Source organism: Mustela putorius, unplaced genomic scaffold, assembly GCF_011764305.1.
Source record: "Mustela putorius furo isolate JIRA1106 unplaced genomic scaffold, ASM1176430v1.1 tig00000174_pilon_pilon_pilon, whole genome shotgun sequence".
In the NCBI taxonomy this organism is placed as follows: Eukaryota; Metazoa; Chordata; class Mammalia; order Carnivora; family Mustelidae; genus Mustela; species Mustela putorius.
The window spans coordinates 17,241,038-17,374,124 of record NW_025421304.1 but is presented as its reverse complement, the minus strand read 5'-3'; the positions used below and the strand labels follow the sequence as shown (position 1 = coordinate 17,374,124).

Genomic DNA, 133,087 nt, shown 5'->3' with positions numbered 1-133,087 from the left:
ACTTTGAGGGGACTACCTGTTTACCTGTTTCATATCGTGGGTATTCTTGGAGAAAAATAACCTACCAGGAAGGATTGTTCTAAGGCTTAGTTAATACATGTTAAAGGCTTAGAGCAGAGCCTTGCCCATAGTAGGTGCTCCGTAAGCGTTAACTATTCTTATTTCTGGTGAGGCCCATTGCCACGATACGCTAGAATGGAGCAGAGGCTTCCCTGATGCACCAGGACACAACGCTGTATACCTAGCTTCGTGGAGGGCATACACCAGGACATGGCAATTGTCTCAAACTTTGCCCAGCTTTGAAGCCCTGTGGGGCAATGGCAGGACACTGGGAGCTCTGTGTCCACCAGGGTGCTTTTGGTGAATAAGGATCATTGAGAAGGATCCCACATTGACTTCCTGCGAGAAGACTCTCAAAATGAAGGTTCCAGCCGCACCCGCCCCCAAATTATCAACTACGCTTGAAGGCAGAACCTGAATCTCTCAAACAGAATTGGCACCCCCAGCATCTGACCCCGATGGGGGCTGACAGTGGCGTGGGTGGCATAGTATGGTGGGGCCAGCCCCTGTACATGGTCTTGGTGATCAACCACTTCAGTGGTGCTGTAACATTCTTGGAAGGAAACATTTCCTGAAACTGTGGTGTGGCCAAACCTTGTCTTGTCCTGAGAGATATGACTGCTAAATGCTGGCCACCCAGCAGAGCTCAGACTTCAGTGAACCAATGCCAGAGCTCACCTCTGTGAAAACCATGGCGTCCATACCCAGCCGGCTGTAGCCCCTGGCCAATGGCTACCTTAGATGTCTCATTTTAGAGTAGAAGATTAAAAATCATCCCTAAAAAAGTCAAGAAAGAGGGAACCCAGGTGAAAACGAAGCTTTATTTATCCACTGACTAATAATTTTTTAAAAGATTTTATTTATTCGATAGAGAGAGGTCACAAGTAGGCAGAGAGGCAGAGAGAGAGAGGAGGAAGCAGGCTCCCCACCAAGGAGAGAGCCCGATGCGGGGCTCGATCCCAGGACCCTGGGATCATGACCTGAGCCGAAGGCAGAGGCTTTAACCCTCTGAGCCACCCAGGCATCCCTAATTTTTTTTTTTTTACTGGAAAAAAACATTTGCTTTTTTGGGTCATAAGCATCTTCACAGAACAAATGCATCACAAATGATGCATTTGATTTTGTATTAGGAGAAATCTGACCTTTTTTAAAAGATTTTATCTATTTATTTGACAGAGAGAGATCACAAGAAGATGGAGAGGCAGGCAGAGAGAGAGAGAGGAAAGCAGGCTCCCTGCTGAGCAGAAAGCCTGATAACGGGACTCGATCCCAGGACCCTGAGATCATGACCTGAGCCAAAGGCAGCGGCTTAACCCACTGAGTCACCCAGGCACCCCAGAAATCTGATCTTTAGTTTCAGTCTAGTTAAACTGGAAGATCTGAAAGGGAGACTTGTTATCCAATATGGTCCAGATTTTTATTTTTAGTTGTTTTTCTAAAGATTTTAATTATTTATTTTAGAGATAGGGAGCAGGAGCAGGGGGAGGAGCAGAGGGAAAGGGAGAGAGAATCTCAGGCAGACTCCTAACTGAGTGTGGAGCCCGGCAGGGGGCTTGATCCCATGATCCTGAGATCACGACCTGAGCTGAAATCAAGAGTCAGACGCTTAACCAATTGAGCCACCCAAGTGCCTCTAGTCCAGAATTTTAAAAATTGTCGATTTCTTTGGTGTTTTTGTAAAATCTATCCTGGCAAGAAGCAACTTTTCTGGTTTTTTTTCCCCCCCTGAAATGTATTACTGCAAAGAAAATAAAAATATGTTCATTTCAATGCCAGGCCTTATGCAGAATGAGCACTTAATAAATGTGTCAAATGAATGAAAGAAAGAAAAGAACCTGAGAACAGGAATAACTGCTGTGTTGTGAGTGTGAATGGGCTTGACTCAGCCCATTGGTGCATTTCACCAGCTGCCAACATTTACGGAGGATCTATCGCCATTTATTTTGGCAAAGAGGGCTCTTTGCTCCCTGCCTTCCACTCAGCAAGCGGGAGCATGGCTGTTTGAGCAACCGGAGCTGCTCCTTCCTGGATTGCTGGATCGGGGCTGCTTTATCTCTAGCTAGCGAATAATCTTAGCACCATACTTTACACCCAGAAGGGTGCATAATTAGAATATATTGAATTAACAGTTTCTCACTTCTCAGGGACAAGGAACACTAGAGAACCCTATTATAATAAAGGGAAAGTTAAGGGAAAGGAACTCCATATGCCAAAAACTTTATTTATGCTGTTTAATTTAATCCTGCCAAGAACCCTTTCAAAGCATCCCATGTTTCAGAGGAGGAAAGGAGGCTGACAGGAAGAAGTTGCCCGAGGTCACATAGCTAAGGAACAAAAAAAGGATTGGAACCCAGGTTGGTCTAAGGCTGCAGCCCTGGGTCTTGCCACGATACCGTTTTCTTTTCAGAACTGATTTTGGGGAATGAGGCTCTGATTTTGGGGAATGAGGCTGTTTAGAGAGGAGTCGAGCAACACCCCAGAGCAGGGTCTTAGACGAGGATAGAGGGCCGATGGGGGGGGGGGAGGTCATGCCAACTTGGGGACAGCATCTAACAGCAGGCATGTTGTCTCTCCCCAGTCCTGGCCCTGGCACACCCCTCTGTGAATGGGGGAGCAGGATTTCACCTTTACCCCCTGAGGTACTTCATTTCCAGGCCTTATTGTACCATTGTGGTTCCCAGGTATTCCCAGGATGCCCTGAGGAAAAGGTCAGGGGACCTGAATTCTACCTGTGGCCTGTTTGGGGCAGGGGGCAAGATGTTTTGCCTTCTGAATCTCAGCCCCCGTCATGTCTCAGGGGGAGTCAGTAATGCTTATGCAGGTCCAACCCACCTAGCAGGGTGCACTGAGACCATAAGAGGAAACATGTGAAGGTTGTAGAAATGCTACAGAGAAATTGCTTGGTGTCTTTTTTTTTTTTTTTTGTCATGTCCATTAACCAAAGAATGAAAAGTTGACCTTCCCCCTTCCCCAACCAGGAAAACAGGCAAGTGTTAGTATTGATTCAACTGCATAAAACAAACAAAAAATAATAATGATAACAACACCAGCACCTATTGGCTTGAGCAAGATAATACATCATTTCTCTTTCACATTAAGAGAAGTCTGAAGAGCGGCCATGCAGATGAGATGGTAGCTCTTGAGTCATCGAGCACCCAGGGTCCTTCTACATTCTTTCTCTAGCAACCTTAGCATCCTGCCTCACTGCCCAAAATGGTTGCTTAAGCTCCAGCTCTTATGCCCAGGTTCCAGCCAGCAAGAAGGAGGACAGAAACCTGAAGGAGCACTTCATCCTCTTGAAGAATATATTTCTAAGGTTTTGTTTTTTTTTAAGGCTTATTTATTTATTTTAGGTAGGGGAAGGAGTGACAGAGGGAGAGAGAGAGAATTATCCAGCAGACTCCCCACTGAGCAAGGAAACAATGTGGGGTTTAATCCCATGACCCTGAGATCATGACCTGAAATCAAGAGTTGGACACTTAACCAGCTGTGCCACCCAAGTGCCCCTCTGAAGTTTTAGATCCACTTCCATTTACTAGTCATTGGACAAAACTTACTTACATTGGTTACCTCTGGTTGCAAGACAGGCTTGGAAATTTCTTAACTGGAGGCACATGTCCCAGATAATTGAATCTTTATTACTAAAAAGAAGGGGGCATGGATATTGGGGGAAAACCCATTGCCTCTGACCCATCATATCATAGATACTTAAGTTCTGAGTTCCTTGTGCCATGTGGCAGGAGTGTGTGCGTGTGTGCGTGTGTGTGTGTGTGTGTGTGTGCGCGTGCGCGCATTAGGAGGAATGATGCCTGTGATGAAAAATACCCAACAATGCACCATGATCTGGTAAAAATATGGTCAAGAAGCAATGATTCTTAGAAAACAGGCCCTAATCAAAAGGAACGAGAGAACCCATTGGTTTTCATCAACCACTAAGATTCTGATGATCCAAAGATACCATTAAGAAAATGAAAAGGCTGGAGGACCTGGGGGGCTCAGTGGGTTAAGCCTCTGCCTTTGGCTCAGGTCATGATCTCAGGGTCCTGGGATCAAGCCCCACATCGGGCTCTCTGCTCAGCAGGGAGCCTGCTTCTCCCTCTCTGTCTGCCTCTCTGCCTACTTCTGATTTCTCTGTCAAATAAATAAAATAAAATCTTAAAAAAAAAGAAAATGAAAAGGCAAGCCCCAGACTTAAGGACATTTTTCCAATACAGTTATACAGCAGAGGACACATATCTAGAATACATAAAGAACTTCTGCAAGCTAACAATAAAAAAAAAATAGCCTTGTTTTTACAAATGGTCAAAAGACTTACATGGGCACTTTATGACATACCAATAAAAAAAAAAGACAATCTCCTTAGTCATCAGAGACATCTAAATTAAAAACCACAATGAGATACTACTTCACACCCACCAGAATGGCTACAATTTCAAAGCCTGACAACACCAGTGCTGGCAAGAATAGGAAGCAACCGGAATGCTCACATTTGGCTAGTGAGAGTACAGAATGCTACAACCGCTTTGGAAAACAGTTTGGCAGAGTCGATTAAAGGCCCAGCAATCCCACTGCTAGGTTTCTACCCAGGAGAGATGCAAGCGTATGTCCACAGGACGCCTTGTACAAGAATGCTCATAGCAGCTTTCTCCGTAACAGCCCCGAACTGGAAACTTCGATCAAGAAACAGACAAGGAAATGGTGGTGCGTGCACACAGTTGAATGGCGCTCAGAGAGAAAAAGGAACCAACCAGGGAAACATGCAACAATATAGATGAATTTCAAACACTGGGCTGAGAAAAGAAGCCAGAAGCAGCACATAGCATACGATGCCATCAACTTGAAGCTCATAAGCAGACAAAACCAATATGGAATAGAAATTGGAACAGTGGGGGCACCTGGGTGGCTCAGTGGGTTAAGCCTCTGCCTTAGGCTCAGGTCATGGTCTCAGGATCTTGGGATGGAGCCCTGCACCAGGCTTTCTGCTCAGCGGGAAGCCTGCTTCCCCACCTCTCTCTGCCTGCCTCTCTGCCTACTTGTGATCTCCCTCTCTGTCAAATAAAAAAAAACAAAAAAAACAAAAAAAACAAAGGGAAATCAGAACAGTGGGTGGGAAAGGGTAGTGCATGTCTTACAAGGGGGAAGACGGGAACCGCTGGGGGATGGCTATATTCCGTCTTTCTTGACTGAGGAATGGGATACATGGGGGTGTCCATCTTGCCAAACCTAGGTGGCACAGATTTGTGCCTTTTACTGAATGTGAATGTAATTTTATCTCAAAAACTGTGCATGTGTGCGTGTGTGTGTGAATCCCTATCCCTGACCTCAGAGATTCTGATTCCTGGGACTCAGGGAATTGACATTTCCTGGCCTAGGAAGTGGCCCTGGTTTCATCTCCCCACCTGAGGGTATCCTAGTGCAGGTAGACAGGACAGATGGGATTGCTGGAACTGGGGAGGGATGTGTGGCTCTGAAGGGAGTAGCTTCCTGAGATCCAAAGGACAACAGGGTGGCAGCAGGTCACACTGGGGAAGGGGCCTGGGTCCACTGCACTCAGTGCCTTGGAAGGGGTCCCTCCCGGGGAGGTGGCACAAGTGTGTTTGGGACTCTAGTACCTCCTGGTGGGGCTTTGGGGGAGCAGACAGGGCCCCATCATGGCAGCCCATGCTGAGCATGGCTGGAAGAGCAGCATCTTTGTGGCCCAGAGCAGCTGTAACAGATGGCTAGTGGGAGCACGACCCTGTGAGTGGCCTTGAGTAGCTGGCGGCATGGTGACATCAGTGTCCCGGGCTAGCAATCACAGTATTACCTAACACTTATTGAGCACTTTATCACTACTAGGAGCTTTATATGCATTTATTAATTTCATTATTTCCATTTTATAGATAAGAAAACTGAGACCCCAGAGTGGAAGAAGGAGTCTTAGCAACTTTCCAACTTTCCAAGCTTGCGCAGTATCTGAACCCAGATGGTCTGGTTCCAGGGCTCATATCTTTACCCTCTTGTGCTGGTCTTATTCCTGAGTGCCTCCACCCATCCCTGGTTTCCCAGACATCGCACAAACTGCCATAGCCAGAGGTAGGGAATGGAGCCTCAAAAAGACGACCGAGAAGAAAAGAAGAAGATGATTTGAGGTGAGACTTCTCAAAGCCATCATGAGTGGGAAGTCCCGACCCCTGCAGGGCTGCCCACATCTTGTTAATGAGTGAAGCAGGCGGGTGTGAGGCACTAGGGAGTAGTGGGGACTATGGCAAACACACTTTAAAGGGGGCAGCCATGACCGAGATAATCGCAGGGAAGCCATGCAGGAACACTGGTCCTACGCTCCCAGAGATTTTTAAGGACTTTTAAAGATTTTAATTCGTCCAGTCCACTTCTCAATCAAATGAAACAAATGAGTAAGATGCAACTCAGGGGTACAGGTCGCAATGTCTGCTGCCCTGTCCATCCTGGCTCCCTTGCAGCAGGATGGACAGCAGCCCAGTGTCCTTCAGAAGGTCAGGCCTCAGCCTTCTAAGGATGAAGATATTTAATCCCTTAAGAGCAGACCCTAACCTGCATATCGAACCTGAACTTGGTGAGGCAGCCAGGAGAGTCCCATGCTACCCTCCTGTGTGTACCTATCTTCCTGACAAATAGCAGCTTCATCCCAGAACCTCACCATCCATCCCTCTCAGAGGCTCCTTTGCCCCCTGCAGCCTTTTCCAAAGGCCCATAAATCTGCCAAAGCTTAGGATAATCTTCCCTCTGCCTCCTCCTTGGTCCCCCATCCCCCACAGCCTCCTGCAGCTCTTTGACTGATTTTTTGGTTTATGTCTTAAATTCCATTTGAGCCATCATGTGGCCCAATCTTTCATCTTGTTCCATATCTAGCTGCAGCCCGAGCTTGGGCGTTTGTGGGTTTTGCAGCCAGAAATGAAAAGACGAGAGATTCATTTCCTGCCTCCCGCCTCTCCAACCCCAAATCTTCCAGTTTAATCCAAGAGCTCTGAAGATTTGCTTTAACCTCACAGATGCTTCTTATGAAACCTCACTCATCAAAAGGTGTCAGCAAGGGTCTTGGGAGGCAGGCGGTGGGTGTTAGGGCGTTCCACACCCCCTCGTAGGCTGTCACCTTCCCCTGCCTGACCCTGTGACCTCTGCCTCCCCCTAAGATGCCTGGCAGGTTGCATCCCACTCCCTGGGCAGCCAGGGTCTGACGGATGTGGGGGAACAAAAGCTAACCTCCCTGCCCACAGCAGGACAAATCAGTGGTACCCGAGTTTTACTCCAGAGTGGGTGAGAAAGGTCAGGCTATGCTCGAGGGTCCCTGACTCACAGACTTGCTTAGCCCTTTCCTTCCCTGTTCTGCTTCCTTCTGTCCTTCAAGAAGTCATGTGCACAGAATCCTTGCCTCTAGCTCTGCCTCTGAGAAACCTGTGGGCAGAAGAAGATTAGTGCTAGGCTAAGCAGGGAGAGGAGCAATACCCAAAAACAGAATGGTAAAACATTCTGGTATTCTATACCTAAATGTGAGACTTAAATTAAAAAAAAAAAAGATTTTATTTATTTATTTGTTGGAGAGAGACAGCACAAGCAGGGGGTAGGGACAGAGGGAGAGGGAGAAGCAGGTTCCCCACTGAGCAAGGAGCCTGATATGGGGCTCGACCCCAGCACCCCAGGATTATGACTTAATCCCAAGTCAGACACTTAACCGACAGAGCCACCCAGGTGCCCCTAAATGTGAGACATTTAAATTTTATTATCATGGTGGAAAAATAAAGTCTTAATTTTCCAACAATAAGGAAAGCTTTAATAAATGACAGCACATGCTTACAATGCATATTAAACCATTATTAACAGTTCTGTGCAGAGTATGGCAAAATGTTGACATTTATTGAAGCTGGGGTTAGGGGGTGGGTACTTGGAGGTTAATTTTACCATTCTCTCTACTTTTGTATATGTTTGCAATTTTCCATAATGGCTATAAAAAGACAGATGAAGAAAGTGCTTCAAATATTAATGATATTTGGAAATTATTCACACTATATAGTTAAGTGAAACATTTTAAATATGGGCATTTAAAATTTTTCTTCAATTAAGAAATTGAAATGCACATACCCAATGACCCAGCAAGTCTTCTTCTTCTTCTTCTTCTTCTTCTTCTTTTTTTTTAAGATTTTACTTATTTATTTGACAGAGACAGAGAAAACACAAGCAGGAGGAGTTGCAGGGAAAAGCAGGCTCCCCACTGAGCAAGGATCCCAGAGCAGGATTCCATCCCAGGATCCTGGGATCATGACCTCAGTTGATGACAGAGGCTTAAACAACTGAGCCACCCAAGCATCCTTACAGCAATTCCTCTTCTGGGCAGAAAAACACGCTTGAGAAAGGACATGGGTAAATGGCCTAAGTGTCCACGAATAGAAAAACCGCTTTTTAAACTACTATCATAATTATTTGAAATATTAAGTAGCAGAAAAAAGAAACTTACTAGCTGACACATAAAGGCATGTACCCTAAATACTTAGGCACACTGATCTCACTCTGTAATGTTCGGACTATAACTAAGCCACTTTATAGATGAAGAATTTAAAAATTAAGAAACTCACCCAGGGGCACCTGGGTGGCTCAGTGGGTTAAGCCACTGCCTTCGGCTCAGGTCCTGATCTCGGGGTCCTGGGATCGAGCCCCGTGTCCTGCTTCCTCCTCTCTCTCTGCCTGCCTCTATGCCTACTTGTGATCTCTCTCTGTCAAATAAATAAAATCTTTAAAAAAAGAAAAAAGAAAAAAAAAAGAAACTCACCCAAAGTTTATTGGCCCAGGGTTGGTCCTGGGGTTTGAGCCCAGGTGGCAATCGACCTAACTTCAGAGCCCATGCTCTTGGCCACTATGCTTATTTTACCACTGAAGAATGAGATGGTCCCAGGGGTGCCTGGGTGGGTCAGTCGATATGCATCTGCTTTTGGCTCAGGTCATGATCCCAAGGGTCCTGGGATTGAGCCCCGTATCAGGCTCCCTGCTCAGCAGGAAGCCTGCTTCTCCCTTTCCCACTTCCACTGCTTGGGTTCCCTCTCTTGCTGTGTGTCTCTCTGTCAAATCAATAAATAAAATCTTAAAAAAATATATGAGATGGTCCCAGAGGTATTAACAAATTTATCAGCTCTAACATTTATTTGTAGCATCCCACATGGCAGGGACTGTTTTTAATAGTTGATATCATCTCATTCACCCTCAAAACAACTCTTTGAGGAAGCAAGATACAAGCTACTAAAAGCTTTCTTCCACAGAGGAGGCAGGTGAAGCACAGAGAGGTTAAGGAGCCCACCCAAGCTCACACAGCTAATAAGTGGTAGAAACAGGATTCAAATGTCTATAATCAACTTCCAGAGCCTCCCCTCTCAACCCTTTGCCCTAAATCATTAAATCATTAAAGCTGCACATTGGTATGAGTGATTCAGTTCAAACAAGTTTGAGAACCTACAAAATATATTCTCTTTAAGGACATATAGAATTATACAGAAAAAGTACACACATATGAAGTAAAAAAAAAAAATGCAGCCACAAAGCTAAATTCGCTATATAAAATATATTTCCACCTAAAAATAGGTCTCTCCATCTCCACGCACATAGAGATCAGTCTGGAATGACATTTATTACCCTGATGGAGTGGTCATCTGAGAACAGGAGCTGGAGGGAAGGGACCAGGAGTGGGGCTGGCTGTCTAAGGGGACCCGAGGCCTATCTGTAAAATGCCTTAATTTTGTACAAGAAGAATGTATCTGTGTATTATGCATAATCAAAAATTAATATTGTCAGAAATAGACTACATGGATAGACACTAAAATGTTCGCAAGGATCATCTCTGGGTGTGAAATTTCCTTAGTTCTTTTCTATAATTTACAAATTTTCTACCACTCCGAAATACACGACGTCAGCGATCAAGGTGAGGGGAGGGAAAAGCGGAGGAAAAAGAAATTAAAACATCATTCTCACCCATGATAGCTCCCCTCACCCAGGCCTCTCCTCTTGGGTGCCTCCAGTTCATTCTCTCAGGCCCCATCAGGACTTGCTGGTTTCCAGCCTCTCTTTCCCATGAACATGTTCATGTTCATCGTTCCCGCCTCACCTGGGACTCCCCGTGAGCCCCCAGGGTCTTCTGACTACCCTCTCACACCCCAGTGCCTCCAAGAATGCATCGCCAGCCCTGGCTTCCTTCTCACTGAGCACATACTATGTGCTGGGCACTGTTCCAGGCACTGGTTGGCTCACAGTGACATGCCTAGGAGTGACAGACAGCTTGACAGCAGGACTTCAGAGATGCAGCCAACACACTGACTCTAGAATCTCAGGCCCTAGAAGCATCCAGGATTAAACTCCTTTTAGTTAGAATGAGCCCAGCAGTCGCAGTTCATTTCTTGGCACCTGTTTTCCAATGTGGGTGATCTCAAGTCCAGGGCAACTACGCCCCAACTCCCCTGCACTGTCCCCATTCCTTCCTGGGTGGAATAAACCCTCAAGGTACCAAGCAGGGGAAGTATAGGTCAAATCTCACCTAAGCCTATGAAACCAAGATGTGAGATGATCATATCACTTCATGGACTATGTAAAAAAGATTGAACTTGTTACCATCATTATAAGACATCTTTTACAATAACTATATAATGGCTTATAAATGGTGTCCTTCAAATAATGACCCTATTAAAGAGAGAGATCGTTCATTGGCAAGTCTGCCTTGTCTGCCTGATTGCTGCAGCACACACCCTGTCAATAATGATCTGTGGTCGGCAAGACTTCTTCCATTAAAAGAAGTCCCTGCCCTCTGTTAAGGGGAGATAGACATAGTGTCAAAAAAATATGGGAGATGAGACTACAGGTGCTCGATCATAAAGCTGGGCCAGGGGATGGAGTGGGTTTTTGAGGAGGAGGCGCTGAGAGAAGACTTAAAGAAGATGGTGTGGGGAGCCAGTCTGACAGAGCATTCCAGACACAGGGGGGACAGGAGGTGCAAAGGCCCTGAGACAGAATATTCATGATGCACACGAAGAACAGGTCTAGGTGAACGGAGCTGGTGGGCTGATGGGAGAGAGTTTCCTAAAGCCCTGTGGGCCCATGTGAGGACATTGACTTTTACTCTAAGAGAAATGCCAGGTCATTATGGGGTTTGGCACAGGGCAGTGAGGCGTCGTACCGGATTGAGTCTGGCTGCTGTGTCAAAAACAGACCAAAGTCTCACTCGCTTGAATTCCCTTAGTCTCTTGAAACTTTGCTCTCATTTCTGTTAAATATCATCCATAGTAACTGGTGAGGCTTGGCTTTTCCCCAAGCCCAAGTCCTGAATAACCATTTTATCTAGGCCCAGATGGACACCAGGCAGCACAGACCTGAAGACTGAGTCTCAGGGATACTCCCCATCCTCGAGGTCAGACAGCAGGGTGAATCACCAGAGAGATAGCTCTGGCGCCATGACGCTGAGGCTTCCAGACCTCCTTGCTGCTAACGGTCACTGGAGGGCCCTAGCTGAGACCTACTTAGTTTCTAATTCCAGAGGAATTTGGAAAACACCGCTTTAATACAAGACACCCCCCTTTTACGATATCTTCAAAACATCTAATTATCTCCAAGTGTACTATAAAATTCCCAAAAAGGTCTTCACAAAATGAATTCAAATGCACGTGATCATAAATTATAAATACATTCCAAACAGGGCCTTCAGAAGTAGGAAAAGCAGGGGGCAAATTCTGCATACTGCAAGTTCAAACCGAGGCCCTAGAAAATTGGCAGGTCGCTGCTTATACCATCTCCTGATAACTCCAGACTCCTTTCCCAAGGGCCCGTCTGAGCTCCGAACTTAGAACTGCTTTCTAGCATCCGAGAAAAGCGTGTCAAATTGTCTTAATCTTTGGATGTGCTGGTGTGTGACTAGAGAAACTGGACGAGCACTCCCTCCAAGCATGCAACGAACAAACTTACCACCAGGTGGCAGCAAACACCCAGTAAGCGCCCCTTTTCAACTATAGGGCGCTAGGACTTGCAGATTTGAGCAGAACAGCTGGGATCTATGACACTGGGAGGAAGAGCACTTAGAATTCTGGGTAACCGTAGCTACATTATGTTGTTTTTTTTTGTTTTTTTTTTTTTTAATGTATCCAGCTTTCAACCTGCCTGTGATCCAGATCTTCATTCGAAGAAAGTGCTTCCTAGGTAAATGAATCAATGAATGAAACCGTTCTCAGCTGGGGGGTTATTTTGGCCTCCAGGGAATGTTTGGAAATCTCTGGAAATATTCTGGGTTGTCACAACTACTACTGTGTCTTGTAGGTCAAGGCCACGGATGCCGCTAAACACCCTCCAATACCCAGGACAGCCCCCCACCTCGAGAGTCAAAATGTCAGTGGAGCCCAGGATGACATGCCCCAGATTAAACCCCAAACAACAGAATTCTGCCCCTAAGGAGGTGAGACTGGGGCTCCTAGGTCTCTCCTCTCTGTAGCCAGGCCCCTAAGTCTGGCAGGGAGCAGGCACTCCATAATTCTACAGCACTGAATTGTGCGAAAACTCGGGAAAACAGATCTTATTATGATCCTCAAGGAACTGACAGTTATGGATGGTGACATTTCAGATGCCTATATGGCCAGAGCGGTAATAAAAGGGGACCAGAAGACAAGAAAATGGGTGTAGGGGCTGTGGTGGCTTGGGAATGTGTCTCTCAAGGGGCTCGCCGCGGGCATGCAGCAGAGCAGCCTCAATGTATCCGGACCTTCCGCCTCGGGGAATGGAAAGGGGTGACATTTGGGCCAGTCCTTGAAGGATGAGCAGAACTGAGGTAGGTGAAAGGGGATTCCAAATAGGGATACACCAACCAGGAGTTGCAAATTGGCTACATCTGGTCCTCTGACTTCTGTTTGGTCCACACTACTTTTCTCCTCTCTCTCTTTTTTTCCTTAAAGATTAAATTAATTGATTAATTTTTATTTAATTTTTTAAAAGATTTTATTTATTTATTTGACAGAGATCACAAGTAGGCAGAGAGGCAGGCAGAGAGAGAGGAAGGGAAGCAGGCTCCCTGCTGAGCAGAGAGTGCGATGCAGGGCTTGATCCCAGGGACCTGGGATCATGACCTGAGCAGAAGGCAGAGGCTTTAAACCACTGAGCCACCCAGGCACCCCTCCTCTCTCTTTTATCCCAATTTGTCTTTACTGTAGGAAAATATACATGATATAGAATTAACCATTTTAAAAAAGATTTTATTTATTTATTTGAGAGAGAGAGCATGCACAAATTGGGGGAGGGGGAGAGAGGGAGGAGACTCCCCGCTGAGCAGGGAACCTGACATGGAGCTCTATCCTAGGACCCTGGGGATTTGGGGCTGTATCCCAGGATCCTGGGATCAAGACCTGAGCCTAAGGCTGATGCTTAACTGACTTTGCCACCTAGGCGCCCCCATTTTAGCCATTTTTAAATGTGCAATGCAGTGGCATCGAGAATATTCACAATGCTGGGCATCCATCTTCTCAAACAGAAATGTGTTTCCCACCAAACAATAACTGCCCATGCCCCTCTTCCTCTAACCACCCTCTATTCTGTTTTATGTCTCTATGAGGTTGCCTATTCAAGGTATTTCATGTAAGCAGAATCCTATAATATTAGTCTATTTGTGTCTGGCTATTTTAGTTAGCATAATGTTCTTGAGTTTCCATACAATTTTTTAAAAACCTGGATATTTTACACAAAAAGCTCAATTTCCAATTTGTCTGGAAAATTTGCAAGGTCTGACCACACTGAACCCACATTCCACCAGACAAGCGTCTGGAGCCAAGCCGTGACTGCCCTTTAGAGAGATGCTCTGAAGACAGCACCAGGCTGAGTTGGGAGCCTCTTGAGTTTTTATCCACCTTGTGACCTCGTGTATGCCTCAGTTTTATTTCACAAATAATCATTTTTAACTGCAAAAGAAATGCATAAACTCATGAGCTTCTCAAAAAAAAAAAAAAAAAAACAGAACCCTGGAGGTACATCTAAAGGCTCTTTGGTCTTTCAAAGCAGCGGGCGAGCATTCTCATTTGCTATTGTCAAACTTTAAAACCCATGCTAATCTGGTGGAAAGCCACACATCTGTAGCATTATACTATCTGCCACTTAGTGATCAGCTCCTACATGCTGAGCATCGTTATTTATCCTTCAAAGTCCCATTTGTTGGGTGAATAAGCTGAGGCTCGGAGAAACTAAATATCTTGTCAAATATCACCTAGACGGTAAGTGGCATAAACCAGAATAAAATTCAGGGTTGACTTAGTCCATGCCCTGTAGCCTTCCCACGTCATCGGTGAGTGGTCACAGCAAAACCAGGACGTTGTGGGAGAGTAAGCATCTGCTGATGTGAGCCATCGGGGGATGACTTATTCTGCGATCAGCCAGAGGGAGCTATCTCTGTCGAATGCAGATGCCCTGGCAGAAGGAAAACCACTGTGAACTGCTGCTGCCCCTCGGAACAATTTGCTACTTAAACTGTAACCCCTGGAGGATTTTACTAGTTGCCAAGCACACTTAGATACGGCCTTAAGAAATACATAGACTGACAACAGGTCTTTGGGGAGAAGGACAATGTACGACCGTGAAGCTGGGCAGCTGGGGATGCCCGGCTCGCTCAGGACAGAATGCCGCCTGCTTCAGGGAAGCCGAGCACCCGGGAATGCCCGGTCAGCTCAGGGTGGAACGAAAACCGCCTGCTTCCCTTTTTCGTTGTCGCTCCTTTTTCTTCCCAGAAGCACCCTTTGTTAGTTAGAGGAGTCCTTTGAATGTGCTTGTTTAACTATAAACTTGCTTGTCTGTAAGACGGGATTAACGTTTGACCTTCATCAATCCTTCTATTGGCTATTGCTTTCTATCCAATAAAAGTGAGATTGTGGAGTTGCTTGTGGCTGCAGTCCTTTTTGACTCTTGTACCCTGCTCCCAATCTCTTGCAGCTGACTTGTTTGTGCCTAATTCTTCTCTCGTCGACGACTGGAAGCGGCAGTGAACACTTTGGCCAGGAAGTTTCCATTTAACTCTGTCTCTGCACACCTTTGAGAACAGATACCAGGTGGGGAAGCAGAGGTCCCAAGAGCGGAGCCTAGTGACTTGAAGTCAGGCCCTTGAAAGGGGGTCAATCCAAAATAGGACACTGATCCCCCGAAGCCTGGTCCCTTGTGCATCCCTCTTGGTCTAGCTCACCTGCACCTTCCAGACTGGAACGGCGGCTCAGAGTCTGGAATGGCCCATTCAAAGACTCCGTGACTAGCATCAAAGAGCCCAGCTCAGACTGGCTTCAGCGAGAGCACAAGCATGTATTGGCTCACCAAACAGCAAAGACATCAGGACTCCCTCCAGGTCTTGGCCCTGCCCTTCTCTGTCCGCTTCATACTCAGATAGCTTTTCTTCCTGCGGTGGACCCTGCAGCTTAGCAACCCCAGCAGAAACAGCATCGTTGGCCCGAGTTGGAGCAAATGTATCAGAATCCACTCTGATTGAGCTGAATTGGGTCACGTGACCATCCCCGGACTCATAACTCTGATTGGCCAGGAGCGTGTCATGTGCCCATCCCTGATGCCAGGCAAGGCCACTGTGCACTGGGAAATGAGGGTCCCAGTATCAGAAGGTGCATGTTGCAACTTTCTTTGTTCATTAAAATGACACGAGTGATTTCTTTGGTGAAGATTCTTTTCCCTCAATTCTTTATACTCCTCATAATGGAATGCTTATGCATTTTAGGTTTGATCTGCATTGTCAACATTAACTGTATCACTTTTTAATCTATACAATCGACAATCAATCAAGCCTTGGTTTTCCATGTTTGCTAATTTAGGTGCTATGAACACTACCCAAATTTCTAGCCACCCAATGAGGTCACTGAACCCAGAGTTGGGAAGAGAGGCACAGTAATATACCATTGCATAGTGTTTTCACCAATCGGATACAACAGACATAAATGATTCCAATACTATAGACCAAGGATCAGTCAGTTATGGCCAGTGAGTCAAATTGAGCCAAAGTTTGTCTTTCAGTGGCCTGAAATGATTCTGCATTTATTTTATTTTATTTATTTATTTGACAGAGATCACAACTAGACAAGAGTCAGGCAGAGAGAGAGGGAAGCAGGCTTCCTGCCGAGCAGAGAGCCCAACTCGGGGCTCTATCCCAGGACCCCGAGATCATGACCTGAGCCCAAGGCAGAGGTTCAACCCACTGAGCCACCCAGGCGCCCCTGATTATGTTTTTAAAGGTTGGTTTTAAAAAAGAACAGGGGCGCCTGGTGGCTCAGTGGGTTAAAGCCTCTGCCTTCGGCTCAGGTCATGATCCCAGGGTGCTGAGATCGAGCCCCAAATCAGGCTCCCTGCTGAGCAGAGAAAAAAAGAGTACACAAGAGAAATAATGCTTGGCTTTTATTTTATTCATTAATGAAAACAAAACAAAACAATGAGCCTGCCTTCATATTGGACCTATATTCACTCATCAATTGCAAACCATCCTACAACAGCAGATACAAGTATTCAGCAAAAATCAGTGACAAAGTGTTCTGCAAAAATCAACAGACTATATGGACAATACGGAGTATGATAAAGAGTATTGCATATTTTGTTATTTTTTCTAAATTGTGTGCTACATAATCTTTATATCATTGCAATTTATAATAAATGTATGTATTCATGTGTACGAATGCAAACCAGCCCCCCCCACCCCTGGCTGGAGAACTGAAATGCATCCCCCCTGTTAATGAACTGGTTCGTGATAGGAAGGTTTGATATGCTCAAGATGTCTGCTCTCGCTCTTTCTCTGCCACGTAAGGACATAGCAAGAAGGCAGCTGTCTGCAAGCCGGGACGCAGGCCCTCCCCAGAACCCGATCAGGCTGCCACCCTGAACTCAAACTTCTGGCCTCCAGAACTGTGAGAAAATACATTTCTGCTGTTTGAGGGTGAAAAAAAATCTACTTCCCCCAAATTGATCTGTAGATTCAAAGCAGTTCTGATCAGAATCTATAGGAATTTTTCCTTAGAACTATAATAAGGTGATTCTAAAATGAAGAGCAAAGAGCCAGGGATAGCCTGGATATTTCTGAAAAACAGCAGGGGCTTGGAAATAGAGGCATGGGGAGACGTCAGGGCTTATTATAAGGTTTTAGAAAAGAGAGGTGCCTGGCTGTCTCAGTCAGAAGAGCATGCAACTCTTGATCTTGGGGTTGTGAGTTCGAGCCCCATGTTGGGTGTAGAGATTACTTAATAAAATATTTTTTTTAATATATATATATTTTTTTTTAAAGAGAGAGCTCAGGGGCGCCTGGGAAGCTCAGTAAGTTAAGCATCTGCCTTCAACTCAGGTCATGATTCCAGGGTCCTGGCTCTCTGCTCAGCAAGGAACCTGATTCTGCCTCTCCCTCTGCCAGCCACTCCCCCTGCTTGTGCTCGTGGCCCGTGCTCTCTCGTGCTCTCTCTCTCTCTCTCATCCCCCGTCAAATAAATAAATAAATAAATAAAATCTTTTAAAAAGAGAGAGAGAGAACAATCTCAGAAAAAAGAGAGAAGCAATCTCAGAGATCCACGCATCTATGGAACTTTGGTACTTAACAAAAGTGGCAAGTCAGGTCAGTGGAGAAAAGAAGGAAAAGAAGGAACATGCAATAAAGGACCTGATTACTCACCAGGAAAAAGATGAAATTGGATGCTTGTCTCAACACTATATACAGAAACCCTATTCCAGATGGATGAAGGACTTCAATTTAAAAACAAAACTTCAGAAGATATATTTTAGATATTTTTAGGTATTCAAATATCTTTTAGACTTCACAGTAGCAACAGATTTCCTAAACGAGCCACAAAAGAACTGATTATATAATAAAATTTGATAAGTTTAACTAAAAGTAAGAATGTTTGCCCATCAAAAGACTCAGACAAAGGATTAATTTCAAGAGTGTACAATGAATACCTGTAACATAATAAGAAGGGTACAAGTAACCCATGGAAAAATGAGCACAAACGGAAAGTAATGAAGTGATGAAAAAAAAAAAACAAAGAAAGAAAAGAAAAGAAAACCCACAATGATAGGGGTATGTCAAAAGGGTCCAGGAGCCAACTGAAAGAATGATCAGTAGCCAGACTGGAATAATTTTTTAAAGATTTTATTTATTTATTTGACAGACAGAGATCAGAAGTAGGTAGAGAGGCAGGCAGAGAGAGGGGGAAGCAGGCTCCCCGCTGAGCAGAGAACCTGATGTGGGGCTCCATCCCAGGACACTGAGATCATGACCTGAGCCAAAGGCAGAGGCTTAACCCACTGAGCCACCCTGGCACCCCCAGACTAGAATAATTTGAGCAACAAAATAAGTAAAGTGGTACTGGATTATAACCCAAAGTATAAAGTAAATACCCATGAACCCAGGCTGATATAAATGAATGACTGAACAAGAAAATAAATTGAAAAGACATAAATCTCCTGTGTGGAATTCCAAATATGTATATAGATACTTGACCTTGAGGAGTGTAACTTCCCATCCCGTGAGTGTGGAAGGGCAAAGCAACTTCCTTTCAAAGAGTGAAGCACAGAGATGGACGCCAAAAAGAATAACCTTACTGTGGAGACACCTGGCAACTGCTGCTTTGGTCTGGGGGTCAAGGTCAACATTGAGAGTGGTAAGTTTAAGGCCACTCACTGGTTAGATGCAATGTGGTATCTTCCCTGGAACAGAAAAAGGAACTTAGGGACAAATTAAGGAAATCTGAATAAAGGATGGACTTCACTATTTCCTTTTTAAATGAGCCCAAGATACAGACAGGCATTTTTCAGAAAAAGAAACACATATGGCAACAAACATATGAAGAGATGTTTCACATCAGCAGTGATCAAGAAAATGCAAATTAAAGTCACAGTGAGGTATCATTTTGCGCCCATTTCATTGGCAGAAATTTAAAAAATCTAGGAGATAATGTGCATCCATAGATAGATTCTCTTACAGCCCTGTGGGTCCTGGTGAGGACTTTGCACACAGATGGAGACCAAAGTTGGGTTTTGAGCAGAACACCCCTGTTTGCTAAGCTGACAGATTGCAGGGGCCCAAGGCAGCTGTAGGGAGACCGGTAGGAGACCAGAGCAAGAACAGATGGCAGCCTGGACCAGTAACCGCCTTTATTGAATTTGTGTACTTGACTCTGCCCACACACCCCTAGAGGGCAAAGGCTGTCTAACTCGTTACTAATCAGTCCTTGCACTGGCCAGCACAGCGGAAAGACCCAGGAGTGAATAAATGAACAGCTGCACTCATACTGTTTCTTTGCCCCTGACCCTTCTATAGCTCCGTATTATCTGGGAAATGATCGAACAAGGCTTTTCTTCCCAAGCCTTTTCATATACTGTGCCCTCCTCCAGGAGAGAAAAGGGCCCACATTCAGTTGGGCACACTGCAAGGGGAGTCAGGCGTGCCAAGCACTGGGCATCTAAGGGAGCTTTCCTTGGGGATCTGTCTTGTTTTTCCATCTGTATCGGGGACCCAGCACCTTGTGACCCATAGGGACATGAGGAGCCTCATCCGACTGGTACAAGCTTTGATCCCCTGCCAGGAAAGTAATTTTCCCATGCCTGAGAGTGGCAGGCCCCAAGGGCAGGAAATGCCTACTGCCCAAAGAAAACCTCACCCACGGGTGTGTCCCACAGGCCCAGGCAAGAAGGTATGTGGGCCAGGATGCTGTGAGGTGCTATCAGGCCCCCAGAATTGTTCTGCCCTTGGAGTCTCCGGACCTGGGGGTCTGGTCAGGCCAATCTTAGGAACTGTGCTCCTATGATGCCACAGAGGAAGCCTCCTTGCCCAACCAACACCTTCCCCACCCTTTTTTTTTTTTTTTTTTAAATTCTACATCCAGACTCCTTAGTAGAATTAAGCTAAGTGTTATTCACTGGAATGATAAAAGTTTGGGGTAGCGGGGCACATAGGGACCAGGCTTGGAAAGAAGCAGGAATGAAGGAAATGCCATGCATAGGGTTGGAGCACAGGATCCACAGCCTGGTCTCTGGTCCCAAAGAATCTGGTCAGGGCACGTGCCTGTGAGAAATGCCCTCCGAACCCATTCTAACCCATGTGTGAGTTCCAAAGGGGGAACATCTGATTGCTTGGGGATCCCTGGAGGACAAAGGTCTGAACTTCTGGGTTTTTGGACTGGACTCCTGAATCTCCAACCCCTCTTCTCCAGGGCTGGGCAGAGGAGGTTCACCAGAAGAAAGTCAGATCTGTACCAGACAGCCCAACTTGACCAGTGTCCATTGCAAGCCTGAATGCACACCCAGAGTCACTTTGTGGATGAAGCGCGCGTGGCCTTCTCTGAAGAACAAGGCTGATCTGTGGAAGCCTCCCAGCTGGGGTGACTCTGAATCACTAAATGCCTTCCTGGTGGAGGGTATATGGCTTGGGAGTTGAGGGTTGGACACAGGAAGTATCTTGGAGAGAATGAGCAGGGTCCCCCAATTTGTGGCCGAACCCCCACCCTCCGCAATGGCAATGATGTGTCAGGCAGACCAGAGTGGCCTGTGATGGGGCCCCAGATCTGGAATCCCCTGGGGTCCAGTCCACGGAGTCTGTTGAGGACAACACTTCAGCCTCCTCCCTTGAAGGTTCAAGAATCCCTAAGCCCGTGCAGGTGAGGGCAGAGGCCTGGGAGGGCCTCCGACTCCGGAGAGGTCCCCACTGCTGGCTGTGAGGCGAGAGCAAGCCAGTTTTTTTTTTTAAAGATTTTATTTATTTATTTGACAGAGAGAAATCACAAGTAGATGGAGAGGCAGGCAGAGAGAGAGAGGGAAGCAGGCTCTCCGCTTAGCAGAGAGCCCGATGCAGGACTCGATCCCAACACTCTGAGATCATGACCTGAGCCGAAGGCAGCGGCTTAACCCACTGAGCCACCCAGGCGCCCCGAGAGCAAGCCAGTTTTTACAGCATAGCTCAACCTCCCCGTCCTGCTCATTGCAGTCTGCAGAGGGCAGGAGGCAGGCCTGCGTGGAGGGAAGGAAGGGGCCGGGGAGGTTCTGGGTGTGGTGATGGAAGGTGGGGGATGAAATCAACTTCATGGCTTTGCCTCCAGGGCAGGAGGTGGTGTAGGCCTTTAGCCAGCCAGGAGTGGCCTCTGGGATGCTCTGGAAGGGTGGTTCAGTGACTATTGTGATGCCAAAGGTGGGGCCAGGTGAGAGTTGCTTGGGGACACCTGTGCGTGATTCACTTTCTCCTCCACCCCCCCCACCCCCACCCCCGAGCTGGGCAGACTTGCGCGGCCACACCTGCGAACCAGCATTCTGCGGGCCCCCCAGTGCCCCACCACAGGGCCTCATTCTGCGGGCCCTCCAGTGCCCCACCACGGGGCCTCTACCATCCTCTTTGACACCTCCCTTCCTCCCTCCAGCCCCTCGCGTTGAATTCAGCCTCGGATTAGTGAGATTCTCCCAGGGTGCGGCTTGGGCAGATGGCTTCTGGATGGCGGCACACCCTATTTGCAGGGTGTGCTGGGTGTCTTCCCAATCCACTGTCCACCCTCCCCTCCAGGAGCCAGGCCAAGGGTGCGGACCCAACAGCATATGGTGGGGGAAAGCAAGAGGTCACCAAGAGTGTTCCCCTGGCTCCCCTGCAAGGCTGGATGCCACCTGAAGCTCACAGATGCTTCTGGGTCACCCTCTCCTCCAGCTGCAGCTAGTTGCTCTGTCCAGGGAGAGCCCCTTCCCCTCTGCAGGTGTAGGCCTGCTGATGCCTCCTCTGCTTCACATCTCTGGATCAGCGTTCTCTGAATTCTTCCAACTCTTTGCTTCCCAACAACCACCCCCCCCAACTAAAAAATCCCCTTATTAAACTCTCTGGAATGGCTCACTGGTTTCTGGCCTGGAACTTACTGGCATCTTACCCCCAGAGTCATTCTGGGGTGTCTGCAGGATCCTGCCTCCCACTGGGGAATCCACAAGTGGCCAGATATGCCCCCTCCCCACCCCTTGCCAGCTAGGATCTTCAGGTCTGGGACAAGAGGCAAAGAGCTTAGTGGACAGTCGAGAATTGAGTTGCAAGAGCTGTAGCCAGTGGCAGCAATAGCGGTGTCCGAGGGTTACAGAAGCTGTGATGACAGTTGTGCCCACTGTGGTGGCCCAGCCAGGCTGCTCCTGGGACTGGCCCTGCTGTTTGCCTACCCCTAGTACCATGGCTCTTGTTTTCTGGGCCTAGCTCTCCATCCTTCTGATCAGTCCCACAGTTCCCTTTGCCCTTTCAATGGATTTTTTTTTTTTTTTTTTTTTTTTTTTTTACCTAATTTCGGCTGGAGTCCATTTCTGGTAGTGCCCTTGAAGGGTTCACTTTCAGAATTTAAAGGGAAGGGAGGTGTCCCCGAGACTCTTCCCAGCAGCTGTTCAGCTCTCTGGTCCCTAGAAGACTGAAATGAACAGCAGTCCTCATAGAAAACCAGTACTCTACTGGCTCCTGGGTAGCTCAGTCAGTTAAGCCTCCCACTCTTTTGATTTTGGCTTAGATCATGATCTCAGGGTGGTGAGATCGAGCCCTGCATCAGGCTCCACCCTAAGTGGGGAGTCTGCTTGGGCTTCTCTCCCTCCCTAAAATAAGTAAAATCTTATGGAGGGGGGACATCTGTAGCTTGGTCAAATCATCCTCAAGGCCACCATTTGGGTGGATTCTTTGTTCCCTTGACATTGAACCAGTTACAGCATGAGCTCCAGTTCCTTTGTTCCTGCCACCTGCACCTTGAATTTCTACTTCTCTGCAAAGAGTGCTGATCGGTTCATCCAATACTAAGTATCTGCACTGGTCAGGCATGTGATACCAGCTTCCTCCCTCTCCCCTGAAAGAGTGATCCCTCTATTTATCTAGTTCTCCAATTAGTTCTGGCCAAAACGTGGCCATGTGAATGAAGTGAATAGGGTTTTCTCTCCACGTCCTGATCAGACTGAGTCACACCCTCCACAGCTCAGCACTGGCATCCTGAAATACTAAATGCTCCCGGATTTCAACAGGGACTTAAGTGCTCCTCCAGCAAATGGATTAGATCTTACATATTCTCTTCCTTCTGTGCCCAACATTATGGTTTTCCTACAGTAGGAGTCCTGTAAGTGCTCTCTGAACTCAACACTCATGGATCACCTACTGAATGTCAGATACCATGCCTGGCCCTAGAGGGAAGGCCACTTCCAGAGCCCTTATTTTGAACAGGGATGATGATAGCCACATTGAACCTCACAACCCTCTGGGTAGAGGCTGTGACTGTCCCCCACTTTACAGATGAGAAGTAGGAGGCACCAAGAGGCCACACAAGTCACCCAAATACGGGAGCTACGGTCCTACTAGGCAGGCTGGCCCCAGCGCAGCCACGCACAACTGCTTTCCCAGCTCAAGATACTAACTTCTGGAATTCAATGAGGCTGTCTGACGCAGCCATATAAACTAATCTGATGCCGTAATGGTGACACCCCACCACCCCTTGGGGAGATGGCCCTTGGGGCTGAAGCAAGATGCCACTTGACACATGACTTGAAAAATGGATCACAATGTTTGTCAGGCCGAATGGAAACATGTTGTACCCTTCCACAGAGAGGACTGGCAGCTCCTAGTCTCCAAGGTAGAGCTGTGAAATCTCCAGGTACGTTTGTTAACAGTGGCACCAGGACTTCCAAAACAAGCAGGGCCAACAGCATCCCGCACCCCCGCCCAAGAGCCCTTAAGGTTTGGGCCAGGGACACCAGCCCAGCCAAACTGGATGTTTCTGTAGAGTGAGCCTGGCTGCCCTTTAAGCCTATATGGTCTCCATGGTGACCACCCCCTGCAGTCTTCACCAAGTTTCCTCCACATTTATGTTGGGGAATTGGCTTCAAATTCCAACCAGGATGGAAACATTCCCTGGCAGAGACTCAGTTCATGTCACTGAAAGGCTCCATGTGGTCAGTGGGATCACAACCCTAAAACCCGGGTTCCCCATTCCATCTTACGCCTAAGAAATTGGAATGGGGGCTGGGAAGGGGGAAATGGGACCATGGTGCAGCACTCTAGACCTCTTCAAGGGATTCACAGAGCAAACAGGTTACAAGTCAAGCAGAGGAGACACAAGGGACTCTGCTCTCTTCTCTCAGAGGTCAACTCAGCACATCCCCTCACACGCTTGCCCAGATGAGCTAGCCCACCCCTGTCCCCATCACAGTCTTTCCAGTTGTCCCCACTGACAGGAATGCAGCTGTCTGTGTGAGGTCTCCTTACTTGGACTCACCCAATAGCATTCTGTCACAACCACTGTTGTTTTTCCATTCAGTAATGACCTCTCCCCAACCAGGCCCCAACAGTCTGGTACCGCCCTGTTACCTCAACACTGAAAGCCCAATGCCTATGTATACAGTAGACGATGCTATGTATACAGTAGACACACCATAGGTGACTACTGAGTGAATATAAGCAGTGACACAGGGCAGGGACTCTCTAGGTGACCGAGGAAACCATGTCACAGCCAAGCCAAGAGTAGTCAAAAAAAACCCCACCAAACCAAACAAAACCCCAAGAGCTCAAGGAGGTGAACCAGGCCAGACCACAAGAACCCTGGACTCTGCTAATATCACCCCCCACCAAGCCAGTTTCCCCTACAGCCCAATTAGAACCAAGTCCCATCTTCCCATCATATCACCAGACACCTGGAGTCAGAACAATCTAGATGAATTTACTCTCATTCAAAGAGTTTACAAAAACGGGAATGTAGCAACTGGGTCAGGTAGTATGAACACATAAAAAACTAGAGGTTTGTACATGTGGTTCTATTTACATCAGAACGGGCTCCCCGGGATCAGGCACAGCAGCTGCACTTGTCCGACGGCTCCTTGCAGATGCAGCCCTGGGCACATCTGGCACAACCCGCAGGGCAGCAGGAGCAGCAACCTAGGGGACAAAGGACAGAGGATCAGAGACCCCACCCCCCTTCCTAAGAACAGGACCGGCACCGGCCCTGGCCCCAGCACGAGGAGGACCCTGACTTGATAAAGACATGCTCTCCCTAGACTAGATCCTAGGCACTAGGAAGCCATCTCCCTGCCCCCATCTGATTCCCAGACAGGGCAGAATGCCTGGAAACACAGTGACAGGGTGTCCAAAAAACAATGCAGGCTGGTCCCTTCCCTTCCAGAACCATGTATCTTAATGAAGTTCTCAAGACCAGCGAGGGCGAGCCCTCTGCCTCGCAGCTCTGGACTGTCCCCACAAGAAAGGGCTGCACCATGTCAGGCAAACCACACATGGTCATCAAGTTAACGTACACCAAGTGTTCAGGAGACTGGAGAGTTCCAAGGCTGCAGGAGACGGAACACCTGGACTGTAGCTCCGGCTCCTTCCTTGACACTGCTTACTGACCTCTCTGAGCCTCCGTCTTTGCGTTCCAGAGAAAACTGAAACTCAACTATCTACATAGCCTTTCAGCTGCATTTCTGAATCAAGGGCTCAGAACAAGGGCTGCACAGAGGCTGGGTCACTGACCTGTTCCTGCCTGCTGAGCGCCGGGTTTCCCCCTCCCCACAACCAGCCCAGCCCCACTCCCCATCTCCACAGAAGACCCCACTCCACTCACTCTTCTTGCAAGAAACGCATTTGCACTCCTTGCATTTGCAGGAGCCGGCGCACGTGCAGGAACCACCTGCCAGGAAAAGTTAAGAGAGCAGTGAGCAAGGGTGATGTGGGAGCCCCAAAAATAAGGCAATGAAGGGTCCCCGAGGCATCCTGCCAGTGCCCAGCCCTGGGAGGTCCTTTCTTGTCCACAGCGAATTAAGAGAAACTCCACTTCTGCTGCTGGGGGAAGTAGGTCCGTCCCAGATGTGCCTCCACAAGGAGGATCCCAAGCTCCAGAATCAGCCCATGTAAGGAGAGTCCCCACTTACCACCACGTCCTGGCACCCCCGTGGCTAGAACAGCGCCCCGGGTCCGAGGACAGCATCCCTAACCAACAGGGGAACCTCGACACGACCATAAATACCCTCAACTGAAACCCAAAACCCAAGAGAACTGCCGTACTCTCCAGAGGCTGGTGTGAACCCACACCACGTGCTGACTCGAGGTATCTACTTCAGTTCCAGCCCCGAACACCGGCTCTTCCCACACCAGAGACACCCCTCGATCCACGCCTGGAAAGCGTATTCCTAAGACTCAGAATACGGGATCCCTTACCGGTGCAGCAAGAGCAATTGGGGTCCATTTCGGACCACCCCGAGGACGGAAATTCAAAACAACGCAATAAACACAGCGCTGCGGGTTAAAGCGCGATAAAACCACGCCGCAGCGGGCTGACTTTATAGGCGGAGCGGGTGGCCCGGGCGCAAAGGCCCCGCCCCTGCCCTTGCACCCGCCTCGGCCTTGGCAGCGCTGTGTGCACCTGGCGGGGCCGGGCGCACGAGTCCCTGGAGGGCAGCAGGGCTCGCTACGCACCGCGCCGGGGGCACGAGGTGTCTCAGCTTCCCAGCTCGCCCCGGGTCTTCCCGAGGTCGGTAGCCGTCGCTGTTCCCGCGTGTTCCTGGACCCCGGCGCCTGAGTCCGGACGGCCTTCCCACCCCCCCGTACCCGGTGCAGGCGTCCCCGGGGTCGTCCTTTCCTGGAGCCCGTGTGCAACCCTGGCCTCTCCCAGTGGGGTGAGGGGTTGTGCAGAGCGATCCGAGAGAGTTGTGTGCAGAGGACAGGAGATGGATGTAACCTTTGTGTCCCTTGGCCTTTTTTCTCCATGTCTCCAGGGGTGGGGCTGGGCTTTCAGGCCATTTTCTGCTGTACACTGTGTGGCCGACGCAGACCACTGCCTCTCTCCATTTTGCACACCCAAACGGATATAAGGGCGCGATCGTGCAGGGTGTTCTTGGCTTTACAACTAGTGCTCCCCACACCTGCTGGGGCACCCCAGTCCCGGTGGTTTCCAGAGGGTGAGGTACCCACAGAGGAGGTATCCTCTTAGGTGACAGGAGACCTGGCTTTAAATAAAGAAAAAAAAAGTGGTTATTTCCCTTTCAACATTCCAAGAATTACATAGCATTTAGTGATCTCCACTGGCCCCCTCCCCTAACCCCATCTTGGGCCCTCGCCATGGCTCTTGTAGACAGCAAGGTGGTGAGCTCAGGCTTCTGGCTCCCTTCCTTTCCTCCTCCCCCGGCCCCCACCCCCTAAGACAGAAGGGATGCATGGGCACGTTTGTCCTGGCGCTCCTCTGCCGAAACTTTCTAGGGGCTCTCCTCAGCCCTGTCCAGTCACCCCACTCAGGGTGGAGGTTCCCAAAGTATGGGATGCTACCCACCCCCTTCACCGCACCCCCAGAAGGGATCCTTTTAGATGACAGGCGGACCTGGCTTCAAATAACAAAGCAAGGTGGTTCTGTCCCTTTCAGTATTCCTGAGAACTACATAGTGTGTAGTCTGTTCTGGGTGTTGCTTATCACTCAGCATTTTGAACCCCAACATCGATCCTAAAGGCGACATTAGTTATGAGCCAGTTTCCCAAAGGCAGAAATGCACACAGTGCAAGAATTTTAAGGTAGCTAACCCAGGGTCACAGTGCTGGGAGGTGGAGTCTTGGATCTGCTTCCAGCCACTCCTGGAGGGAAAGAAAGTAGATGATAGGGCACCTGGGTGGCTCAGTGGGTTAAGCCTCTGCCTTTGGCTCAGGTCATGATCCCAAGGTTCTGGGATTGAGCCCCGAATGGGGCTCTCTGCTAGGCAGGGAGCCCACTTCCTCCTCTCTCTCTCTCTGCCTGCCTCTCTGCCTACTTAATAAATAAAATAATTTTATTACTACTAAATAAATAAAATCTTAAAAAAAAAAAAGTAGATGACAAAGCTTCCCTTCAGCCCAGAGGTACGTCTTCAGCACCTCTCTGCTGTCCGATGCTCAATCCTGGGAGTGACAAAGTGATAACAGAAGGAATTTACATACACACACACACACACACACACCTCTTTGTCTAGAAGTAAACTCATTCTCATTTTCAGGAGTGGCAAAGAGTTTGCTTTTCATATAAATATATTTCAGGAAATATGAATTGTTCAAAAGAAAATGTTAAGTAAATTACTGGTGCAAAGGACTGCAGAAATGGCAGGCGTCCTTCTGTGTCTATTATGAGGACATAGGCCATCTGGCTTTTGGCTTTATATCCCTAGTGCAGTTCCTTCTTTTGTGGGAGGAGAGGGTAACTTTCTCTGGGCAGCTGGTCGCATATTCTTTGGGTGGATAAGGACAGTACAGGACATGCAGCTAAGCCCACAAGTCTGGCCTTTTTTATCTGGAAATAGAAAACGTCTCCAAAGCTATGAACGCTATTAATAAAATAATAGCTAATGTGGATTACTTACTGTGTATGTGTATGGCATCATTCTTTTTTTTTTTAATTTTTTATAAACATATATTTTTATCCCCAGGGGTACAGGTCTGTGAATTGCCAGGTTTACACACTTCACAGCACTCACCAAAGCACATACCCTCCCCAATGCCCATAACCTCACCCCCCTTCTCCCAACCCCCCCCCCCCCCAATCCTCAGTTTGTTTTGTGAGATTAAGAGTCACTTATGGTTTGTCTCCCTCCCAATCCCATCTTGTTTCATTAATTCTTCTCCTACCCACTTAAGCCCCCATGTTGCATCACCACTTCCTCGTATCAGGGAGATCACATGATAGTTGTCTTTCTCCACTTGACTTATTTCGCTAAGCATGATACACTCTAGTTCCATCCACCACGTCGCAAATGGCAAGATTTCATTTCTTTTGATGGCTGCATAGTATTCCATTGTGTATATATACCACATCTTCTTTAGCCATTCATCTGTTGATGGACATTTAGGTTCTTACCATAATTTGGCTATTGTGGACATTGCTGCTATAAACGTTCGGATGCACGTGCCCCTTCGGATCACGACGTTTGTATCTTTAGGGTAAATACCCAGTAGTGCAATTGCAGGGTCATAGGGCAGTTCTATTTTCAACATTTTGAGGAACCTCCATGCTGTTTTCTGGAGTGGTTGCACCAGCTTGCATTCCCACCAACAGTGTAGGAGGGTTCCCCTTTCTCTTTCCTGACTTGTTGATTTTAGCCATTCTGACTGGTGTGAGGTAGTATCTCATTGTGGTTTTGATTTGTATTTTGTATGGCATCATTCTAATTTCTTTGCATTACTTCTAAGATTAATGAATTTAATCTTTGCATCATTTCCTTCTAAGAGCCACACCCTATTTTTTTCCCCTTTATAGAGAGCGGGAGACTGAGCCACAAAGAGGTTCATGTCACACAGCTGTGACATGGGTGGGACTGGCACTCCCGTGGGCTGACTGCAGCACCACCCCGTACGTGTGAAAGGTGAGGACTCTGGACACCTGGCACAGAGGCAGTGTGGGAAGAACATCTACATAGCTCTCTAACCTCTCTGGGCTTCGGTTTCCCACGTCTCAAGATAGGGCACAACTAGACTATCTCAAAGGACCCTCCAGCTCTGGAAAATGACAGGCAGAATTTAGCACCCACTAGCATCCTGACCAGCCAGTTGGGTCACGACTCTGACTGGGAGCTGTGTGACTTTGGGCTGGTGGCTTAACCTCTCTGGAAATTGGCACAATCACTTCAGCCCCTGCACATTCACTCTCTCACTGGTTCCTGTACAGGTGAAATGACATAAACGATGGAAAGACCCTTGGTCTATCCAAATGCTGTGGCAGCCTCCTGTCCAGAGGGCCTTTTTGCTAGCCATCCACGCTCCCCCGGACCCCAGGTAAGCAAATTTCCAATTCCATCTCTAGCTTCCAGCCCAGAGAAACGCTTCTAAACCAATGGGCCTTTCCCTGAGGCTTATTGGGAGCTAGCAGTCTCTCCACAAATGTCAGTGTGAATATAGGAGTGACCATAGTGGCCCACTGTTTATTAAAAGCCCTAGGTAGAAGCCAGGCCACTATCTCATTTAATTCCCCACATTGCAAAATAATCTTTTTTTATACATGAAGAAATGGAGGCTTAGCAAGTACCAATGACTTGCCTAGGTCAGTTGGCCGGGAGGTGGAAAAGTAGGCTGTGAACCCACCAATGCCCACGCGGGGGACACACACTGCCTTCCGAAATCACCCTTTCACACCAAGCACCTGCGGGCAAGCAGCAGCCTGACTCAGGGCCACATGACTCCCTCTTCCCTTTGATCCAAGGTCAAGTAGCAATTCCTCCAAAAACAGTCATGGGAACCAATCAGCGGTGTTAATTACAAGTCACTGTGGGCCTCACTCCTAATAAACGCAACCTGCACAGTGGTATCAGCCAGCACCATTCCCAAGCAGCAGTGAACTCCATCTGGAACCAGTTCTCAGGTACCCTACCTCTCACTGGGAAATGGTTGGGACACCAGACCAAACCAATGGAGCCCGTGTGGCAGACGGAGCTACTCAAGATGGTCATGAGACAAACCTTGTGAATTGTTTCTATTGTTCCATGCACACTTTCAATGAATGAATGTGTACTTTTGACTTCAGCTCGGGTCATGATCCCAGGGTCCAGGGATCAAGCCCCACAACCGGCTCTCTGCTCCGCAAGGAGCCTGCTTCCTCCCCTCTGCCTACCTGTGATCTGTCAAATAAAATCTTTAAGAAAAAGAAAAAAAATTGGTCCCTCAAGTGTTTTAGAAACCTGGTGAGGAAAAGCCTTATCAAGTGGGTAATTGGGCTGCATCCCGAGTACTTAAGTTTTGAAGTAACTTCTACACACATGGGGGCTTGAACATACATCAACTGAGATCGAGAATTGCAAACTCCGACTGAGCCAGCCACATGCCTGAGTGTTTTTGAAAGCCAACATTGCTGAGAACCTAAGTTTGACAGAATTCCAAGAATGAAATAAAAATTAAGTTCTTTGGGATGCCTGGGTGGCTCTGTTGGTTCAGCAGCTGCCTTCAGCTCAGGTCATGGTCCCAGCGTCCCAGGATTGAGTCCCACATTGGGCTCCTTGCTTGGCGGGGAGCCTGCTTCTCCCTCTGCCTGCCACTCTCCCTGTGCGTACTCTTGCTCCTCTGACAAATAAAATCTTTAAAAAAAAAAAAAAAAGTTCTTAAGATTAACTCTTTCAAGAAGGAAAATGAACCCACCCCATACCCTTAGGTCAACCTAGCAGACACATTGCAAACCCCGTTTAAATTTCACCTTCTGTCGAAAAACTGACGGGAGATCATCAACTTGCGTAAGGGAAGTTGTTACGGACCAATTCTTGGGTCCAGAACCCAGGTCTCTGTTCCAGGTCTAACTCCCCACCCCACCCCAACCACGATGGGATTGCAATCCCCGATCTCAGAAGAGCACAAAAGAAAACAGCCAGAGTAAGTTTAAATTTTTATTGTAACTCATATTTCATAAAAACAGGAATGTAGCAAATGGGTCAAGTAGTATGAAAAATTAAGTCTTTACTGTCGAGTTGTACATGTGGATCTATTTACATCGGGAACGGGCTCCCCAAGATCAGGCACAGCAGCTGCACTTGTCCGACGCCCCTTTGCATACGCAGCCCTGGGCACACTTGGCACAGCCCACTGGGCAGCAGGAACAGCAGCCTAGGTGACAAGAGCCAAAGCATCAGAGAACCCCCTCTTAAGAGCAGGCTTGGCACAGGCCCTTCCCCCAGCCCCAGAGGACCCTGACTTGAGAACGACATGCTACATGTAGAGTGTCCTACACTCTAGAAGAGACCGTCCTGCCCCCATCTGATTCCAAGACAGGGCAGAATGTCTGGAGATACAGTGACGGGGGCCCAGAGACAAGACAGGCTGATCCGCTGCCTTCCAGATAGAAATCCTTGAAATCAGTGAGGGGGAGCCCCCAGCCTAGCAGCTCCCGGCTGTCCCCACAGAAATGAGCTGCACCACATCAGCTAAACTACACGTAGCCACCAAGCTCATGTATACCAAGTGTTCAGGACACTGGAGAGTTTGGAAGGCTACAGCAGGAGGCAGAACGTAGACTATAGTTCTGCCTCCTTCCCGGACACTATCTGCTGACCTCTCGGAGCCTCAGTCTTCCTGTTCTAGACTGAGGTTGGAACTCACCCCTCTACATGCCCTTTCAGCTCCAATTCGGAGCCAGGGACTCAAGGTGGGGGCTGCGCAGAGACTGAGTCACTGGCCTGCTCCTGCCTGCTCAGCTCTGGGCTTCCCCAACACACCCACCCCAAGCCCAGACCCTGATGCCCACGGAAGAGCCTACTCCACTCACTCTTCTTGCAGGAAGTACATTTGCACTCCTTGCATTTGCAGGAGCCAGCGCACGTGCAGGAGCCACCTGCCAAGAAAATAAACAGTAGTGAGCAAGGATGATGTAGGAGCCCCAGCACTCGGTCAACCAAACCTCCCTGTGCCGCCGGCTATTGCCCAGCCCTGGGAGCTCCTTTCTTGACCCACCGAGTACCATTAAGAAACACCCCACTCTCCTCTACTGTTGGAAAACGCAGGTCACTTCCAAATCTTGACTCCACAAAGAGGATCCCAAACTCCAGGACCAACGTAAGCCAAACAGAGTCCCCGCCTGCCATCACCTCCTGGCACCCCCCAAAGCCTGAACAGCGGTCCCCAACCAGCAGCCCCGGCCCACAACAAACCTCAACGTAACCACAAACACCCTCCACTCTAAGCCGAAGAAATGAGGAAAACTCGGACATACGTGTTGCAAAAAACAACCCGCAACACGTGCTGACTCTTAAAAGTCTACTTCAGCTCCAACCCCCAAAACCCGCCCTTCTGACTCCAAGAACACACTACAGTAACCTACGAAACATCCTCTCTAAGACTCCAAATACGTGGTCTCTTACCGCTAGAGCAGGAACAGTTGGGATCCATTTCCAATTGAATAGAAAGAGCAACCCGAACAGATGACACCAAACACCACAAGTGCAATCTATTAAGAACTTTAACGACCCGCCTCCGCGGGCTGACTTTATAGGCGGAGCCCGTGGCCCGGGCGCAAAGGCTCCGCCCCTGCCCTTGCACCCGCCCCGCCGGGAGCGCACCTCCCGCCTTGGCCTTGGTGGTGCTGTGTGCACTTGGCCGGGCCGGGCGCACGAGTCTCGGGGGAGGGGTGGGGGGGGGGTCGGTTGGGCTCGCTGCGCACGGTGCGGAGGGGATGCGCGCCGGTTGGCATGCCGTGTCTCAGTCACCCTGCCCGCCCCTGTGGGTCTCCCCGAGGTCGGTAGCCGACCCTGTTACCGCGTGTTCTGGGAACCCGGCGCCTGGGTCCGGACCGCCTTCCCCACCCCTATACCCGGTGCAGGCGTCCCCGGGGTCGCCCTTTCCTGGAGCCCGTGTGCAACCCTGGACTCTCCCAGTGTGGGGAGGGCGTGTGCAGAGCGATCTGAGAGAGTTGTGTGCAGAGGATAGGCATTGAATGTGACCTTTGCTTCCCTTGACCTGTCGTCCCCGTGGCCCCAGGTGGGGTTGGGGTTTCAGGCCGTTTTTTTGCTGTGCACTGTGTGGCGGACCGTCCCAGACCGCTGCCTCTCTCCATTCTGCTCGCCCAAACGGATATAGGGGCGCGATCATGCAGGGTCTTCTTGGCATTACAACTAGTGCTCCCCACACCTGCTGGGGCACCCCAGTCCCAGCGATTTCCAGAGGGTGAGATGGTGACAGGGAGACCGGTCTCTGAATAAAAAAGTAAAAAAAGTAGTTATTTCCGTTTCAACATCTGAGACTTTAAATATCATTTTGTATGTGTCAGGCCATGTTATATTCACTTTTGATTTGTGTACCCTCACAAAGACCCCAAAAGGGAATTACTATTACTCCTAAGCACTTTTTCTTAATGGATAACTACAATACAGAAGTCTAAGTTACTTGGCCCAGGTCCCACAGGTAGGAAGTTGTACTCTGATGAATCCAGTCAGCTTTCTAAGGGAAAGAGAAGGTCTATGATAAAGCTGACTGTAGCGTGGGAATGGCTACACTTGCCTACTGCTTGGAACCTTTTCATTAAGAGTTAGGCTGCCACATTGGGACTCCTAGGTGGCTCAGTCGGTTAAGGGTCTGCCTTCGGCTCAGGTCATGATCCCAAGGTCCTCGCATGGAGTCCCATGTTAAGGTCCCGGCTCAGCAGGGAGCCTGCTTCACCCTCTGCCTGCTTCTCCCTCTGCTTGTGCTCTCGGTCCGACAAATAAATAAACATAATCTTAAAAAAAAAAAAAATAGGCTGCCACATTAACCATGGGTAGCAAAAAAAAAAGGTGACCGATTAGTGAAATATATATAGTTATATATTATATTCTTATATACTAACTATGCTTTTCTTGCTATTTTCTTTTTTTTTTTTTTTTTTAAGATTTATTTATTTTGACAGAGAGAAATCACAAGTAGACAGAGAGGCAGCCAGAGAGAGAGAGAGAGGGAAGCAAGCTCCCTGCCGAGCAGAGAGCCCGATGCGGGACTCGATCCCAGGACCCTGAGATCATGACCTGAGCCGAAGGCAGCGGCTTAATCCACTGAGCCACCCAGGCGCCCCCTTCTTGCTATTTTCTATGTCTGGAATAAGACTGATTCTCATTTTCAGTTAAGGATAAACAGTTTCCTTTTCATGTAAATTAAAACAGGAATGATTTCAAAGTACAATGTTTAATAAAATATGGTGTAGTGGGTAACAAAATGAGCAGGTGTCTTTTGGTATCTGATATAAGGCACAGAACACCTTTCTCGTGGCTTCATACCCACCATGCGGATCACAGTTGTGTGGAGGAGATTGAATGATGCTCTCTGGCCCATAGGTCATATTCTTATGTGGCTGATAAAGACCACACAGGAAACATAACCGCGCATACCAGCCTGAGCTTATTTGTCCTATGCTATGCATCATAATAATAAAGTCATACCTAGCACCTCAGGCCCAGGTGTTTGTCTGGAAATAAACAAATATGCCTTATGCTATGTACATATAATAATAATAAAGTAACTGAATATTAATAGACCACTCATCACATGCCCTACACTGTTCTAAGTTCTTTATATGTATTAATTCAATCATTTGAGTCATATGCCCTTTTTTTTTTTTTTTTTTTTTTGCCCTTTTTAGAGTAGAGGAAGCTGTATACCAGAGAGATTTATGTCAAGCAGCTGTGACACTGGGGGGAGTGGCACTCAGGTGGGCTTACTGCAGCATCATGGCCTCCCACTAGCGCCCGGCACCATTACTTCATGGGAAAGGTGAGACACTGGATGCCTGGCACAGAGGCAGCGTGAGGAGAGCCCTGAGCTGGCAGTCAGACCCTCTGCATAGCTCTGTGACCGCTCTGGGCTTTGGTTTCCCATGTTTCAAGCTGGGGAGCAACTGGTCCATCCCCAAAGGCTCTTCCAGCTTTGACTAGTGAGAAGCGATACAAGCACCTAGTGAATCATCATCAGGCAGCGATGGACCGGAGACCCCTAATTAGGGGCTGTGTGACCCTGGGCAGTTTGCTTAACCTTTCAGAGGACAGCACAATTACTCCAGCCCCTGCATGTTCACTCTCTCACTGATTCCTACAGACCAGAGGACGTGAAGGATGGTAAAGACTTTCATGTCTGTCCAAACGCTATGGCTTCATCTTGTCCCTGGGGACATCGTGTAGGAGGTACCTCCCCTCCCCCAGCACTGGGTCAGCAGATTTCCAATCCCATCCTTAACCTCCAACCCAGAGTAATGCTTCCTAACTAATGACCCTTTCCCCAAGAGCTTTTTGGGATCCAACAGGATACCCTCTCCACAAATGTCGGTGTGGACATACTGACCACTGTTTATTAAGCCATAGCCAGGAGCCAGGAAGCTGTCATTTAATGCCCACACAGAGACAGAATCTCCTTTCTACAAAGGAAGAAATGGAGACTCAGTGAGGTTGAGCAGCTGGTCCAGGCCCCCTGTGGCAAAGTAGGCTGTGAACCCAGACTGCCTAACACCAAAGCCCATGCCCTGGACACACACTGCCTTCTGAAATCCCCCTTTCACACCAGGCACCTGCCGGCAAGCAGGGGCCCGACTCCGGACATGACTCCCTTTTCCCTGTGATCCAACATCAAGAAGCAATTCCCTCCACAAATAGCCAGAGGGACTAACCGTTGTCATTAATTACAAGTCACTGTGGGCCTCACTCCCGCCTAATAAACACCACCACGCCCTCCAAAGCGCAAAAATCAGCCAACACCGTTCACAGGCAAACTCCTCCATCTGGAACCAGTTCCCAGGTACCCTCCCTCCTGCTGGGAAATGGCTGGTCACTTCCCTCCAGTTCTCTAGTCACTCTGTTGGTTTCAAGTTGCCAAGGACAACTGGATTCTGAAGGGACAGATTCCAGCCTGACCTAGGGAGGAACTTCCAAAGATTCAGAGCCAAGCCACAGCAGGGAGCTCTCAGGGTTACAGGGTGTTCCCTCAGTGGCACAATGGCAGAGAGGAGGCAAGTTCCCCGTGGGGAGGGATAGCCAGGACAGTGGTCTTCAAGGTATGTGGTCCATGGCACTGGGGCATTTGTGAATTCTCTCTAGTGCTCAGTGGACATCTTCCGTGTACATATATATGTATGTGTGGCATTATAAAAACTAATTCTGTTCTTCCCATATTCATTGAAATCATGTGTGCTCAACCTAAAAACATGGGCTTTATATTGTTCTTTTATGGCATTTTCATAAAGTCTGTATTTTTTTTTCTATAAATATTTTTAAAATTTATTTGACAGGCAGAGATCACAAGCAGCCAGAGAGGCAGGCAGAGGGAGAAGCAGGCTCCCTGCTGAGCGGAGAGCCAGCTGCCAGGCTTGATCCCAGGACCCTGGGATCATGACCTGAGCCAAGGCAGAGGCTTAATCCACTGACCCACCCAGACGACCCTCTATAAATATTTTTACAGAGAGCTCACACAAGCAGGCAGAGAGAGAGGGAAAAGCAGAGAGCCTGATGGAAGGCTCAATCCCCAGGACCCTGGAATCACCACCGGAGTCTAAGGCAGCTACTTAACGGAGCCACCCAGGCACTCTTATGTATATTAAACCAAGTTTTAATTTGGGATGGATAGAAAGTAAGAAACGCGACTTTCCCACAGGTGTTTTTTAAGCCCCAGATAGGATTCAGAACAGGGGAGGGTTTTTTTCCCCAACACACATCCTGTTGTCAATTTCAAGCCTTGACTCCATCAGGAACTGAAGTTAGGCAGAGAAACCGGGGAGCGTTAAATCTGTATTGATAGGGAACCTGCCTGTTTGTAGAGCCGTGACTGGATCTCTGAGCGGTGAGTTCAAACCCCACACTGGGAATAGGGGATTACTTAAAAACAAAATTGGCATAACACAGGGCTCCCAGGCCTTTATATCCTCTGGAATGATGCCTTTTTATTTTACCGAAGATGAAGGTCCCTGAACTCACTGGCTTTGCCTTAAAGCATTCAGTCTTAAGGAATTAACATCTGTGTCCAGAAACAGGTTTCTGCAATTCTGGTGGAATTCCCTACCCCAACCCTCGTGGGCACGCAAAGGAAAAACAAAATGAGAATATTAAGTCCACAGCTTTTATTATGTAATTCACATATTTTATAAGGATAAACAAGGAATGTAGCAAACTGGTCAGGGTTGTATCCAAAACAAAAAGCACCAAGAAACACTGTAGGTCTGCACACGTCGCTCTATTTACATTGGAAACAGGCTCCCTAGGATCAGGCACAGCAACTGCACTTGTCCGACGCCCCTTTGCAAATGCAGCCCTGGGCGCACTTGGCACAGCCCACGGGGCAACAGGAGCAACAGCCTGGAGAAAGGAAGACGGCAGAGATTAAACAGTGGGAGCACCGTGGAAGCAGCACCTCCCCTCCCAAGGAAAGGGTTATCAACCATCCAGTTGAAACTCCCCTCAGGGAATAAAGAGTAGGGATGCGTAAGAGTGTGGTCCCAAAGATTCCACTCACTCTTTTTGCAGGAACTGCATTTGCATTCTTTGCATTTGCAGGAGCCAGCGCACGTGCAGGAACCACCTGAAAAAAAAAAAAAAAGTAAATAAATAAAAAATAAAAGGGCAGTGAGAACCATGCGTGGACTCCACAGCCGGAATGCAAGAGGTCTCGGTGAGTGTCCTTACCCACAAACATCCCCATCCCCGAGGAACTCTGAATTTCCTTACCTGTACCGCAGGAGCAGTTGGGATCCATAGCGTTGATAACCGACAACTGGACTCCGTAGACAGTAGCACAACGAAAACCAGGCACTTGGCAGAAGCGTGGTGAAACGCACCGCCGAGGGCCGGCTTTATAGCCACAAGGAGCCGGGGCGAGTGCAAAAGCCCGCCCCCGGCCGCTGCCTGCACACGCCCCGCGCTGAATCACCCGCGGCTGTGCGGCGCATGGGGCTCTGCACACGGCCGCTCGCTCGGTTCCCCGAAGTCGCCTCCGTGAGCCCCGGGCCACCTCGCATGACGGAGGGCCGGGTGCAGAGCGGGAACGCCGCGTGCCTGGTGGCTGGGCCCTGTGCCCAGCACTCTGCCCCCGTCCTCTGGCGTGCACACCTCCCGCCCTCCTGGCCTGTGCCTGAACTCATCTGCGGAGGGGACAGGGAGGTGGGGTAAGCTGGGAAGAAGTGGGGAACTCTGCTTGGATAGAAAAATCGGCTGAAAGTGCAGATTACAAAAACCACTGGGTAACTGTCAAGGCTTCATAATTCTAACAGCAGAGTAAGCCCATGGGAGATGATGGATGGTTATGCCTACCGTATGGATCCAGTGTACATTAAGGGGCTTTATTGTGTGACTGTGTGTGATTATGTGTTATCTGCCTGCTCTCATTTAATCCTGTTGTAACTGTTAAAAAGAAAATGATAGGCCCAGAATGGTGTCACTTAGGTCAAGTCACCAAAGTGAGCTTAATACCTAATCTAACTGCAGTTTCAACCTCCCTCAGAAATGGAAGTCTTAGGGGTCAATCAGGAATTTTCTGATCAGCACCCAAGAGGCCATCTGTCCCCGGGTTCCTCTGTTTCCCAAAGGAAGATGAAGTAGTCCACTCAGTAAGACCTCTGCCCTTCCACCTAAGCAAAGGTGACCTTGCCTGAAACAGTCCTTTCTTTTTCCTTGCTCATAACTTCCTGACCCACTCTCTTTCCTATAGAAACCTTCCACTTCCACTCTGAGGTACCACACCTCAGAGCTCCCCTCCACTTGCTAGATGGGATGCTGCCTGATTCATGAATCATGAAATAAAGCAAATTATATCTTCAAGTGTGCTCAGTTGCATTTTGTTTTTATTTTATTTTAAAAAATATTTTACTTATTTTTTTGACAGCAGGAGAATGAGTGAGAGAAAGCACAAGCAGGGGGAGCAGCAGAGGGAGAGAGAGGGAGAAGCAGACTCCCCACTAAGCAGGGAGCCTGTTTTCAGAGCTGGATCCAAGGACCCCGGGATCAGGATCAGAGCCAAAAGAAGACAATTAACCGACTGAACCACCCAGGCACCCCTGAATTTTGTTTTTAAACACAACATTGTGAGGTAAGGACTATCCCTTAATCTTATTTTATTTTATTTTTTTTAATTTGACAGAGAGAGAGGGATGACAAGTAGGCAGAGAGGAAGGCAGAGAGACAGAGGGGAAAGCAGAGAGCCTGATGCGGGACTCGATCCCAGGACCCTGAGATCATAACCTGATCTGAAGGCAGAGGCTTAACCCACTGAGCCACTCAGGCGTCCCATCCCTTAATCTTATTTTAAAGAGGAGGAAATGGAGGCCCAGAGAGGTTAAGTAGCTTGCCTACGTCACAGAGCTAATATATGGCAGAGCCCAGTGATTCAAAGCGTCCAGCAGATGCTGAGGATAGATCATCTAGGGGTAGACATCATGGGCAAGGGAGAGCAAGGATCACGAAACTATAAGCTTGGTGCTCAGGGAACTCAGAGTCAAGGGGGCAGCCCCATGGGTGCATAGGGAAAAGTGACACCAGAGTCCTGGCTAGGATGGAGATTGCCTTCAGGGGCAGGGAGAGCAGAGAGGGGAAAGCCAGTCCAGCCTGGAAGGAGGTGGGCCAGTGAGGTCAGGAGGGTGAGGTGTCTGCTAGGCAGAGGAAGGGGAAGGAGTTGTATTACAGCCTGCAGAAGCAGCAGCCCGTTGGAAAGTTGGCATCACCCTGGAACATTTGGAAGGGAAAAGCCCACAAGAGCGTTCTTCCCTCATGTAGCTGAGGGGAAAGCGTGGAGGTAGCGTCCAAATTTCTCTCTGAGGGAGCACACCCTGCTTCCCTGCTCATGTGTGTCTGGCTGCTGGCTAACAGATCTTAGATCATCATCCTTGGAATGCCCTGAATGTGTCATCAGAGGAGTCAGCAGCCTTTGGTTGCTGGAAGTTTCCTGGAAGCTTAGGGAACACCGGTGCTGCGGCAGGGCGGTCAGTGAGGGGGCGGGGCAAGGACAGGCTGTTCTCGCAGCATTTACCGTATGGTCCTGTGGAAATGTCTTCATAGCTCAGCAACCCTCACTTGCTCGGGAACCGGTCCTGAACCCCGTGCTGGGTCACAATGCCCATGGAACCTGCTGGTAAACATCCTGTCCTTTGACTTCCTGGCACTTTCCGTGTCTGTAATATGTAGGAACATGTGCAATTCTTGGATCGATGTCTGTGTCCCTCCCCATTCCGGTGCGCTGCTGAAAACAAGAACGGTCGTTGCCCCCAAAATGTGGCTCCGGCCTGGGCACAGGGCCAAGTCTGCAGTAGGTGATAATGAATATTTGTCAAGATGAATTAATGGGGGTTATCCCCTTAATGTCCCCTCTGTCCCCAGCCCCTCCTTACATTAAGGGCCCATTACAAAATGAAAGTAAAAAACTTTTTTCCACTGCCCTGGGACCTGTGTGCTCACGCCAATAAAAACAGCAAGCAGGGCGGGAGAGTTGTGCCATCAGGGACTAAATTCTAATGGTCACTGCCACTCACTAGCTGAGTGACCTGGGCGCAGTAGCGTGCCAGCGCCCCTCAGAGCCTCTGTTTACTCGTCCTGTCAAATGATCCAATTGTACTAGAACTTGAGGGCCACGTGCAAACTGATTTTAGAGCCAAGGTCTCAGAAGTCTCATTGTGTCCAGCAGCGTTGGGGACTAGTGCACTCACGGGTCTCCTCCTCCTTAGGTAGTGGGCTGATTTTTGTCATTGTGGTTGTTACTTACATAGACATGCATGTTATATTCAAAAGTCCTGGTTTCTAATCAGGAAGTCCCTGGTCCACTCAGGGGAAACAATGTAACTCTATGAAGAGACAATAGGGCTTGTTTTTTGCCGTGAAAGTCTTGAATTTAGCCTTGGGTCTGAGCCATCCATGTTGGGTTTTGTTTTTTAAAGATTTTTATTTATTTATTTGACAGAGAGATCACAGGTGGGCAGAGAGAGAAGGGAAGGGAAGCAGGCTCCCCGCTGAGCAGAGAGCCAATGCAGGCTTGATCCCAGGACCCTGAGATATGACCTGAGCCGAAGGCAGAGGCTTAACCCACTGAGCCACCCAGGCTTCCCTGAGCCATCCATGTTGGGAGTAAAATTTGCCTCCAGGCCTTAGCTGTCTGTGTTGAATCACTGTGACTCAGTGAGGGGAGGGTTGGCCAATCTCCTAGACCTGGCCCTAGTCTTGCTCATTGATTTGCTGCTGAAAGCCTCACTGTGCTTGGGACGGAGATGGAGAGGAAGGACCTTCCAATGTCTGCATCCCTAGATGGTAGAGGGTGAGGGAGATGAAGCCAAGCAGTATTAGGTGAGGAAAAATACCCCCCTGCTAATCTGATGTGAGGCAAGTATGGCCCTAGCTTGCATTAATAGAAGTATGTTATCTAGAATGAAGGAGGTGAATTTTCACTCTCCTTTTAACTGCCGAGGTGGATGTTTATAGTTCTGTCCAGCCATCCACTCATCCTTCCCATGGCAGTACCCTTAATTCTCCTTTGTACAATCTCACCTCCCTACTCTTGGTCCATATGGTTTGGATGGTGGAGACCCTGTCTCTGGGATCCTGGGCCATTCTGATGAGGGAGCAGGAGGCTGGCTGAGGACAAAGCAAAAGCTGGCGCCTTGCACCCCCTCTTCACCCTTTCCCCTCCATAAGTGTAGCATCCTTCAGGCAGCCCTGACTGCCATGAACAATAAGCAAATAGTTAACTTGCAGAGCTCACAATCCTGCTAGACAGGAGTCTCCCTTGGCTTCCTGTCCCCGTGCTCTAATAAACCACCTTTTTGCACCAGAGACGTCTTAAGAATTCTTTCTTTAACCGTCGGCTCCAAACCTCACCCCACCGAACCCCACCTAGGTTCAAGAACTTCATCAATTCCGCCTCTCTGGCCACAGGGATTGGCTCTGACTGGTTCACCCAACCATGAACCAAAGAGAATCACTGAAACTTTTGCTGGGAAAATGAAGTTTCCATCTGCACTTTTACCTGAGAGGAGGTGAAGCTGACTTTCTTTCTTTCTTTCTTTCTACCTTCCTTTCTTTCTTTCTTTGACACAGAGAGATCACAAGTAGGCAGAGAGGCAAGCAGAGAGAGAGGAGGAAGCAGGCTCCCTGCCGAGCAGAGAGCCCAATGCGGGACTCGATCCCAGGACCCTGAGATCATGACCTGAGCTGAAGGCAGAGGCTTAACCCACTGAGCTGAAGGCAGAGGCTTAACCCACTGAGCCACCCAGGTGCCCCTGACTTTCTAAAGCCTTTTGCCTCTAGGAGAAAAGCCTGAAAATAAAGCCCTCGCAAAGGAAATGGAGACTGACCTCACTGGAACACCTGGACCCAGCCATCCCTGAAGCCGTTGTGAGTCAATCATTTCCTTTTTAGTGAAATCATTCTGGATGAAGTCCTAACTAGTACTGTGGGCCAGACTATCCTGAGGGTTGTCTTCATGCCAGGCTTCAATTGTCCAGGAGACAGTTGATCACAATGGTCCTAAAACTCAAAACCCCATCTCGTGAACAACTGTTGAGGGGGTGGACAGGTTCACTCTGGATGAAAAGTTATGTTCGCATATTTGCACAGTGGATGCTCTGATTGTCTACAGCTGTGCAACAAATGACCCAAAGCTCAGCAGCTTAAACCACCATTTTACTGGCTCTGGTTTTGGGGGGCAGGAATTCCAACAGGGCTCCTTTGCCTGATTCTTCTATTCTGTGCATCATCGACTGAGTTTACTTGGAGGCATTCAGGGGTGAATAGGCCCAAGGCAGCTTCACTCACATGTCTGGCTCCCTGGCAGGGATGGCTGGAGGCCTGAGCTCAGCTGGAGCTCTAGACCAGAACTCCCACATGGGGCCTCTCCAGGACAGCCTCTGGGCAGTGAGGCTCCTTCCATTCAGCTCAGGGCTCCAAAGCCATGAGGACTGAGGGTCAGCCATGGTAGCTGCGTGTCTCTCAAACCCTGGGCCCTGAAGCTTGCACAGCTCAGTTTCACCACATTGTGTTGGTCAAGCGGCGTCACATCCTGCCGCTCAGATTCAAGGGGAAACAATGAAGACCCTATTGTTGATAGGAGGAGTCAGTGACTTTGCAGTCATCTCTAATCTGCCAGAGTTGTGGGGAATACATATATAATATATATGTAAATATATATAATCTATAAATAATATGTTATATATTATTTATAGATATAATTAATCTATATTATTTATATATAGATTATATTAATATATATTTATATTATTTATAGATTATATATATGTGTGTCATATATAACTACAGTATTGATATATGTTATATATGTTACATATCATATAATATTAATATATAATTATACATTATATATGAAGATATAATTACATATTAATATATTTATGTATTATGTTATATATATTATAGAATATATATGATATATATATGCTATATATTCTATAATATATGTTATATATGTTAACATGTTTTATATATATACACACACACACATACACACTTGCGCGCTCTCTCTCTCTCTGTATATATATATATATATATTTTTTTTTTTTTTTTTGAGAGAGCACATGAATAGGGAGTGGAGTGAAAGTGGAGTGAGAGGCAGAAGAGGGAGACAAAGACTCTTAAACAGGCTCCACACTTAGTATGGAACCCAACTTGGGGCTATCTCATGACCTAGAGATCCCGACCTGAGCCAAAATCAAGAGTCAGATGCTTAACCAACTGAGCCACCCAGGCGGCCCATGGGCAGTAATACTGAGAACCTGCTATGCACCAGGCCTGGTACTAAGGACATCCTGAGTTTATCTCACTTAGACCCCCGCACAGCTCAACAAGGCAGACCCTGGTTTTTATAAGACGAGACCCTCGAGGTTCATGGCTGCTCGGGGGCACAGCTGTCAATGGCAGCACTGGGATTTGAACCCAGGACTTTCTGACTCCCCGCTTGCATGTTTATGCCATGCTGAGAAGAAGAAATGAGGCTTGTCCCCTGTGGTCCCGAGGGCAGAACCTGGCCAAGCATGGGGCTGCAGGCGTAGAGGTTCTGCTCCAGAAGGGAAAGTCCTTTCCTGCAGTTAGAGCTGGCCATGACCGAAATGGACCCACCTGGAAGATAGTTTCCTGTCCCCACCGCAATAGAAACAGAGGTGGTGATTCCAGCACCAGATAGGGGGGATAGATGGAGGTCAGGTCCCTTCTTGTCAGGGATCCTGGGATTCCAAGTTTCTGTCCAGGTACCAACTGTCTGCTCTTAGATCTTCCTTCTCTTTCTACTGACCCTGCCTTCATTTTGGAGGCGTCTTTGTTATCTAATTCTGCCTAACAGAGCAAGCAGCTGAGACAACACACAGGTATTATGTGGTAGTTTCTGTGAGTCAGGAATGCAGGTAAGGCTTAGCTAGGCCCTCAGGGCTCAGGTTCCCTCCATGACAGCAAGCAGAGTGTCAGCCAAGGCCACAGTCATCTCCAGGGTGAGCTGGGACAGGATCAGCTTCCATGGTCATGGGGTCGTCAGCAGGGTTTGGGTCCTTGGGGACCACCGTGCTGAGGCCTTGGTTCCTCATAAGCTATTGGCCAGAGGTCTCCCTTGGCTCTGGGCCACATGGGCCTCTCCCTAGCATTCCACAACAGGACAGTGAGCAAGCAAGAGAGAGTGTCAACAGCAAAATGTGATCAGATGAAAGTCATGGTCACTTTAACACAGAGTGACATCCCGTCGCTTTTGCAGCGTTATATTTGGGAGAAGAAGTCACTGGGTCCAGGCCACACTCAAGGAGAGGGGACACGCGAGAGCCTGGAGCAGTGGAGCAGACTCCAGAGCAGTGGAGTGCGGCACCATGGCATCACGGAGGCCATCTTGAAAGTCTGACTACCCTGGGCGAAGGTGGGGGGAAATGCTTTCTGCCTGCAGGCCCTTTGCACGGGCTGCTTTCTTTGCCTAAAATGCTCCCTCCATCCCTGTCCCTTTCATTTGTTGGGTTCCAGTGTAAGGCCACTTCCTCAGAAAGGCCTTCCTGGGACCCCAAATATTGGAGTCTCTCTGTCATCTGCAAACATATGCCTTCTCTGTGGCACTTATTACAATGACGGGCACGAGTGACAGAGCAGCTAGTATTTATGTCCTCCTGATCCTGTGCCAGGTGCTCAGGGCTGTACATGTGCGAACTCACTTGATTTTTCTGACAGTGCCCTAAGATAGGGCTGGTCGTCACCTACATTTTACAGGGGGAGAGACTGAGGCTCAGAGAGACTGTGTAACACTGCTGAAAGCCACTCGCTGGTCAAGGGCCCAGCCAGACGGTCTTTCTCCAGAGCCTGTGCGCTTAGGCCTCTGCCACACAGCCTCCCCCAGCAGCTAGTGCACTGTGTGAGTTTTTTGTTGTTGTTGCTTAATCTCTGATGTCCCACTAGGCCGTGGGCTGTGTCTGCTGTGCTCCCTGTCCTAGCTCTGGCACCTGGCACAGTGCCCAACTCGTGGTGGGTGCTTAATAATGCAAAGCAATGGAGAAGATGGAGTCTAGCCAGAAGCCAGTAAGAAGGCTCCTTGAAGAGCGAGACCTGCCTGGTGCAGAGTCCACTTTGAAAGCCTGCATTCAGGGGGGCAGCTAAACACCCTCTGGCATCCTTCCCTTCTTAGTAACTTGACCTCAACCTCCCTTTTCTGTCCCCAAGCACTTCCACCCTAGGATCCTAGGGCGTCCCACACCCTCTTCTAAACACATGTGACACTCCCACTCCACATTTTTGCTCCCTCCTTCCATCCCTAAAAACCGACTGCAGATGCCTCCTCCTCTGAGGAGTCTTCCCTGATCTCCCAACCTGGTGGAGTCTCTCCCTTCTTAAAGCCACCAGAGCCTCTGCTTGTACTTCCTCACCCACCCTGGGCCTCAGCCTCCTGAACTCTAAAATGAGGAGAGCCTGGGTGCCATGGTCTTCAAGTTTCTTCCAGCTTCTAAAGCATCCGGGATTAAGGAGGGCAGGTGCTATAATGAGCACTGCGAATTATATAAGACGGATGCATCACTGACCTCTACCTCGGAAGCTAATAATACATTCTATATTAACTAACTGAATGTAAATTAAAAATTATATAAAGCATCCAGGATTCCACTCCAGATTTTTGTGATGGCTTTACCCTCCCCACGGGTCTCTGAATTCCCTGAAGGGCCGAGACAATTTCCTTTCCTCTCTCCTCAGTGTCTACCACAGAGCTTGGTGATTTTTAGGCATTCATAAATATAAACGATTTGAGGGGGCCAGTTGAGATAGCAGCTCGGTGGAGATGTATGTCTCCTGTGTCTGCTCAAAATCCCATGGAAAGAGGGAAAAGATCATTCATTAAAAGGCTGAGTAATGGAAAACTCTAAAAAATGCCACCAGAAGGAATCATACTCCCTGATTTTGAACTATATTATAAAACTGTAATAATCAAAACAGTATGGTATTGGCATAAAAATAGTCAAATAGATGAAGGGAACAGAATAGGAAGCCCAGAAATAAACCCATGCATACATGATCAATTAATTTACAACAAAGGAGCCAAGAATATAGAAGGGAGAAAGGACTGTCTCTCCAATAAATGGTGTTGGGAAAACTGGACAGCCACATGCAAAAGAATGAAACTGACCACTATCTCATACCATATATATATATATATATATATATATATATATATATAAAACCTCAAAATAACATAAATAAAAAAATAACTCAAACTGGATTAAAGATTTGAATGTGAGACCTGAAACCATAAGACTCCTAGAAGAAACATGGGCAGAAAGCTCCTTGACATCAGTCTTAGTGATGACTTTTTTTTTTTTTTTTTGGATTTGACACCAAAAGCAAAAATAAACAAACAGGACTCCATTAAACTAAAAAGCTTCTGCACAGCAAAGGAAACCAAAGGCAAAATGAAAAGGCAATCTACTACCTGGGGAAGAAATGTCTGCAAACCATTTATCTAGTAAGGGGTTAATATTTAACGTATATAAAGAACTCACATAACCCAACAACTAAGAACCAGACAATCTGATTGAAGAGCGGGCAGAGGACACTTTTTCCAAAGACATAAAGATGGCCAACAGGTACATGAAAGGGGAACCTTCTAGCCCTATTGGTGGAGATGCAAATCAGGGCAGCCACTCTGGAAAAAATACGGAGATTCCCAAAAATAAAAAAAATAAACTACCATATAATCCAGCAATTCCACTTCTGGGTCTTTATCAGAGGAAAATGAAAACACTAAATCGAAAAGATACATGTACCCCTGTGTTCACTGCATTATTTACAATAGCCAAACAGTGGAAACAGCCCAAACGTCCACTGACGGATGAACAGATAAACAAAGTGCATTATCTACATACGATGGACTAGCAATTCAGCCTTCAAAAGGAATGAAATGCTGACCAGTGTTACAACATGAATGAACTTTAAAGACATTGTGCTCAATGAAATGAGACATGAAAGGACAAAACACATCGTATGAAGCCACTTACATGAGACACCTAGAGTAGTCTCATGTAAGTAAATTCATGGAGAAAGTAGAATGGTGGTTTCCAGGAGCCAGAGAAAGACAAGAGTGGGGAGTTACTGTTTCCTGGCGACAGAGTTTAGTTTGGGAAGATGAAAAAGTTCTGGAGGTGGACAGTGATGATGGTTGTACAACCAAGTGAATATATCCAAGGCTACCAAGCTATATACTTAAAAAATTTTTAGGGGTGCCTGGGTGGCTCAGTGGGTTAAAACCTCTGCCTTCAGCTCAGGTCATGATCCCAGGGTCCTGGGATGGAGCCCCACATTGGGCTCTCTGCTCAGCAGGGAGCCTGCTTCCCTTCCTCTCTCTTTCTGCCTGCTTGTGATCTCTGTCAAATAAATAAGTAAAATCTTAAAAAAAATTTTTTTTTAATGGCCAATGTTGTTATCTATATTTTACCACAGTCAAACATATTATGATGGGCAAAATATTTGAATAGATTTGCCAGCAAAGAAGATACACGAATAGCTATTAAGCCTATGAAAGGGTGCTCAACATCATTAGTATAAGAGAATCGCAAACTGAAACCACAATGCAATACCACTTTATACTTACTAGGAATGGCTAGGGTACAAAATGCAGGCATCTAAGAGGGCCAGTGAGGACATGGAAAATGTGCAACCCTTATGCACTGCTACTGGAGATGTAAAATGGTACAGCCACTTTGGAAAGCAATTTGGCAATTTCTCCAGAAAGTTCCAGAAAGATCCGGCAATTCCGGGCACCTGGGTGGCTCAGTTGGTTAAGTGACTGCCTTTGGTTCAGGTCATGATCTTGGGGTCCTGGGATCGAGTCCTGCATCGGGCTCCCTGCTTGGCAGAGAGTTTGCTTCTCCCTCTGGCCCTACCCTCTTCTCTCTCAAATAAATAAATAAATCCATCAATTCCACTCCTAAATATCTAACCAAGAGACATAAAAAATATATGTCCACACAAAGACTCGTGCTCCAAGGTTCACAGCTATTTATGAACATTATTTGAAATAGCCAAAAAGTGCAAACAACTCAAACGTCCACCAGCTAGTGAATGGGTAACTGTAATGCAGTATATCCATACACTGAAACTCCTATTCAGCAATAAAAAACAAACAAACGAATGAATGGATGAAATGAATGAATGAATGAATGAATGACTAAGATGTGCAGCTACGTGGCATGAATCTCAAAGATATGATGCTAAGTGAAGGATGCAAAAGGCTACGGAGGACTCCATTTATATGAAATGTCTAGAAAAGGCAAACTTCTGGAGACAGAAAGAAGGTCATTGGTTGCCTAGGGTTTGTGGTGGGAGCAGGAATAAACTGCAAATGAGCACAGTAAAACTTCAGAATGACAATGATATTTTAAAACTGTATTGTGGTCTAGACATTGGGGAGGGTATGTGCGTGTGAGTGCTGTGAAGTGTGTAAGCCTGACGATTCACAGACCTGTACAAATAGGTACAGGGGCAAATAATGCATTATATGTTAATAAAAATAATTAATAAATTTTAAAAAATGTATTGTGAGGGTGGCCCAACTCTAAAAACTTGTTAATATAATTGAATCGTACACTTAAAATCAGTGAATTTTGCAGCATGTAAACTATCTCTTGAAAAAGGGGTTAAAAAACAAGAAAACAGAATTCCGGCAGAAGCCCAAAACCTTTAAGAACTTCCTGGAAAAAAAAAAAAAAGCAGATCAAAAACAAAGGATCAGTGTCCAAAATATATATAAATAGCTTCTATAAATCAATAAGAACGCTACAAACAAATAAGCAGCAAAAAAGAACAAAGGACATAAATCTGTAGTCCATAGAAACCAAGGGCCAATAAATCACTGGAAAGGTTCTCAGCTTTACTGTTAAAAGGAAAGGTGTAATTTAAAATCTGCCATTTCCTCTTCAGCTTGATAAAAAAATTCAAGGTTAATGCACGGGGTTAATGAGGAAATGGAGCATTGAACACTCTCAGACTTTGCTGGTGAAATGCAAGTTGGAAGAACAGTCCCAGTGAAGGACTTTTGGCAAGATCTATTAAACAGTCTGTTCCTGGGGCACCAGGGTGGCTCAGTTGGTTGGGTGTCTGCCTTCCGCTCAGGTCATGATCCCAGACTCCTGGAATCGAGCCCCACATCGGGCTCCCTACTCAGTGGGGAGCCTGCTTCTCCCTCTCCCTCCGCCTGCTGCTCTGCCTACTTGTGCTCTCTCTGTGTCAAATAAATAATAAAAATCTTTTAAAAAATTAAAAAAGAAAAGTCTGTTCCTTGTACTCCAGTAATTTGATGTATCAGCTTACAACTGAAAGAAACTCACTGACACATGTATGAGGAGCAGCCCCAGTCTGCATGTTGGAAAAAGTGGAATCCACCTAAATATCCATCCATTAGTCTGTAACAAAATTTTGAAATGAGCTAAATGATGTAATCATTCCATGATATACTCTATCACCGTTATTAGCTATCTGTGTCCTAACAAATATCTCCAAGGCAGATTGTTGAGTGAAAAAAAAAAAAGGAAGTTGTGGTATTCACTTGCATATGTAAAAATTAGCCAAACAGAAGCGAGTGCATTCTCTTCGTAAAAGGTTGTATGAATAAAGCTAAAGATCCCCTTGATTGTCTCGGGAAATCCCAATGCCCATATACATATATGAAGTTTTTAAAAAAAGATTTTATTTATTTATTTATTTGAGAGAGAGTGCATGCACGAGAGAGAAAAATAGAGAGCGAGAGAGAGACAGCATGCGCTGGGAGTGGGGAGCAGAGGAAGAGGGAGAGAAGCAGAGTCCTTGCCCTAGGGAGCCCAACGTGGGACTCTATCCTAGGACCCTGGGATGGTGATTTGAGCCCAGGGTCCTAGGATGTGGACCACCCAGGCGCCCCTATATCCTTGGAAATTTTGTAAATCCTGCTGTCCATTTCTTACTAATTTGTATTAACTATCATATATTGTTGGTGTTGGTTTTCTTTCTCTCACACACAGTATTTGACAGCTCAGGCTGCCATGACAAAATACCATACACTGGGTGGTTTAAACAACAGAAATCTGTTTTCTCACAGTTCTGGAGGCTAGAAGTCCAAGATAGGAGGCAGCTAGGGTTCATTTCCCATGAGAGCCAGCCCTCTTCCTGGTTGGTAGGCAGCCACCATCTTGAAAGAGAGCTCTAGGCTGTCTCACCTGAGGACACTAATCCTAATCCTATTATATCAAGGTCCCACCCTGTGATCTCCTTCAACCTCCCTACTGGCCTGTTTCCAAATACAGTCACGTAAGGGGTTCGAGCTTCCATGGATGAATTTGAGGTAAATACAGTTCAGTTCATAGCGCACATATGTAGCAACTATTTTCTATTGCCATGTAGCTTTGCTTATTTTGTTTTTAATTGTGGTACAATGTACGGAGCATAAAGTTTACCATCTTTTTTTAAAAAAAAATTTTAAAGGTTTTATTTATTTATTTGAGAGAGAGGCAGTGAGAGAGAGCATGAGCGAGGAGGTCAGAGGGAGAAGCAGACTCCCCGTGGAGCTGGGAGCTAGGAGCCCGATGCAGGACTCGATCCCGGGACTCTGGGATCATGACCTGAGCTGAAGGCAGTCATCCAACCAACTGAGCCACCCAGGCGTCCCAAAGTTTACCATCTTAACCATTTTTATTTTATTTTTTATTTTTAAAATTTTTATTTATTTATTTATTTTAAAATATTTTTTAAAATTTATTTGACAGACAGAGACCACAAGTAGGCAGAGAGGCAGGCAGAGAGAGAGGGGGAAGCAGGCTCCCCGCTGAACAGAGAGCCCTATGTGGGGCTGGATTCCAGTACCCTGGGATCATGACCTGAGCCGAAGGCAGCGGCTTTAACCCGCTGAGCAACCCAGGCGCCCAATATTTTTTTAAAGTTTGTTTGTTTATTTATTTATATTTAGTAATCTCTACAGCTAACGGGGGGCTTGAACTCTCTGCCCTGAGATCAAGAGTCTCATGCTTTTCCAACTGAGCCAGCCAGGCACCCCTCTTAACCATTTATTATAAAGATTTTATTTGATAGAGACAAAGCACACACAAGCAGGGGGAGCACCAGGCAGAGGGAGAAGGAGAAGGAGCAGGGAACCCAGTGCAGGACTCATCCCAGGACCCTGAGAATATGACCAGAGCTGAAGGCGGACACTTAACCGACTGAGCCAGCCAGGTGTCCCTCCTCTAATATTTTTTAAAAAGGTTTTATTTTTATTTTTTTATTTGAGAGAGAGGGCACCTGACTGAGGGTGTTGAGGGTGGGTAACAGACAGAGAGAGAGAGAGAGAAAGACAGGAACAAGCAGACTGCACGTGCTGAGCTGGGCTTGTTTACATCCCATGACCCTGAGATCATGACCTGAGCCAAATCAAGAGTTGGGGGCTTAACTGACTGAGCCCCCCAATGAATAGATAACAGTCTGCTGTATGTATGTATCACATTTTGTTTATCCATTCACCTATCAGTGGATACCTACATTGCTTCCTCCTTTTGGCTACTGTGCATAATGCGCTACGAACATGGGGTCTACAAATATCTCCTTGAAACCCTGCTTTCAGTTCTTTTGACATTACCCAAAGGTGGAATTGCTGGGTTCTATGGCCGTTCTATCTTTAATTTTTCGGAAGAGCTGCCATACTGTTTCCATAGTGGCTGCACCATTTTACGTTTCTGCCATGGGTGCCGGAGGATTCCAGTTTCTCCACATCCTTGCCGACACTTGTCATTTTTTTTTTTTCAAGATTTGTATTTATTTATTTGGCAGAGATCACAAGTAGGCAGAGAGGCAGGCAGAAAGAGAGGAAGGGAAGCAGGCTCCCTGCTAAGCAGAGAGTCCAATATGGGGCTCGATCCCGGGACTCTGGGATCATGACCTGAGTGAGCCCAAGGCAGAGTCTTTAACCCCCTGAGCCACCCAGGCGCACCTTGTTTTTTTGATAGTAGTCATCTGCTATGGACTGAATGTCTGTGTCTCCTGGGGACTGTGGGAGGGGTTTAGGTCAGGAGGTGGAGCTCTAGTGAATGAGGTTAGTGCTCTTATGAAAGAGACCCCGCAGAGCTCCCTAGTCCCTTCTGCCCTAGGAGGATGCAATGGGAAGTTTTGACCCTGAAGAGGCCTTCACTCGGACATGCTGGCACTCTGATCTCAGGCTTCTCAGCTCCAGAACCAGGAAAAATAAATTTCTGCTTGCTTAGATGCTACTCGGTCTGTAATATTTCGTTATAGCAGCTCCAACAGACAGAAACATTATCCTAATGAGTGTGACATGATTTGGGTTTGTTTTGATGCTTTTTGTAATATAAGGCAAGCCAGAAGCAAGAAAACAAGCACCGTTAGGTTTAAGGGTCTGATTTGAGTCCATTAGCCTGGGTTCAAATTCTGACTCTACCATGTTCTAGCTACGTGGAAGGTAGAAGCAATGATCTTGAGATCATGACCTGAGCCTGTTCTTTTTCTTCTTCTTCTCCTTCTTTTTTTTTTTTTTTTTTTTGGAGTGGGGGTTGTTATAACTTCATTGGTCCTGCTCCTTTCTGCCTATGAAAGTTTTCTATTTTGTGCTCCTTGGTGCTCCTTTCGATCTGCCAGAATGGAGACTGTCTCATTTGGATCAATGTTTGCTCAAATAAACACATATGCCTCCGTTTATCTTTTAATAGACCGCATGCAGATTACCCTAAGCTCTATTTCTCCATCTGTAAAATGGGTATAACCATCATACCATTCTTTTAGAGTTTAAGGATCAAGTAAGATAATGTACTTAAAGGGACTTAGCACAAGATGATTTCAAATGTATCAATCTTTTCTTTTATGTCTCATTTAAAAGAATCATCTCTGTCCCAGAGTAATAAACATTCAATTTCCCCCTTCTGATTCTTTTACAGCTTTGATTTTGCTCCTAGGCATTTAAGCCAATTGAAAAATACTTTTTACATAATATGCAAAAGGATAGCCAATTGTTCCAACACTTCTCACTGATTAGTGTACCCTTCTGTCACTAACTTGGACATCTCTTACTCCCACCTACCCAGGGTCTGTTTTGGGACCCCCCTCTCTGTCCAACGGATGTACTCCTGAGCTGACATCACTTCCTAGAGCATTAGAACAAGTAATGCTAGCAGGTTAGAGCAAACCTCTTTTGCTGTTCCTTTTCAAAACCGGTTTGGCTTTTCTCGCACTCTGTTTTTCTGCACTCAGCTTCTTAAATCTTAAAAATAAATCCTGGTGGGCTTTTGAGTGAGCTGTCCTGAAAAACTAACTTGGAGGGAAACTGATGTGTTTACAACATTGTGACCTCTTGCTGAAAAACTTTTGTCTCCTAGAATTCTTTTCCTGCCTTCTCAGCCAACCCAGGTAGATCTGAATGTTCTCTTTCACCAAGGACTGGATCACAACCACAGTGGATAATAGCTCCTATTACCCTAGTTGCCCTTGAAGAAAAAGGGGCTTAAGACAAACTGCCAAATGAGATAATTTGAAGGGAGCTGAACAGCCTGTTTCTGGGAGGCAGGCTATTCAGGGTGGTGACCTTGGAAACACAGCTGACAGTTTGCCAAGACAGACCCCTGGGCCTCCTGGACTCTCTCCTCTGATGGCTCTGACAACAAACAGCTTTGCAGGAGCAACTAGAACATTTCAGGAATCAAAGGGCTTTGGGACTGGGACCTGGCTTTAATTTCCCCCAACCCCATTGTACAGATGAAGAATGTGAGGTTGACCAGTGGGAGCAAGAGACCAACATGGCGTCTGGTCTCTCTGTCCCAGACTTGAGCTTGACTGAGCAGGAAGTTCAAGTGTTATCCAAAGGTGGGGAGAACTGTACTCTGCCCCCCAGAGCTCCATCCTAGCCCCAAACAGAACAGTGGCCATGTCTCGGGATTTCAAAAGGTTCAGTTTTCAAAGGGGCAGTTCCTTCAGATTAGGCTCCCCCTACCCCCACCTCCTTCCCCCTTAAGAAGAGACCAGTCCTTGGTTTATGCCATTCATGGGATTTATTGTCACTTGCCAGGGGCTGGCGGCTAAGCCTCACCACAGGAGAGGTAGCACTGGGCCACCCAGGCACTCTTCACACCCGCTTCACACCTGGTTCACATGGAGGGGCCGTCTTCACTGGCAGCAGCTGCACTTCTCAGCCTCGGCCTCCGTGCCCTCTCCACCTTTGCACACGCAATCCTTGGCGCATTTCTCACATTCTGCAGGGCAGCACGAGCAACAGCCTGTGGATAAAATCGGGAGCCTCTGATGGGAGTCTCCCTGCATCTGTCTCCATCATAAGGGAGGGGGAGAAGGAGGGGTGCTAAGGGCCTAGACACTGCCCCCTTCCTAGTCTCATGCCTGGTCTGACTCAGCATCTGCGGTGTGTCCGTTGCATCCTGGGGAGAGAGGTGTCCAGTAAGTAGCCCACAGCCCCTTCGGTGGGTGTAGGGGATGCACCACTGGGGTGGTGGGGTAAGTGCTGGACCGCAAGGAGAAAACCTCATAGGGTGAACGGCCTTGAAAAGGGACTTGAAGGATAAACTCGGAGGAGTTGAGATGGCCAGGTGTGAGGGTTCCAGGAGATCCGTGGGAGGATCTAGGGTTAGTTTTATTCCTCCCGCCTCTGACTCCCCAAGCTTATTACACTGCTCCCCGGGGAGACTGAGGAAGGTCAAGTTGAGGAGCTCCTCAAAGGCCTGGGAGGGACCAAGGGACCAGAACTCCAGAGCTGCCCCCCAGCCTCACCACTGGCTTCCTCAGGCACTGAGGTTTGGAGGTGAGGGTTTCAACTAGGGTTGCAGTTCTCCACCCCAGCTCCCCAGGAGAAGCCCACGATTTACAAAAACATCTTGCCCCAGGCCTTGGTTACCAATCACTGGGGGTGGGGGCGGGGCGACTGTATCTTACGGTCTCCCCAGGTGGTTCTGTCCCAGTAAGAGTCAAAAGCAATATAATAGGGGGCCTCGGGTCTCTCCATCTTGCGTAGACAGACGACAGTAGGGAGTACTGGGGGCAGGGGTGGGGTGGGGTGGGGGGCGCCCACACTCACTCTTCTTGCAGGAGGTGCATTTGCATCCCTCGCACTTGCAGGAGCCTTCGTCGCAGGTGCAGGAACCGCCTAGAGGGGGGACGCCACAGGAAGAGTTAAATATGCTAAAACTGGGGTGCAGCCAGGCCTAAAGGAGGAGATGGGGTGTCGAATCTCAGTGCCCTCTGGACTATAGCCACGTCCACCCTTTGACGAGGTTAAAAATGGCAAGCAGGGAGGGTCCCTTCCCCCAAATGTCCTTGAGCGGTCGGTAGGGCGTGGGGTTCTCTGCGAAGTCAGTGGGGGCGCTGTGCCGCGGGTTGGGGGCGGGGGCTCACCAGTAGGGCAAGGGCAGGTCTCAGGGTCCATGTCCAGAGGAGCTGCCGCTGGAGGAGGTGAACTGACTTCTCCCGGCAACTGGACGCACTAGTGGCAGCAGGTGGCGAGGCTTTTATAGCCCCAGGCGGGGGCGCGCAAGCAGAGTTCGCGCGCGCGCATGGCGCCCCCTCTCTCCATCTGGGCACATGGGCTTCGGCGGAGGCGCGCACTGCGGCAGCGGTCCTTTCTCCCCCGCCCAACCCCACCCCACCCTACCCTGCTGCCGTGCGCACTGCAGGGTGCGCGCGCGTGCTCCCCAACTCCTCTCCGGGGGCCACTTCCCACTGCGTGCACAGGGGCGACACTCCCCGCTCGTCCGTGCGCGCGTGGCTGTGAGCACCGATGGGGACGCGTCCGCCGCGGCAGCCGTCCGCGGCAGAAAGCGCGCACCTCCTGGCTCAGAAAGCCGCATTGCATGTTCCCCAGGCCTTCCCTTCCTCTCATCTCCTCTTATTCTAAGATTCTGGGGCGCGCGACTCATCCAAATGGGGTGCTGAACACCCTGCTGCTCCAGGACTCCATTCCCTCATCCCTCATGAATTGGGAAAAGAATCGTAACAACAATGGAAGGGCCTTGCAAACTGGATTTGGGGAGGGGGGGTGCGGGGCTCTTCGAAGGCTGAAGGACAGGCCTGGGGTGACTTGGGGGAGATCTGGGGCGGTGGTACTTGGTGGCTGCGTCCTAGCTTCCAAGGGAAGCAGCTCTCCATTTATCGTTTCCTTCTGTTAAGTCCCTAGTACCTGTGGTAGGCTGAAGAAATGGCCCCCAAAAGAGATCCGTGTCAAATCCCAGAACCTCTATTACCTTATGTGGACAAAGGGTCTTTGTAGATGTCATTCAACTAAGGATTTTTTTTTTTTTTCAACTAAGGACCTTGAGAAGAGATCATCCTGAATTGGGCCTTAAATCCAATGACAAGTGTCCCTGTAAGACACACACAGAATAGACGGAAGAGGAGGAGGCCGTGTGACCACAGGAGCCAGAGATTGGAGTGACGTAGCCCGCAGCTACCAGAAGCTGGACCCAAAGCAGATCACTTCCTTCCTTTGGGCCTCACTCACCTTGCTCAGCAAATGAACACACTTAATCCCCAGGAAACAGAGGAGCAAAGGAAACCATTAGATAACCCGTCAAAGGGTACTGAAGTAGAAGAATTGCCAATGGTGGCATTTCAGACAGTCAGTCACCTGGTGAATGCCCCCACGGGGATACCTCAGTTTACCTGCTGGTGGTGCAAACACCTTTCACGTAGCAGCGGGCTTCCTAGGGAAAAAGCTTATCTAGAGACAGAGCTTTATTATTCCTTAAGCTTTTATTTATTTATCTGAAATACAAAGAGAGAAGTGTGCACAAGGAGGGGCACAGGGAGAGGGACAGACTCCCCAGTGATCAAGGACCCAATGCCGGGAGGAAGGGAGGGAGGGAGGAAGAAAAGGAGAAATTAATTCCAGGATCTTTGCAGTAAAGTGTTGGAAAGGTGGAGGTGGGAGGAGACCACCCAGTGCCTCCCCAAGAATGGACATTCCCCCATAAGCCCTCCCAAAGGGTCCTTACCACCTCTTCCGCCCTAGCTTTCACTTCCTTCCAGGAGAGGCCTCTTGAGGACCTGCATTCCTCCCAAGGCTGCCTCCCAAAGAAGGCAGGTCTGGTGAGCTTTCAGACTTTGGTTTTGCTGAGCGTCTCCAAATATCCCCCATGCAGAATGAGCCTCTGTTCTCAGAGCTGGAGCCTCACTTCCAAAGGTTGGCTGGAAACTCTTCGTCCCCCAAAAGATGAGCTACCCCAAGGGCCTCCAAGCGGCCTCATGTGAGGGGGTGGAGCTGGCTGGTTCCTCCAAGCTTTGCAGGTCCCACACGTGTTGGTCTGTGAGTCTAAGCATCAGTGGTGGTGAAGGAAGAGAAAAGCAGAAGATGAGAACCAAGAGTCTCAGGAGACCCTATAGTGCAATCTGGCAAGGTATTTAATGGGAAGTCCAGGTTGGTTCTCAACACTGACTTCCTGCTTCCTGTTTCAGATTACAGAGTCCACCAGCTCTAGCATCACAGCTCATTTCCTGTTTGTTTTCATGTTGCCTAAGGCTCCTCTGGCCCCACATCCTGTTGCCCGTAGCCCTCCAGGCTTCAGCATCTAGAACTTTCCCTGCCGGTGAAATGTGCCTGCCAACACACTCAGCCAGAGCTGCCCTCTCCTTCCCACTCAGGCATCTCAGACTTCCTTGGAATTGAGCCTCAGAGGAGGCCATTCAGAGGGTCCTGGGGTAGCTCATCTTCTCAGAAAAAATGATGATCTCAGAAAAAAAGCCAGGAGTCCAGCAAGCCCCTCCCCTGGGTTGAACTTGATCTAGGGCTGCACTGGGCTGTTGCACTGCCCTCAGAGGGTCTCCTAATTTACTGTCCTCGGACCGAACAGTTGACTGGGAGTTCAGGAGCCTGGACAAATAGTGGTGTCCCCAAAGAATTTGCAAATGTGCTTCTCTGCAAGTAAAGCCATTTCTGGAGGAGATCCGGCTTTATTAGTAGAATGAATGTTGAGTGAGCAACTGTATCCACCGGCGCAGCTGAAGCAGCAGAAGGGGCCAGGGTCACAGAGAGGGTAAGGAGGCAGGGTAAGGATGGGGAGGGAGCCTCACCCTGGCATAGAACAACTTAGCTAGAAACTTAATAGCCCTCTATCTCCATGGTTACCTCCTGTTTATGGCAAATGATTCAGTTTCTCCTCTGCAGTAGTGATACAAGACCTCCTTTTAAAGTAAATTTAAGTATAATAATAGACCAGGTGATGATATGTGATTATGCCTAAAATTGAGTAGGTTCTCGAAGGACAGTAATCGGGGAAACATTGCCCTACAGCAGGCTGATCCCTTGAGTGCTTGCGTCCAATGCAGCTGCTGCTTCCTCCCCTGCCCTCCTGCATCCTTCCTAGCCAGGCATTAGCACCTTTTGCGTGGGCTCCAAAGGCTGAGGGAAGATTCTGTTCTTCTCTTTAATCACTCATGGGATGGGAAGTGTTGGAGGAGGCGGCAGGGAAAGGCAGCCTCCATGCTTCCAGGTTTCAGAAAGTGGCCAGGTTGAACCCAGCTGCCATGCCAATACCTTGGTTCCTGAGATTTACTCCAAAATCTAGGGACGATAATGCAAAGTTTTCCCCAAGGAGCTCCTCAGTAGAATAGGAACAGTGGTGCTCGGCCATCTCCTCTCAGTGAGGGACCTGGGGGGCTGGTGATCATGAAGCCCAGAGCGAGGCAGGGCTCCAGCTGAGCTGATTTGGACATCAGTGGGTTGGAGTTCAAGGGCCACCCATTGGGGAAAGTCTTGTGCATGGTGGGGGCAGGAGCTCCATGGCTCCACAGGGAGGGGGTCATGATGAAGGAAGGGTCCATTTTAGTGGGGGCACCAGGAGAAAGCCCTCAGGGCCCCCTAGCTGCAGGAGACACTCTGGGTGTCTGCTGAGCTCCCACATCAGGATAATGGGAGTCCTGTCCTGCTCATATTATCCAGACCACCCTGACAATCCTGCCAGAATCTTCTTCCTGAATGCAGCGAGTGAAGACTGAAGTTCTTCAGAGTGACTGGCTTTGGTGTCAGGTCTGATTTTGAATCTCACCCGTTTCCCTCTCCTATTCACTGGGGATAATCATACTCCTTTTTTTTTTTTTTTAAATTAACATATAATGTATTATTTGCACCAGGGGTACAGGTCTGTGAATTGCCAGGCTTACACATTTCACAGCACTCACCATAGCACATACCCTCCCCAATGTCCATCACCCCGCCACCCTCTTCCTACCCCCCCCAACCTCCCAGCAACCCTCAGTTTGTTTCATGAGATTAAGGGTTTCTTATGGTTTGTCGCCCTCCTGATCCCATCTTGTTTCATTTTTTCCCCTCCCTAGCCCCCACGACCCCCCCCCCCCGCCGAATAATCATACTCCTTACTCCTTATGGTGAACTATACTATTACTCCTTATGGTGAACATTCTGAAGTTTCTTCAAGCAGATTGCAGAACACGTCCCAGGTGCTCAACAAACAGTGCTTCGATGACCCCCTCCTCCAGGAAGTCTTCTTTTCTGCCTGCAGCCAGACATAACTATCCTTCTTACAACTTCTACGGGGTTTTGTCTAGATATTTTCTTCCCTGTAAGAGAGGGGAAAGAGTTAGTCCCACGGTCTCCCTGACGCACTCTGAAGTCTGTAAAGGCAGCGCCTAAGCAACAAGTTTCTTTCCTCTTCCTCCTCCTTTCCTCTCCTCCCTTCTATGCTTAGTAAAACTCCCTGCACATCTGGAATGTCTTTGAATGCCGAATGAATGAATCAAAGTGAGAACTAGGAGTCTGAGTTCAGGCCCACCCTTTTTTATGGGATCCCTTGAAGGCTGGGTCAGGAAGAGTCCGGTTAAATTATGTATGTCTTAATGAAGTTACTCCGTGGTCCTCATCATCCTGCTTAGTGTAAAGATCACCGTGGTCTTGAATTCTCTCCTTCACCACCACAAATGTGTATAGAACACCAGCCTTAAGCCACACACTGTGTTAGGAATGGCAGGTGCAAAGGCAGCAGGACAATGACAACGTCTGTCTTTTCTGAGAACCCACTATCTGGGTAAGGAGGCATTTAATAAAAAATCCATATGCCTGGGGTGCCTGGGTGGCTCAGTCGGTTAAGCATCTGCCTTCCATTCGGGTCATGATCCCAGGTTCCTGGGATAGAGCCCCACATCAGGCTCCTTGCTCAGGAGAGAACTGCTTCTCCCTCTCCCTCTGCCCCTTCTCCCCATCCCCCTTGAGCTCTGTTGCTCTCTCTCCCTAAATAAGTAAATAAAATCTTAGAAAGAAAGAAAGAAATCTACACATAGTAAGCTAAGTGTTGCCAGGAGGTACATAACATGGTGGTGCCCATGCTTTCTGCATAAACCCATCTCCCCTCTCTCCCTTCCTCATTAGATCCTCACTCCCCTCTACCCAGGGCTGGGGGCCAGTAGCATCGCCTTCTCCCAAAAACCACCCAGCTTGACTCAGGGCTAAAGATCTGTCTCACATCTCACCTTCCTTCGGTGGTTCTCCACGGTTGGCAATTTTGCCTGCAGAGGGTATTTGGCAATGTCTGAGAACATTCTAGTTGTCACAACATAGTGGTGGTGGTTGTCCTGGGGCTGGCCTCTAATAGGTAGAGGCTAGGGGTGCTAGCATCCTACAAGGCCCAGACTAACCTCGCCCCAAAAGAAAGACCTGGCTTAACATGTCAGTAGTGCCGAGGTTGAGAAACCTTGCTTGACTTTATCCTATAACAAATCCAGGAAGGTTTTTTTCACAACATGTTTTCAGTTGAGCATCAGAACCTCTGCCTTATCACCAACTTTCTATCACCAGACCTCTGATTCATCCTCTGTCAGATGTGGGAAGTCATGCCCAGGACTGAACTATGAGAAAGTAAGTGAGAGCACTTGCCAGGGAAGGTGGATGATGAGGCTGGGCATGGAGAGGGAGGGAAGCCTCCATTGAGCCGATATGTATTGTGGTCACGTGACCCAAAATTTCCAAACTGAAGCATCAGTTTCAAGTACTCTGTCCTATCCTTGCCTCTAAAAATAAATTGTGCAATTCAGACCATCTGTACCTCAAATTCAAAAACATCTGGGTCTAGCTCCCCTCTCCTCCTTCTTCCTTCTTTGTTTATTGTAGAAATTTTGAAAAATTAGTAAATATAAATCTTTCAAATATGAAAACAGAAGCCTACCGTATACACTGATTTATAAATGACCTTTTTCCTAGCTTATCAGATTATGAACATCTGTCCATGAAATCAATTCCACTTCTTTAATTTTATTTTCGTTCATTATACACTTTATCTAACCAGTCCCCTGGTTAGACACACTTTTGTCATTTCCAGATCTTCACTGTTATAACCCGTGATGTGGCAAACATCTTGGTAGCTTTTGCGTGTGTGTATATTCATGATTTTTTTTCCTGAGGATACAACATTCCTTACACTGGAATTTCTGACTCAAAGGATACATTTTTTCCCCTTTGTCAAACAGTATTTTTTTTTTTTTAGAAATGTGCTACCTCAGTAAATTTTGGAAAATCCAGAAAAATAGAAAAGAAGGAAAATGAAAAATTATCTTTTATCTGTGATGTGAACACAACCACTGTTCACATTGTGGCATATTTTCATTTCCATGGTTTGTATTCTGTGTGGCTTCTTTTTTTAAAATAAATGACTGCATACTTAATTTGTAACCTAATATTTACTTCAGATTTTACCGTAATTATTTCCTGCATTTTTGCATTTTTAGTGGCTGTATCATATCCTGTTATATGTGCTGCTGTTACTTGAAATGATCTCATAGACTTGAGGCCGTTTCCAGTTTTTCACAATTGCGGATGGTACTTCAATGAATTTTTTCATGAGAGTGAGGCTTTTTAATTTCCCCCTGAATTTGCGGCGAATTCTTTAGACAGCTTTCCAGAAATGAAGCTACTGGGACAAATAAAAAGGATTTCATGGTTCTTGGACCCATACTGCCAAATTATTTTAAAAGCCTCATGTCTTGTGAATCTAGGTGGTTCATACAGTGTTAAGGGCTTTTTACACCTAACCGGCCCTTGGAGATTTTGGCCTCATTTATCTCCCCTGCAGCCTCGTCAGGGTTCTAAGCCCTTTCTGGGATCTCTTGGGCCCCCACACGCCGCCTGACTGAGGCGGAAAGTACCACCACAACGCTGGCACCAGGCTCAGGGCACCAGGCTCAGAGCACCGCCTCCGCACCTGCCTCTGGACCTCGAGCGCCCCCTGCAGTCCCCGTGAGGAACTTCCGTCCTCATCCTGCGACCTACCTGCCTTTCCTTGTTTTCCCCACTAAGGCTTCCTGTGGTTTCCATCCAAGTGGGATAATGTCCTAAGCCCGTGCAGACTCGGTCCCAGCCTTTCATGGGTTATAGGTGCTTAATATTTTCATCTATTATTAGGCCACTTTATTCTTTTAAATGTTGGATAGCATGCATGGACCATAGATTCCTAACCCAGATCTCCTGGGGGATCTAGAGATGGCTCAGTGGGTTCAGGGGTTCCCTAAGACCACATGTAAAATTGAGTGAGGGTAGTTAATATATGCATTTTTAGGGAGAGGAAGGCTCATTGCTGTGCTTCTTATAGATGCTTATGGCCTGTGCTCTGCATGGTCTCTGGCAGGGCTAGGTAGGTTTAGCAGCCGCTCTGCCATGGGAGAGATGCGTGAAGTTTCCTCTTTGTTTCCCATGGTGTTTCATCCACTAATTCTTGTTTTGTCACCCTATTTCTTTGTGTTTCAATCTTCTTATTTTTTCCCTCTATTTACTCTTCTTTCTTAAGTGGAAAAAAGGACTTGGTAGAGAGTTAACTCTATAAGGGAAAACACCAAGTTTCCCCAGGTATATAATACACTGCCACGCGCGCGCGTGTGTGTGTGTGTGTGTGTGTGGCAGCATGTCATGTGTGATTGTACAGGCAGTGAATACTCCTGGAGTGTTACACAAGTAAGTGCTTATTGTCATTGTCTTCAGAAGGAGGGACTGGGGCACAAAGGTGGGGAGGAGACTTATACCCTTTGGATCTTTTGTGTTTTGTGCATTGTGCATGTAGACCTATTTAAAAATAAATGATTTTTTTAAAAAACCCAGGAATCCTCCATACAACCCAGCCTGTTGCAGGGCTGTTGCAGAGCGTGTGTGTGGAAGGCTCAGCACAGTCGCTGGTGCACTGTAAGGGCTGTGTTAGGCACAATGGTCACACTGACGGTCATCAAGCTTGGCTGGACTTGTACCAGAGCAGGTGGAAGCTGATGTGTGTGTCAGCAATCTGGTGCGGGGGAGGGGCGGGAAGGGCACAGCAGAGACCTCAGACTCTCTTTACATTGACTTCTGGGAACAGCAAGAACCTCAGTGAACAGCATCACTTTCTCCCCGCCCCTGTCTGGAGCGAATGCCCTTGATGTCTTGACCTTGGGGATTTTCTTTAGATCCACTCAGATATCCTGCACTAGGAGTTCATGGGTGATTTGGCGTGAATGTCCTTTAAATAGCACTCTTAACACAATAAGGCATTCTGGGCCAACACTGTGCCAGGAGACCCTGGCTAAGATTCAGTTAGTCCCAAAGCAGACCCTGTACAAGGAGTTTTGTTGGGTGGGGAATTCCAGGAAACACTGGTGGGAAAATGGACACAAGTGAGGTAGGGAAGGAAGGGAGCCAGTGTGGGGTATGTTAATGAGTGAGGTATGGCTGTGGGCTACTGGAGTGCTACACCGCTGGGGACTTCTTGGGGCATGGTGTGGAACCTGCCTCAGATTTGTCCCACTGTAAGGGTAGAGATGCTGGGGGGTATGTATCTGCCAACTCTCGTTTGTCATTAGCTAAGGGCTGTTCCCAGGGGCACTGACTCCCCAGTACTCCTGGGCTGCTCTGTGTACACACCAAGCAAGATCACACAGCAGGAGAAAGCCCCCTCAGGCAGAGCTGCGGGATCCTGGGGTTAGCAGGCGCCTGCCGAAGGGGTGCAGGCTGGCGCTTACCGTATGCAATGGTGCCAGCCCTTCTTGGTCCTGCTGGATAAGGGGGAAACAGTGCTCTGAGCCACCAGACAACCATGAGTGAGACCTTTATTTTTCCAGCACTTTACATGAAGCTCACCAACACCGCATCTGAGCAAATATATAAAAAGCATAACCTATAGTACAATAATTCCAACTTCTCGACTAAGGCACTATACAGATGACTCCCGGGCCTCGGCCCCCAGCACAACAGATGCTTTTCAGGGGCAGCAGCTGCACTTATCCGAGCCCCCTTTGCAGATGCAGCCCCGGGCACACTTGGCACAGCCCGGGGGGCAGCAAGGACAGCAGCCTGGAAGGGTCAGGAGATGGGACAGGTCAGTTTGGGGTCAATGCTCCCCTTTTTCCACGTCCTCTCCCACAGTTTAAGAGAAAGTAGGAAGGGCAGAGCAGGCCACAGGCTTCAATCCCCATTAGCAGAAAACCCCAGGGCAGCAAGCTTCAGGATGTCAGAGCCAGGAGGGATCTTCAGGGTCATCGGGAGTTTACCAGCTGCCCAGAGAGGGGAAGGGGCTTGCTCAAGATCATAGGTCAGTGGCAGATCTAAAAATTAAACCCAGAGCTCGACTCCCAGCCAGTGCTTGATCCCTTTCAGCACTGGGCACAGCAGGATCTCCCCGAAGCCCTCTTCCTCCTCATACCCGCAACTCTGCAGACACCCTCACCCCCAGGTGAGGCTGTCCTCCCCTTAGGAGCTTAGCCTCAGGCCTCAGCTCAGCTATCATTTCAGATCCCTCCCAAATGGGTCCAAGACCTCCAGAACCTGCTTAATCCCACCATGGCTGCAGGGTCAGGAAGGGAGGGAACAGACTTTCCTAGCTTCCGGCCAGCGGTGCCCCGGGTCAGCATAACTCACTTTTTCGGCACGTTTTACAGTTGCAAGTTGTACATTTGCAATTGTCTCCGCAGATGCAGATTCCTCCTAGAAGAGAGAACAGAGCCCTAAGCGCAAGGACTGAGGTCAAATGGAGATGCAAGGTGTGTCGCGGTCTGTCATGGTGCCAGGGTTTCTGGCCTGTCTTTGGGGAGTGGCTGGACAAGAGGATGGAGATGTCCCCTGAACATCACCCCCAGGGCATGGGCCCTTGGATGGTTCCCAGCCACAGTCCCTGGATGGAAACTGGGGTGGCTGCATTGGGCCCCTCAGCCGAGATACTTGCTAAGATGCAGATTCATGGGATTGACCCTTGATATCCTGATTCATAAGTCTGGGTGGAGAAAGGGAATCATATTTTAAAAAGCAAGCCAGATGATTCTGAGGTACAATCAGTTTTGAGAACCACTGAACCAGGCCAAGTCACCAAGCATGAGGTCCCCAGGGACTGTGGAAGCCTTGTATATACCCTCTTCACCTTTTTAAGGCATGAGGCAAGACGGAAACCCTGAACGGGCAGGAGAAAGACCAGGGACACAAATAACCTTAAAGCGAGAGCTGCAACTGTTTTTCACATAAAAACCATCTGCACTTAAAAAAAAAAAAAAAAATCATTCTAGAGGCGCCTGTGTGGCTCAGTGGTTAAAGCCTCTGCCTTCGGCTCAGGTCATGATCCCAGGCTCCTGGGATCGAGCGCCGCATCGGGTTCTCTGCTCAGCAGGGAGCCTGCTTCCTCCTCTCTCTCTGTCTGCCTCTCTGCCTATTTGACTGTCAAATAAATAAAAATAAAATCTTTTTAAAAAATTAAAAAAAAATCATTCCACCTATCATTTGGAGCATCAAATTTTGAGCGTCAAATGCTGGAAGTTTCTGTCTCTTTGGCAAGTTTGGGTACAGATATGTCCCGCTAAGGACCGGAGAGGCTTAATGAGAATTCTTGATGCCATTTCCAAAGCCCAAGATGCCTCCAAACTTTGACCTCTCTCCTGTGCTATGTGCTTCCATGGAATTAAGGGGATTCAGAGACTCGGGAGTCCACATAAAACTTCCAATGACCCCCCTGACTTCTGCAAGTGCCTTGTGATTTTAGCACTTTCTTAGCAGCCCTGGGAGGTGGGCAGCTGGGGAGGAGTGACCCTAGTTTTCAGATGAGAATACGGGGGCTCAGGAATATGAAATGTCAGGAGTGAATGGCATCAAGGGACCCAAACCAGATTGCCAGGCCCTTGACTCTGATGGCTGCCCCTAGGGGCCTGACACTAAGTGCCCCCTGAGCTAAGGTCTCAATTCTAGCAAATCAGCCTGGTAGGCAACAGAGTGGGCACCACATCAGAGGTCGCCGGTCTGAGACAAACCCCATTGGCAGCTCCTAATTGGAGGAAGAGAGATATTTACCAGAGTCCTGTGGGCTCCATATTGGAAGCTGGTGCAAAGTTCCAGGACCCCAGACTGGGCATCCTTACTCACCAGACATGCAGGTGCATTCCCCGGGGTCCATGGTCCAGGCGTCCAAGAGGCTTCAGTGCTGTGACAGCTGGGGAAGAGAAGCTGAGTGAGCAGCTGCCCGAGGTTCCCTATTTATAGCTGTGTAGGTGTGCACTTGGGCGCACCCCACCTGTCCCTGGGGCCAGACGCCCTGCACACGGCCCAACCAGACGCCGCAGGCTGGGGGTTGGAGAGAGCGGGCAGGAGGAGGGCAGAGGAGAGGACGAGCAGTACAGTCATACGGATGCTCCTCACAAGGGGTGCAGGTGGCTGCACCCGCCATCTACCCACGTGCCAAGGTGTCAAGGAGCCAGGTTCAGGCTCCAGTGGCACTCACAGTGCTCGGATTTGCAGCTACACCTGTTTGGTCTCCAAGTCCTCTGCAATCTGCCATTTCTGCTCCTTCCTTCCTTCACAGGGCCTCATTTTTGTCTCCCCTGGTCATGAAAGCCCTTACCGTGGGCAAAAGGGGGACCCTATCTGGAGTCATGGGCTTTAGAATGCCCCACTCGGGCCTTATCTTGGCATGTCCTCCAGACCCCCTGAGTGAGAAGGCCAGAAGTTAGGGGCACGAGCCCAATGGGAGTGTGCAACCTCTCCTTCTAGATCACACATGTAACATGCTGAATTCTGGAATTTTCTCTCATCCCAAGCCAGCCTGCTTTCAAGGGTTTGCTTGGACCTCTGCCCTAGGCTCCAAAGGGCAGATGGGCAGCCAGTGTGTGTCCCTCTAGGCCTGAAGCCTGGCTGGAGGTAGCCGTGTGCTGGGGGTATGAACAGAGTTTGGATGTGTGGACTGGGTGCCTATGGGTGTATGTGGGGTCTCTTGCAGTGAGGGAAGGAGGTAGGGATGGAAAAAGACTGGACATGGGCCCCAGATTGGGGGTTGGGGCTATGGGGCGGATCTCTGGGCACCATCCTATGTGAAGATTTGAGAATTAAACATTGAACCTGGCCCTTCAGTTTGCTATGAAGCTCTCTTTGGAAGCGTAGGGGGATATAAAGTATTTTATTTGTTCATTTGATTTATAACTTTTAGGTATTTTAGCCATTGACATGGGAACCTCCATTTACACTATTGCTCTGACACACATACACACCCCCAGCCCTGGCCACAAACATTAGGAAGGGTCTGGAATCAGCCTCCTATGGCCTGCCTTCTCCTCTTCATTCTCCACTCTGCCCCAGAGATTTAGCCCACAAATAACATTGGCCATGTTATTCTCTTGCTCAAAACCTTCAGTGGCTCTCACCATCTGCTGAATGAAGCCGAGACACCATAGTCTTGCGTTCCAGGTTCAGCTTAGGTTCTCCAAGGTCACAGTCCACTCCTCCCTTCTACCCCCTCCACCAAAACCTAAGGAATCCGGTTTCTCTGTACTTGGCCTTGAACTTTTCCACCTCCAGGCCTTTGCTCCTGTCAGGTGTTCATCCTTTCCCTTCCACCTCGAGTCCAGATAAATCCTCCTCATTTACCGAGACATGATTCAGATGCCATTACTTGAGTGGGAGAAGCCAGGGGGTACTTTGGGGGTGAATGAAGCCCCCGATCTCATCATGATCAGGCAGCTGACTGATCTTTAGTCTTATGGAACGGGCCCTCCTGATGATGCAGCTTCAAGCTGCCCCCAGATTCTGCCACCCTCACCCCGTCTCCATGAAGAGATTCTGGAGCTGTGGCTGCTGACCCTTGCTCCAGGAAGCTGCATCTGATCTCTCCCTTTCTCACCTAGAAGAAACCTTTCCCTCTGGGACCCCTCTGTGACTGGTCTGCATATTTCTCATGCCATTTACTACTTTTTACTCCATTGTGTGAGTGTGTTCATGGGTCTTGTGCCCCGTGTCCCAATCTCAGACCTCTGGGAGGCAAGACCTGTGTCTGAAGCATCTCGATTCTGAAGCGGTCTGCACAACGTTTAGGAAATGAATGAATGAGATGAAGAGTCAGACGACTGAAGATGGGAATGAGCATGGGAGTGAACACATAAGCAAGGGAGTGAGTGGTAAGTGGACAACTAAATGCACGAGGCTCCTGCCTGTGGGCACTGAGGGCCTCTCCTGAAAAATACTGTCACCCTTCAGAAAGGCTAAAAAGATAGGACATGGCCAGACCAATGGCGACAGTTCCTCCTACTTGTAAATTGCCGGGGTCTCCATCATTTTTGGCGTCCCCATCATCCATTATGTAGAAGGACTGCTGAAACCATGGGGTTGAGCTAAGAAGTTCCAGGGAGAACAAAGGGATTCAGCCCCACTGGACATCAGCAAGGCACAGGGAGGGTAGGTAGGGGTAGTCTTGTATTGATGTAGAAATGGGCCCTGCCTGCAAGGAGTTCACAGCCTTCTGGGGGATCCAGGCAGATTCCATTCATTCACCTTCTTCTGAGGGCCAGCACTGTGCTGGGCACTGGGGAGCCAAGGGTGAGTAACACCAGAGTGTACAGTTCATTGAGAAGGTCAGGAGGACATCTCAGGCCAGGAAACCCATGCCTGGGTAGGACTGCTCTCAGAGTTCAGAGGCTGGTTTCGTCTTCCTGGGCCCGCATTCCCAGCCTATGTCGTGACAGGACCAGCCTCCCCCGACTCCTGCACGTGTCCCCTGCAGCAGATATCAATGCCTTACAGGGTCTAGCCTAAACTGTGAGCCCAGAGCAAGGAACGGACTTTCCTTCACCTTCATACAAACCAACTCTCCTCCCTCTTTCCTCTCTGAGCCAGGAATGGCTTCTTCCTCACATGATTGACTCCGTGATGTTGCTTAAGGCCCCAACTGAATGAAAATCTCAAAATTCAATCCCGCAGATAGCATGAAGCTATTTCCCAGGTTCTGCGCTGTGTAGATGGAAACAATTCTGTGTAGCTTCAGGCAGTCAAGTTCATGTTGAGCTCTGTCCCAGGCTGTCCTGTCCTGGTTACACAGTCCTTCCAGTGCCTGGGGAAGCACACCCACAGGTTCCTTTTGCCTGTCTTCTGAGTCTCAGCTCCAGATTTTTGCATGGAGCATAAAAACAAAAATACATGCATCACCCTGAAAACATGCAATGGTTGCAGGCAGAGCTTAAATCCGCGCTTAGAAAATTAGTATTTAAGGGATGCCTGGGGGGCTCAGTCTATTAAGTCTCTGCCTTCTCTTCAGGTCATGATCCCGGGATCTTGGGATGGAGTTCTGCATCGGACTCCCTGCTTAGCGGGAAGACTGCTTCTTGCTTCCTCTGCTGCTCTCTCTCTGTGTCAATCAAAAAAATAAAATCTTAAAAAAAAAAAAAAAAGAAGAAGAAAATCAATACTTCAAAGAAGTATTATTTAATCTTGAAAGAAGTGATCCTTCGCTTTCTTGGGGTTTTCAAGGAGTCCTATGAAAATCTGGTGGAAGCTCTTGATCCTTTACCCAGAAAAAAAGGCCCCAAGCCACAACATTTCCCCCACAGGTTCAGAGGTTTTGTGCATCTCTTAAATCTCGTTGGTGAACCCAGACTCCCACCCTCGCACCGCACCCACGGGGTCCCAAGGTAAGAACTTCTCTGCAGGAAAGCTGTGAAGGCTGCAGCCCCTCTCCCCTTATCACACGGTAGCAGGAGCTCCTTTGAGCCACAGCCCTAAATATCTCCTTCAGGTATGGCCTCACTAACGTGCCTACGTCGAGGGTTTTTTTTTTCCGAACAATGAAACAGGTTGTTCCCAAGAAGCAGCTAATACCCCTGACTTATAACACACGAAATGACAGGGTTTCCATAGTCTCCCCTTCCCATCAAGGTAAAAGCTAAATACATGTTCCTGAGCCCAGCATTTTTTTGCTAGAAAGTTTCTGGCACTCATGGCTCAGGAATTAAGGTTGGGCCAGGTGCTGAGGTTAGAGAAAAACCCTGTGCCGGGACTCCACGCCCTGGTCCGTGTTTTGCTCCTGGGATCACCATCTTTTCCCACACAGGGAGCCTCTGGACATACATGCCCCCAGCCAGCCCGGAGCAGCCTGGAGCCATTGGTCTTGTTATGCTGGTTTAGACACTGAACTTGCTTTCCGGATGACACACTTCACAAGGACGAAGGCTGCACTTCCTCATCTCAGCATCCCAGTGGCCAGACTCACGGAGTGCTGCTGCCCAGTTATGGGCCGATGAGGAATAATTGGCTCAGTTCCCAGAGTTACATCTCAACTGTCTTCCCTGGCTCTTGTGGAGGAGATGGAGAGGAACCTGCAGCTCAGCAAGAGCTGTGAAGAGCTTGAGATGCAGAGTTTTGTGGCCAGACTCGGCTCCTTCTTTGCTGTGTGATGTGGGCCAAGAGGCTTGACCTCTCTGAGCCTGCAGCGCTCTCATCTAGCTAATGAAAACAATAACCCTATGGCACTGTCCTTATGAGGGTTAGGCGGGAGAATGCATAGTAGTAATACACACTTATTAGCAGTAGCAATACTGTTAACACCCGGCAGACGGGTTCAGCCACCCACCCGTTTGTATGTTTCAGGCTCACGGACTATTCTGCCATCTGTCTTGGGGTTCTGAGGGGGACTCATGCAGACTTTCCAAATATGGTGGGCCGCCTGGGTGGCTCAGTCAGTTAAGCATCTGACTCCTAGTTGTAGCTCAGGTCATGGTCTCGGGGCTGTGAGATCGAGCCCCACACTGGGCCTCACGCTCAGTGGGGAATCTGCCTGAGGGTTGTCTCCTTCTCTCTCTTTCTCCTTCCCCACCCCTGCGCTCTCTCCCAGATAAATAAACAAATAAATAAATAAATAAATGAAATCCTTAAAAAACCCACTTTTCAAATATCGTCACTAAAAGTCTCTACTCTGTCACTGAAGTTCCCTGCCTTTAAGCTCAGCCTAATTCCTTTTGTGTTCTTGAGGGCTGGGGACTGTGGGATCCTGTCATTTCTGACTCCCCTTGGTACAGTTTTCATCTGTTTGGAGGCAGAGCCCCCTATGGGGTATTTCTGGGCTCTATTTCTATGGGCTCTACCTACAAAGCCCCCTTATGGGGTATTTCTGGCCTTATCTGCAGGACTAGGCATGAGAGGTGGGTAGATACCATCTGGGCCATCAGGGACCCTGTGGGGCACCAGCTTGAATCCTGGATGGTTATCCCGGAAAGAACCCTGAGAAACTGTGGGCCAGCTTTTGTTGTTCAAATGGAGAAACAGGGTCAACCTCTGGTCATTGCATTTAGGTTTCTGGCAGCAGAGGACCTGAACTTGATTCCTCAATTCGTTACTAGTACCCATGCTTTAGGTCCGAGGCACTTCTCAAAGAACTGGTCAGCTGTTTGGAGCCTTGTGGCCTTATAAACTATTTATTAATTAACTTTATTATTAAAGAGTTCAAACCTACTAAAAAGTACAAAGAAGGGTATTATAACCACCATCATATCTACCACCCAGAATTAACAGATGTCAACATGGTCGTATTTGCTTCAGTTCTTTTATTTATAAGAAAAAAAAAATTAACAGGCTTACGGCTTTAAACACTGTCTGTGTGCTGGTGACTCCCAGTTTATATCTCTATCCCTGGCCTCTCTTTTGAACTCCAGAGCCATATTTCCAGCTGTTACCCAACATCTGCATGTGGATGTCAAACAGCATCTCAAACCCCGTCCCCAACTGAGCTGCTGCTCCCCGCCTCACCTCCAACCAGCAACCCCCTCGGTTTTGTCTACCTCCACCCCTGCCACCCGGTTTGGGCCATCATCATCCCCCGGGAAGATTCAGCTCGTTTCCTAACTGGCCCATCTTCCCTTCCCTAGACCCTTGTAGCATGTTTTCTTCATTACAGAAATACTGTAGGGAAGGTCCCCATTCATGTCATGTACACCAGTATGCAAAACTCACTCATCCCTGGAGGGATGGCTAGGTGGTGGTGGGGCAATCACTCTCCCAAGATCTTATACTAATTTATACTAATGTCCCTCAAACAATTTCTGAGAGTTCCCATTTCCCCACTTCCTCCTCCAGTGCTTCCTGTATTCAGACTTCTAAATGTTCACCCATCTGGTAAGTGTGAAGAAGTGTAATGGTACCTCACAGAGGTGTAGTTTGCATGTCCCTGCCTCCCAGCTTCATAGGCCATTATCCTCCAGATGGTGAGCCATGGTCTGGTTGTCCTCATACTTGATCGTGGGCTTCTCAGCAGCCTTTCACACTCTAGCAAGAGAGAGCACAGCAAATATTATAGGCAGCGGTCCTTTGCACATGGTTAGCATTCTGACTCTTCTATCTCCCTTATCTCTGCGAACCCAATTATAAAATGGGAGTCACTGGGTCTCCTCATGGAGCAGACATTTAACATACAAGTGCTCAAGGAATGGTAGCTATTATTAAGATTTTGTGTTTGCGGGGCGCCTGGGTGGCTCAGTGGGTTAAGCCGCTGTCTTCGGCTCAGGTCATGATCTCAGGGTCCTGGGATCGAGTCCCGCATCGGGCTCTCTGCTCAGCAGGGAGCCTGCTTCCCTCTCTCTCTCTCTGCCTGCCTCTCCATCTACTTGTGATTTCTCTCTGTCAAATAAATAAAATCTTTAAAAAAAAAAAAGATTTTGTGTTTGCAGTGGTGTGCTGTGTTCATAGACGGCTTGATATGGAGTCAGATATACCTGGAATTTGCCCTCAGTGCTTTGGCAAGGCACGTGACCTTTCCAAACATCAGTCTGTCATCTTTAGAAGGGAGATGATAATAAGTGGAAGGAGCAGGACGGGAGATGCGAGCATAGAAAAGTCAAAGAAGCGGTTGGAAGCCGTGAAGAACGTTAAGGGCAAATATCTTTGTCACAAATCCGTTCCATGGCCCAGCCTGGAAAAAAGCATGGCACAGAGGGGTGACAGAGCCCCAAGCCCTGATGGGCTGGGCTTTGGGGTAGGAGGCTGGTTGAGAGGAGCAGGTGCAGCACCCTCCTTCCCCATGCATTATTACTCCTCCCCTGCTGGGCTAACGAGATGCCTCCTCCTCTGTGATCCAAATTCGGAAAATCTTATCATTAGGAAGAGGTTCTGTAGATTTTGATGAACTCTAAGGTTCTTCACATTTCCTTTTTTATTTTCACACATTTCCTTTAAATATATTTTTCTAGACATTTGTTCCAACAGCTAAGGTGATAGTGGGTATGTGTGTGTGTAAGAGAGACAGACAGAGAAAGCTGCACATGCCAGGGATTCTGGGGCAGTTCTGTCTCAGGATAGCTCCAAGCAAGCCTCTTCCCTCCAATCAAAATACACACACACACACACACACACACACACACACAGAACTCTGTTTTCCAGGCCCCCACTTCCATTTATGGAGCCCAGGTAAAGAACCCCTTAACCAGTGCATGTCCAGCCTCTGAGGACTTGGATCTCAGTTCTGTGGATTGTAAAAATCAGGCCAAGTCTAATTAAGCGCCACCTTGCTCGATGCCCAATCACCTGTGTGCTCAGCAGACTTCACAGACTCTCTGGAGTTTGTGGCTGTTGCTTAATTACATAGGACTCCAGCTACAGGGCTGTAATTCAGTACCCACTGGGCAAGTGAAACCCTCCGCTTTGCACACGGCCCTAAAGGAAGGATGAGTAAGGCCAAAGCCAACAATTACCCATACTCATTGCCCCCAGCAGCAAAGTGGCTGGCCCGGGTTGGCTGGCAACCCAGATTAGGGCTTTGGAGATGGGGCAAGAGGCTCACGTCTGTCCATCCATCCTTCCTTTGTCCTTCCCCTCCCTCCCTCCGTCCCATCAATCATTCAGCACACATTCAGGGCCCACTGTGCACTAGGTCTCAGGTTAGCCCTCTGGATGGGGTAAGTGAGTCAGACACAGGGCCTGGTCATCAGAAGCCTGCTTGCCAGCAGGGGCGAGAAGTATGTCAATAGCTATCGGAAAAAGAGAAGGTGAGCCAGATGTAGGGCACACACGTGTGGGATGGTGCTTGAAGGACCCTGAGAGTGAGGAGCTCCTTAGATTCTGTGCCCTGGGTGCCTCACTTGTCTTACTCTAGTCTCAAGCCCTTCATTTCTCCCAGTTTAGGTAAGCTCTGAGCTCCTCGTGAAATGTGGGAGTTTTTACCCGGTGCATGTTCACAGCCTTGGGGGTTCATGGAGGCGTACTGCAGGGGCTGGTGCAGACGGGATGTTCTCATCCCTCCTCTCCTGTATTTAAATGGGGCAGGGGCACCTGGGTGGCTCAGTCGGTTAAGCATCTGCCTTTGGCTCAGTTCACCATCCCAGGGTTCTGGGATAGAGCCCTGTGTCATGCTCTCACACAGTGGGGAGTCTGCTTGTCTGCCTCTCTTAATCCGTTTATGCTGTTTTTTTCTCAAATAAATACATAAAATCTTTTTAAAAAATGGGGCAGCTGCTCTTTTTAAACTCCATTTTGCCTTGTTCATCTCATCCACCTCCTCTCACATAATAACTGGATCTGGGGTGGGGACAGTGTTGCCACTAGAACCAGTGGGAACACCACCACACAGGCCTTGCCTTCAAGGCTACTTGACTTGCCCAAGGGAATGATGGGTGCTTGTAGATCTGGAATCTGAATGGGAACTCTAGCCCAATGCCCTTCCTCGTTTTCTCTCATTTTATGCAATTATTATTTATATTCTGGATGATCTGAAAAACAGATAAGAATTGAAAATCGGATACGGAAGCTTCCAGTTAGCAAATATTAACATTAAGTCCTATTCATTTCAAAGACTTAAAGAACAAAACAGAAAGAGTGGAAACCTCCCACGTAAACTTCCCATATCTTGTTCTTATCCCACCACCAAACCCAGGAACTAATTTCTTGAAGTGTTTACCATGCCCACGCATGTTTTTCTACTTTTACTACACATATATGTACCTATAAAAATTACATGGTCTTGTTTTACAAGTTTGTAAACCTCACATAAAATGGCATCATTCCTCATGGAGCCTTTTACAACCTTTTTTTTGGTTGCTTTTTTTTTTGTCCAGTATTTTGAAATTTATGATTTTAACTGCTTCATAGCATTCTATTAATTTATTTGTATTTTAAAAAAGATTTTGACAGATAAAGATCACAAGTAGGCAGAGGCAGGCTGAGAGAAAGGGGGAGGCAGGTTCCCCGCTGAGCAGAGAGCCCAATGCAAGGCTCGATCCCAGGACCCTCAGATCATGACCTGAGCCAAAGGCAGAGGCTTAACCCACTGAGCCACCCAGGCGACCCCATAGTATTCTATTTATAAGACTGCTTCACAGTTCAATCCTTTTCCCTGCTGATGACCATTTCAGTGTTTCCCCCTTTCCATTATTATGAATGTTGCTGCAATGGATTGCTACACACATGTGATTTCTTCTGTGACATGTGCTACAGTTTCTCTGGGGGTAAAGCTGGAAGCAGATTTGCTGGATAGAAGGTCATGTGCTTATGTTACTTTCCTAAATATTCCCAAATTGCTCACCAAAAGTTTACACTCCTGTGACCAATGTCCTCCCTGAGTGTCCTTGTCCATGTCCTTGTTAACACTTGGTATTTTCAGACTTAATTTTCATCAGCCTGACAGATATAAAATGTCATTTCCTTGGTTACTGATTTACACTTTCCTAATTGCTACTGAGGCTGAGCATACTATCATAAGATTTTCGGCTATTTGGAGCCCCTCTCTGTGGTCCAGGATTCTTGCTGACACACTGCATTCTGTGAGAGCTCAGTGGGGCAGCACACTAACCAATCCAACTTTGGGACCAGTTTATATCACTTTCTTGGCCACATGGCCTGCCCCTGTCTTCCCATGTTACTGGCTCGTTTTAAGATTTTTAATTTTTTTATTTGTCAGGGAGAGAGAGAGACCACAAGCAGGGGGAGTGACAGGCAGAGGGAGAAGCAGACTCCCTGCTGAGCAAGGAGCCCGATATAGGACTTGATTCCAGGAATTTGGGATCATGCCCTGAGCCAAAGGCAGATGCTTAATGACTGAGCCACCCAGGCATCCCCATATTACTGGTTTTTAATGATTTCCCCATTCAGAAGGCTCAAAGTGACCTTGGGGATGAAGAAGATGAACACCCAGGTATGTCCCTAGGAAGGCCACTCAGGGTTGGGTGAGGAGTGGAAGGGCCACCCAGAGCATATCCTCAGCCTTCAAGTTCTCTGCAAGTAGTCACTCAGCCCCTGGGGGAATGGTCAAGCAGGCAAAATTCATTTTATGCTTCTGCAGTTTATCCTTTGTTTAGAAACCCTTCCTTCCAGTTGAAAAGTATTTATAGTAAGGTGTTCTGGATTTGCCCTGTAAGGCCTCTCAGGAATGCCTGAAGAAAGAGAGAAGCAGAAGACAGAAGAACTGGAATTAGCATAATTCTAGAACACCAGGGCTGTTAAGGGCAATACTGTGGTCTAAACACCCTTTCAATCCCAAACCCGTCTACAGATAGGGAGCCTGAGGCTCTGAGTGGGGGAGTGCCTCGCCTATCAACCACCCCCAACCTCACCCCCAGGTGCAGATCAGCTGGGTGAGGTGCTACATCGAGGAAACAAACCTCCCCGGGCTTCAGAAACCTCCTATACAGACTATCAAGTGTGCCCATTCCCAGAACCACCTGTTCAGATGAAGCAACCACTTAGGGCCCCACATAGTGCCCCATGCCTCACCCAGGGGTACAAAGAAGGTTTTATGGTATAATTGGGGAGCCAAGATGCCCAGGGGAAAGACCATCGGCAGGCATCACAGAACCATGTGCCTGGGTGATGCAATAAAGCAGAGAGTCTGTCCTGAAGCCACCTCTCCCCTCCCCGTCTTCTCTTACTCACTCTGCATTCCTTCCCCTTCATGCCCTCTCTCATTCCCCTCTACCTTCACACATCTCACTTTTTCTCTTGTGTCTTCTTCTCTCTTCTAAGGCAAGGCCACTGGCCTGGGACTCAGGGCAACTGAGTCCTCTAAATTCACTCCCTGGTGTCACTCACTCACAAGTTTACTTCTCTGCCGGGGGCCTCAGTTTCCCCAAAACACCAAGGAGGTGGCCACATCTAGGTCTCTGCTCAGGCCCCTCCCTACTCTGTTCTGGGGACTGCTAAAGAGACAGCTGTTGGGAAGATGCCTGACGCTAAGATTTCTGGAGGGGCGAAGTCCCAGAAAAGCAGTTCGCATTTAAAGCATTGGGATCAAAACCACTTTTTCGAGAAACTTCACTAATTGTTCATTGTCTGCAGGCCCTTTTTGGCTGTGCTTTCCCTCCAAATATGCGGGTGGGCATACAGCAGCTCAGGACCTACAGCCCCTGCAGTGAGCTCTGCCAACAGTGGCTGACCTCTCGCTAGACCTCCAGCGCTTCCTCTGGTTCCACGATCTTGGCGGGGGTGGTGGTGTCTGTGGACTTCTGTTGGGAAGGACCAAACCTGCAACCACCCAGCCCCTTCCCACCTGTCCGGGTTCCGCTGATAAGTCAGGACCATAGTGTACTAGTTATTCAATTTGTGAATCACTCCAAGATAAATACGTAGTTCTCTGAAGATAATCAGATCATTCCCAATTGATGTTATGGAGTGGGGGGGGAGAAAAAAACAAAAGACAAGAGATTGGGGGTTGTATAGGAGAATAATTAGCCACCACAGTCATTTTCTGTGTTGTAGAGGGGTTGATGACAGAGCTGCTTGCCCCCTGTGGGGTTCCTGACCTTCTGTCTTCCTACAGCTCAGGTCTGGGAAGCCCAGCATGAGAACGGGAGGGATGGTCACGGAAACCGGGCTGGGCATGAAAGCCTTGGTGTGCTACAATTCCTGGACCAGATACAGGTCTGTGTGAGCCTCAGATGGACACTGAAGCTGCCATTGCTTTGATGCCATTCATCTCACTCCCTCTCGCTCTCAGTCTCTCTGGCCCAGGGCAGGCCATTTGACCTCCATGTCCCTACTAGTAAAATAGGAATAATAACACACCCTTCTAAGGCTGCCTCTTCCAAGTAATTGGCCAGTTTTTGCAGGGCACTTTGAAGAAAATTGCTGTGAAGATGTTCTGCTGGCCCTGGAATTTTCCTTGGTGCCAGTATCAAACAGACAAGGATGGCCAAGGTTCTGATTCTGGCACTCCCAGCCGAACCATTTTCCCCAATTCAGTTGGAAGAGAGGAAGAGGGGGAGGGGCTGTGATCACAGCCTGGGCCTGCCTGGAATATTAAAGACACAACCCTGCCTTTGATGCCTGCCTGCAACGCTTGTTAATTTTAATAGGAAGCGAGCAGAGGCGGGAAGTTTCTGCCTGGCACGGGAAAACAGGCTGAGGCCAAAGAGGATTAGTGTCAACTCAATTTGGATCTTGTGTGGCTTTGAAGTCCTTGGCCCAGTGTTGGACAGAGTTAAAGGACAACTCCTAGATGTCAGCAGGATGGGAGGCAGGGGGCTGGGGAAAGTACAGACCTAATGGCCCCTCGGTTCCCAACTCGGCCCGGAACAGACAGCCTCTGTCTCATTTTTGGGAAACACCTTGGAGTCAACAATCCCTCAAGCTGGTAAATTTCTGGGGAAGTTTCAAATAGGGGTCTCCAACTAAAGTGCCTGCAGGGACTAGGCAGTTAACTCTTACGAGCAAAGTAAGTTGATTGTATGTAGCAGGGCATGGTGGGGCCTGTGGCAAACACGGTAAGCTTTAGTCTAATATTGAGATTTGGGAATTAGGGTTTAATTTTGTCAGCTCTTTTCTAGGGGATTTATAGGAGAGATGTATTGCATTTTGTAGATGATGTTGGAAATCTGAATTGTGTGTGTGTGTGTGTGTGTATGAATGATCCCAATTTTTAACCACTGGCCAAAGTTGTTTATTGTTTTTAAATATTCACTCTCCTCTTGAAAAAACAAACTCAGGAGCCAAAGCAGCCCATGGGGCCCTGTTTTGTGACCTCCGTCTTGGAATTTTAAAGCTTTGGGGATGCAAAGTTGCTTAAAATTCACCGAGGCCTTTGGTTAACACTTTTTAGAGACTTCAGACCACTGCTTGGTTGAGGTCATCAGAGTCACCCAATGAAAGCCTTCAAAAACACAATTTTAGGGGCGCCTGGGTGGCTCAGTGGGTTACGCCGCTGCCTTCGGCTCAGGTCATGATCTCAGGGTCCTGGGGTCGAGTCCCGCATCGGGCTCTCTGCTCAGCAGGGAGCCTGCTTCCTCCTCTCTCTCTCTGCCTGCCTGTCTGCCTACTTGTGGTCTCTCTCTGTCAAATAAATAAATAAAATCTTTAAACAAAACAAAACAAAACACAATTTTAGGGGGATTCTGATGCAGAGGGCTTGGAGTGGGAGTTTGAGAGGGTCTCCTATTTTTTTAACACTTCAGCTGATTCTAATGTGCAGCCCGTTTGGGAAAATGGTGCCATCAGTTTCCCTCAATGACTTTTAATCTTTTTTGAATCATAAACCCTTGTGAAAGCTAAAGAAACTTACCAACACTTTGCATAATGAAAAAAAAAGATGCTCATCCAGAAAAATTTTGCATACAATGCCAGAGGGTCTGAGTACTCTCCTACTCACAACCACCAAGTGAAAAACCTCAGCAGTACCTGACGTTGGAATCCCATGTACACAAGTCATAAAAATGGCTTCTAGGGTCTCACTTGTATTCCTCCAGTGAGAGGGAGCTCATTACCTTTGGTAATAGCCTATTCTTTTTATGGGAGGGTTATTAGAGTTCTGTGGATTCTTTTGTTTGTTTAGTTCGTGTGTATGTATGTGTGTGTGTGTGTGTGTGTGTGTCTGTGTTTAAGATTTTATGTATTTATTTGGGAGAGAGAGAGCAAACACAAGTTGGTGGAGAGGCAGAGGGAAAAACAAACTCCCTGCTGAGTGCCAAGCCCAACGCGGGGCTCGATCCCAGGACCCTGAGATCATGACCTGAGCCGAAGTCAGACGCTTAAATGACGGAGCCCCCCAGGTGTCCATGAAGCTTTCTTTTATTTTTTTTTTAATTTTATTTATTTATTTGACAGAAAGAGATCACAAGTAGGCCGAGAGGCAGGCAGAGAGAGAGGAAGGGAAGCAGGCTCCCTGCTGAGCAGAGAGCCTGATGTGGGGCTCGATCCCAGAACACTGGGATCATGACCCGAGCCAAAGGCAGAGGCTTAACCCACTGAGCCACCCAGGTGCCTGCCCATGAAGCTTTCTTAAACCTGTTTTTATTCTTGGCTCATCCTAAGTCTTGGGGTAGAAGACATCAGAAGGTCCTTTGCATAAAGTAGGTTGAGGGAGGTGGATTTTATTTGCCTTAAATTCTTTTAAACTTCAAGGGAGTCTCCCCTTTTCCTCATTGTTGAGGTTGGGTGTCCATCATCCCTCCCTCTCTGCATCCATTCTGGGACTTTATAGATTTAATTCAAGTCAAGCCTCTTTTTCTACATGTGGAAGAAACCTCGTTTTGTACTCTGTTATCTTGCTATCTTTTTTTTTTCTTAAGATTTTATTTATTTATTTGACAGAGAGAGATCACAAGTAGGCAGAGACGCAGGCAGAGAGAGAGAGAGGAGGAAGCAGGCTCCCCGCTGAGCAGAGAGCCCGATGCGGGACTCGATCCCAGGACCCTGAGATCATGACCTGAGCCGGAGGCAGTGGCTTAACCCACTGAGCCACCCAGGCGCCCTCTTGCTATCTCTTTGATGGCTTTAGTCATCTGTCCCTGCCTGACACACATATCCGGGTTTGAATGCAAACATCCTGAAACGTTCTCACTCACCTTTTATCCCAGGGCTTCTGGAAAAAGGAGCACATGTGCCTGCAAACATGGGCCTGAGTAAATGCCACAAGAAAGCTGGGAAAATGGCATCCTCTTATCAACCCTGCAGGAAGACAGTGATGACTGGCCACTTGTCACTGAATAGACATCCCATAGGCCTGACAGGGTCCCACTCATGCATTCATTTACACATTCTTGCCACAAATATTTACCAAGTTCCCAAGGGGCACCAGGTCCTAGGCTGCATGTTGCAGACAAAGCAACCACTAAAACCATGCAAGTTCTTGCCCTCCAAGAGTTTGTATTTTAATAGGGGAGACAGAAGACTAACAAGTAAGCACACCTATGAATAATTATAAGGTGGGATGTGGCATGCGAGATTACTCTAGATATATTAAGGGAAACCCAATTCAGACAGAGCAGGTGATCCTTCCACTGAGAGTTGTGGGGGAAGGGTGTCCCAGGTAGACAGAACAGCATATGCAAGGGTCCTGTGGCTGAGAAGAGTTTGACTTTCACCAGAAACCCAGAAAAGGCCAATGTAGCCAGAGATAGTAATTAAGAGGGAAGAGATATTTCAAGAGCTTTGATTCAGATGCCGAGAGGGTTCAGCAGGTTTCGTGAATGAGTGAAGGAAACCAGGTCAGAGACAAGAGGGAGCACTGGGGTCTGTGACAAGCTAGCACACACGTGTCCCATGTAAATAAAGGAAAGAGTCACCATTTAGCTCCAGCTAGCCTCATACCGGTGGTGCTGGCTTCTGTGGGTCCACTGTTGCCATGCCTTTAGATCTTTCGAGAGAATCCTCAAATTTCCATTTCTCTACAAGCTCTTCTATTAAACACACACACACACACATACACACAAAACAAAACAAAAAAAAACACACACACTGGGTGCTGCCTTGTTGTAACCCCTGGACTGAGTAAATACACAGTAGAGAATTTAAGAATTTTAGAGCAGGGAGTGTCCCCTCATTCATATAGGTAAACTGAGGCCCAAAGTACTCTCAGCTTCCAGCTCTTGCTCTATTGGGTAGTTTCCTGAGAACATGAGCTGCCTTTTGGGGTCATTTCCTCTTTGGGCCCCAGGCAAGAACTTAACTGTGGGGCTCAGTTTCCTAACTTGAAAACAGACACACTGAGGCCAAGTGTGGTGGCTGCCTGGGGCCACAGCGTGTGGGGGTAATTAGGGTTTGTAAACACTTTGAAGCTTCTAAATACCCAGCAAAGTTCAGAAGGGGATTTCAAAGGGCTTGTTTCTTCAAGAGCCACCACTGTATCTGTCCCAACCTCTCCCCATCTCTTGGGGGCTTTACCCAGAAGGGAAATGAAGGGGTGGCTGCTCTCTGCGGTGGGATTCCAGAAAGCTCCTCTGTACATTCACGTCTCCCCACCAACCTGTTGTCCTCTCCTTCTCTCCTTTCTGTTCCTCTTTTCTTCCTTGCGCACTCACGCTGTCAGCCCTTCCCATTGCCAGTCGCAGTGAGTCACAGTGCTGGCTCTAGGTATGCAGCCTCATGGCTGCAGGGACTCAGAAACCACACGTGCAGCGTGTGTGACAAGACAGAACCTTTGAAGAGAAAGGGTCATAGGAGTAAATAACCCATCTGGGGGTTCAGGCCCCTCCCTGCCCCCCTTCCATCCTCAGAAATGAATGCTTCAGCTGAAATCTGTCGTTGAGCAGGAGTTAGCCATAGCCAGAGGAGAATGGGGGCAGACAGTCTAGGTCGAAGGAACTTGCACGATCAGAGGCAGCAGGAGGAATGTAAAGGAGCTCTAAGTGTTCACACACCTGAGAGAGGCCCCCTGGCAGGGGCCTCGGAGCTGTGGGAGGGGTCGGGGGAGCAGGAATTCCTGTGCCCTCAAATGTCCTTCTGGCTAGACGAAGAATCAAGTTGAGCTGAGACAGATTACTAGAAAATCAAATTTCTATTCCACACACGTGGAAATTCCGAAGAGGGGCAGACAAATGAAGCATGTGTGTCATCGCGAATGGAGGGAGAAGTGGGTAGGGGTCTGGGACTTCAGAACAAAGGAATGCACTTCATGGGGCCAGAAGAAGAAAAGCAGATGTTCAGTAATTAGATGGCTGCCCTACCATACAGATGGGTCACTCAGATAAAATTTAGCTCTGGTAATAACCCTTATGCTATAAAAGACCCCCAATTCAGATTCTTCTAGGTAATTGGAGGAGGGGCAAAGTTCTCTTGAGCCCACAGGGTCTCCATGGCTTTCAGCTCAAAATAATCTTCATGCCAAAGTGGCCCATCTCAGGATGACCTGTGCTTGCCCCAACAGAGCCCCAGGCTGAGTGATAGATTCAAGCAGATAGGAACCCTCTCCTGGGGGAGGGGGGCCAGGGGCTGGGTGGAAGGGAGCCTCAGAGCGAGGGCAAGGACTAATTGATTGATTTTATTTTTATTTTTAAACTGTTTACCCTGAAGGTAATAGGGTAGTAAGAAGTTTCTGAATTTCAACCCAAAATGAAATGTTAGGATTTGATTGCCTTTTTTTTTTTTTTTAAGAGCTCAGTGGTTATTTTCTTGGGTTGATCTTGTCAAAGGAAAAGCCTGGCAAATGAATCCCTTCTAATTCCGTTCTTCTGTGATCTCCAAATCCCCTTTCTGCACATTTTCCGCGTCCTAAGACACCAGTACATTACCCGCACAGTGGGTACTATTATAAATCCATATTTGCAAGGAGAACACTAGCCCCAAGAGGTCATCTGCTAAGGTTATCCAGCCAGGAAGGGGCAGAGTGGGGATCTGAACCCACTCTGGGCTCTGCCTACAAGAAGGGTATGATCAAGATAATGACGGACAGCTCGGCCACGAGCCACCTCAGCCAAGTCCCGAGGTAGAAAAAGCCCCTATATGTAGAGATCTCCCTGCAAGTGTTGGACGGAGAAAAACAAAAAATCCCATCTCAACATCAACCTCTGCATGGAGGTGATTCCAGGGGCCGCTTGGAGGAGCGGCAGCTCTGGTGTAGGCATACTAATGATGCAGGGACGCCAGTGGCTCATTAACAAGGGCCTGACCTCCCGGGTTCTCAGGATGCCAGCTTTTGTCCAAATCTTTTCTTCTTCAGAGAACACTGAGCTGGTTCCTGGACCAGATGCAGCACAACAGGGCCTTTCAGGGCTTCCTCTGAATGAAGCATTCTGTTCCCACCACAGCTTTTTAAAGACTTGGGGAGAAAACAGAAATCCAGAGGGACTAAGAAGTTCTGTTCTTCAAGGATGGGCAGGAGGTGTGCTGCAAAGTCCCAGGACAGGCCTGCCCTGGGTTGGGCACCGGCAGCTGGCAGCTGAGAAGGGGCGGGAGCGCTCGCCTGGGCCTGGGCTGAGTCACGTTCCCAACTCCTATGGTAAATTATCGCCTTTGGTTTACAGCTAGTAAACCCGAAACTGGAGTCATTAGGATGGCTCTGGTCCAGATGCACCAGGAGATACAGATCCTATTCTTTTCAGTTCCCAGAGGGGTCCAAAGAGGGCTCAGCCTGGGATTAATGCCGTGGGTTTCTCTGTAGGAAGGCTAAGTCTGTGGTAGAAGATTTAGACCATTCATATAAATGCAGGGAGAGATGAAGAATAATACAAATAGCTTTTAGAGCAAGTGATAAGATATTCATCTATGCTTATAATAATAGCAATGCAAATTAAAACCTCAACCAGATATCATTTTTTAAAAATCTGATTGGCAGAGATCCGAAAATGTGAAGTGTGTGCGTGCAGAGGCAGTGAGGAGCTAGGCGTGCGCAGCCGACAGGCCCCCCGCAGCAGCATCCATGATGGGGAAGGCTTGTGGACTTCCACGGAGCACCTCCACTTGTGGGAAATTATCCTAGATAATCTATTTGCACATTGTGGCCAAAGAAGTGGGAGCAATTCATTGTAATTTTGCTTATAAAAGATTAGAAAAGGACTAACTGTGTGACAATGGAGATTGGTTCAAGGAATTGTGACACATCAGAGCAATGGAATTCTAGGCAGCCCTTAAAATTATGAGGTCACCCCCCATTGTCCCCATACAGAAGGATCATGAAGATATACAGTGTTAACTGAGGAAAAGCAAGGTGCAGAATGGTGAGCACAGCACGGTACAGGATGACACCCTTTGTGTCTCAGTGGAAGAGGCCACTGAGCCATGCACGTTTGTATGTGGACAGGATACATCTGCAAGGAGACGCAGGAAACACCTAATGGTTGTGGTTACCTCTGAGGGGGTGCTGGGTAGCTAAGGGTCTGCTCAGCCGGGAGGCAGACTTACACTGGAGTCTTGTCTATAGCATTTGAATTAGTTTTACCTTAGGGGTGCCTGGCTGGCTCAGTTGGTGGAACATGCATGTCTTGATCTCAGGGTTGTGAGTTCAAGTCCCACGTCAGGTGTAGAGATTACTATTAAAAAAAAAAACAAAGAACAAGGGTGAATTACTTTTACCATATTACTTTTTCAAAAGGAAAGGAAGGAAGGAAAGAAGAAAAGGAGGGAGGAAGAGGGGGGAGAAAGGGAAGGATGGAGGGAGGGAGGAAAGAGAAAGAAAAAGGGAGGGAGGAAAGATAGAAACAAGGAAAGCAGAGATGGGCAAAAAGAAAAAAGTGTTCAGTGGCAATCCCACCACGCTAATAAGATTTGGCTTACATCTTTCTATTGTTTTTGAATTAATTTCAAAGTTAAAGAAAATTGACAAGAATAATACAAGGAACGCACACATACCTTTTACTCAGATGTGCGCGCAGTCACATTTATCTCTCTCTATATAGAATATTAATAACTTGAGAGTAGGTTGCTAAAAACTTCATTACGTATTTCCGGGACACAAGGATATTAATTTACACAGTCGTAATATAATCAACAGAGTCAGGAAGTTTCACGTTGATACAGTCCTATTATCTAGTCTGCATCAATTGTCTTCATGTCCTTGATTGCAATTTTTCCTTCTGCTCCAGGATCCGCTCCAGATCCACACAATCACATTTAGCCACCAGGGGTTTTTATCTTCCTTTCATCTAAAACAGGTCCTTTGCCTCTCTTTTCCTTTTATGACCTTGACATGTTGGAGGAGTACCAACCGGTCATTTTGCAGAACGCCCCTCAGAGTTTGCCTGATGCCTGACGATGTATTCAGGCTTGGTGGTTTGGGCAGTAACCCCAAGGATGTGATCCTGGGTCCTCAGTGCATCCGATCAGCATGTTAGTGACGTCACTGTGTCCCATTGTTGGTGTCACACACGCATTTTTTTAAAACACAGAAGTTACATTCAACTAGCTACTTTGTAGCCTTTGTCCCTCCTAGTTATCGATATGCTGTGACAATTTTTGTTTTAAGATTTGTTTTATTTGTTTTTGAAGAGATAAGACAGTCAGATGCTTCAAAATTCAAAGGGAACAAAAGGGGAATTAGCGAAAAGTCTGTCTCCCTCCTGCAAGCCAGCCCTGCAGTTCTCCTTTACTGAGACAACAGCTCTTGCCTGGTTTTGCATCTCTTTTTCTGCTGATATTTTATATACACATCTGATGAGAGCCAGTGAGGCCAGTCTGTGGTGACCATCTCAATGAGCAGCATGTGGAGGGGTCCCCACTCACATAGGAGGATGGCCAGAGGCCTACAGTTTCCCAGGATCGTTTGAGAGGCTCCTTTTTTTTTTTAATTTTATTTATTTATTTGAAAGAGAGCAAGTGCACAGTGCACATAAGAGAGGAGAAGAAAGGGCGCCTGGGTGGCTCAGTGGGTTAAAGCCTTTGCCTTCAGCTCGGGTCATGATTCCAGGGTCCTGGGATCGAGCCCCACGTCAGGCTCTGCTCAGTGGGGAGCCTGCTTCCTCCTCTCTCTCTCTGCCTGCTTCTCTGTGATCTCCGTCTGTCAAATAAATAAATAAAATCTTAAAAAAAAAAAAAAAAAGAGAGGAGAAGAAAACTCCCCACTGAACAGGGAGTCTGATGCGGGGCTCTATTCCCGGACCCTGAGATCATGACCTGAGCCGAAGACAGATGCTTAACTGACTGAGCCACCCAGGCGCCCTTAGAAGGCTTCTTTTGATCCTTCTGGAAACAGCCAGGTTTCTCCTGGAGCCCAGCCTGATGGATGAGCTCAACCTCCTCTGGCTCAGCGCTCCTCTGCCCCAGGAATTCCTGCCCTGCTGAGACACTGTCACCACCACAATCCTCACCCTAAACCGTCCTGTCCTGCCTCACTGCCTGCAACTGTGGGAACAGGCCCTTTATATGCACAATATCATCTTCAAAGTGCTTTTGGCTTGTTAATTGGCCACGATTCACATTAAGATGACTAAAGATCCCACACAAGCCCAACCAGGACGGCTGATGTCACTTGCCTTAGGAACACCTTGCTGGGACCTCACTGTGGAGAGGCCTCCCTCCTCTGAGTGATAACTGATCCTGGGAGAAGATTTCAGCTTCCCTGCTTTAATGCCATCTCTGGGAGCCTCAGTTTTTTGGCTGGAGAAATGGCGGTGATAGGTTGTCAGGAGGACTCATCATATGAAGCAGCTGGTGTGGGGCAACTGTTCCATAAATGTTGGTCCCCTTCATGCTCAGAAGCACTTCCCCTATAGGGCATTCCTCGTCAACTTTCTTCTAATCTCCAGAACATTCATATGATCCTCTTTTAACCCTGATCCATCTGTTCTCTGCCATGGTTTTAGGGTGAATTGTGCCCCTGTTGTAGCTGTTAAGTCATTGAGCATGGGGCTTGTGTGTAAGACATCCTTACACCTCTCCTGGTAGGAAACCTGGGGTCCGTTGTGAAAATCAGTAAATGTGTGCATGCCTGAGAGGTCTTACTACCACTGTACAAGGGCAAAGGGCCCTAGAGCCCCACTCTGTGGGTGCAGCCCCAGTCCTGTCATTCATTAGTCATTAGCTATGGGATCCTTAGGCAAGCTACTTACGTCTTCGTGCCTGGAAGTCCTGACCTGTAAAAGGGGAATATAATTAATAACAGTGCCAACATCAAAAGCTTGTTGCAAAGATTAAATAAGTTAATGTACATAGAACAGTAGCAGCCACATGGTAAGAGCTTTATAGCTGTTGGCTATTGTTAGACCAGCATCCAGCAAAGGCCCTTTCTCCTAACGTGGCCTCCATTCGTGTTTGTTAGGCTGAACTGAAAAGATGTATCCCCCACCCCGTCCTCACGAATGCACACAATTGGCAGGTTTTCTGAAATGCTACCGTTCCCAGTTCATTCTTTGGAGTTCAGGTATTCTACCTTATTAAAATGCAAATGTTGATTTCAAATGTTAGTCTGACACTTTCTGTGTGAAAGGCTTTGTACAGGAGTACCGCTCTGGGGCCTTAAAGGAAAAATGAGGCTGCTCTGCAAAGCATATTGTTAAAGGTAAGAAGCAAAATATAAAACTGTATGTCTAGTGGGCTACCATCTATGGAGGAAACAAAAGCTACGAAGGAGGGACACAATTCAGCTGATGCCAGGTGGTCACAGCTTCCCCTGCTGCCTCCTGACCGACCATGTGTGGGTTTCTCTAGTCCTGCCCATACCTCTGTAAATGGTCCCTTGGATCAGTTTCTCACATCCTGGTTGAGAACGTGCCTCTGTGTCTTGCAGGGACCCGTCAAGCCTTAGCATCTTAGCCAGTTTGCTTCTGTCTATTCTTAAAAAGAAAAAAAAAATTGCCCTGATCTTTGTTTCCTGGTGTTGCTTCTGGAGAATTCGGCAGGTGAGGGGAAGGACTTGTGTGTGGGGGCTGGGCGGGAGGAGGCATTTAAAAGATATCCCATCTGCTGTCTTCTCGAGTAAGAAGTCATGGTAAGGTGTGCCCATACACTCCAAGAAAGACTTGAAGGGTCCATCTGGGGGTGTTCAGCAAAAAGAAGCCATGGAGGGATGAGGATACATCTTCAAATACCCAAAGAGCCAACACAGGACGAGTCATGAAGTCAATCTGCCTATTTCTACAGAGAGACTGATATGGCTCAGCACAGTATCGTGAGTAAGAGATTATTTACGTAGGTCTCTATATATGATTTATATATGTATATCATATATATATTCAATAAACAGATTTATGTAAATAATATAAAATAAAATAAGAGATTTCTGAGAATCGTGTGAATTGTAGGCATCCCAGTCACAGGAATTGTTCAAACGGGCTTCATGGTCAGAAGCTGAAGCTGGTGATCTCTCCCCTTTCCTACTGGGAAACGCCATGGTCACAGACACGGGATTTGGAACTTCTTTAGCCTGCTCTGCCCCCTGAAGATACGGAGCTTAGATCTGCAAAGCTGCGCAGTACTTTCAGCTAGAAGAATTTATACCAAGATAGAAAAACTCAGCCTTCCAGAACAGGTGCCCCAGCCATTGGCTTCCTACCCAAATGGGTAATTACTAAAGCTGAGTCAAGCTTCAGCCGGCGTCTGATGCTGCCCACACCCAGGTATGGCTCCAGGGGACTATAAAGAGCACACTCCTTGGAAACTGGAACAGATTCCAGCTATCAGCTTTGATCTGCACCCTGGGGGCAGGCTGGGCCAAGAGATGGTTCCTCCTTTCCTTGGGTGCTGGGCTTACCTCTTGGGTTACCTCTTGGGTGCCTTGGCCTTCTCTAATTTCAAAATCATTTGAAGGTTCCCAGTCCTCGTTGCCCTGGCAGGGCTGGCTTGTCACTGTCAGCACACCTCTACTCATGCCTTCTGATGGGTACCATTTACCACCATGGGCTTGGCAGACGTTGGTGAAAGCAGGAGGAGTTATTTATCAGTCATGAGTAGATTTGTAGATTAAAAAACAACAACAACACAATTTATGTCAGTTATATAGGTATTTCAGAATTCAAAGCTTATCCTTCAAGCCAGAGAATGTTGGAAAGAACATCAACAAAAATTAACTGAAATGTGTTTCTTTGAGTAAATGTTTGGCAAGGCTATTATATTGGACTCCTGCTGGACCGAATCTTTTATTTTCCTAAAGAGTCTTGAAAAGTAACTTACTGAGTAGGTCTTTATATAACTGAAGGTGTGATGCACAGCACTGCTTTATTGTTGTTTATTAAAAAAAAAAAAATGAAGCCCTGGTTGGTCCTCATTTGTGTGCAAATGGTGATCAATTCCCCAAAGTTTCCCTTCTCTTTGGGAATCTCCGGCTCATCCAGAATCATATTCAGAATCAAGTCCAGAATCTCAGACATGGTCTTTTGTGTGTCATGGTGCAAAACAAGAAAAAAAGATGCACCCCTTCTCATGCTTATTAGTACAAAACCATACAATCTCTTTAGAATGTGTCAATGGGGAGACACAAAGCAGGGTAATGAGGGAGAGACAGCCTGGGGGCTCAGGGTATGCCTCTCTGAGGAGGGGGCCACTGAGCTGACATCTGACTGACACATGGGAACCAGGCTGGACAAGATCTGGGGGAGAAGGGGGCGGAGCATTCCAGGTAGAAAAGACTCTAAGGTGGTGTAGTAGGTATATACAATGTGATATTGATTTATTTGAATTAGACTATCATTCATTCACCAGATATTTGCAGAGCTCCCACTATGTGCCAGAAACTGGTGAAGGTGCTTGGATGATGTTAGGCTGGGATGTTTCTTGTGGAGAGAGCGAGAATGTTGTATGACAGTCCCCAAGTCTTTCGCCCCTCTTATTCCTGGGCTAGCATCTCAGCCTCCTCTACAGAGCTGGTCTGCTTTACTCCTTGACATGTGATTAAAGGGGCCTGACCCAGGACTTGGCCTGTGGTTCTCCAGGGATGGACAAATCTCTCTGATTCAGGCATTCAGGGTGAGGAAGTTCCTTTTTTTGGCAAAGAGAAGTCACATTCCCCATGATCAGTTCTTATAGGGGATAAAGTCATACTTCTGCTTTCTCCTGCCTGACTTCTATCTACCCTTCTCTCTTTCACCCCCAGGGGGCTGGGGGTGAAGTTGCTAGTTATTGGGTTTCCCTATCTGAAGTGGCCAAGACCCTTGCAAAGCTTGCATTTGTGTGTGGAGAGCCAGATAAAAAGCAAGTAAAGAAATAAGTAAATAAGATATTCTCAGATAGAGATAAATACTTTGAAGAAAATCAAGCAGCTAGGGAGAGAGAGAGCTGGCAGTGGGGTAGGCCTCTAGAAGGAGAGAGGTATTGATTTGATACCTAACTGATTTGTGGGAGCCAGACTTGACAAGATCTGGGGGGCAGAGGATTCCAGGTAGAGGGAGCTCCAGGTGCAAAGGTCCTGAGGCAAGGTCACATTTGGTGTACTGTGCTGGTTCACAGATACCAGAGCTCTATAGGCCAAGTTAAGATTTTGGATTTTATTTACTATGTCATGGGAAGCCACTGAAGGATTTTATGTATGGGAGTGACTTAAAAATTGATGTAAAATTTGGGGCGCCTGGGTGGCTCAGTGGGTTAAGCCGCTGCCTTCGGCTCGGGTCATGATCTCAAGGTCCTGGGATCGAGTCCCACGTCGGGCTCTTGGCTCAGCAGGGAGCCTGCTTCCTCCTCTCTCTCTCTGCCTGCCTCTCTGCCTACTTGTGATCTCTCTGTCAAATAAATAAATAAAATCTTTAACAACAAAAAAAATTGATGTAAAATTTTTTTTAATTTTAAATTAAATTTAGATTTAAACAATTTAAAAAACCTATTTCTGGTCTCAGGTGAGCCCAAGAAGTCCCAATGAAACTTGTGGATTAAGGTAGAGCTTCCAGGCATCTTTTCCTTGGGCAATGCCTCCACTCTTGGAAAGCTAAGCTAGGCCAGTCTGGGGTTCAGAGAGAAGAGCATATTGAGAAGAAGCTTTGGCATTTTCCATTCTAGACCTTTGGAAGAAAGGATGGTACTGTTTTGTACACCTGCCTTCTTAAAATGTTACAGGAAAGAATACAATGGGATAAAGACAGTATCTTCAACAAATGGTGTTGGGAAAACTGGACAGCAATATGCAAAAGAATGAAACTGGACCAACTTCTTACACCATACACAAAAACAAATTCAAAATTGATTAAAGACCTATATGTGAGACCTGAAACCATAAAAATCCTAGAGGAGAACACAGGCAGGTACCTTTTTGATATTGGCCATAGCAACTTCCTTCTAGATATGTCTCCTGAGGCAAGGGAAACAAAAGCAAAAATAAACTATTGGGATTAGAAAGCTTCTGCACAGCAAAGGGAACAATTGACAAAACTAAAAGGTGACCTATTGAATGGGAGAAGATATTTGCAAATGAGATATCTGATAAAGAGTTAGTATGGAAAATACATAAAGAACTTTTCAAACTCAATACCCCAAAACCAAATAATCCAATTAAAAATGGGCATCCAGCATCCACCCCCCCCCCAAAAAAAAAAGCAAAAAGGGCAGAAGACATGACCGGACATTTCTCCAAAGAAGATGTGCAGATGGCCAACAGACACATGAAAAGATGGTGGAATTTAAATTGATGCAGCTGCTCTAGAAAAGAATATGGAGGTTCATCAAAAAGTTAAAAATAGAACTACCCTACCATCCAGCAATTGCACTACTAGGTGTTTACCCAAAGAATACAAAAATACTAATTCAACAGGGTACATGTGCCCTGATCTTTACAGCAGCATTATCTACAATAACCAAATTATGGAAATAGACCAAGCGTCCATCAATTGATGAATGGATAAAGAAGAGGTGGTGTTTACACAATGGAATATTACTCACCCATAAAAAGAATGAAATCTTGCTCTTTGCAATAACAAGGAGGAAGTTAGAGAGTATTATGTTGAGTGAAGTAAGTCAGAGAAACACAAATACCATGTGATGTATTTGTGTTTTAAGAATTTAAGAAACAAAACACATGAACAAAGGGAAAAAAGAGAGGCAAACCGAGAAACAGATTCTTAACTATGGCGAACAAACTGATGGTTACCAGAGGGGAGGTGGGTGGGAGGTTGGGTTGAACAGGTGACGAGGATTAAGGAGGGCAATTGTGATGAGCTCTGGATGTTGTACGGAAGTGTTTAATCACTATATTATGTACCTGAAACTAATATGACACTGGATGTTAACCGGAATTTAAATAAAAACTTACAAAACAAAACAAAACAAAACAAAACAAAAAACCTACTTCTTGGAGGCATAATTTACATACAACAAAATTATTTAAAATGTACAGTTTGGGGGCGCCTGGGTGGCTCAGTGGTTGGGCCGCTGCCTTCGGCTCAGGTCATGATCTCAGGGACCTGGGATCGAGCCCCGCATCGGGCTCTCTGCTCAGCGGGGAGCCTGCTTCCTCCTCTCTCTCTGCCTGCCTCTCTGCCTGCTTGTGATCTCTCTCTGTCAAATAAATAAATAAAATCTTAAAAAAAAAAATGTACAGTTTGATGAGTTTTTGAGTTTTGAGAGATATATACATCTATGTAACTACCACCACAATCAAAATATGTAACATTCTTCTCACCCCCAAAAGTTCCCTTATGTCCCTTATCCTACCTCTCAGGACCATCCTGATCCCCAGCACTATGCGAGACTTCCTGCAGACTCTTCATCCAGTTCCCCCCTGCCATGGTATCAACTTACATAATCATAGGACATCTGTCAAAAGCCTGACATTGACATTGGTACAGCATTACCACCTAAATTATAAACTCTAGTCAGACTCCCCCAGTTTTCTCACTGATGTTCTTTTTCTCCTCCAAGATCAAATCTTGTCCATTCCATGACAATTTCTTAGTTTTTCTTTGCTTTTCATCATCTGGGCAGTTTTGAGGCACATGGCCAGGTATTTTGTAGATTATCTTCCATTTTGGGTTTATCTCTTGTTTTCTCTTGATCAGATAGGGCTTTCAGGTTTTAGGGGAAAGTACAACAGAAGTGAAATGCTTTGCATGATAATGTGACTTTACCTCATTATCCATCTTGATTACCTGGCTGAGATGGTGTTTACAAGATTTCCTACCAGTTTGGTGACATGCGTGGGTGGTGGGGGGCAATGCAGAAAAAAATTGGAATTGAAATTAGTTTCTGCATCTGTAAAACGGGGATAATATTGCCTATCTCATAGCATTACTGTAAGGATTAAGAGACATAATACAAGTAAGGAATTTAGCAGTCTGGTACCTAGTAGGCGCTCAAAAGGTGTTAGCTTCTACTATAAATTATGGGTAGTAGTATTTGGTACATTTTCTCCTGTCTACCTTCCAGAAGGAGCAGTTTCTGCTCTTTTTTATATGGGACATGCTGGAAGTAAGTGGCCTGGACTATGATTCTTCCCTTTCTCACCACTCACATGTGTGAAATAGGCTAACAGGACACCCAGACAGACAGCCTCACCCCTACAGCCCGTGGCAGACCCATCCCAGGGTCAGCTAATGGGGGTCAAGTGATTAAGGGTTGAAGGAGAGGACCCCTGGAAAGGCTGCTCATGGAGTGTTCTCACAGAGCTGGACCCTGTGCTGCCTGCTCTGCTCCAGTGGTCTCTGACCCCTGCCCTTCTGGGAGCTGGAGAGAGATCCTCATAGCCACTCCCCTTAATCTGGGGGAAATTCAAGACTGGGGTCCTTTATAGGCAGTTTCTGGGCAATGGTGTGGGGAAGGGCTGTGGGTCTGGATCTCTGAAATTCACAGACATCCTCCACTTGCACACTACTTTATTTTATTTTATATTTTTAGAAAATTTTATTTATTTATTTATTTGAGAGAGAGAATGTGAGCACAAGTTGGGGAAAGGGGAGGGGAAGAGGGAGAGGGAGAAACAGACCTTCTACTGAGCAGGAAGCCTGACCTAGGGCTTGATCCCAGGACCCTGAGATCATGACCTGAGCAGAAAGCAGATAACCAAATAACTGAGCCACCCAGGTGCCCCTCACACTGCTTTATTTTAAAGTGTGTTTGTGTATGTGTGTGTGTGTGTGTGATTTAATGAAATCCCTATCAAAATACCATCAATTTTTTTTCAAAGAAATGGAACAAATAATCCTAAAATTTATATGAAACCAAAAAAGACCCAGAATACCCAGAGGAATGTTGAAAAAGAAAACCAAAGTTGGCGGCATCACAATTCGAGACTTTAAGCTCCCTTACACAGATGTAATCATCAAGACAGTATGGTACTGGCGCAAAAACAGACACATAGGTCAATGGAACAGAACAGAGAGTCCAGAAATGGACCCTCAACTCTATGGTCAACTCATCTTCGACAAGCAGGAAAGAATGTCCAATGGGAAAAAAGTCTCTTCAACTAGTGGTGTTGGGAAAATTGGACAGCCACATGCAGAAGAATGAAACTGGACCATTTTCTTACACCACACACAAAAATAGACTCAGAATGAATGAAAGACCTCAATGTGAGACAGGAATCCATCCAAATCCTTGAGGAGAACACAGGCAGTAACCTCTTCCACCTCAGTCACAGCAACTTCTTCCTAGAAATATCGCCAAAGGCAAGGGAAGGAAGCAAGGGCAAAAATCAACTATTGGGGCTTCATCAAGATCAAAAGCTTTTGCACAGCAAAGGAAACACTCAACAAAACCAAAAGACAACTGACAGAATGGGAGAAGATATTTGCAAATGACATATCAGATGAAGGGCTAGTATCCAAAATCTATAAAGACCTTATCAAGCTCAACATCCAAAGAACAAATAATCCAGTCAAGAAATGGGCAGAAGACAGGAACAGACATTTCTGCAAAGAAGAGATCCAAACAGCCAAAAGACACATGAAAAAGTGCTCAACATCACTTGGTATCAGGGAAATACAAATCAAAACGACAGTAAGATACCATCTCATACCAGTCAGAATGGCTAGAATTAACAAGTCAGGAAACTACACTGCTGGTGGGAATGCAATCTGGTGCAGCCACTCTGGAAAAACAGCATGAAGGTTCCTCAAGAAAGTTGAAAATGTAGCTACCCTATGACCCAACAATCACACTACTGGGTATTTACCCTAAAGATACAAATGTAGTGATCCGAAGGGGCATGTGCACCCGAATATTTATAGCAGCAATGTCTACAATAGCCAGACTATGGAAAGAACCTGGATGTCCATCAACAGATGAATGGATAAAGAAGATGTGGTATATACATACAATGGAATACAATGCAGCCATTGAAGAAAATGAAATCTTGCCATTTGCAACGATGTGGATGGAACTATAGGATATTATGCTTAGCGAAATAAGTCAATCAGAGAAAGACAATTATCATATGATCTCTCTGATTTGAGGAATTTGAGAGGCAGGGTGGGGGTCATGGGGGCTAGGGAGGGAAAAAATGAAACAAGGTGGGATCCAGAGGGAGACAAACCATAAGAGATTCTCAATCTCAGGAAATAAACCGAGGGTTGCCGGGGGGGGGGGGGTAGCCGGGGAGGGATAGGGTGGTTGGGTGATGAACACTGGGGAGGGTATGTGCTATGGTGAGTGCTGTGAATTGTGTAAGACTGATGATTCACAGACCTGTACCCCTGAAGCAAATAATACATTATATGTTAATAAAGCAAAAGTGTGTGTGTGTTTATTACAAAAGTACAACCTTGCCGTGAGAACAGCAAACACCACAGCGCACAAAAGAAAAGTCAGAAGTCCTCTTCTAGGTGGCCCCCTGTCCCAGTCCTCTCTCCAGAAGTCAACCCCTTGACTGACAGTTGGAGACCTTCTGTCCAGAGGGGCCCTCTCACGAGCCAGAGTCCTGAGGTGCACTAACCTCCGTTCTTTACACCTGCACACCCTCTAGTGGGGCTGCCTCACATAGCAAGGTGAGCATGTGGAGGGTGGGGGCGGGGCAGGTGTGGCCCAAGGAAGTGAGCTTTCCAACTCTGGTCTCACCTAGTTCCCACCAGACCTTGTCCAGCTAGGTGAGTTTTCTCCTGGGGGGTGGGGGGCTGAGACAGAACTGGAAACAATGCTACTTGCTTAAAAAAAAAAAAAGAGAGAGAGGATAAAAAAAGAAAAAAAAGATACCAAATTTATTACAATAACGACCCTAACAAGTCAAAGGCAGCCTTCTCACCAAGGGGGAAATCATAAAAAACTCATAATAATCATAATAACCGTTTATGGGAGCCCTTATTAAGGCAGGGCATTGTTTTACTCATATTAATTTGTATAATTATCACAACACTCCCCAGTACTCCAGATACTTCTCTTTTCTAGAAGAGCACGCTGGAGCTCAGGAAGTTCACTGCGGGAGACACTACTATACATGCTGTGGTTCATAGCTCAAGGCCTGGAGCCCAGACCACTTGGTGTGCCATCCTGGCTCTGCCACTTACCAGCTGTGTGACCTTGGGCTGGGATGATCCAACCTCCCGTGACTCAGTTTCCATTCTTGTAAAATGGGGATGATGAGAGAATCTGCCTCAGAGGGTGGCTGTGAGGATTAACCGAGTGAGTGTGTGTATGTCAAGTGCCTGGCACAGAGAAGGCACTCAGTACATATGAGCATTAGCATTCAATGATGGGCCTGAGCCTCACTGATGGAGGAGAAATCTGAACTCAGGTCTTCTTCATACTTCGAGACTTGTGGGCTTACCCACTAGGTAGTGCTGTCAACCTAGGGCCCACCAGCAACTCCCCACAAGTCCTGGGTCCTCAGGAACTCCAGGTCTCACTCATGTGAAGATGACAATTGTCCCCTCTGAAGAACCAGTGATTCTTGGTGGGGTGGGAGGGTGTCAGAAGGGGGAGGTAGAGAAGACTGGGACTGTTGGTAGAGGGAGAGTCATTTCTGGGCCAGTCTCTCCTGGCTGTTTTTCCTTGGAGGACAGTCTTCCCAGGTCCTCTGTTCTGATCAGTGTTTGTCAAGGAGAATGGGGATTATCTACCCTTTGGGGGATCCTTGCTGATCCTAAATAGGATTGTGATCCAAAGACTCGAATGGCTCCAATATGGCAAATGATGTGATTTCCAGGGGACCCATGAAAGGGAAGGACATTCTAGGCAGAGGGCCAATGTGAGCAAAGGTGGGGAAGCTAGAGACAGCATCTAAGAAGGGATCGGCTTTGAGGCAAGAGGTGGCAGAAAAGGAGGCTTGCAGAGGCCAGTAGTGGTCAGACTTTGATCTCTATAAGCTGTCAAAGTGCTTGAGCTTTCTTTGGTTGAAACTGGGGCGCCGATGAAGAGTTACGAAGGGAGGAGCTGATAGAGGAAAAGTTTTGTTATCTGTAGAATGGGCTAACAATAGCACCTGCCTCGCAGGGTTATTGTAGGATTAAGTGAGTGGATCCCCATGAAGTACTTAGAAATGGTGGCACATAGAAAATGAAATGTTAGTGATATAAATGTTAGTGATGTGGCTGCTGATTGTAAGGTCCTGTGAGGAAGAGAAACTATAAAGATGAAGGCCACCAAGGCAGTCCATAAAGTGAGTAAGGCTTCGCTGGGTGGATGAAGACCAAGTCCAGCCTTATATGGAAATCCAATAAGCCATGGACTCGTCTGCCTGCTAAAGAGTAAAACGCAAGCTCCTTGGTGTGGCTCACAGCCTGAGGTGATGTGACCTCTTTCTCACTCACTAGGTTCCAGCCATGTTGTCTTCTTTCTGATCTTGGAACATACCCAACCAGGGCCTTTGCCTTATTGTTGCCTCTGTCTGGAAAGCCCTTCCCCCACATCTTCTAATGGCTGCTGCTTACTTGTCATCAAGACCTTAGTTCAAATTTCTTCCGAGAATCTTTCCCCCATCCAGCACATCAGTCTATGACCAGACAAAACGATCTTATTGGCTTTCACGTGTAATGTTTGTTGCTCCTTACCTCCTCCAGGTTGTAAACTCCACAGGGACACCGATTACATCTTTCTCGTCCACCGCTGTTTTCATAGGTCCTTGAACACAGCCTGGCATATGGAGACTGTCTGAAAACTTACTGCCTAAAGTGATCTCTGTTAGAGATCCATTTCCTTCAAGCTGTTCATGGGAAAGATTAGATATTAGCAAAGTGGATTCAGTTTGCTGACAACTTTGTGGAGGTAGATTATAGGGGCAGAGGGAAAGGATACTTTACAGAGCAAATTAAGTTCTGATGGATGAGGACAGGGGGACAAGCCAAGGCAATTTCTACTCTGAGGCTGGTTGGGGAACTGCTACGAACTGTGATATCTGTGATGTCTTGATGGGTGGTAGAGGAGGTGGTGGGGCAGAAAGGGCCTGGGGGAACTCAGAGTCAAGGACCATCAGAGGGGCTGCAGAGGGCCATTGTCTCAGGTCTTACATTTCATCAAGGCCTTCAAATTCAGTCTTTTGACATGATCTCCCAAGGAGGATACACCAGCTCACAGATGCAACAGTAGGCTCTAGGAAAGATGCTCATTTGTACAGCTGTGATTGCAGAATCTAAGTAACAAGAATATTCTAGAACTCATCTTTCAGCATCTGACACAGTTGTTTTTCTTTTCTCCATCTTCCCTCAGCTTCCAGAACACTATATTGTCCTGGTCCTACTTCCTCAATGGCTGCTCCTTCTCAGTCTCCTCTGTTGGTTCCTACTCATCTCATCCCTCACTTTTTTTTTTTTTTTAAGATTTTATTTATTTCTCAGAGAGAGAGGGAGAGAGAGAGAGAGCGAGAGAGCACAGGCAGGCAGAGGCAGAGAGAGAAGCAGGCTCCCTGTGAGCAAGGAGCCAGATGTAGGACTTGAACCCAGCGCCCTGGGATCATGACCCCAGCCGAAGGCAGGCTGCTTAACCAACTGAGCCACCCGGGTGTCCCTCATCCCTCACTTCTAAATGTCTGTTTCTAGAAGGCAGCCAAAGGGAGTGCTCAGGACCTTTGCGCCTGCTGAAACACTCTTCCTCCAGGAGGGCTCCCTTACTTTCCTTACCTAAATATCACTTGAGATCTCTATCCCTCTTTCTCCCCTTTTATGGTTCTCATCATTAAATGACCTACTACATGTAATTCTTGTTTTGTGCTTGTCTCTGCTGACTAGTCAGTGCTAGGAGAGCTCCAGTAGAGCAGTAAACTAGTACGTTGACGGCTAAACCTCTATCCTCTAGAAGAGGATCTAACACGTAGTCTATTTGAATGAATGTCGGGAAGTTTTGTGACTTTTCTATTTTGTATATTTTCATTTAAAAATATATAGGGAATTTTACAAGGGGGGCTGCATTACTTAAATATGAGAGTCTAAAGCACGATTTTTATTTGGAAAGGATGGGTATACCTAGCGCAGGTAACTACTGTGGTTTGCCCCCACTAATAGCTAAATCAAGAGGGAGAGAAGGCATTCAAGACACCTTTCCTGAACTAAGGCCCTTTGGGAGCATGGGGTACTTGTGTGTGGATCCCGCAGGCGTGCGGCTTGGTTGTGGTGCCGGAAGAAGTCCCGCGGGTGTAACCGCTCAGACACGTTCGTACAGTGAACTGGAATGAAGTAAACTTGCAGCAGCAAGGAGAGAAACTACCTGCACCTCAGCTCCGCGTGAGGCCCGGCCACACAGCAGCAGACGGTCCCGGGCGGAGCCTGCGCAGCCGCAGAAGAGGCGAGGTGGGCCTGCGCAGCCGCAGAAAGAGCGGGAGGTCTTGGTGGGGGCCATCCCGATCCCGCGCTGTTTCGCGCCAGGCTTAAAGCAGCTGGAGACGAGCTACTCGCGTCCCGGAGCCCCGCACCACGGCGGGTGAGGCCGGCTCCGCAGCGCAAGCCTAGCGCCGCGGGCCCTCTTCCCCTGTGCTGCCGCCATCATGCTGCTGCCCGTGTTCACTCTGAAACTGCGCCACAAAATCAGCCCCCGCATGGTGGCCATAGGGCGCTACGACGGGACTCACCCGTGCCTGGCAGCCGCCACCCAAGCGGGCAAGGTAACCGCTCCCACCGCACGGAGTCTGGGCCCTTCGAGTCCCCAGGATCTCCGCCGGCCGCGCCCCGGCGAACCCGCCCTTCATCCTGCGACCCCGCCCCCAGCCACGGTTGCCCGGCAACCGGCCAGCAGTCTCTAGCTCCCCGGCCAGCGCCGAATAACGAAAAATAATGGGGTCTCGCCTGAAGGCCTTTTCCGAGCAGTTAACTTTACTTGTCTACAGGAACTTAGACTCGGAGAGTGTTGGAGCCCCTGTGCAGATAGGGAGCGTAGGGAAGAAAAGTCCCTAGGAGGGAAGGGGTTTTGTCAGGATTAAGAGCGGTAGCGGAGCCCAGGGCCTCCGCCTGTCACTCGGGAGCTCCTTCCACTATTTTATATTGCCTCTCGAACCAAACAACTTTACGGAAAAACATACAAAGACCCGAAAATTCAATGATTCAAATTGCACTTGATTTTTATCCATGTACATTTACGTTTTTTTTTTTTTCCTGTAAGTTATTCACTAAGTATTTGTTGGGTGCTTACTGTGTGCTGGGTGCTGTCCAAGGTGTGGAAGTCTCAGAAATGAAATGGCCATTTAACATTCAGGAGACTTACTGAACACCTCTTTTGTGCTAGATGTTGGGGGTTCAGAGATAAAGCTTAAATCCCTGTTTCGCAAAGCTTAAAACCCAGCAGACAAGGCATATCAAGGCACTCTGTACTGATGGAGGCATGACCAAAATTCGTGGAATACAGTGACACCAAGCGTAATAGCATTTAACAGGTACAGAGCTTCATTACACGAATTATCTCAGCATCCTTGCTACAATGCCAAGGGCAGCAGCATGGCAAAGGTGTGATCCTAGCTCCAGTACCTACTAATTTCGTGACCTTGGGCAAAGTACTTAATAATAGTATCTACCACATAGGGTTGTTAAGAGGACTAAGTAAGTTAATACATGTAAAGCGCTTGGGGTGTGGGAAATGTAGGCATGTAAGTCATTCATTGTTAGTAGTTATTTTGTTGTTGTGACTCCCACTTCACTGACTAGAATAGGGATTCAGAGAGGTTCAAAGTAATGCACGAGGTCATGCAACTAGAAAGTGGTGGAAATGAAAGGTAAGCCACCTGTTCTTGACCCAGTGTAGATTTAATAAACTAACATTTATATAATGTTTTATAGTTTTCAAGTCATTTCCACCTATGCTGTATGTTAGATGATATGCCTTGGGATACATAAGTAGGAAGTAATGATTCCTTTTCATTAGGTACTGTAATGAAGAAGAACGCCCTGGCATAGGGCCTGGCATGGGATAATGTTAGTTATTGTTAAGAAGTACTGCAAATTCAAAAAAAAAAATCATATTGGTTTCGTGGGCGCATAGCAGCTAAAAAATGGGCTGAAAATGTGCTGTGGATATTGGCTCTGCCCCTTATTTGATAAGGGCTTACTACTAAGCACCGTTCTTAGCTTCGTAGTTGCAAGGATGAAATTGGCAAGTCTCACTCATTTGGAGTTTACGTTTGAAAGGGGGAGCTAGACACCAGGGGGAGAAAAAAATTAAATATTTTATATTTACATATTTTATTTATGTGTTAAAATGTATTTATATTTACATATAAATAACACAGATAATGTCTCCCTAGGGGGAAAATAGTAAGGGAATGGGAATGAGGGAGATTGCTATTTTATTTTTATTTATTTATTTTTTAAAGATTTTATTTATTTATTTGACAGACAGAGATCACAAGTAGGCAGAGAGGCAGGCAGAGAGAGAGAGAGGGAAGCAGGCTCCCCACTGAGCAGAGAGCCCGATGCGGGACTCCATCCCAGGACCCTGAGATCATGACCTGAGCCAAAGGCAGCGGCTTAACCCACTGAGCCACCCAGGTGCCCCGAGATTGCTATTTTAGATAGGGTGCTCCATAGGCCTCTGATAAGATAACTGTAGATCAGAGATTTGAAGAAAGGGAAGACAGAAGCCCTGCAGGTCTGTGGGGTAGGTGCCTTCCCAGCAGAGGGATCAGCGAGTGCAAAGGCCTTGAGGTGGAAATATGCTTGGTGTGTTCTAGGAACACGAGGCTGTGGGGCTGGAATGGAATGAAGGAAGCAGTGAGGTAGTCAGGGGCCGGGTCATATAGGGCAGGTAGGCTGTGTAAAGACCATTGTTTTCGGGTGGTGGGGTTTGATTACTATTTTAAGATACGGCATAACTCTGGCTGGTACTGCAGCAGAGATGCAGGGAGGTGAGTGTAAATGGAGAAGCAGGAAGGTCAGGCCCAGGTGTCTAGGGAAGCCCTTTCATTAGAATGTGACTGAGAGTGGAAGGCAGGGACCCTGGAGTCTAGGTCTGTTTCTGGAGTTAAAAAACAATAGAGAGAGTTGGGACGCCTGTGTGGCTTAGTGGGTTAAGCCGTTGCCTTCGGCTCAGGTCATGATCCCAGAGTCCTAGGATCCAGTCGCATGGGCTCCTTGCTCTGCAGGGAGCCTGCTTCTCTCTCCGCCTCTACCTGCCTCTCTGCCTGCTTGTGTGCTCTCTCTCTCTCTCCTTCTCTCTGACAAATAAATAAAATATTTTAAAAAAATAGAGAGAGAGAGAAGAGAGAAAGAAAAAGTCCTGTGTGACGTGTGGACTTGGATATTTTGTTTAGAACTTTAAACAAGTCTCAAAAGTTATGACCTGATATTTTATATTGAGACTTTAAAAAAATGGTGACATTTTATGATCCAAATAATACAGGAATATACTCTCTTTTAAAAGTAATTAAGCAACAACAAGACAATAACAACAAACATTCCAGGTAAGGCTAATGCCCTGCTTGACCACTGGAGCCCACATCTCTAGAAACAGGATTTTGTTATTATAAATGGGATTTTGTTGAGAACATGACTCTTGAGTTACTGGGATCTGGTCTTTGAGCCTGAGCAAGGATTTTATTTTTGTTTTTTTTGAGCAATATTTTAAAAAGGAGTTTTTTGCAAGATGAACATTTTGTTTTCCTCTGGGGACATTTTTTCCTCTTACCATGGGGCTGAGGGGAGCCGTTGAATTCCTGCTGTCAGCAGCATCCTCTCAGCTAGAACAGATGTTCCATGAACTTCAGCCAGTCCTTTGGCTGAAGACATGGGGAGCGATCCATTTGCTGTGTGAGATTGCATTGGTGGTTCAGTGGTAGAATTCTCGCCTGCCATTTGCTGTGTGATTGAGCTTGGCTTTTTCCATGCCCGAGAGATAGGTAGGTCTCCTGGAGACTCGGAGAACAGCAGGAGGGGAATTAGGGAGAAGTCTGCTCCTGGGAGTCTTTCTGCTCTTGGCCACAAACTCCAAACTCTTTCTGTTCCAATTGCAGTGAACATGAAGTCCATAAGTGATTTCCACTCCTGTTCTCCCTCAGCCTAATTACTGGAAGACTCTGAAAGAATTCTTTTGTTCCAAACTGTTCTAAAAGGAAGTAAGACATGGTGGCTGGTAGGTTCTGGAACCAGATGCCAGGCATCAGGTCTTACCCCTGTCACTTACCAGTCATCAGACCTTGGGAAACGGCCTTTACCCTTCTGACCTCATCTGTAAACCAGGGCTTGTTGTGAGGATCAGTAATGCAGTAATGTTTATAAAAGCCAGAGGACATCAACACGATATTCCATAGCTATGTACCTTTTCTGTATATTTCTGATCATTTCCTTTGAAAATTATTTGTTGTTGAGCAGGCTGTCTTGTTTGATAATAATAAAATTAATCTTTGGGTTTCTATCGAAAGGATGAAATACATATTTAAAAATCAGTGAAAAATATTTTTAAAGATTTTATTTATTTATTTAACAGACAGAGATCACAAGTAGGCAGAGAGGCAGGCAGAGAGACGGGGCGGGGGAGGAAGCAGTGTCCCTGCCAAGCAGAGAGTCCAATGTGGGGCTCGATCCCAGGACCTTGGGATCATGACCCTGAGCTGAAGACAGAGGCTTAACCACTGAGCCACCCAGGCGCCTCTAAAAATGAGTGAATTTTAAAGCTGGAAAAGGTTTAAGAGATCTCTAGTACAGTGTTTACTATCCTTTTTTACTTTGCATTTTTTAGACAGGGAAGATTTCCCTAATGAAATTTTAATATTACAGATATGCCACATGGCAGTTTTGTACTGTGCCCTTTTGGATGGCCACAAGCCATTTTATTATCTAACATCCTCTTACCCCACTAACAGTGACCCTTCTTGGGGTGATTATATCTATGAGAGTTGAAACTACTAAGTTAATTAACTTTGGACTAATTTTTAAGTCTGTATTGCTAGTACAGACCATGAAACCTTGAAAAAGCTTGACCGCATGACTCAGTTTAAGTTTGTAAAACAGATCTATGAACAACCAGGCTTTAAAATTATCATTTTGTTTTTAAGATTTTATTTATTTATTTGACAGACAGAGATCACAAGTAGGCAGAGAGGCAGTCAGAGGGAGAGGAAGGGAAGCAGGCTCCCTGCTGAGGGGCTCGATCCCAGAACCCTGGGATCACGACCTCAGTGGAAGGCAGAGGCTTTAACCCACTGAGCCGCCCAGGTGCCTCTGAAACTATCAGTTTTAACCCTTGAAACCAGGTTTTTTGTTTTTTTTTTTTGTAAGTTTTACTTATTTAAGTAATCTCTATACCCAACACGGGGCTTGAATTTAAAACCCCAAGAACAAGAGTCACATGCTCTTTCAAATGAGCCAGCCAGGCACCCCTGAAACCAATTTTAAGGGTTAGGAAGTGAATGTATTAGGTGCTTGGATGACACATACTATAGGAAGTATGTTATGTGATCATCTTTGTGTGAAGCAATCACATTGTATCTGGTAGCACTTCCCGAAGGTTGACCAGGAGGAGGCTATTAATACCCTGGGTCTCTTAGAACATGTATGTTAATTTTACTTTTTTGGTATCTTAAATTTTTTTTTTTTTAAGATTTTACTCATTTATCTGACAGAGATCACAAGGAGGCAGAGGGTAGGCAGAGAGAGGGGGAAGCAGGCTCCCTGCTGAGCAGAGAGCCATGTGGGGCCTGATCCCAGGACCCCGGGACCACAACCCAAGCCAAAGGCAGACACTTCAACCCACTGAGCCACCCAGGTGCCCCTTTTTTGGTATCTTAAAGGGATGTAATTAATTGTTTCTGTTTTAGGTTTTTATTCACAATCCTCATACCCGGAGCCAGCATTTCAGTGCCTCCAGGGTCTTCCAGAGCCCCTTGGAATCTGATGTTTCACTTCTCAACATTAACCAGGCAGTCAGCTGCCTGACTGCAGGAGCACTGAACCCAGAACTTGGGTATGATGCTCTTTTAGTGGGGACACAGACTAATCTTCTGGCTTATGATGTCTACAATAATTCAGACTTGTTCTACAGAGAGGTAAGTATACCCCTTCACAGCTGTAACATTCCCATTACTCATGAATGGCCATTGGTATTTTACACTTGAAAGAGATGAGACGGTGAGAGATGGTATTTTAGTTTGCGTATTGTATGGCTCTCTTAATGTAAAGAACTCAGAGATTTTTCCATTTCCATCTGCATTCTGCCTGACACTTCCTTGTTTCCTTGTTTCCTCATGGTTGGTAACCACGGTTGCCACTCCAGCTTGTCCCCCGTGAGGCACATCTGTGCTACCACCACCTGTCAAGATGTAGTGAGAGCTCAGCCAGGAGTCAGGAAGTCAGTGATCAGACCTGGTAGCTTTGCATTTAAGTGTAGTATAGTAGTTTATAGGAAAAGCACATACTGTGCTCTGCCATCTACAGGCTACTGCAGCTTTTTACCCAAGCTATTCATTTTTATTGTGGAAAAGATAGTGAAGCAAAAAAAAAAAAAGAACTTATAATTTCTCCATCTAGAAATAACACAACTCTTAAACTGATTTTACTAAGTGAAATTTTTTAAAAAATGGGATCATACTATATACATGTAACCTTTTCCTCTACAACTTATGTTAACGTATATTAAGATCTAATTCACGTGCCATACAATTCACCCACTTAAAAGATACAATCCAGTTGTTTTGTAAAGAAAAAGCACATCTTTTCTTGTACTTAGTTCCCACTTATTTGAATTCTTTTGTAAAGTGTCTAATAAATAGGTCTTTTGCTTGTTTTTTTTATTGATACTTTGTATTATTAATTTGTAGATTTTCTTTGGGTATATTGGATACAAGTTCATACACACACACACACACACACATATATATATATATATAAACATTTACAATATATACAGTAAATAACAATATATATAACAAATATCTTCTCCCAGTACTTGGCTCATTCCGGTAAGTAGGTGTCTTTTGATGAGCAAAAGTTTCAGATTTTGTTGGAAGTCTAGCTGTTTGGTTTTTTTCTTTAGTAGTGTTCTTTCCGTCCTGAGAAGTCTTTGTCTATTTCAGGATCACAAAGATATTCCTCATGTATTTTTGTGGAAGACTGAAATTGAGTGTAGGATGTGTATATGTACATATAGGAAGAGAGAGAGATTGCATGGTTTATTTTAAGGAATTGGCTCACCCAGTTGTGAAGGCTGGCAAGTCCAAAATTTGCAGATTAGGCATCACCCAGGGAAGAGATGATGTTGAAACTGGAGTCCAAGGACAGTCTGGTGGCAGAATCCTTCCTCCAGGGAGGTCAGTCTTTTTTTCTATTAAAGCCTTCAACTGGTTGGGTGCAGCCCACCCATATGGTCAAGGGCAATCTGCTTTGCTCAGAGTCTGCTGATTTAAATGTTAATCTCATTAAAAAGATACCTTCATAGAAACTCCTACTAGAATAATACTTGATTCAATATCTGGGTACCATGGTCTAGCTAAGTTGACACATAATTAATGATCTTAAGAATGCACCTCTGCAACTGCTGAGGTAAAGGCCTTTTTTACTCTGGTTTCTCTTCAGATTGTATAAAGTCCTTTTTAATTTTTTAATTTATAATTTTTATTTTTAAAGATTTTACTTATTTATTTGAGAGCAACAATGAGAGAGAGCATGAGAGGTGAGAATGTCAGAGGCAGAAGCAGACTCCTCGTGGAGCTGGGAGCCTGATATGGGACTTGATCCTGGGACTGTGGGATCATGACCTGAGCTGAAGGCAGTTACTTAACCAATTGAGCCACCCAGGCACCCCATAAATGCCTTTTGAAAATGAGATTTTTGATAAGTATTGCTAAATTGCTCTCTGCAGAGACTATTACCCACCTTCCCCACAGACTATGAGAGTGCCTGTTTTATCACACCCAGCCAACAATGGATAATATTATTTTTCATCTTTCAAATCTGAAAATTAGAAATAATACATTGTGAGAATAAAGATTTTCATGTTCATTGGTGATATGTATTTCTTGTGAATTTCTTGTTCTTTTTCTGACTTGGGTATTTATCCTTTTCTTATTTATTTGCTTTCTATTACCTCTTTTATTTTATTTACAAAAGAATATAATTAATATTATATTAGATATCATAGGCATTTTTCCAGTTTATTGTTTACCTTTTTATCTTTTGATTGGCCATTTAGCAGTTTTAATTTCTTTTTTTTTTTTAAAGATTTTATTTATTTATTTGACAGAGAGAGGTCACAAGTAGGCAGAGAGGCAGGCAGAGAGAGAGGGGGAAGCAGGCTCCCTGCTGAGCAGAGAGCCCGATGCGGGGCTCGATCCCAGGACCCTGAGATCATGACCTGAGCCGAAGGCAGTGGCTTAACCCACTGAGCCACCCAGGCGCCCCAGCAGTTTTAATTTCTAATGAATTTTTCTCTCCTTTATGGCCAATCTTTTTTTTTTATAGTTTTCCTATATGCAGATTATATAAATAAGGACTATTTTCATGTATAATGAACAATTTGTATTTCCAAAGATATCCTTGAATTTTTAAAAAATAAATTAAATTATGCTTATATGCTTTATTCAAGAAGTCTAGAACATACATTAATTCTAGACGGTGGGGATGTAGGTATTTTATTATTCTTTTACTTCTCGGGAACTTTACAATTAAAAAGAGTAGTAGCAAGAGAACTAGGTAATAAGTATTAAAAAGATTTCCATCCGACATGGTTAATATGGGTTGTAAAAACTTAGGTGTTTTAAAAGCATAAGTTTGATTCTGTCAAGCATTTGGCCTCTAGAACAGTTCTAGAGAACCTCAGATTCTGTAGCAGTTCATTGGTGGCAGATTAGTGAGAGGCCAGCAGCCCAAGTCGATCATGGATCTCTGCTCATCCTCGTAGAAGCGCACATAAACCACAGTGATTGTCCTCAGTGCACGGCCCTGTCCTGCCTCTCAGGAGACCGTATGGCTTCTCACAAATGATGACAGAGAGATTTGAGTATCCAAATAAAAATAAGGATATATGTTACTTCCTCTGTGCCTGTGCATCTCTGAATCTGAGATTTTTATGTCTTTTTTTGTCCTCCTCAGGTTGCAGATGGGGCCAATGCAATTGTGCTGGGAACACTGGGAGACATTGCCCCCCCTCTTGCCATTATTGGTGGAAATTGTGCTCTGCAGGGTTTTGATCATGAAGGAAATGATCTCTTTTGGACGGTATGAAGAACAAAACATTCTCTTAATCCTCTTAAACATTTTTACTTTTAATGCTCTTTATGCTTTGTTTGTTTTTTACCATTGACTATAATGAATAAGAAAAATGAAATAGAATCTTATTTATAATTCTGTACATTAAAAAAAGAAGATTTGTAATTTGAATAATACCCATTGGTGGTTTGTATAATCCTCTTTCATGTAGCTAATGTATTTGGATTAAGTGAAAAAAAGATGGCATATTAATGAGCTTTGGTTTTATTTTCAGGTTACTGGAGATAATGTTCATTCCTTGGCCTTATGTGACTTTGACGGTGATGGTAAGAAAGAGGTGTGTGGAGGAGGAGATACTTATCTTGTGTGTTCAGCAGAATAATTTTCCTATGACAATGACATTAGTGTTAAGAGAAGCTTTAGCTTCTCTTGGTTGATTTTGGTGCTCTCTTGCCTAAATGACAAGCTAACTGGCCTCATTTATCTTTCTCCTCTTTTGAACAATACATCACTTGTGATAATCTAATACAAAGATCAAGGCCATGATGTTTCAAAGACACAGGACAGGGAGAGGGGGCAGAACAGTTGCGACCACAGCCATATTCACAATTCTGATGCTTTGAGACCGTATTAGTAAGTAGTTTTTAATTGTGGCTAACATTTTCATGAATCTAAAAGTTTGAGAGAAATGGGCTCTTAGCCTTTGAAATTACTCTGATGGTTCCTCTAGGAGTCAGTTTCTTTTTTTTTAGATTATTTATTTATTTATTTGACAGAAAGAGAGATCACAAGTAGGCAGAGTCAGGCAGAGAGAGAAGGGGAAGCAGGCTCCCCGCTGAGCAGAGAGCCCAATGCCGGGGCTTGATCCCAGGACACTGAGATCATGACCTGAGCCGAAGGCAGCGGCTTAATCCACTGAGCCACCCAGGCGCCCCAGGAGTCAGTTTCTTGAGCTGTGTCAGGCATTGACTTACCTGTCTCTTGTCCATGGCTACTGGTCTCCGGCATTTGAGACGGGGCTTCTGTCTGCAGGCAGAGAAGGGCACCGAGCCAGGGCATGTTTTCACCTTCTTGGTGGAAGGACATGTTCTGGCACAATGTGCATCCCGATGTGCAGATAAAATCTGTAATGGCCACTTTTTCTTCACTAACTGAACCTGGGGACTTTCCCAATGGGAAAACCTTCCCGAGTACCAGATTCTCAGGAGATTGAAACTCTCAGGTAGCAGTAGCAGTGTATAAAGTGTCGTGCAGTTTTTTTGTTTTATTTATGGAAATTCTGCTGTGTTCACTTGTTGCACTAACTATGCATGATTCTTTTCCCTTTCAGCTTCTCGTTGGGTCAGAGGATTTTGATATCCGAGTTTTTAAAGAAGATGAGATTGTGGCAGAAATGACAGAAACAGAGGTAAGGAGTGTCACATCTTTAAAGGGGTTTGCTACTTCCTCCTTCCCCTTCAAAAAAATGCCAGCTTGCTTATCACCGGTCTGTAGGTGCTGTGTCCTGCATTATTGTTTTTCTTTCATTCAAATTGGTAGTAAATCTTTTCCAGTTTGGTCGAAATTATTCAGGTTTTGTTGGATTTCTGTTTATTGTCAATACTACATGTGAGGAGGCTGCATTCTTTGAAACATCTTTTTCCTAAATCCTAGAAAAGGACAGGAGACTATGAAATAGAGGTAGGGACTTGAGCTGACTGTTGGTCCTCTGGTCCCTGGTCCAACAAAAGAGAGAAACTAGTTAATTAGAGAACTAATTAATGAAGGATTTACGGGACCTACAGAATTTGGGGCTAAGTTTATGAAAATCTGAACTTTACAAAATTGTTCATTTCAGGGCCATTTTCCTCTCATTTTGGTTTGATTTTGCTCCTAGCTCAAATGTCATTTTGCAGATCAGCAAAATTTTAATTCATTTGGCAGTTGAACGGTACTGACTATTGCCAAAAGAATGCCTTGAGCTAAATAATTCTGGAATCCTACACAGCACTTTGCATTCAGAGTTAAGTGAAGTGGGTGGTTTTGTAGAAAAGCTGTAGGTGTAGAGGAAATTATATAACTATTCTTTGCTTTATACAATTTATTTCTTAATATCTCTTGTATTCATGTCAGAATTAGAAAGTAGATCTGCAGGAACATAGATATCATTAAGCTCTGGTCTTAACTTTAAATAAAGGATAATTTTATTCAGTATCTAAAATTTCATCATCTTAAAGGTGTTAAATCCTCAGACAGTCCTATAAATATTTCTGTATGGTATACACATTTTGTGTATTGTTACATACACAATTCTATGTGCTTAGGTTTGTACTTTTCAAAGAATTATGTTTCCTTCTAAAAAACATCTTTCATCTTTAGCAAGCAATAAATTATGTCATAGAAAGGAGGCATGTAGATAAAAGATTCAGTTCTGGGTTTTACAGGTCTTTAAAATTTAGACTGTAAGATATTAAAACATTTTTTGAGTTAGTATTTATAACAGTGTCTGTTGTACATTTTCTCTTTCTTATATACTCACTTTATTTCATCCTTATTCACACAATTTTATTTTTTTTAAATAATTTGCCTCAAGTTGCCGCATAAGTTTGATCTCGAAAAGCAAACTTTGTGAGTTCATTTAATTCTGATTACCCAACGCTTAAAATAGATGACATGGATCATAGAGAAGAGGAGTACATTCCCCTTGAACAGATTTAAATCTAATTTTAACACACACTTGGTAGCAAGGCTTGCAATTTTATAAAGCCATACTTTGCATCAAATTGAGCTTAATGGGAATATGTTGTGTTATTTCTTGCAGATAATCACCTCTCTTTGCCCTATGTATGGCAGTCGATTTGGTTATGCCCTTTCCAATGGCACAGTTGGAGTTTATGACAAAACAGCTCGATACTGGAGAATTAAAGTTAGTATAATTCAGCCTTCATTATTCAGGGATTTTATACTTATTGAAAGACTTCTGGACTAATTATTGAAATTCTTTTTTAGTCTAAAAATCATGCCATGAGCATTCATGCTTTCGACCTTAATTCTGATGGAGTGTGTGAACTGATAACTGGTTGGTCCAATGGAAAGGTAAGTTCAAATACAGAGTTCAGGTGTGATTCAGAGGACTAGTTGTTTGAGATACACTGGATGCATGACTTAGAACCAGTAACATGAGAATATAAACTTGTCTTCCTTGGCTGTGCTTTCAAAGTTAGCTTCATAATCTTCGCACCTTGTTTTCTTCCCGCTGTAATGTCAGCACTACAAGTGAGTGAGTGTCCTTTTGATTTTAGGAGCCCAATTTGAGAGAAATCTTTGGGAAGATCTTTCTAAATCTCTTCCTTGAAGGAATGAGAATCAGTTTAATCAGATTGATCGTAGGCGTAGGACTGTAAAAAAAGGAATTTTAATAAGCAAATAATGAACTGTTTGTGTAGCTCTTCTCTAATAAGTCTTTAAAACTGACTGAAAACTTAGAGTTAATGGGAAGAATCATGTTATCATATTGTTTTCCCAGCTATAAAATTCAAAATAAAATCTTTTTGCTTTCTTTCCTTTTTTAAGTTCAAATCAGAATTTTCTGCAGACTTCTGGCAAGTGAAGATTGTCTTGTTAGAAGCTGTCTAAGTAGCTGCCAGGTCTCCATGGGTACCATTTGCCCTGGCTTTCTTGTGTGACAGTGCTGGATTGCCTGAAGGAGATCAGCTAATTCCTGCCTTTACTTCATTGGTTTTTTTCTTTGCTTTTGACCAGTACCTTGTAACCTTCCTTTGGTGTTGTGTGAAGAACAGGTTCTATAGAACTGTTGTGTTTGTTCCTGTTCCTTTACCTGGTTTTGTTTTTGGCATGGGCATTAAAAATGATAAGAGAAGACTGGGGTGCCAGGATGGCTCAGTTGGTTAAGCATCTGACTCTTGATTTTGGCTCATGTCTTCATCTCAGGGTCATGGGATCGAGCCCCCTGTCCAGGTTCTGTGCTCAGTGAGGAGTCTGGTTGAGATTCTCTCTTTCCCTCTCGTCTGCCTCTCCCACTGTGTGCATAGTCTCTTTCTCTCTCAAATAAATCTTTAAAAAAATTATAAAGGAAGACTGTGTTCCTTAGTAAGAAATGTGAGAATTATAAAATGGACCATATTCTGGGGCAATATAAATTATAAATTCAAATTATTGTGATTGAGTCAAGAATTAGAAACCACTAGACTTGAGAAGTTATCAAAAGTTACCTTAAAGAAAAAGTTACCTTCAAATATGACTCTGGGCCTAGAAGTTTTTAGGGCTAAATGCTTTCAAAATTTTAAGGAATTTCTATTATATAATCTGTTCCAGAACATTAAAAAAAGATAAGAAAATTCACACAGTTCATTATATAAGTAGAAAAACTGATATCTATACTTAACAGAAATAGCATGCAAAAGGGAAATACACAGATCCAGCATGTGAATACAGGTGCAGAAACACTAAATGAGTGCAAGCAACTGATGAACTTTGCCTTTAGTAGGTCGTTTGTTGAGATGGAGGGCCATTCTCTGCTCCAGGGCAAAAGCTCCATGTTGGATAAGGCAAAGAGCAGAATATCGAGAGAACTATTAATTTTTAGGCTTGTTTCTTAGTAAATGAACTCTCTTATTTGTAAAATATTATGTAAATGCAGAAGTAAGTTTAGTCTGAGTTAAAGAGTGATTATTTTTAAGTCATCTCTACACTCATCCTGGGGCTCAAACTCGGGACCGTGAGGTCAAGAATTGCATGCTCCACCAGGGAGCCAGCTACGCTCCCTGAGAGTTATGTTAATGTGCTAAGGGCTTTCATAAATACAAGCCCTGCATTACTTCACAAACTTTAACGTGGATAATTATCAGGCTTACATGTTGTTGTTATGAAGAGCATGGATACTTAGAATGTGACATTCTCCAGATAGGAGGTAGGAACTAGTAGTAGGCTATGACCTAAGTGACTTTATTTTTGTTGTTGTTGTGAAGTTTTGCCCAGAAGGATGTTCATGAACAGACAAAAAGGGTGAATGGCACTGGCTATTGAAATGATTGCTCTATGCTTTTCTGTAGCTACCCTTTTATTGATGGCACTTGTTCTTGCTTGAAAAAAAAGTCATCATTTTAAGTGGTGATCCTTCATTGTTGTTTTTTAGTTGCATTTATTTCTGATCATTTATTTGCCTTTCTTGGGAAGAGGAGACTCAGTGAGGATGGGAGGGCTCTTTGGGTATCTTAATAGTTTTTACATGGAAGAGACTCTTTTTTTTTTTTTTTTTTTTTTACATGGAAGAGACTCTTAAACAGGGTTATCATAAAAGGTTATGTGATGGAAGGGTGAACTAGCTTGGTGTTTGGTGTTTTAAAAACTTCAGGTGTAAATATAATTTGTGTGCATATATGATAAAGATAATATTTTTGTATAGAACTCACATTTCCTGTTTACGTCTATGTGGCAGGCTCTGTTGTAAGTGCTTTAATGTGTTAATTTCTTTAGGCCTCATTCCAACCCTGTGGAGTGTTGGTATAGTTATTTTCCTCAGGTTCTTGTTCTTGACCTCCAGATGATGAGACCAAGCACAGAGTGGATAAGAGACTTTCCCAAGATCCCATAGATAGTAAGTGGCAGAGCTGGAATCTGAACTCAGCCTACGGCCATACCACCCTAAACATGCCTGATGTTGTCTGGAATCTGAACCCAGACAGCTTGGACTTGCCCTGTTCTCTGTATATGAACCGGCAACCCATTTCTCCAAATGACATTATGTAAAAGCTAGTATGTAAAACAGTTTTTATTTAAAAAGAAGGAAGTACAACCGGTTGTGGCCCTTCATGGTCCCTTTAGCCCCAGGGGTCATAGGTATCTCCTGAGAAGCCAGGAGGATCCATGGTCAGACTAGCTGACCTTTTAAGATGCTTTTGACCTTAAAATTTTGTGTGTGTGTTTTTAAAAAACAAGCTACTTTTCTTTTTTTTTTTTTTAAAGATTTATTTATTTATTTGACAGAGAGAGATCACAAGCAGGCAGAGAGGCAGGCAGAGAGAGAGAGGAGGAAGCAGGCTCCCTGCTGAGCAGAGAGCCAGATGCGGGACTCGATCCCAGGACCCTGAGATCATGACCTGAGCCGAAGGCAGCGGCTTAACCCACTGAGCCACCCAGGTGCCCCTAAAACAAGCTACTTTTCAAGTTCTTACTTTATTTTTAGGTTGATGCTCGAAGTGACCGAACTGGGGAGGTCATCTTTAAAGACAACTTTTCTTCTGCAATTGCTGGTGTGCTAGAGGGAGATTACCGGATGGACGGTCACACACAGCTCATCTGCTGTGCCGTGGACGGGGAAAGTAAATTGGGATGGCAAAAATCCTTGAAAAGTCAGATTTTCAATTTGATTGGGTCAGAAAACCAGGCAGTGCCACTATGAAGTGTTTGTATGGATATCCTCTCATCCTAATACAGTCACCTTGTTGTGGGGGGATGAGAACTTAGGGATTTGGCTTTTAAGAACTGACAGTTGATGGATTTAAAAGTAGAACTGGCTACGCTGGGTTTTTTTTTTTCAACGTGGTGAGGGGCTTTTCTTTTTGTTCAGTCCGGGGCTACCTGCCAGGCACAGCGGAAATGAGAGGGAACCTCATGGACACCAGCGTAGAGCAGGACCTGATCCGAGAGCTGAGCCAGAAAAAACAGAATCTGTTGCTGGAACTCCGCAACTATGAGGAAAATGCCAAGGTAGGTCCTCATGGAGATGGACCTTTTCCTCTGGAAATGGGAGACCGGCGAGGTGCGACTGGCAAACGTGAAGGAAAACTGAGCGTCACTGTCTGCACGGCAGGACCCCTCCCACTTGCTGCAGAAGCAGGGATGGTTTCAGCCTTTTTGCCAGGGTCAGCGGGGAGAGGGCACGTATCCTTTAATCTGGAAATCCCACTTCCATGCCACTGACCTACAGAAGTATTTGCACACATGTCCAAAGACATTTATGGTAGCACCGTTTGTTGCAGTAAACAGTTTTCCAACCAACTGGAATGTTGATTAGTAGTAAGAAGTGTCCTGGGGATATTAAGCAGCTCTGGAGAATGACGTGTATCCAGTTGGACTGAGAGGGAAGAATATCTGTGGCTTTACTGAGTGAAAAAACACAAGGACAGTGTGTATAGAGTGTCTCTTACCTTTTTCAAGAACAAATAACATAAAAGTTGACAACTACAAAACGTGTGTGTGTGTGTGTGTGTGTGTGTGTGTGTAGGTATCAAGCTGGCTGGAGGATAAGCTTCGAGATGGGACTTTAACTGTCTTGTCATGGGTATTTGTATTTGAATGTATTATTAAGTGAATTAATTTTGCTATTTTAAAAGAACCACCCCAAAACTATAAAAGGCATGGTGACAATGGACTGTAACCACAGAAAGGGACAGGGCGTTTTCCGTTGGGAAGAGGCTGGGTAGAGAAAGGGAATGATAGCAAGGTGAGTCCTCTGAATTCTAAAGGATCAGATTAATACCAGATGATCGGGAGTCAGCCTTTTGGAGCCGAATAACCTTGTTATTTAAGATTGACGTTAATTCACTGCTTTGGTGGCTGAAGTGGAAGTGGGGGCATGTTTTGCAGGCTGAATTGAGCAGTCCGCAGAGTGAGGCTGATGGGCCTCGGGGCATCATCCCAGCCAATACAAAGCTGCACACTGCCCTCTCGGTCAGTCTGGGGCACGAGACCCAGGCCGCTCATGCAGAATTGTGTATCTCCACCTCTAATGGTAAGAAGATATGTATGTGTGGTTGGCGTCTCTGTACACCTGTGCCGTCTTGGAGTGGTTCTTGAATTGCCGTTGTCTTTCTTCTCTGCAGACACCATCATCCGAGCAGTACTGATTTTTGCTGAGGGAATTTTTCTAGGTGAAAGCCATGTGGTACACCCCAGCATTCACAACCTTTCCAGCTCCATCCGCATCCCCATTACACCTCCCAAGGATGTCCCTGTGGATCTGCACTTGAAAACCTTCGTGGGTTACAGAAGCAGGTGACCTTTTGCAAGTCACCATTCATTTCTAGCCAGTGCTTCGAGGAGGGCAGATGGGTGGATATTCTATTGTGGCATGGATTTGGGGGAGCCAAAGGAGCCATTTGATGGTTCTACACACCCAGGCAAGATTTCCCATGACCTTTACCTCCCTAATTCGAAATCTTTCAAAAACAAAAAAAAGGGGCATTTTAAACCCTCGGTGCACATCTTTGTGTATGTATAAGACTCACGTTTTCGCTAATCCCAAACCCCATTACTGTAGTAGTGTTTAACTGTCAAGTTTTTTGGGTTTCTCCCTTCTGCAAAACCTGTCAAATCAACTTGATGACCCAGTAGTGACTTCATAGTTATTTTCTGGGCCTTGCATTTTGAAAGAATATTCCACACAACCCATTTCTCTTCTTGTGTTCCCTCTGTTGACCACAGCACCCAGTTTCATGTATTTGAACTGACAAGACAGCTCCCCCGCTTCTCCATGTATGCGCTGACCAGCCCCGACCCTACCAGAGAGCCACTCAGCTACGTCAACTTTGTCATTGCAGAACGGGCACAGAGGGTGAGTGTCAGGCTTTTCTCTTTCAGTATCTTTGCACCTTAGCATCTTTTGGGTGCTCTTTCATAAAAGGGGGAAATGACATGAATAAGTTATTTGGTAGCAGTAATTATGACATAAAAGAGGTAGGTAGTTTGGTGTTGGCTTATAGCCCATGATGAAAATATGGCTGAAATATCTTCTCTCACTTTCGAAAAACACATACCTTATTTACTTGCACAATCCTTAGTTACACGTAAATTCTTACCAGCTTCTAATTCCTCTCTTTCTTTTGTCATGGTCTTGGCATACTTGTCCTGACCCAGCGTTTCAGGAGGAACCTGCTTCAGAATGGAAAGAGAGTGGAAGTTGGCACTGGGAACATTTTGGGTTCAGATGCTACCTTAACCAATTAGATTCTTTGTGATTTTCTTAGTGCTGTCAGCCCTCAGCAGTCCCGGCTTCAGTGTCCTTATCTGTAAGCAGGCAGGATCCCACCTCCAGGCGTCCCCTGCAGATTACAAACTTGGTGTCACAGTACCTTATACAGGGTCAAAGACTAGTACTAGTGGCCTTTAACCTTGGCTCAACTTCAGAAATCTCAGGGAGACTTTGTAGTCACGTAGATTCTCACATAGATTCTTATGTGGACCCTGTGCTGCTGCCTTGTAAGTACTGTTATTGTTACGAATATTAAAACTTACTTTATATTTATCGTGCGGGTGTACCTCTGTGTCTGTCTCTCATGCGTTTGCACACATACTTCATTTTAACTTTTGTTGAAAGGAATGGAATGGAGTACTTTCAAGCAGACTGCATTGTCCAGGATATAGCCACAGAAGAGTTACTGTATAAACAGACTTATCGTTTACCCAAAGTGTTTCTACATTCCATATGAGATTATGTCCACACTGAAAATGCTCTAAAGCCATGCATCTGTGGGGCCAGACATTATGAATGTTACTTAAGATCATGTACAGAGTGGGTAGGAGGGGGTGTGAATTATGATGCTTTTTTTTTCTTTTTTTCTTTTTTTTAGATTTATTTATTTATTTATTTGACAGAGAGAGAGAGAGAGAGAGATCACAAGTAGGCAGAAAGGCAGGCAGAGAGAGAGAGAGGAGGAAGCAGGCTCCCTGCTGAGCAGAGAGCCCGATGCGGGACTCGATCCCAGGACCCTGAGATCATGACCTGAGCCGAAGGCAGCGGCTTAAACCACTAAGCCACCCAGGCGCCCAATGCTTTTTTTTTTCTTAAGCAATAAATCTAGGAAGAAGGATATTTCTTAAAAACGACTGTCCTTTAAAAGTGGAAGTTCAGGGGTGCCTGGGTGAGTTAATTGATTAAGCCTTTGCCTTCGGCTCAGGTCATGATCTCAGGGTCTTGGGATCGAGCCCCGTATTGGGCTCTCTGCTCAGCAGGGAGCCTGCTTCCCACCGCCCCCCGCCTGCCTCTCTGCCTACTTGTGATCTTTGTCTGTCAAATAAATAAATAAAATCTTTAAAAAAAATAATAAAAATGGAAGTTCATTTCATCCTATTCATTTTTAAGGTTGTTATATGGCTCAGCCAGAACTTCCTGTTACCAGAAGACACTAACATTCAAAATGCTCCATTTCAAGTGTGTTTCACATCCTTACGGAATGGTGGCCAGCTGTATATAAAGATAAAACTTAATGGAGAGGTAAGAATTACTGTCATGGTCATAGATTTCTTATGGACTGTTCTCTATTCAGTGCAAGGTAAGGTGGGTAGCACCAGTCTCAAGGGCATAAAACCATGTGTTTCAACGTAGTCTGTTATTGTTAATTATTTAGACACTGAAGTGTAATCTAGAACAGTGGTATTCTGTTTTCCTCCATCCTTCCTTTCAGCGCTTCCTTGTGTAAGTTGGGAAGAAGGAATGGGGATACAGAGGTGAACAAAAACATTTTCAGTGTTTGTGTGATTTTATTGTTTAGTTTACAAGGCTGGACGATTCATCTTTTAGCCTGCTGCTGGAAGTGTGATGCATGTGGTCTGCAATTTCCTCCAGGGCTAACCCCTGTCTTATTTACCACCACATGTAAATTTAGGTTCAGTAAATATGTTGAACATGAGGGAAATTCTGGTACTGTTTCAGCTGGGTTTGTCTTTAGCTTCTGAGGATACTAAGCTTGTCTCTTTTTTTCTCCCTGGATAGATCACTATAAATACTGATGATATTGACTTGGCTGGTGATATCATCCAGTCAATGGCCTCATTTTTTGCTATTGAAGACCTTCAAGTAGAAGCAGATTTCCCTGTCTACTTTGAGGAATTACGAAAGGTGCTAGTTAAGGTGAGGGCACCCAATGGATGCATTTGTGAGAATGTGGTAGTGTCATAATATTTGAAATGTTTCTCTTAGGAGAGGAACGATACCCCAACTGTGTGTATGTTGTAATAACAGTCATGTTTTAAAGAACTCTTGAAAATTGTTGAACTTCACCTAGTTTTAGAGGGTTCACTAGTTAAAGGGTTTCTTTCATAAAAGTGAATGTTTGAGCTCTAGACCACCCTGCTTTCTTTGTTTGGTTTCAGGGGATACTTTTAAAAAAATATGTCATAATCACCTTTTCCTTTGCTGGCCCTTCACTCTTCTCTTGTAGTTACATTGCTCTGTTGGTTCAGTACTTTCCAACCACCCTGATTCAAAAGGAAAAAGAAAAATAAGGATCATGACTGGCCCAAAATTATCACAATATTCTTACCCCAGATCTCTAAAACATTATGTGTGTTGCTAGGGCTCCCTGTGTTAAGACATGGAAAGATCCAGATGGAATGCCATCTTGCATGTTGGAGGCAGCATAGATAACTTAATTTCATTGATGAGGAGGTGAGACAATGGGGGACAGTCGAGATGGTACAGTGCGTAGGGGAAAGAGAAGGGCCTCTATATGGCAGAGAATGTCTTCTCAGTCTGACTAGTTTCAACAAGTCTTTGAGGTCTTTTTAATTCCTGCATGTTCGTGGTTTTTAGGTGGATGAATATCACTCGGTGCATCAGAAGCTCAGTGCTGAGATGGCTGATAATTCCAACCTGATCCGAAGTTTGCTGGTCCGAGCTGAAGATGCTCGTCTGATGAGGGACATGTGAGTATTTACCAGGCCAGGTGCGAGGTTAAAAATGTCCATGATATGGAATAGCAACCCTCAAATGCTACCGGGAGGGGTGTAAATTGGTACAGTGACTTTGGAGAATAACTTGGTATTGTCATTGAAGTTGGAAATGGGCATTCCCTGTGACTCAGCAATTCTACTCCTGGTTTATAATCTAGAGAAACTTGTGTCAACATATAAACCAGGGAATTTATACAAGAGTGTTCGTAAGAATCCCAAAGTGGAAACAGACTAAACTCGCATCAACAATATAATGGCTAAACTGTGGTATAATTGCACATGGGTTATAGCATGCAATGAGAATATGCCTGTCTCAGTGACATGTGACAACACGGACAAATCTTACAGGCATAAGGGGGACGGAGAGAAGTAAGACTTGGAAGAATGTGTACAAAATGCTTCCTTTTATATAGTTGGGAAGCACAGCACTAAAGTGTATCATTTGGGAGGCATACCTAGATGAAGAGTGTATAAGGAAGTACAGGGAAGAGATTGTCTTCTAAGACACTATTCTCTCTTAGGGCAGGAGGGACTGTGTTCACAGAGAGCCTGCTGGGAGCTGCGGCGGTGTCCCGTTTCTGGGCCTGGTTTACAAACATCCGTTCTGTCAACTTCTCCGAATGTGTATTACATTTTACAGTAAAGACAGTTAAAGATGTGCAGCTGTAGCTTCTTGCAGAATTTATCTTGGCTCTCAGAGTGACTGAGGTGGAGACAGTAAAATCAGTAACCAGTGATAGATGGAGTTTCTGTGCTCAGATCCCAGGCAAGAGTTTGCCCGGGCTGCTGCCTTTTTCCTGAAAGGCCTAAATTATTGACATATGTTAAAACGGTGTTGCTCAGAAGTAAGTGATTTTTGAAATAGTCATATTGTTGAAAATGTTAAACACCTACAAAAGCAGATTAAGTAATACAGTGATTTCCTATATACCCACCACCTGGCTTCAGTATCACCATCTGCCAGCCCGTCTGGTCTCCTCCATTCTCTCACCTTCTTCCTCTCCCAGGTATGGGCGATTTAGAAGCAAATTCCATGGTATCCTTTCAGCCACAAATATTCTAGATAGTGAGACTTTAAAAAACAAATAACCACATTATCACACTTGGGAAAAGAAATTTTTTTTCTAGATTTTATTTATTTATTTGACAGAGCACAAGTAGGCAGAGTGGCAGGCAGAGGGAGAGGGAGAAGCAGACTCCCTGCTGAGCAGGGAGCCTGATGCAGGGCTCGATCCCAGGACCCTGAGATCATGACTTGAGCCAAAGGCAGACACTTAACTGACTGATCACTCAGGCAGCCCGAAAAGAATTTCTTAATGCCACAAAATAACCTAGTTCAGTGTTTAATTTCCCCAGTTGTCTCACATGTGTGTGTTTTAAGTTGTTTTTTTTCAAGCAAGGACCAAAGATTAAGTTTCTTGTAATCCACATTTTTCCCAATCCTCTCCTCCTCCTGTGGTTTCCTATTTTGGATTTTGCTAATTGTATCCATGTGGTAATGTTTAGTAGTATTCTTTTGTCCCCTGTATTTCTCTTAGAGTGGTAGGTTGCTGTAGAGGTCTGATCAGATTCAAGTGCAATTTTTTGGCAAGAATACTTCTTAAGCAGTGCTATGTACTTGTGTGAGGGAGCATGTAATGCCTGGTTGTGTCTTTCTGTTATCAGTCATTGATAACCATTGCCTAGATCCATTATTTCTTTTGGAGTCTTCATTTTTTAGTTGAAATACTTATATAAAGCATAACATTCCCTTATGAGGTAATGATTATTTGGTTCCCTGAGGTATTGTTTTTAAGGAAAGACAGATTATCAGTTTTTTTTTTTTAATTCATCAGAGAGAGAGAGAAAGAGAGGGAGAGAGAGCGAGCACAGGCAGACAGAATGGCAGGCAAAGGCAGAGGGAGAAGCAGGCTCCCTGCCAAGCAAGGAGCCCGATGTGGGACTCGATCCCAGGACGCTGGGATCATGACCTGAGCCGAAGGCAGCTGCTTAACCAACTGAGCCACCCAGGCGTCCCTATTTATCAGTTTTAAAATGATGAGTTGGAGGGTGCCTGGGTGGCCCAGTCGGTTGAACATCCAGCTCTTAATCTGAGCTCAGGGTTCTGTTTTTGTTTTAAAGATTTTATTTATTTTTTGAGAGGGAGAGAAAGAGAGAGAGAGAGAGAGAGAGAGCACGAGCCGAGGAGAGGGGCAGAGGGAGACGGAGAGGCAGACTCCCACTGAGCAGGGAGCCCAATGTGGGGCTTGATTCCAGAACCCTGGGAGGGTGACCTGAACTGAAGGCAGACACTTAACAGAGCCACCCAGGGGCCCCTGAGCTCAGGTTTTGGTCTCAGGGTTCAAGCCCCACATTAAATAAAATAAAGATATATTAATAATAATAATAATAATAATAAAATAATGAGTTGGTTCTCTAGCATCTTCCACGTTCACCAGTGAGATTTTTAAAATCCTTATAGACTCATGTATTTTAACATATTTAATGTGCTTCATTCCATTTCAGTTTTTCTGTATGATGGCTAAATTGTGCTGTCTTTGGCCAGTAGGAGCCTTTTCAGGTAGCTATAGCTACCTTGGACATAGTGAATATATCTGTTAGGTCCTTGTTTTCTTTTAGGCTTATCTGGCACATCGTTCTGAATCAGGAATCAGCCATTTCTCTAAGGAGCCTTGGTTCTTTTTAGTGGGAAATAGTATTTGGAGATCATAGTCTGCACATTAGAGGTGCTCATTGCCACTAGCTTGGTTACTATTTTTAGGACTTTTCAATGGATATAGTCAGGAAATGTATGTATATTTTTAATGAGAGCTTGTATTGTGAGTTAATATTATTTCCATTTCAAATTTATGAATTCAGATTCGTAGCTTTGATTTTGTAGCTGTATCTCTTCTTTCTGACATTGGAAATCATGGCTCTAACCAGTATCCACATGAGTATTTGCTAGAATAATACCAATATTACCATAAACAGTATGACTGCTGACAAAGTAAAAGCTTTTTTTCTCCGTTTTTTTTTGTTTTTGTTTTTTTTTTTTGGTGTCTTTAGAGTATATTTCAGTGGGAATTTTTAGTCAAATTATTGTGTTTGAAATAATTCCCCTCTTTTTGGTTTTACCACAAATCTGATATATATTTAGCTTCATTTGGTTCATTTTGCTTTTGGTCTTGAGGGAACTGACATTTTTTTTCCTTTTCTGGTTAATTTTATTACACATTTATTAAAACCCTTATGTAGTTCCAAAGTCAGCACTAAAAAACAATGTACAGAAAAGTCTAACTTATAATTCCTGTCACTTTCTTCCTGTTTCCTCCCTCTCACTATACATAACCAATCAAGTTTTGATTATGCACATACAAACACGTATACAGACATTCACGTCTCCTCCCTCACTAGATAAATCATAGCACGTTACTCTTCTCTGCCTGGCTTTTTTACACTTTAAAATATTGCAGTCACGTCACGGAGATACTTCTCGTTTGTTTTTGTTTTTTTTTTTTACAGCCATACAGTCCTCATTCTCTGCATGCTCTTCCAGCCAGTTCCCTACACTTGGGTTGCTCTTTTGCTGTTCTAGGTAGTGCCGCAGCCCATAGCTTTCTTAGGTAATTTTTTCATATTTTTGCTGAGATATCTTTGGGAACAAATCCTGAGATGGAATTGCCAGAGTAAATGATAGCTTGCATACAGAATTTTGCAAGATATTTCCAAAGTCTCCTCCATAGGTGTGATACCATTTTGCATTCTCATCAGAGAGTGCCTGTTGTCCTCAGCCTTGCCAGTGGAGTATGTTGGCACACTCTTAGATATTTGTCAACTCAATGGGTAAGAAGTGGTCTCATTGTGGTTTTCATTTGTTTTATTGTGAGCAATGTTGAGGATTTTTTTAAGGGCCATTTGTATTTCTTTTTGTATATGAATGACTTAATTATTTTGTGTGTTTATATTGGTATATTAATTATGATATGAGATGCAGATTTTTTGCAGTTTGTCATTCGTATCTATCCTTTGTTTAGATTTTTAAAAATTAATTTTTGCTTTTGCCATGTACCAGCTTTTTGGAGTTTTTACATAGTCATATTGGTCATTAATTAAACTTACACTCCGAGGTAATAGAATAACCCAAGTATTTTATTTTTGCAGTTATAAATAGGATTTTTCTTCCATGTTACATCTTCTGGTTTTTCTTTTTTTTTTGAATGTATGAACACTGCTGAATTTTGCATATTGATTTTATAATCAATATAACCATATATTGGTTAACCAATATAATCAATATAACCACTTCTTTACTAAATACGTTATAGTTAAGTTTTTCCAGATATGAATTTGTATCCTTTGTAAATTGAGACTGTTTTGCCTCTCACTTTGCAATTCATTTTCTTCCTATTATTATTATCTTTGAGGTATATGAGGTTTTCCATTTTCTGGCCAACTTTATCTCCAGGGCCCCTTTCCTGTGCTCTTTCTGGCTTTTTTCCTTTTTTTTTTTTCCCCCTTTTTTCAGTCAGAGAGGTGGTGTTTAGGCATTTGATTGCTAAACTGTAGGAAAGTGACCACCAACCTCTAAATCCCTTTTTTTCCCCTGAATTATTTATATATCATTTAGAGATTCAGATGTATGCTTTTATTTTTTATTTTTTACAAGATTTTATTTATTTGGCAGACATAGATCACAAGTAGGCAGAGAGGCAGGCAGAGAGAGAGGGGAAGCAGGCTCCCCGCTGAGCAGAGAGCCCGATGCGGGGCTCAGTCCCATGGCCCTGGGATCATGACCTGAGCTGAAGACAGAGGCTTTAACCCACTGAGCCACCCAGGCACCCCTGTTTTTATTTTTTAAAGCCAACTTAGTTGATATATAATCTATTATATACATGCAGAAGATTCAGGGTATATAGTTCAATACATTTTAGAAACATATAAACCGTGTTACTGCTGCATCAGTTAAGATGTAGACTATTTTCATCACCCTTGTGCCTCTCTGCATCAGTACTCCAAGCCCCCTCACCTCCTGTCCTTGGCACCCACTGATCTGATTTCTCTTCCAGTAGTTTTGCCTTTTCCAAAATGTCATATAAATGGAATCATATAGTATATGCCTTTTGAGCTGGCTTCTTCTGTTTACTCTCATGCCTTTGAGATTCATCTATGTTGTTGCCTGTGTCAGTAATTGGTTCCTTTTTATTGCTGGCTACAGTACTGTTCCACTGAACGGATATACCATACTTTGTTTATCTACTCACCGATTGACATTGGGTTGTTTCCAAACTCCAGTGATTGCGAATAAAGCTGCGATAAACATTTGCGTGTTTTTTGCAGACATGTTTTCACTTATTTTGGGTAAACACTTGTAATGGGATTTCTGGGTTGCATAGTAAGTGTATATTTAACTTTGAAAGAAACCGTGCAGTCATTTTACAAAGTAGCTGTACCATTTTGCATGCCCATCAGCAGGGCGGGAGAGTTCCAGTTGCTCTGTCTACATCCTTGCCAGCATTTGTCTTTATCAGTTTATTTTATTTTAGTCATTTTCATTGTTGTGTAGTAATGTCTCAGTGTGGTTTTAATTTCATGCCTTTGTTTTTTAAAACCCTAATAAAATTAGAAGCTGAATCTATTAGTTAAGAATAAGGTCACTTTTGCTCAGTGAATATTAACCAGAAACTTTGAAGCTATCTTCTTGCCTTGCCTGCTTTTCCTTATCCCCCTCCCAGCACAGTGGGTACTTAAAACTTCTCAGTTCCGTGGATCATTAACCAAGAAAGACCACTTGTTTTCCATTTATCTGGAAGAAATGGAATATTTTGATAGAAATTTCTCAATGTTTCAAAGCAAACCTTTCAAAGTTAAAAATTTGGTGTTGTCTTCCCTATGTAAGAAGTTTGCAACTGTTTTCATCTCAGCCTGCCATATTGAGGTACAGTGATGGTAATACACTTCTGTTGATTTACACAGGAAAACCATGAAGAACCGCTACATGGAACTGTATGACCTCAATAAAGACTTGCTAAATGGATACAAAATTCGCTGTAACAACCACACAGAGCTCCTGGGGAACCTCAAAGCAGTAAATCAGGCCATTCAAAGAGCAGGTCGTCTGCGGGGTAAGTCCCTTTTTGTAGCACTGGAAGTAGTTTGTAATTGGAGGTGAGAACCTTTAGAGCTAGCGGTAGCTTCTAGAATTCATAGTGAGGCCGACAGCAGCGTACCTTTCACACCCAGCTTGGCTGTACTTTGGCTTTCGCCAGTCTGCAGACTTCAGAGGGAAAGAAAACTTTCAGCCCCTTTTCTTAGATCTTGCTGCATCTTCCAAGAAAGACCTAGTGAAATATAGTGGAAGGGAAAGCCTTAAATATACTTTTTTAAAAGGGAAACTGGAAATTAATGAGCTAAGTATCCAACTTAAATTATAGGAAGAGAACAATAGAATAAATCAGAAGAAGCAGTTATACCTGAAACCTGCTGTTTGGGTCAATTCTTTGACCTCCTTTTATTTTTTTATTTTATTTATTTATTTTTAAGATTTTAATTATTTATTTTATGGACAGAGATCACAAGTAGGCAGAAAGGCAGGCAGAGAGAGAGGAAGAAGCAGGCTTCTTGCTGAGCAGAGCGCCCAATGTGGGGCTCGATCCCAGGACCCTGGGATCATGACCTGAGCCAAAGGCAGAAGCTTTAACCCACTGAGCCACCAAGGCGCCCCATTTTTTACCTCCTTTTAGAAAAATAATCTTTGCTTGGTTGCCTGGCTGGCTCAGTCTGAAGGTCATGCAACTCTTGATCTCAGGGTCACAAATTTGAGCCCCATGTTGGGTGAAGAGATTAATTAAAATCTTTAGAAAAAAAGAAAAATATTTTTGCTAGGTGGATATATGCTTTGCTCCTCTTCTATAAAACTGACTTTGTTTCTAGGTTTGAGATGGTCCCTAGGTTTGGTTTGTGATAAATTCCCTCGCAGAGTTATCTTTTTTAAGGAGTGGTAAGATAAATTAAAGTTGCCCACCATAGATCTCTTTTCCACCCTAGTTTTATGCTGTTTTAAAACTGGCCGCTGATTTATAATTTAACTTTTAATCATTTTTTATATTGTACTGACTTCCTGTTTCATCCCACACAGTTGGAAAACCAAAGAACCAGGTGATCACTGCTTGTCGGGATGCGATTCGAAGCAACAACGTCAACACGCTGTTCAGAATCATGCGGGTGGGAACAGCTTCTTCTTAGGAAAGAACATGTAGTGAAGTTCCTAAAAAGGGTTTTTCCCTAAAAATCGAGGCTAGTTTGCTTGGATCACATCCTGGTGAACCCAGGTGCTAAGAATGGCAACAGTCTTGGTGAGTGGTACAAATGGCAGACTTCATCTGAAAAGCACATCCCTTTCTCTTTTTAGAATCAGTTACTGTTACTCAGTAATCACAGGTTTGTATAGAGGAAGGGAATACTTTTAAAATGTTAGGGCTTCAAAGTCCAATTTTTGGGGTATGTTTGTAAAATTGATGTCGATACATATTCTTCCTTGGAATTGTAATTGAATTTGTAATAAAAGTTTTTTTCATTAAAACTTAGGAGTTGCAAAAAAAAAAAAAAATTTAGGAGTTGCACTCTATGTTAACTGTAAAGACACCACCGTCCTAGAATTGCAGAAACCATTTGTATGATGTAGAGGAAAACACAAGCATGGGTATTGGAGTTGTGTGCCTTTTTATCATGGACGGGTGGGTGTAAACAACTCATCTTCATTTAAGGGAGTATCAGTTGAAGGTGGTCTGTTGGAGGTAATTTTAGCTACTGAAACTAATAGATCTCAAAATTCATAATTACCCATTTATTTCTCATTTACATCAGGATGTCTCTGTAGTTATTCAGGGATCCAGCTTCCTGTGATCATGCAGCCGTGTCATCCTCTAGGGCAGCCTTTCTCAGAGTTCTCTATAGAAAGAAATTTCAGAAGATGGATTTGGGTGACTATTTTCACATTCATTATATACGATGACGACCTGATGGCTCCAGGAACTCGACGTGAGAAGGCCTTACTGCGATTTAAGTCCAAGCCAGTAGAACAGGGAAAGCTTTTCTCAAAGCTGTGGTCTGGACATAGCACATTATCATTTCTTCTTGTGTTCCGTCAGCTAACACGGCCACCCCTCACCACAGGGAGGCCAGGAAGTATCACCAGCCGTGTGCCGGCGAGGAAGAGAAAGCTGCTATCTGTGCCAACAGCCAGACGCTCCTTCCCTAAGAGTTAAAATTTTGCCTTCAGGTAGATTCTAGGACGGTTTAATGACTAAAACATTCAAGTGCCAGTTTTCACTTTTTAACAGCATTCCTAAGTAGTGGGGAAGACAGGCCGTCCCTCTGTGGTTAATTAATCTTACAGGTTTCTTCCATTTAGGCATTTAGGATGACCTCTTCTGTTTCTGAAATGTGAGCTTTGTGGAATCCTAATTTTTGAGGCTATGCTCTAGAATACAGGTGTTTAGCATTGTCAGCCTGTAAGCTCAAAAGACACCCACGTATACTGTATTATTTTCCATAATCCCTGAAGTAGTAAAGCATCTTCTCTATGTGCCTTGAAGATGAGGAAACTGAGGCACAGGGATTAATTATTTGCCAGAGTCAGAGCTACTGCAAAACTCGAGTCCCACTCTTGAGTCTTTTTCTTTTTAAAATTAATTAATTTAAAAGATTTATTTATTTGATGGAGAGAGGGCATGAGCGCACAGGCAGGGGGAATGGGAGAGGGAGAAGCAGCGCCCCCTCCCCCCCAGCACTGAGCAGGGAGACCAACTTGGGACTGGATCCTAGGACCCTGGGATCATGACCTGAGCCTAAGGCAGCTGCTTAACTGACTTGAGCCACTCAGGTGCCTACGAAACTTTTTTGTTTTAACCATAGTCTAACCTATATATGTTGAGATTAAAATCGCTAATTGGTGCTACTTTTAAATTGTATGGCACTTTTCAGTTTTACGGACCCTAATAGAATGATCTCATCAAAGGTCATTTTACTATTCTTGAGCCCAAATCTTCTTTCTTAGAACTAAAAATACAGTTAAATCTTGAAGGGGTTAAAAAAAATAAATAAATAAAAATCTTGAAGGGGTTGACCTGCAACAGAATATATCTTTATGTAGTCCTGACTTATAGATTACAAATAGGTGATTTTCACATTAATTTGATCCTCTTGATATTTGTCCCTGAGCTCAGAGAGGCACAGTGTTTTCTCTAGGGTCTCACAGCTTGGTGAGTCACCGTATGTGGGTTTGAAACCAATTAGCCATGGCCCTTTCTGCTGTTTGGTCGGAAAGACTGGATGAGACAAAAATGTTCATAAAACCTTCTACCACCTCTTTTCCTCTTAGTTTAGCTGAAGGAGGAGAAAACTCTGGTTATCCGTTGCTTCTGTTTGGTTGCCCTATTTTTCTATCCTGATAGAATCTGAGGCCTTCTCGGAAGTCACAGCTTCAGTTCTATTCTGTTGCTGCGTTTTGTTGGGGCTTTAAGTGAACACCGCCCTCCTTGGAAAGCTGATCTTGAGGATCCTGGTATCTGGTAGGAAGCTTTGGAGTCATTTTTCAAGCATCCCTTTAAAAGAGCCTCCCTGTCCCCCGCCAGATTCAGGTACTCAGTGTCTTGGAAAGAGTATGGTTTCTGTTACTTCCCCCATGTCTGCCCAGCCACACACGTCTAGGCCTGGCTCAAATGATCTCTCCTCCGGAGATCTTCCCCTCCCATGGCTATTCCTTAATTGTTATTACATTCTGTGTTTAGATCAATGTTCATCCTCTACTGAGAACAGAGGCTGTTATCTCAATCGGTGCAGCGGTGCAGACCCAGTGCCCTGGGCACAGCGGTGCAGACCCAGTGCCCTGGGCACAGAAAAGCACCTGCTGCTCCCCATGGAAGAGGCTGTCCTCAGCCAGCCCATCAGGAGCTTCAGAAATCAAAGAACTAGGGACTGTACAACAATTATGCAACCCTAGAAGTGCTTTACAAGAACGACTTCCAGCATTATTTATGTTTCAGTTTATAATTAGCAGTTACAAATCTGCCAGTGTGAGGCCTGTGATCACAGAACCAAATTATCTCCGCTTTCACTTTGAAACTGAAGTACAGTAAGACACCCGTTTGCAGTTTGGTGTTTTGCATTTTGCCTCTTTCCCATCTGGCCCCTGCCCACACTAGATGCTGTAGCTCCTGACTCATCTTTTTATTTGTATGGTACAGAAATCTGCTTTTCCTAAAATGATGCCACATGGACGACTCCCAAGTAGTTTTCAGAATTGTCTGTGTGGACTGATTTTGTATCAATCAGAGAAGGAAATCGTGGTTTTTTTGCAGGAATGTTCAGTTCATTAGGGCTGAAGAGCTGGTGTCCCAAGGACCCTTATAACGGGGCTTGCATTTTCTCACTCAGTGTGAGTGGCATATAAGGAAGTACTCCACTGGTACCAAAGAGAGACGACAGCTAAAGCTTCTGGCTGACGAAATACTGGTCTAGGAGAGGTAGTCCAAGCAGGGATTTTTTTCCTTCGGTATTCTGCGGGAAAGAAACCAACCACATTCAGTGGAGTTTCAGAGCCAGTCGATGAGCAGTAGAAAAGCCAGGTTCAAAACCAGGTTCAAACCCAGCCTCTTTCCTAGGCTTTATGTTCCAGATCTTTAAAATGGGGGACAGAAGTTAGATTATTTAATAGATTTCTTCCTTAAACATTTTATTTTTCCTCCTCTTAATAGAAATGCTAATATACTCTCAAAATAACTTTACGAAAATGTTCTTAATTTCCATCATTATGAACATTTATAAAAGGGATTTGTTCTGGGGGAGGGTCGACCTTATGCAGCTGTAGGAAGTGGCGAAACAGCCACTGGAAGGCACATTCTCTGGCTCAGTTCATTACTGAGCACCACAGTGGCTGTCATGGGATGCTGGGATTCCAGATGACCTTGCCTTTATATTTTTCCACGTTTTAATTCTTCACAATGAACCTGTGTTATTTATATAATCTGAAAAAATACAAACTGTTCTCTTTGGGGGGAAAAAATCTTCTTTTACTAAAAGGAATTATAAGAATTAGAGGTTAACTGTTAAGAATTACAAGTATGTAAAAGACACCCATGTTTTAATTCCTCTTTTGCCACTAAATAGTTAGTGACAGTGGCTTAAGCCCTAAAAATAAAGGTGAGGAATGAAGTACTAGGGAAAAACAGCTTCTCAGTCACTGAGTGTCTTCAGT

General features: G+C 45.9%; 4 protein-coding genes and 3 long non-coding RNA genes across 8 annotated transcripts; 2 read left to right on the top strand and 5 right to left on the bottom strand.

The window, feature by feature from the left end:
* Positions 1 to 24,717: 24,717 nt before the first annotated feature.
* LOC101680925 (metallothionein-2B-like) lies at positions 24,718 to 26,337 on the bottom strand. Its single transcript, XM_004744216.3, has 3 exons — positions 26,228 to 26,337; positions 25,635 to 25,700; positions 24,718 to 24,952 (listed from the first exon to the last, which is right to left on the bottom strand). Exons 1-3 carry the CDS (start codon positions 26,253 to 26,255, stop codon positions 24,861 to 24,863), a joined length of 186 nt encoding a protein of 61 aa, XP_004744273.1. The 5' UTR covers positions 26,256 to 26,337; the 3' UTR covers positions 24,718 to 24,860.
* Positions 26,338 to 31,376: 5,039 nt separating this feature from the next.
* LOC106005009 (metallothionein-1) lies at positions 31,377 to 32,998 on the bottom strand. Its single transcript, XM_013052135.2, has 3 exons — positions 32,857 to 32,998; positions 32,265 to 32,330; positions 31,377 to 31,606 (listed from the first exon to the last, which is right to left on the bottom strand). Exons 1-3 carry the CDS (start codon positions 32,882 to 32,884, stop codon positions 31,515 to 31,517), a joined length of 186 nt encoding a protein of 61 aa, XP_012907589.1. The 5' UTR covers positions 32,885 to 32,998; the 3' UTR covers positions 31,377 to 31,514.
* A 4,549-nt stretch (positions 32,999 to 37,547) lies between these two features.
* On the bottom strand, positions 37,548 to 38,314 carry LOC101680117 (metallothionein-1E). The gene is made up of 3 exons (XM_004744215.3): positions 38,167 to 38,314; positions 37,955 to 38,020; positions 37,548 to 37,797 (listed from the first exon to the last, which is right to left on the bottom strand). Exons 1-3 carry the CDS (start codon positions 38,192 to 38,194, stop codon positions 37,706 to 37,708), a joined length of 186 nt encoding a protein of 61 aa, XP_004744272.1. The 5' UTR covers positions 38,195 to 38,314; the 3' UTR covers positions 37,548 to 37,705.
* A 1,061-nt stretch (positions 38,315 to 39,375) lies between these two features.
* Positions 39,376 to 57,343, top strand: LOC106005008. The gene is made up of 3 exons (XR_006605577.1): positions 39,376 to 39,523; positions 42,724 to 42,810; positions 57,216 to 57,343. It is a non-coding gene; the product is annotated as an uncharacterized LOC106005008 (long non-coding RNA).
* A 762-nt stretch (positions 57,344 to 58,105) lies between these two features.
* LOC101679324 lies at positions 58,106 to 87,615 on the bottom strand. Its single transcript, XR_006605576.1, has 10 exons — positions 86,639 to 87,615; positions 86,229 to 86,319; positions 83,319 to 83,490; positions 81,919 to 82,021; positions 73,300 to 73,423; positions 67,271 to 67,337; positions 65,786 to 65,851; positions 64,891 to 65,221; positions 60,281 to 60,480; positions 58,106 to 58,216 (listed from the first exon to the last, which is right to left on the bottom strand). It is a non-coding gene; the product is annotated as a metallothionein-4 (long non-coding RNA).
* A 275-nt stretch (positions 87,616 to 87,890) lies between these two features.
* On the bottom strand, positions 87,891 to 100,407 carry LOC101679123. 2 transcript variants are annotated; one of them, XR_001178157.2, is made up of 4 exons: positions 99,619 to 100,407; positions 90,474 to 90,622; positions 89,444 to 89,556; positions 87,891 to 88,857 (listed from the first exon to the last, which is right to left on the bottom strand). It is a non-coding gene; the product is annotated as an uncharacterized LOC101679123 (long non-coding RNA). The 2 variants fall into 2 exon arrangements; XR_198878.3 differs by having other exon boundaries at positions 87,891 to 89,556.
* Positions 100,408 to 101,353: 946 nt separating this feature from the next.
* Positions 101,354 to 129,416, top strand: BBS2 (Bardet-Biedl syndrome 2). Its single transcript, XM_004744212.3, has 17 exons — positions 101,354 to 101,660; positions 106,797 to 107,024; positions 110,065 to 110,190; positions 110,456 to 110,518; positions 111,512 to 111,589; positions 112,982 to 113,086; positions 113,170 to 113,256; positions 116,366 to 116,501; positions 116,750 to 116,889; positions 117,769 to 117,913; positions 118,005 to 118,176; positions 118,606 to 118,735; positions 120,263 to 120,394; positions 120,893 to 121,030; positions 121,712 to 121,824; positions 127,807 to 127,955; positions 128,969 to 129,416. Exons 1-17 carry the CDS (start codon positions 101,544 to 101,546, stop codon positions 129,073 to 129,075), a joined length of 2,166 nt encoding a protein of 721 aa, XP_004744269.1. The 5' UTR covers positions 101,354 to 101,543; the 3' UTR covers positions 129,076 to 129,416.
* Positions 129,417 to 133,087: the final 3,671 nt, after the last annotated feature.

What these genes read in the sequence shown, in the direction of transcription:
- LOC101680117 (XM_004744215.3), bottom strand. Translation starts at nt 38,194, where the DNA reads ATGGATCCCAACTGCTCCTGCGGTACAG. An exon ending in CAACTGCTCCTGCGGTACAG is followed by an intron (nt 38,021 to 38,166) that starts GTAAGGAAATTC and finishes TTTTTTTTTCAG; the next exon opens with GTGGTTCCTGCACGTGCGCT. An exon ending in ATGCAGTTCCTGCAAAAAGA is followed by an intron (nt 37,798 to 37,954) that starts GTGAGTGGAATC and finishes TCCTTTCTCCAG; the next exon opens with GCTGTTGCTCCTGTTGCCCC.
- BBS2 (XM_004744212.3), top strand. Translation starts at nt 101,544, where the DNA reads ATGCTGCTGCCCGTGTTCACTCTGAAACTGCGCCACAAAATCAGCCCC. An exon ending in ACGGTGATGGTAAGAAAGAG is followed by an intron (nt 110,519 to 111,511) that starts GTGTGTGGAGGA and finishes TTTCCCTTTCAG; the next exon opens with CTTCTCGTTGGGTCAGAGGA. An exon ending in CAGAAATGACAGAAACAGAG is followed by an intron (nt 111,590 to 112,981) that starts GTAAGGAGTGTC and finishes TATTTCTTGCAG; the next exon opens with ATAATCACCTCTCTTTGCCC.
- LOC101680925 (XM_004744216.3), bottom strand. Translation starts at nt 26,255, where the DNA reads ATGGACCCCAATTGCTCTTGCTGCACCG. An exon ending in CAATTGCTCTTGCTGCACCG is followed by an intron (nt 25,701 to 26,227) that starts GTAAGGGATCCC and finishes TTTTCCTGGCAG; the next exon opens with GTGGTTCCTGCACGTGCGCC. An exon ending in ATGCGTTTCTTGCAAGAAGA is followed by an intron (nt 24,953 to 25,634) that starts GTGAGTGGAGTG and finishes TTTGTCCCCTAG; the next exon opens with GTTGCTGCTCCTGCTGCCCT.
- LOC106005009 (XM_013052135.2), bottom strand. Translation starts at nt 32,884, where the DNA reads ATGGATCCCAACTGTTCCTGCTCTAGCG. An exon ending in CAACTGTTCCTGCTCTAGCG is followed by an intron (nt 32,331 to 32,856) that starts GTAAGAGACCAC and finishes TTTTCTTGGCAG; the next exon opens with GTGGCTCCTGCACGTGCGCT. An exon ending in ATGTACTTCCTGCAAGAAGA is followed by an intron (nt 31,607 to 32,264) that starts GTGAGTGGAGTA and finishes CTTGTCACCTAG; the next exon opens with GCTGCTGTTCCTGCTGCCCA.